This window comes from Juglans microcarpa x Juglans regia, chromosome 6S, assembly GCF_004785595.1.
Source record: "Juglans microcarpa x Juglans regia isolate MS1-56 chromosome 6S, Jm3101_v1.0, whole genome shotgun sequence".
NCBI lineage: Eukaryota > Viridiplantae > Streptophyta > Magnoliopsida > Fagales > Juglandaceae > Juglans > Juglans microcarpa x Juglans regia.
Window position 1 is genome coordinate 15988319 of NC_054605.1, and position 140552 is coordinate 16128870.

Sequence of the window (140552 nt, forward strand, 5' to 3'; positions counted from 1 at the left end):
TATCTAAAAAAGAGCTAAGAAATAAAAAGTAATTGAAAAATCAAACATATCAAATCACTCACGATTGATCCAATTTGACTGTTGCTCGATGGATTGAGATCTCCTGCTGGAATTCTCTGTCCAAATCCAACAGTCAACGGTCGATTAACAATCCTTATACAGTGGTTTGGGCCAAGTATTTGGACTGACCCGGAGGCAACTTAAATTACGACTTTTCTTCTTAGAGAAGGCCCGTTTCTTTTGTTTTGCATTTTTTCTATGAATGCTCGCTCCAAACTTATAAGCCCAAATCAATTTCAAACCCAATCAGAAGAAAATCACTTCCCCAATACAAAATAAAATTGAAATTTAGATTTGAACTTGAATTTTTAAATAAATAGATTTGAAATGCATTAGTGCAAATTCCCTTCTTTTTTAATTATTTGAAATCTAAGATTTTGAAAGATTATATATAATTTGGTTTGAATTTAGTACTATTCAAATATGATCAAAATATAAAGATTCAAATCCAACCATCTAAACACAACACAAATCTATTTCAAATTCAACTTGTAAAAAAAAAGACAACACGACAGATGATAAAAATAAAATAGATCAATCCTTCAAAAAAAAAAAAAAAATTAAACAAATAAAAAACTTGAAAATATAAGGATAAAAACGCCACACATTAGAAAAAGTTAGCTCCTCCCCGCCCAAAAACAGAAGGAAACAAATCATAGAGATAAGAGAAATTCCAACAAAAGTTGCCAATCCATTAAAAAACCCCAAAAAAGGGAATGCAAAAATAATATATTGTATTTCTCAAATGCCAAATTATACAATACAAAAAATTCTCACTGTACCAAACTGACAGCACTAGCACTAAGCACCACTTATATTGGAACCGAAGATATTTTCGAATTTCAGACCCAAGGTTTGGTTTTCCTAATCCAGCCAATAACTTGAGCAGTTCTATTGAGTTTGAGGTCCTATGTTGAACAATTTGATCATATAGAAACTAGCGCACGCATTCACAATACGCAAAACCTCAAGGCGGAAAAGGAGCGGTGAAGAACCACTTACAGAAAATTTTGAAGACTGTTACGACTGTTCTCCACATCATGTCGACACATTAAAGGGCAAAGTAGCAAACAAGTAATCATCAGGCATATAACAAATACCGATAACACTCGTAAACACCACAGCTTCAATGAGACTCAAAGGTCTTGCTCCTGCTTTGGAAATTTCAAGGCGCATGTGGATGGTTGCTGCAAACACAACAAAGGCACAAGGTGACTAATTTTCATTTACCCACAAATGACAAATGAAACCATGTGGTCAATAAAGAAGTGGTCTTTGGATAGCATTGATGCGGCAAAAGAACAACTAAGATCCTTTTCAATTGCTTGACCGAGTTAGATAGTCCAATACAGAGAGAGATAAGACACAATATTAAATATGCATGTGAGGTCTATGCTATACAGAAATTCTATATTAACAACAATAAATGTTGTTTAAGGCCCACACGATGTATCTCTATCTCTCTCCTAAATTGGACCATCCAATTCGGTTAAGCAATTGGAGAGGACCTGTATTAGCAAAAGAAAGCAAAGGAAATAAACCATTGTTAACAAAGGACCGTAATACAAGAAACAAAACTAGTGATCGAGATGCAACCTTTTATAAAATGGGTAATGGTACCCTTACACCTTATTTACTACTGTTTTACTATCCAGATTTTTTTTTTTTTCTTTTGCTATTTGAATCTGGATTAAAAATTTCAGAATGACACATTTACATAATCTAGAAAAAAATAAATTCAACTAACCAACGTAATCATGTAAATTAATTCAAAATAAATTCAATCTTATAAAAATTGACTCAGAGCAAAGGGTCAGGTTTTATAAAATTGAATTTATTTTTAATTAAATTTCATGATTACATTAGTTGATTAAATTTATTTTCTTCTAGATTATACAAGAAAATCATGTTCTGAAATTTTTAATCTAGATTCAAAGAGCAAAAGGAAAAAAAAAAAAAAAGGGTAATAAAACAATAAATAGTAAAGGAGGTGTAAAGATATCATTATTTTTATAAAATAATGATACTCTTTAAACTCTATTTTACAAAAATGTCCTCCATTTACAACAGAGTTGTAAAATAGTTGTAAAAATTGGTTGTATCTTTTATCATTTTCCCAAAAACAATAACTCCCTACCATCCTTATCATTTAGGGAAGAGATTGTTCAGCTTAACCTACACTGGGAAAATTGATCACATCTCCACCAAAATAGGTTTTATAAGAATTTTCCTCCAAGCTAATAATGATAAAGAATGTCTTCTAGAGCCACTGCATTACACTGGACCAACCAGCCTGGCTGAGAATCCAGATATCTCCTAGGCCAATCAACATCATCAGTTCGATTATTAATAGCCTGGCATGCAACTTGGGCATCACCTTCTAGAATAATCTCTTGTAGATTATGTTGTGCAGACTCATGGAGAGCAAATTGAGTACCACTGGCTTCCCCAATAGTTGAATTTATAGACTCCAATCTAGATAGATGTCCATAGCCTTTGTGATAATACCAGAAGAATTTTGGCAAAAAGGAGCCATCAAGATTTTTTTTTTTTTTTTTTTTTTTAAATCAACATTAATTTTCTACACAACCACCTAAGGAGGTTGTCATTTCTTTCTGGTACATATTTCTGTGTTCAAACTATAGGCGTTTTCCCTTCGCCACCATTGGTCCATAACAAGAACATCTGGCTTCCCCAATATGAACCACCTCATTTCTATCAAATTAAACAGTAACCATAATAATTACTGCACATAGCTGGAGGCCGTGCCCACTATCCTGGCCAAGATCAAACTTGTCCTGCGGATGTAACAAAATTTGGATCCATTCCCCCATTGTTATTCACGCAAATCAAGTGTCTAATGGCCAAGGTGACTCCTGTCACATAGCCCTCATGACATGACATGCCAGAAAATTGGGTTTCACTGTTTCTACCCCAGCTTCAAATAGAGGGCACAGCAGCAATTCATCATTTATAGAAGATAGGAATTGACCAACTTGACCTCTTACAGGTAAGGATTTCCACAAAAATAACCTCAGCCTGTCCTGCATTTTTATATTCCACAACTGCTTCGAATGATTGGAAAGTAAGGTTCCTTGTTGAGCAAAACTGCTCCTTCTGATCAATGGGATATGCAGACTGAAGAAAGTTTTCAATTCTTATATACCTCCTCTTCATTCTGTAGCAGATTATGTTTAGGATGGCATGTCTGGATTCCGCATCAAAAAAATTGAGATCAAATCAGCTTACCATGTTCTGGTATCCCCCTCTATTAAATCTTCCACCATATGAACATTATGAGGAACATCATTGCTGCAAGCATTCAGCAGTTGAACCAATTGTTTTACGCCCAAAATTATGTAACAGTACCAAATGTTTGTCTTCTTTCTTTCTTTTCCTCCCACACAAACCCTGGGTGGTGGGTGCAGGGGCTGATGATGAAAAACACAAAATAATGTCTAGCCAGAATCTTTTTTTCCTTTTAAAAACAAAAATGCTGAATTTAAAGCAAAAATAGTAATGAAAATTTCTCTTTTTTCTTTTTTTTTTTTTTTTGGGGGGGGGGGGGGGGGGGGGGGGGGGGGGGGGGGGGGGGGGGGGGGGGGAGGGGAACCCAAGAAGGAATTGCTGTCCAAATGCAAGTCCCCAAAAAAACCCCACCCTCTCACAGTCTCATTTCGATAGGATGAATAAAAACAATCCCATCATTTCAAAACAGCAAATGTGTCACTAAAGTCAATCACAACTTCCTTTTCAGTTTTTACTGGAAAATAAAAGGTGTAAGACAGGCTCTACAAGGGGCCTTGATCAAAATATATTGAGGAGAGCCAGGCTGTGCCACTTATGACTTAAGGTCAAAGACTTGATACAAAAGTAATTTGATGGAAGCGCATGACAGGTGACATCCAAGTGCTAAAGCATGAAACCGCATTATTGATTGACAAATCTGTTTGGAAACCAAGCACTTTTATCATGGTGTTCCCAAAAAATATAATGGAATAAGCTTTACTCAGATAAGACTTTTTTCCCAACAATTGTCACCTTTTACAAAAGCAATGATTTGTTCTTTTCAAAAATACTATTTAGAAAATCAATTGCATGTTTAAAGTAGGAGAAAAAGGACATGAACAGGTTGGTATTTAGTACACAAGAATCAAGATGATGACTATGTTCCCCCAAATGGCCAGCCATAAATAGGTGCCAAAACCCCCATGACATGTGCGTATATAGATATATCACAATTTATATACTCAAATATGTAGGAAATAAGCATACCTCTTAATACACTCCAATTCCTAATTTCAATTCTACATGGCACAACATAAAGAGTAATTTAAACCTAACAAGAGTATAGCCCATAACCACATGCAAATCCAGTAACTAATGTACATAATACCAGTATGTGTATGCACATGAATGTTTCTATTCAACTATGCAAGTATTCTATGTATGCCATAAATGACCTACAAATAGGAAAATCCATTTGAACCAAATCCCAGAGTTCCAGCTAGGTAGCTTTAATCAAGCAACAATGGCTTGTCCTGAATAAATCACAGTAGTTTGAACCATACCTTGCACTGAAGACCCATTAGGGTAGACCTCAATAGTGCATCCCCAACTACCAATCTCAACTGTTTGACAAAATCTTCGCGACTAATCTTCTTGCTCTAATGAAATACCCAACAAGGAATCCTCAAAAAATAATAATAATAATAACTTCCAAGGGAAAAAAAATAACAAAATAATCATTGCAAACCTTGAATTGGTCATAATGATCGTTCACCAACTTCATATCTTTAGGAGAAACATCTTTTGAGATAGCTTCAAACAACATGGCAAAAGGCATCCATGGTGATTTTGGAGTCTTTGAAGAGCTTGGGCAGAGGGCAACAGCTTTTTCCAGACATCTCTTGTCAAATTCAGGAGATTGCCAACAATTCTCCTACAGGAAAATGACTTTAAAAGGTCATATGTCAAGATTAAGGTTAACACAAGAATAAGAGAGAATTTATCCACCCTCTCAATATACACTGTTATACACTCAGAGAATCACAGTTGACTTCTATGCAATTATTACGACAACATTCCTACCATAATATCCTTTCAGTGACAGTATTATTACCTTAATACCTGTTTTTTTAATAAGAGAAAAATCATTAAAAGCGCAAAAGCCGCAATACAGGTATACGGGACGTATACAAATGATTATTACCTTGGTACTCTTCCTCAAGCTGGCATATAAATATTACATAACCCAGCTCCAACAGAAAAATCAATCGATAATACCCAAAGAACAAGTATATCTGTGAAGTTGGCCTTCAGATTGTAAAAATGGTGCAGATATATTTCCAGTAAGAATCTTATCTTGACAGTTAACTTCAATATGTTTGGTCCTCTTAAAAAAAACAAGATTGGAGGCGATGGGGCTTGATTATCACATTCCAACGGAATAGAAGTAGTACATAATGCTCCAAAGAAGGGCCATTTGGGCTACAGTCAAAAGTACAATTGGAATCCTTGATATACATTATAAAGAGCAAGAACTTTTCCTTTCCAAGCCATGTGAGATTCCATTCACCACCCATACTCACTCAATATGGGGGTAACACAGCTTGCCATCTTTTTTAGATTGGCATCGGGTGTTTGAAAACAACGTCCAACTAATCCCGGGAGTGCACAGGTCCTCGGTAATGAATTTTCCACAAGTGCACATCAGGTAATTCAAGGGAAAAATCCACCAGTCCGATGGCCCCTAGAGATTGTTTGCACCCAATGGGATTTGAACATTAGACCTGGGGGGAGCATAACCCCAAGCTCAAGGCCTTTACCACTTGAGCCAACCCCTAAGGGTCGTAGCTTGCCATCATTTTCATTTTCTTTTCACACTTAAATCCAAGCTTTGGGGCTTATAAAAAAATCCAAGCTATGTGAGAAAAAAAGGATTACAAAAAAGAACTACTACGTTGTGACCTCGAGACGATTGGGTGCATGGTTACCATGCATAGGTGATGCTCTTGTACATGTCCCATATGCTCTTTGATGCTCTTGTTTACCGATCAAAAACAAATAATAGGTCATAAACCCATCTGCCAGCTGGGCTTAAATGCTGAAATTACGGCTTGCGTCATCTTAGAATGGTGGGACAGGGTAAAACTATCTTTCTGTTCAAAATCCATATTTATATGCTCCTAGCATGTTTTGCCATTAATGCTACAACATCAACAAAAACCCACAATAAATGAAATTCTTAAAGAGCATGAGAAGGCTTACTGATCGAATTGGAGAGTGATACAACTGCCTCTGGACCTGAGGCCCTTCACTAGTAATACTTCCTGACACATCAATTCTACTTTCTTTAGCAATAAAAGCCCCTCCTGTAACATCAAAGAGATCTAGTGGTCCAGTACTCAAAGGAATTAGGAATAACAAAATATACTAAAGTAAAGATGAAAAGTTTAAGGTCTATTGACTCGGTACAAAAAATATGTATGTTTAACCATGTTGACCGTGTTCCATCAGAACTGTTTGAAAAATATTGTTGGGCTGCTACAATAATTTGTTTTTCAGTAAAAAGGAAGGAAAATGGAAGATACATACCACAATCAGCACTGGAAACCATCTTGAAACAGAAAACATATTCTGGAAAAATATGGGTATTCATATTCATATTCCAAACTATATAATGATGCGGATTTTGAAGGTCATCGACTCCACTATCGAAGTCTTCAGTACTGGGATGGCATTGTACAGATCCAGGACTGACAACCTCCACATTTCCCAATATGACACAACAGAACGCAACGTATCTCATCCCATTTTCGTCATCATCACAATAATTTGCACTGTAGAGAAAACAAAAGTTAAGTCTTTGCAAAAGGAAAAATAAGCCAAATTCAAAGAACTTCTTTTTTTGGCACTAGGTGTCCGAGAACAATGTCCCGACTAATCCCGGAGGTACATAGGCCCTCAACAATGAGTTTTCCCGGGTAATTCAACTGGAAATTTTCCCAGTCCGACGTCTCCTAGGGAATTGTTTGCACTCAAGAGGATTCGAACCTTAGACTTGGAGGGAGCACACCACCAAGACCAAGGCCTTTACCGCTTGAGCCAACCACGAGACTTTTTTTTTCTTTGAAAAGCCAAATTCAAGAAAATGCAATTGGCCAAGGGATTATTCAATGGATAATTAAATTGGGGGATCCTCTAATGAAAACTATAATTCCCCATGTGGTCCCTCATACAGTAGGCATAAGCCAGTCAACAAGAATCCCCAAAAACGAGACACATATAGGAAATGAAAAACTAAAAAAGAAATGCAAACCTTATATTGGCATAGTTTAATGGTGTAAGGTGAACTCCATTGCCATACGAGGACATAATTTTGGGTCCACCGTGCCCAAGCCCATATGTCATCATGCCCATTAGAGCATCTTTATTGACTGCTAGCCAACCATATTGTACATTTGGATCGCCACGACCCCTCTCAATTATTTCAATCTGCTTTTGAAATAGCTCCATTCGAGTTTGTGTCAAATAACTAGAGCAACACTTAACCTCTAGTACATTTGCACTTGTAGATGATCCCATGCTCTTCATAAACATGCTTTTCACTGTATCACACTCCAGAATTCCATGCACAATATGGGACTTGGATGTTGTATTTACAGCAATAGGTAGATTTTCCCCACTAGCCTCGTGCATTATAGCATCTGATGTTTGATTGTCATTGTCTTTGATATTGAGACCCACACAGTCACTAATAGATTTTAATTTAAGTTTAGTCCTCTTAGCACGAATATTTGACTCTTCTACACATTCTTCTGAATCACAGCTAGTCGATCCAGTTATTCCAATCTCAAGCTGCAATTTGACCTCACAAGTCCCATTGGTGTGTGGATCATCCGTGAACCTAGATTGGCAGCATTCATGCCTTTCACTAGTAGAAGAGAGAAGCTGTGGAAAGAAGCAGTGACCCGCTTCATCAATCCAAGCAAAGTGCTTCTGTAAACCTGTTTTCAACTCCCATTGAATCATATACAAAACATCTAGAAATAAATGGCAGCCATTGAACTCCACTTGCACAGCTACATTTTTCAACTGAAAATCTCTCCTAACCAAGTCCACAATTTGTTGAGGATGATCAATCCAATCCCCATTTTGATGATACATAAGTCGTTGAGGAAGCCCACTTCTACTGAAATTCCTATAGTTAATAAGAGTATATCTATTCAACCATGATTCATACTTGGTTCTACATGTATCAGATCTCTTACGCTTAACAATCTTGCTTAAAGATGAGTTTACGCTGGACTCTTGCAAGAACAGTGGTTGGCTAGCTCCAACTATATTTGATGCGCACCGAACTTTCCTTTTCCTTTTCAAACCAACAATAGTTTTCTTCCCATCATTCGGTACTCTAGCCCACTTTCCTTCCATTGTCTACAGAAACTATAGTATTGACAAAGTAGATTCTACAGACTAACTATGAGACTGATGTCCAAGTCTTCTCTTGAATACCCGGAAGGAGAACCCAATGCACTGAAAATAAATTTTGCAAAACCTGAAAAAAAAAAAAAATTGTTTTAACATTTCAAACATGTTAATATCTCTGTCATTAATTTCTTGCAAAAATTTACAAATTTATCACACAGTAATTGTATAAAAGAAAACAATTCAGATATGGCTTACAATCAAGAATTGATCAGCAAAAATCATATGTCATCCATTATAAAACCTCGAGTTCAATAATATAATATTAACAGTTACATGCTTACATTTTCAAAAAATTAATAAAAAAAAATGATGATAACCAACACAATTGGCCTCATCGTTTCATTATAAGCACACAAAAAGGGTAAAGCCAATACAGTTCCTCGCAACAAATCCGATGAAAAACCTAATAACTTGATAATTTATATTCAAAGGTAATCAAAGAGTTTATTAGGAAACTTATATTGACAAAATTGGGAAGTCTAAATCCTGTTATCCACAAAAATAAAATAAAAAAATGGGGAAGAGAAAAAGGCCCATAACTTGACCAATCATTGCAATAAAAACTCGAAGAGATGATTAAAGACTAATTCTAGCACACGAAATTGCAAGCATGAAACGTACCATATCCTGTGATTAATGGCCATTTTGTGCAAGCCCCTCTTCTCCCCAACATCATTGCAAGTCACTAACTAAAGAACAATTTTCTTCACTCTTAAAGCTCCCAATCAGCTGGGATACTAATACAATGCAAACAAACAAAATCAATAAATAAATCCTTATAAAGACCTCCTTGTACGTGAGACAGGCAACTGTGAGTTTTAATAAGGAGACAACCCCTTTAATAATGAAATGAAAATACCAAAAACCTTTTCAATCATAAAATATCCCCAGTTTCAAGATCTGAAAATACCAAAAACCTTTTCAATCATAAAATATCCCCAGTTTCAAGATCAATCTCAATTTTAAAAAATCAATAACACCCTCAGTTCAATCAACGACCTCTGCGCAGAGTATGAAGTGAACATGAGGGAAATGAAAAACCCTTATACTTTTGAATCTAAGAAATTTCGATTAGAGAATATTCTTGTTATTGCTGATGTCGTTGCTTTCGTTTTTTTTCTCTTAATCTAGAAAAAGAAAAATAAACGGTACTCGAGATGAAGTTTTCTTAAACTTTCTTTAGGTTTTATCAGCACTTTCTTTAAGTTTCTAAGCAACCATAGAGAAATAACCAACTAATTCCAGACGCACCGAAGATGCCATGGAAATTAGAAAGAATATCAATCAGGTTGAATTAAAAAATTATATATATTCGTGAAATTAATTACAAATAACTAAACCAAAAAGTAAATAAACGGGTCGGTCAGGAAAGTAGGCCACCAAATATGAAAATCCGCCATCGATGATCCAAGAGATTACCTCAAAACGCGTAAACGAGGATCTTGATAGTTGATGCCAGCCCGGACAATCGAAGTTGTTTTGACTCGATGAGACCTAGAAAGTAGAAAGGGGAGCGCAGGGAGATGTAGATAAATAATTGATGAGAAACGATACTCGTGGGTGGGGTCCACATTTATATTGCTTGGGCAGGAAGACAGAACGTGGCCGACCGGACCAGACCGGCCTTATCTTCTTGGAGGTTTGCGCGAAATTGAAAATCTAGTAGCTACCAAACTATTTATTTACGAAAATGATAGTTGTAGCGTGTAAATATTATGTAATTATTTAAAAATAAATAAATAAATATAAAATTTATATAAAAAATAAGTTTTTAAATATAAATCTATTTTTTTAAGTGATTATATAATATTTATATACTTTACAATTATATATAGTATTATTTTTATTTATTTTTTTAAGGTAATTTTTTTATGAAACATTTTCTTGCATTTCCGATTTATTAAAAAAAATATCAATATTTACTTAAATTATATTTTTAAATATATTTATTTTTTTAGTATTATTTTAAGAATAATTCTTATGTTAAAGTTAATTGAGGATGAGTTCCTTCAATTATAAGTTTTTTTTTCATTTTCACCTCATGTGATAGTCTCCAGTATTGTCCGTATAAAATTTAAATTTCTAATATAAAATCAGTGATGTTATCTAGAAAATATTATAATTATTTTCTATAAAAAAATACTCTTATATAAGAGTATTATTAATAAGAGTCTTATTAATGGAATTATTGGGAAAAATGTCGAATGGCGACAACAACCCACACACGTGAGGGAAAGTGACAAAGGAAAACCTCCGATCGAGGAGTTGGTCGCGAAGATGATGAGTACAGGAGATGTATTGGTCAGTATCCCATGGTCCTACTCTTTAAAACTTATCAAAGCTTCGTTTAATTATACAGATCATAAGATGAGATTAAATAAAATATTATTTTTATTTTACAATTTTAAAAAGTTAGATTATATATTATATTTTATGTTAAAGTTTAAAAAAATTATAATAATTAAATGATATGAGATGAAATAATTTATGTAACTAAATGAGTTTGTGAAAATATGAAAGAGTAACCAAGAAAGAATTGGAAGAGAGGAAAAAATAAGAGAGTAAACTATCTCGTCTCATCTCTTATAATCATTATAATTTTTTTAAACTTCTATACAAAATATAATAAATAATTTAATTTTTTCAAATTACAAAATAAAAATAATATTATAATAATATTTTATTCAACTTTTAATAAAACATCTCGTCTCATCTCATCTCATCTAAATTTGTAACAAACGAGGCACGTTAAAGGGTGTTGCCACTAATCTACTAGTGTGCCACCCAGCTTTGAACGTTGGGCATGCTCCTAGTACAAATTGCATATTTTATTTTATTTTTCATTTTGTGCATTTTTTAAATATTTTTTTTTAAAAAAAATATATATCAACATACTAAAAGTCATTTCGTTAACTATTAAGTAAAAATAAATAAATATATGAGCAGCTAAAATTAAGATACAAACTCATAAAGCATATTATCATTTTCCAATGGTTAAAATACCGACAGCAATAAACTCAATAAGTAAATGATTTTACTTGACACCATTTTATGGACAAATGTTACAATAAAACCTTACATCACAAATATTTACATAACTAATACGTGACTTATTATTTTTATTATTTTATTTAAATAAGCATATTTAAGCATTAATGAGTAATAAAAATTAAAAATTACATATTATTTAAGTAAAAATATATGGTATAAGACTTTTTAATATAATTTTTTATTTTATATCATATAATTTGATTTATAATATTTAAATTTAAATTTTTGTTATTTAAATTAAAGAGTAATGCTACATATAGTCGTGGAGTATGCAAGCGCCGTGCAATCGTTTTGAAAAAGAGTATGGTTCACTATTAAAAAATTAATTTCTTTTCATATAAATCTTTTATTTATTTATTTTTTTAAAATAATTATATAATATTTACGTATTCATAATTATAAATATCATTTTTCTAAATTAAAAATTGTCATATTGAATATTTGCAACATTAGAATGTAAAAGTGACCCAAAACCCATTCGTATATCAAAAGCCCAAAGTGTAAAGATAATAAAATAGACAAAAGAGAGCCGACCGAGAAGTCTTGATAAAAGTGACCGGATGCAGCTGGAAAGAAAAAGGTGGGATGGACTGTGGACATATAGGAAGAGTCGAGACCAAAGTTTTGAATGTGGTTTCGATTAAGGCACTAAAAGTAAATATTTTAGTATTACTATCATTCAGATATCGTTTTAAAATAGTCTATATATAAATTATATTTTAAAATAATATTAATATCAATTTTAAAAAGTTAAAACATGTATTTATAAAACTAAATAACATTTTTAAATTCTTAATCTAACTATTAAAAAAATAATTACTCATTTTCATCAAGAAAATGAGAGTAAAAATTTGATTTTCAATTCTCAAAAAATAGAAATTAAAAAAAGTTAATAAAAGAGTCTTCAGATGTAAGAATTTGAGTGAAAATTATAAAAAGACACTAAAAATATAAAATTACAAAATTTCGACTAGTACACTAAAAATCGGTTGGTATATCAAAAATCGACTAGTATTGACCGAAACGCATCAAAATGACCAGTATTTAATCTGATACTAACATATATATTTTCCATATCAATTACTAATCTAACACGATAAATATCGATCACACCAGTTGATACAGCATGACATTTAAAACTTTGGTCATGACACTTGGCTTAAGCAACGAAATAGAGAAAAAAAATGATGGATTTTCTTTACTCGTGGGAGATGGATCTCTTCATACTTAGTCACTAAGAGACCAACTCCTTTTCCATCTCCCATTCTCATCTATGTAAAAAGAGCAAAAGCGAAATCATTAAAATTTGTAAAAGAATAATGATAAGTACAAGTTTTAAATAGACAATTAAGTAAAGATTGATCAATTACTTAGTCTCTTGAATTGAAAATCAAACTTTTCGTTCATAAAATTGAGTGATAATTGGTAAATAAGAATTAAGCAAAGATTGAGAGAAGTAATTGAATCGCACGGATTAGGATCCCAAGTAATGCCTAAAACACTATGCAACAGAAGATAATTAGGAGAGTAATACTCCAAATATTTGACAGAATCTTATTAACCCAATTTTATTCATTGAGAATAAAAAAGACGAAAACAAACGAGGCATTGGCAGAAGCTTGCACAAATAATGGAATATTTAGTTTAATTCGATACATTAGGTAGAACCTCACCAACCGATCCAAACCATCGCAATTGAGTTAAAAGGAAATATATATATATATATATATATATTATGAATAAAACTAGTATACCTCTCCATTTTGACCGCTCCATTTGACCGTTTGTAAAATTTTTTATTTTTATTTTTACTTAATAATTGATTAAAGAAGTTATTTTAAATGTATTAGTATATTTTTTTATTTTTTAAAAATATTTAAATGTATTAAAAAATATAAAAAAAAAAACACTGCGCATGGACGCGGCTAGCCCCACTCATATATAATTCACCGTTCTAATTAAAAATAAAAATTGTATACGTACAACTTTTTACATAACCATATTTTAAAACGAGTTTGTTTTTATAAAATGATATTATTTTTATAAATTATTTTATCAAAATACTCCTTATTTAAAATATAATTATATAAAAAGTTGTAAAAAAGTAGCATGTCTATCATTTTCTTTAAAAAAAAAATTACTAAGAATCGGTTTGACAACATAACTGTTTGCAAATATTGCTATATATTCTCATATATTTTCTTTTCAAATAGAGAAACGCTTTAATAACAGCCTACCAATGGATTGGCTACATGTAAGATAAATGTTTTGTAACACAATAGTATGGAAAGTAACTAATTAATTCATCTAATAGTAGAATAAAATATTTTTAGAAAATTATTTTTTAATATTATTATTATTTTAAAATTTAAAATTGTTTATTATATTTTGTGTGAGAATGATGAGACGAGATAAGTTGAACTGAGTTTTGAATTCAAACCACTTTTAATCTTTTTTCATAAAATATCAAATTGCATTTTCTACATGTGCATGACATATTTAAAAATTAAAAATTTTAAATTTAAATTTTTAAAAAATGATTAATTGTTAGTTTTCACATACACATGATATGAGTAAAAGTTTAAATTTTAATTTTTTGAATTATTATCATCTCTCACATATGTTTTGTTTGAAAATTTTGAAAAGTAATTGATGCTATTTTTTACATATGCAAAAATTAGATGATTTTTTTGAAAATTTTGAAAAGTAAATATTGTTACTTTTGTCACATGCAAAAAGTAAAAGATTAGGTTTGAAAATTTTAAAAAACGAATGATAAAGTTTTGAAAATTTTAAAAGATTATCTTTGATAATTGCAAAAAAAGATAAAGTTTTATTTGAAAATTTTAAAAAATGAGTGGAGCTCATTTTTGATACATAAATCTTTTTAAATTTAAAAATAAAGTATGCAAAGCCTGATGCACGGATGCGGATGAATGAGGAGTTTGGATAAGGGATGAGATCTAGTGTAGGCAAGTTCATGGTTAGTCACATAATATACTAACGTGGCGGAATGCAATTGGAGAGCTGGTTATGGCCGAAGACCAAACCGTCTGGTCTCCAGGTTTTCTCTTTCAAATATTATTCAAACACAAAATATTTTAAATTTTAAATTTTAAATTTTTTTATTTAATCACGGCCTAATTATTATAATTTTTTTAAACTCTCAAGAAAAGCATAAAAAAATATTACTTTTTTAATTTTTAAAACAAAATTATATTCAAACACTTTGTTAATTTTATAATATTTTTATTTAATTTACTATCTCTTATTTTTTAAATTTCAATAAAAAATTTTAATTTTAATTATTTTATTATTATTTATAAATAGTCAGATATAATATCTAAACTAATTGCCCACACAGAGCTTGTGATAGTTATTATACTATTAATTATTACTGTTTAAGGGGTTTAAAATTTGAGCATTTCTCCCATACTTAACTTCCAATTATGACCCAACAACCCAGGCAACAACTTTTATAAATTAAAAAAATAAAAATACTTATTTAAAGGAAATATCATTCTAAAGCATATTCTTTGGTAAGCTTCACTGATTTTACAAATTCCAAAACATTTTATCTACCCAAAAATATTTCTTATGGGCCCATCTCTTTCATAAAAGACAAACAATCACATCAACTTTTTTTTTTCCCTCAATAATTTCATAAAATTTAAGAAAAATTTTAAATTACGATTAGATATTAAAGTTAAGAGTGATAAGATCATTTGAATTGATATATAAATAATAATATTTTATAAATTTTATTAAGATGTATTTAAATGTAAATAAATTGAGATATTATTTGAATATATGAAATATATTAGAGGAGGAGTTTAATTTTTTTTATAAAAAATTAAAAAAATAATTAATTTTATCAATTAATTAATTTAAGATAAAGCTCACTCTTAACAACCAAGCACGGCCTTAATTAAGGTTAAACGCTGCCTAGATCATTCAATGATTCCATTGACCCGTACTGGATTTATCGCTTTGGACCGAATATGATGTAGAGAGCCTGGGGGCCCAGTGCTCCTCTATCGCATTCTTGTAAGTTGTAATCAACATATGGGCCCACTTTCCTATAGCCTGAGTAACCTTTTTACTGAAAGATTTTGTAATAAATAATAATAGAGTTACTGTCTTATTATTATTTATTTATTATTTTTTTTTTATATTTGATATTTTTTAATTTTATTTAATGATTAAATAAATAATTATTAATAAAATTATATATTTTTTAAATTTTTTTTAATAATTAAAGATGTTAACAAAACCTTACAGACAATAGCAAAAGTAAAATTCAGCCAATTAAATTCTCATTATATTTTTATTTTATTTTAATAAAATAAAATTATTGATCAAATCTTAAATTATTTTTAAAAAAATATCTAAAATAATAAAAAATGTCACGTCGAGACGAGATTATAATATTCAGTACGACTCTTAAAAATATATATATAAAAACTCCACCAAATTATAAACTTACTTCTCAAGTCTCAACTTAAAACTTTAATGGCTACGAGAGAGAAATATTATTTGTCCTTTAAAAAGGTTCTGAAGGGAATTTGCACAAACCACGGGACTAAAATGCAATTTCGTGTTGTTTCTTTTGCTGGGCCTGGGCCCTGTTTCAGGGATGTAAGGGAAGAGGGGAAGGGTTTCGGCTGGAGAGAGAGCCCGCCTCTGCAAGTCACCCGGAGAAGAACGATTAACAAACATGGGGAAGGAAGGTGACTTGTGGGATGATTCCGCTCTCACGCGCGCCTTCGACGACGCCATATCCAAGTACAAGGTACTCTCTCTCTCTCTCTCTCTACACATGAGCGTGCACTCACACAAACAAATATATTTGCGTTGCTCAAGCATGGTACCTTTTTCATAATTCAGAGCTAAGTTCGTTGCTTTCGAAATATTTGATGTTCCTTGCAATCATAAGATATATATATATATATAACCCATACTTGGCTATGGGACTACTTGAATTGGCTATGCTCGTTTACTTCTCCAAAAGAAGAAAGGTATGAGGAATTTACAGGAAAATTGATACCTTGGTGACATGGAGAGGCTGGTCATGATGAAAAACTAACTTTTACAATTTTTTATTCTGGTGGCATGCATGGGTTTCGCTCGGAAGTTATAGGCGTTGAAACAACAACGCTGTTACATAAAATGTGCTGGTGAAATTTGGATGGAGCAGATTACTGTGGTTCTAATATGTAACACACAGAAGAACGAAAAAGTAGATACTGTGTGATGACTGACAAACATACCAAAGAAGTGTGGAAATTGATGTTTGCTTGGAGAACTTAACCATTTTTTTGGTTTTTATGTAAAATGTTAACTGATATTTGACCATACTTGTGTTTCAAAAACTCTCATTCTATTGAATTGCACCATAAATTTGATTGCAGTAATGTTATAATCTTTCCAAATACTTCCTTTTCCAGAAAATGCATAGCAAGAAAGGCCTTGATGCTTCAATTGAGAGAGAAATGGATGTTAGCAGCACCGGGGAAAATGCCTCTGCTAATGTCAATGAAAGTCTTGAGGCTGGAAGGTTAGTTTATAAATGTGGTAGACTCATCTATATATTCTCCCTGTTGTCTACAAAATCATTGGAAATGTTTATAAATATCGGCAGCATGATGCCACAACTCAAATTCACACGTCCTCTGCAGTACGCACTTAACGTGTACCACACTCAAAGACCCATCATATCCACACCCCAAAACAGATGGATACCCACTTCCCCTTTCCCAAAGGAAAATCTCCAAACTGCCACCCCATTTCCAGTTGAATCTATGGCTCAACCCTTATACAAGACTATAAGTCCTTGCTGCATGGACAAACCGCCCCCTGTTTGGGATCTCTTGTTCCTATTAATTCAACCAAATGGGACAAAGGGTTTGATCCTAAATGGCCAATTTCTTGTTCTTTAGGTCGGATTAAAAAATCTTGTTCATCGAAGATTTGGTGCCAAGGGTTTTTATTTTATTTATATAAAAAAAAGGATTTGGTGCCAAATGTCTGATCCATTGACGATTCTTACAAGGACACATGAGCGAGGGTATTGCTTCATCTACAGTTATGTCACTGATGACACCAACTGAGCGAGAGGGACTGAAGTCCATTTCAATGTTGGGTGGCTTATTGAGATGGCACTCGCCGATTTGAGCTTATCGTATAAGAATGCCTTGCAGCGGGTGCATGGATCATGCCAAGCCCTGGCTTGCCAACCAGGACCAACTCACGAGAATTTGTTATAGCCAATGTGGTACATGGTGCCATATGGATTTAGATTAGAAAATTTTTAGCAGTAGGAGGGATTGTACACAAAGCAAATAAAAGCAACACAAAAGGTTTAACATAGAGCTTAGCATCTTTTGAAAAAGGTGAATGTACACTACAGTTCTTTGTCTCTATGCTTTTGTATATATATCATGCATAACAACCCATTTTATTCTATTGTTTTATTTTCTTTGGTAAGTCCTTTTTTTTTATTCTATTCTAATGCAAGATGAAAAGTTAAGTTGCACTGCAAGGCCAAAACTAACCAACAATAGTTGGCATGCATTGCACACATAAGCCCAAAACCAGATCATTACTAAACAATCTATTGGTTTTGTCAATATCATTGTTCTTCTTCATTAACTTGTTGTATTTTTTTAAATGTTTTTTCATTACCATCTTGTTTATTAAAAATTAGGGATGCAGATGAGAACAACAATGCTTCATCAAATACTGCAACAGACTTGGGAGAGACTAATCTTTTACTAGTTAAAGAAAATCATTGTGTAGATTCTCATGCACCTGAGCCCTGTTTAGATTCATTGAATAGTCTACAAAAGCAAGATGTGGAAAGTGCTGGTAAAGGCTATTCATCTTTTCATAATGTGGAAGATTATAATGAGGTACTCAACCAATATTATGAGCTTGAGGAGAAGAGGCAAAACATTTTGGAGCAGCTTTATCAATTTGGTGGTTGGAATAACCAATATTCTGTAGAAGGTTCTGTTCCTGCTGTACAGTGGGGTAGTTCTTCTATGCATCAAGAATGTGCAGTTCCTGCAAGCCAAGTGTCTCATTCAAATGCATTTTGCTCATGCTGCCCATATGTTTCTCAATGTTGCAAAGTTCCATGTACTTCATGTCCTGGCTGTTCTTTGGGTGGGACTTATGTTGGCAAGATTTGTTCTGATAATTCTGTGGTGACGGTTGCTGGAAGTTCTGGCCTTCTCGAAGATGGTAACATTGTCAAAACAGCAATGGGAGCTGCAGAAAAGGCAATATCTTCCATGATGACAAAAGTTTCTGGTGATTCTAATATAAATGAAGGTAAGCATGGTTTTCTGAGAGGAAAATATTTGCATGAAAATCTTAATGATGTAATGGTTTATCAATGGTGCTACAATGAAAATAGCGGAAATGCAGGGTTAAAATGCTGCCATTTGAAATGTGACTGCTAATTTATTTTGCCCAGAAACTAAACCTGTTGAGATGGCTTCTGTTTATAATTATATGAATTTGGTCATCTTGTTACCGCATCTGAACACATTGGAACTCATTGGAAGTTATTGGGTTTTTAATTTCTCGTTGTTGTTTCTTCGGGGTAATGTTACTCATTTTTCTGTTTTTTCTGATTTGATTTGTATCAATTGTCGGAATTAAATCTACTTTACCTTGTTTCTTCAATTTGTTCATCTGTGTAATTGAAAGGGTTCTTGATGTTCATATTAGATAGTATTGCGTACTGCTGCTATCCTTTAAACAAATCAACAGGCTTTATCAGCATGGCATGCTTCACTCTTTGTGATATAAAGCATATGCTTCAAATGTTCCCAATATCTTAGTTCACTATTTCATGCTTCTCTCTTCCATTTGTGGGTCCATCATAAGAAGTGAATCCTGATTGCCACCCTTCCTTCCATATGTCATGCTTTGCTTGCTTGTACATTTTTTTTTTTTTATTATTGTTTGACTGCCAAATGCTTTCTGACTATACCCATTTGTGATATATTGTCTTATCTTATCGGTAACTCTCTCATGGAATGCAGAGCAAGAGAGAGCAAAAACTGAAGGGGAAACATCTCAAAGTCCCATCTCCAAAACAGATCTTACTGATGTTTTAAACGCGTGGTATTCTGCAGGCTTCTACACTGGCAAGTAAGTATCTAGTTAAGCTTTCCTTCTTTAGTTTGATGAAAACCAGGTTCAATTACAACTAATTTAAATACCTCAAACCGGCATTCTGATAGGTATCTTACTGAGCAGTCTATTGCAAAGAAACATGGCTAGCCATAGCCAGGCTTTCTCCAACAACGTCAAGCAGAGGCAAGCAGACCTCAGAGGCACTAAAATTTTGTCAATTGTATATCCAACGGATAGTATTTATGTTTATTCAAGGATCTGTTTGACTAAAAGCGCTATATCAAGCTTTTTCAGGGACTGAAATGCATCATCTGATCGCTTGAGCTTATGCAGCACGGTATCTTTGTGCAGACGTAGACCCCTTATTCTCTCACTTAAATACTTTTCAAGTTTCTAAAAAGACCAAGTTACACAGGAAGAAATTAAAAAAAAAAATGCTAAGAAAATGCTGTGTTTTACGGGATATGCCAACTGAGCTTTTAAAAAGAAGATCATCCTGTCAGACAACACAAGTTGTTTTCAATTTGATTTTTAAACCACTCTTGTACCCAGCAAAAGAAAAACACGAATGCTGGACATGTTCTGCACAGTGCGAAAAAGAGCAACAGTGAACATCATTTTTGTAAAGAGAAAAAGAGCAAGCAAGATTTAGATAATATTGAGATGAGATAATTTTAAATGAGTTGAATAAAATATTATTAAAGTATTATTTTTTAATATTATTATTATTATTTTAAGATTTGAAAAAGTTGAATTGTTTATTATATTTTGTATAAAAATTTAAAAAATTATAATGATAAAATGAGATAAAATCTGTATTCAAACGAGCACGTATGCTGTTCCAATTGCCTATATCTAAGTTGTAGAGAATTTTATTTAGATGATAATTAAAGATGCACTTCAACAGTTGAACAGAAAATAATATAATATATATATTATACACAATAAACTCTAAACAGCAGATTAGGTTGGATTAAGAGCCAAAATGGGTAAAAAATCATTGAAAATTCATCAAACTAGAATGGATCTTTGTTAAATCAGATCATCAAACTGGGTTGCCACAATCATAACCAAGCTCCACACAGAGCCCCAACACAAAGATCAACGCGGGGGGGGGGGGGGGGAATCAATAACGCTCCCAGACGAAGATTTGTGCTGAAAACAGAAAACGTTTGTGACACTATGCAAGTTACTAGACCTACAAGATCTAAAATGAGTTATCGATAAAACTAAAATATAAAGTCGTTGCCTCAAAAGACAGTTTGTATGTAAAATTTGCGAGACTTTACAATGTTTCGAGATATATTTCATCCCCATGCATGCAAAGGGGTAGGTAGCACCTTAGCAGAACCAGGTGCAATGTGAATATGCTATACACATTAACCTGCATGCTTTGTTAACTATATTTCATTCCATATGGAAAAGCTAAATCACACCCTCACTTTTTCTGCGGCTTCTTTGATTTGTTCGATTGTAAAAATGCCGAAGAAGTCGTCGTCTGAGATTGCATTGATGGCTGCAAGAGCAACATCATCAACACTAACAGGTGGAGCCAAGAGTAAATCAGATGCTGGAAGAGAACTCAGAGGTTTGGTGAAGTTTTCAGTAGCACGCAGAATTCTCTCCAGCGGTTCCCCTACCAAATCCAGAGGAATCTCGAAACCATCCACCCTCCTTTTCCCATAAATGAAGCCCGGTCTCAATACAACACCTGGAGTTAAAAATTCCACTATAAAATTAAAGAAGAAAACAGGTTTCTTAACGTATGAGAAGTTTTTTTTTTTTTTTTAATCTTGTTTAGAGTTTTTTTTTTTTTCAAAACAGCCCCGTGTAGCTCAATCAAGATTATGGCGAAAATTTTACGGACTATTTTCCATTAGTTGACTACTATCAAACTAGATAGATCAATAAGCAAGTCTGTTGATTAGCAACATCTACCGAACTCAACCTTCTCCCTGGACATGTTTATTTAATTAATTTGAGAGATGATCATCATCCTAATTGGATGGTTCAAAGATTATTGCATGCATCAATCGGTTGGAAATATTTTCCTTGCAAGTTTCTACTTTGGGACAGAGAGAAAGACATGTTATAAATTACCAGAGTTGGGGTATTTGGAAAGAACCTCTGACTCCGCTTTCCTCTTTCCCGTGAAGTATCCAGATGAAAGTAAAAATGATGGTAAATTGTAATCATGCACTGAGATCAATACAAACTTGGGAACCCCTGCCAGGGAAAGTGGAGAAAGCGTGAGTTGATATCCCTCCAAGCATGATACTATTAAATATCAAGTTGCCCTTCATACAACATTGAGAAATATCAGAAACATTAGAATGATAAAAGATTTTTTTTTTCCCCATTAAACAACAGCGGTATCATATTTCCACAACTTCTGTAATCTATTATGCTCCTGATTGCCTAGAAATCAAGATATCAGAAAATAAGTAAATGTTACATCATTATTCCAACTCCAACTTATAAATTGTTAGTGCGTTTGTCTTGTGATAATTCACGCAATGGACATTTTCTTACCATAATCCTTTGCAGCATTCACAGCCACAACATTAGCCTCTCCATTAATCCTTTTCATCTGTTCCTCACTACCAAAACCTCCTAGGGTTGAAATCACTGCAGTTGCCCCAACCAGCACTTCATCCCAATTCACATAGAAAACATCTCCTGCACAGCATGGATTTCATTTCAACAAACAAACAAAATCTGCAATCATGGAAAATTAAGCCTATAATTTCGAAGGAAAAGCTTGAGTAAAGCTAAGTGGGAGGAACACAAGTGATTGTAGTCCTGTAATGAGTTGCATTATGGACTACAAGGGTTGTGTTTCATTACACAGACATAAGGATTGCTGATTGAATTATCTTCTCTTATTTATTGAAAGAACAATTAAGTTACCAGTATGAGACAAATTCTGGAATTACATAATGGTACATTTTTTTTCTGAGGCAAACACTGGGTTTGTTCTCTTAAGCTCTGTATGAGACTGACATTATTTCATTCCGCTAGTTCTGAAACCCTTATGCAGGTATTGAACTAAATTCTTGTTTATAAGTAACATCACAAGGGGCACTACCGAAGTACACCAGGACTACACTTTTTTTTTTTTACCAGTAAACTTCAGTTACACCGGGACTACACATAGGCAAATGCCTAACTAAGTATTGAACTAACTATGAAACAAACACTTGAATGATGTCTCACAAATTGGATTAAGTTACATCATGAAAACCATTCTGGGGGTATAAAAATGTTCTGTACCTGCTACCCAATTTACCTGTTCAACCCAAGAACTTGGATAAGTAGGACGGCCTGACCTGTGAGATTGAAAAAATTTGCAAAAAACAAAAAGGGAAGTAAATAAAGTAAAGAGAAGATCGACCAATGCCAATAAATTTCTTTACCAAGAGTGGCTTACAATTCTGCGTGATGAGAACAAAAAATTGGATTAAAATGTGTTTCCCATTTACCTGCTTAGGCTTATGACCTCTATGCCCTTTGACACCGCAGCCTTGCATATAGCAGAACCGACAAAACCGTTTCCTCCTAAGACTACAATCTACTAAGGAAAGCATCTTGATGAGAAATCTCCTAATAAGTAGCTAAAACACACATTTTGCATGGAACAAGCTCAGCATACCCTTTCAGTCTTAACATCAGCTACAACGTCTATTGTAGAAGTTACTTCTGCGTAGCTGCATCTGACACCAAACCTAAGCAATATACCATTCAGCAGAGGAAAAATATTTAAAGATAGTTAATGACAACATCTTCAGCTTCAAATCACAATACAGACTACTTCTACATGAGAGGGACAAAAACATAAAACAAAAAAGGAACAATTCAAAGATGGTTTGGATATAATAAGCTGAACTTTAGGATTTATTGTACGGAAATTTCATTCATTCATGGAAATTAGGTCTCTAACCTGATGATTAGTAGTTCACCCAAGAAAACAAAAGAAAAACAACATTTTTCATCAATATCACAAGCTCAAAAGCAATTCCAAATTAGTAGAAAAAATTAACATGTCAACCACGAATTATAAGGTTTTGAAGTGCGTGTGTGTGCGTGTGTTTGCGTGTGTGTGTGAAAGAGAGAGAGAGAGAGCGAGAGAGAGAGAGAGCATGCCGGTTCTGAAAATGCGAGGAGGGGCGGGTACGGAAAGCAGCTGTGGTGCGAGAGGAAGGGAGGGAAGGAACGGCATTGAAGAAGAGAACAGATGCCATCTTGGAGACTAGAATCTGCGCAGTTATCCGTTGAGGTGCGTAGAGCTAGTGGTGTCCTATGATTGGATTCACAAACACTCTTCAGTCTTCACACAGAAATCTCTCTTTCGACTTTCGAGTACCTCCCGGCCCGAAATATGACCGAATTTCCTAAACATTTCTCTTTTTAAAACTAATTAGCAAAATATTTTAGGTGGTGCTAGAGCGATAGTCGGTGACGTATTCGGTACTTGTTTCTTTTTTCTTTTTCTTTTTCTTTTTTTATCTTATTTTTACAAAACATTTTTTATGTATTTAATTATAAATATTATAAAATTAAAATATATATATATATACATATATATAAACACAAATCTTAAAAAAATAAAAATAAAATCGGTAGTTTCGTATTAAAGACTCAACCATGAATCCAAAATCTCTAGAATTATCGGATACTAATTTGGTTAAGTTTTTAACCATTAAAATCATAACATCTTACAACGCTTGCGAAACCGACATTCACAACGGCCCACTCTATTGACATTAATCTAATGGTAGTCCTTTCTCTTTTGATGACTTCACTCTCTATCAATATTCAATGACTTAACACTATACATATACATAATACCAATATATTTTAATCCAATCTATAAGTCGCCCTCTCCGTGACTTTAATTTGTGACTTTGTTTCTATTATGATACAAATTGTTAACGACGTAATCATTGATCAAAAAATACTAAGACTATTAGATATTAATTTGATTAAATTTTTAATCGTCATAATCATAACATCTCGTAAAGATATTATTTCCCACGTATTTTTGGGTTATGAGAAGCCAGGAAAGGTAATTTATTTATTTTTTAGAAAACTATCTTTTTGTATTTGGATGGAAGTGATAAAAATAAATTAAAATTATTAAAAAATAAATTATATATATACATATTTTTGTGTTGGATTCCATTGCTATTTGTATTTACTGTTTTTAACAAACGAAAGGTGCAAAATTATCAAATGAATTGTAACTTATACCGCTAATATATATATATATATATATATATACACCTTATATTTTCTATTTTTTTTTCTTTTTTCTAGAGTATTAAAAATGTAAAGCCCCTTAAGAATGTTCACCACATACATTAATTTATTGAAGAAGATACAATTTAAGGGTGCTACCGGCGTGGTCAACCCCTTCCCATACCCCGTTCTTGCATGGGTGGGGGTGGTGTTTGCACCAATATTTTGAATTCTGTACCGGACGTCGTATCAGTCAAAGCACTAGAACGAAATATTTTGATACATGTATTGTTTCGGAATAGTCAATATATAAATAAATTATATATATATAAATATATAAAAATTATATTCCAAAATAATAGTCTATATATAAATAAATTATATATAAATACATATATATAAATTATAAATAGTCTAATCTAAATTAGGTATTAAAAAATAAGCTTGTAGTTTGAAAAAATGAACAAAAAAAACACAGGCCGAAATATAGGCTGGTACAGGCCAAAATTGAGACCGGTATGAAACAGGTATAGTACTTGTACCGGCTGGACGGCCTGTACGGTACGAAATCCAAAATACTAGTTTGCACTCTTGCAATCCGTCCGCGCATCTCAAGAGCAGACCCCTTATCCATCTGCCCCTCATCCACTACCATCCACGACTATCCCAGACTAAAAAACACAAACAAAAAATTCAAACATATGGTGAAAAATGAAAATCATCTCAACAATGAACAAAATTACAAAACCATCTCAAATCCACAACAATACACATTGAAAATCAAAACTAGCAATACATTTCCAGAGACTTAGATAAGAGGAAAGAAAAAGAAAAAAACCTAAACGTATTCGGATTCTCGCTGCGCTGCTAGAGAAAAAATAGAGGGGGGAGAGAAGATGCGGATGCGGGCTGCGACGATTACAAGAGGGAGAGAGGGTAGTTGTGCATGGTGCAGAGAGAGAGAGAGCTGACTACAGGGGAAGGGAATCCTCAACTTAAACTTTATCCAAAATGATGCTATTTTGATGTCCGTTTAATAAAAAATAGATTTTGTTACCAAAACAATGTTATTTAATGAAATTTCTTATATATATATATATATATATACACACACGTTTTGGGTTGGATTTAGGCCCAGCCAGGAGTAGGGCTGGGCCCATCTCGCCCTTGTTTCCTTTGCGGGCGGGGTTAAGGTTATGGACGGCGAAGTGGCAAGGGCTATGCCCCATTGCATAGCCCTAATACAATTGACACCTTAAAATATGTTTACCTTATAAGGAACTTAAATTATTAAAATTTAGACATTATACCATCAATCAATAAAACGTTTAACTTTTGTTAAAGATTGAGTCGTATAACCTATTTTTCATCATCTTAATAATTATAATTAGACATAACGCTAGTTGAGGGAAAAAAAGGATTGTTAGAGTGTGTAATGCCTCAACTTTACTATACTAGTTTCGAAGTGTAAAGTGCATCCTAGAGAGAGAGAGAGAGAGAGAGAGAGAGAGCAAATATGGCACAAAGGAAAATTTTAGGAGGGAGGTGATCTTCCATGCATCCACAAATCATCTGTGTAGTTTTTTTGGAGGGGTTTTTGTTTATAAATTTTTTAATTTTAATTTTATTCCTTTTTTGTTTTCTTAGAGAAACAAGTGACAATATATTATTAATGTGACTGCAAATTGAACGTATGGAAATTAAAATAAAAACTTAACACTAATTAGATAGTTTCGGAATATCAATATATTTTATATTTAATAACATAAGATGTCATGTAATTAAAATTGAAGACTTGTATAAATAATTTTCAACAATATATAGTTTATAATAAGATAAAAGTAATAATTTTAAACAATGAAAAATTATACTTAACATATCTTTCATATTTTTATTTATTTTTTCTCAATTAATATGTAGTGTAAAACTGCTAAGTAGAAAAAATCTTGAACAATATATCATTTAGACCAATTTCTTTGATTTAGTATAACTAAACCCAGCCAGTATGAATAGCACTTCTAGTGTAGGCCCATGGCGTTCCTTCCGGGCCGGGCCGGAAAGGCCCGTGAGGTCCGCCACGGAACATGATAAACTGGAGGGTTTTCCTTTCCACCTTGCTCTGAATCTTGTATTGGTAAGCAGTGAATCGAGGTGCAAGGTTTTTCTTGCGATGGCGAGATCGACGAGCAAGGACGCCCAAGCCCTTTTCCACTCTTTCCGTTCTGCTTATGCAGCTACCCCCACTAATCTCAAGGTCCCCCTCCCCCCTCTCTCTTTCTTTCTCAAATTCTCTTCATAGAGGCTGTAAAAGTTAAAGATTTTAATCCGAATCGTATTCTTCTGCAGATCATCGATCTCTATGTCGGTTTCGCTGTCTTCACTGCTCTCATCCAGGTACTCTACGGTTCAATGTATTCATATGTGTATGTTTTCATTGTGTTTGTATTTGTGCGTATGGAATTGTTTTATAGATCTCCCAGGCCAATGAATTAGTGGTTGTATGAGGGCTTTTGTTTTGCTAGCTCACGATTACCTTTCTATTGCTTGGATAATCCAACTTCCAAAGCCTTCTTTGATGCAAGGCTACAGATCGTTTTTAGGAAGGATCAGTATTCAATTGAATCAAATCTTAGTTCTCCAATTTTAGATGCACTGAGTTAAATTATTTTGAATTGCTAGATACACTAAGTCAAATTTCATATCTTTGTGGCTGATCATGCTCGTTTAGATTTCCTCGTTGCTCTATTATTGATCTGCAATCTCTTTGTTCATAACCTCTATATATTATGGCTGTGGTATATCATTTCTTGTTCCAGCCTTTTATTTTCATAGCCAAAGCCTATCAGAGATAAGATTTTAACTGCTTCTAGATTTTATGTGGACCGGTCCTGACATTTTTAAATCTAATGCTGATAACCAGATAGCTTACATCGCTATAGTTGGATCATTCCCATTCAACTCATTTCTTTCCGGCCTACTTTCTTGCATAGGGACGGCAGTCCTCGCTGGTAAGCTGAATATTTAGTTTACATTTTTCTTGTGAGGAGTGAACCATATAAAGAGAGGGAAGAAACTTATTTGCAATCCTGGTAGTTGGAACTTGCTACTGAACCACGACTTATATTCAGTTGGAACTGCCATGCCTCAAATAATATCTAGTAAGGCGAAGTAGTGTTGGTGACAGATTTCTGTTGTACATTTTTCTCACGCTTGCTTCACTTTTGTGCTCATATGTACTTCATGAAATCTAATCTGCATTGTGTGCTGATTAGATAGTTCCAGAACTAGTCTTATAATTCTGTCTTGAAAGTCCAGGCATGGAGTTCTCAATGAAATAGGTAATGCCAACCCTAATAACCTGCTTAAATATATTGTCTAGAGCCAAAAGAGAAGACATGGTGGAAACTAGTCCTGTAAGTTATAGGCTGTATAAAGGCACTGGACATTGGCATCCGTCAAAATGATCTTATTATTGGAAGGCTGGTGAGAAACTAATTTGATGCTTCCTTTAAGGCTTAGAAATCATATTTTTTATTGCTGGAAGGGCTGTAAGAAACTTGATACATACATGCATGCATGCATGCAGAATACATATATGCACACACACACACACACACACACACACACACACACACACACACACACACACACACACATATATATCTTAATTGCATTGAGGTTGTATTTAAGTAGGACAGTTTAGGGGTGGAAGGAGATGGTCGGAAAAGGCACCATAGAGATAACAAAGGCTGAAGTAATTACAAATGGAGTAATGCGGTCTAAAATAAATAGAGAGAACAGCTGTTTCAATTAAAAGGCAAAATAGTAGGTGTTAAGAAATTTGACTTTCGTGACCTTTGCATGGTTGTGAACACATGGAAGTTTTAAAAAAAGCCACTTCGCAGGGTGGCAGGAATTCCTGCTCTCTTTGCTGTGGGTTTTTTTAACCCCTTTGGTCCGAGGCTGATTGGTTTCATTTTCTGCAGTTTGCCTTCGCATCCAAGTGAACAGAGAAAACAAAGAATTCAAGGTAAATTTGTTTCATTCTTGAAATTGTTTCCTTTTGTGCTCTGATTGTTACTTAAGAAAGCAGAGTGAAGAAATTTGAATGCAACGTGTCGTAGGAATTTAAATTTAGTGTGGTTCGGTTATTGGTACAGTATTTTGGAATCCAACTGAATTCAAACTTGCAGTATTTCTCAAAAATATATAATTCCCATCCCTCTTTACCCTCCTCCCATCCTGCACCTTTCCGCTCTAGCAACCCCTGAGAGATGCAAAATTGGAGTAACTATGTAGATTTTAATGATCTTGATAACATTCATTCTTACTTGCTTATAAAAAAACACATTGATTCTTACTAGTTGTCATATTTTACACCAAATTGCAGGACTTACCGCCGGAGCGTGCTTTTGCAGATTTTGTTCTGTGCAATTTGGTGCTTCATTTGGTTATTATGAATTTCCTGGGATAAATTGCAGTCTTTGGGTGTTCTATAATCCTTTTATTGAACTTCTATAACTAGAGACGCCCATGAAGTAGGTTTTTTTTTTTTTTTTTTTTTTTTAATTTTTTCCCGTGATTCTGCAGCAATTTTTGTTAGTTTGTAACTTCTGGAGTATACTTATTTATGACTTATTTATGAAAAATGGATTTATATCAGAAACTTTGCGCATCCCCCTTTTTTTTTTTTTCTCAATACTCTTGATACTGAGCATCTTCGGTTTATTTTTGTCTTCCCCCCCCCCCCCCCCCCCCCCCCCCCCCCCCCCCCCCCTTCTCGGTTTGAGGGGCATAAATACCTAGCTTTTCTGTTTTGCTCTTGTCTCGTTTAGCTCATCTGCTATTTTTTCGTTTGGTTACTTTAACATAAAAAAAAAAAAAAAAAAAAAAAAAAAAAAAGGAAGAAAGAGAGGTTCTGAGAGCAGAATCAGATCGAGAGGGGGGTTTTAGGTTTGACTTAACTCTCAAAAGGGCGTCATTTCATCTTTTTTTTTAATAAATAAATTCATTACCAAATCGATGTCAGTTTAATAACGAATTATATATTTGAAAAATGTTAGTTTGTCCACTTCATTTGTCTCCTTATTTTGACATCTCATATATTTTATTTTTTTTAATTTTTTTTTACTTAAAGTGACTATTAGTATATTGATATATTTTTTTTAAAAATGTTTCAAAATGATAAAAAAATATGAATAAAAAAGAAAGAAAAATAAAAAATAAATTTTGAACTAACTGTAAAATGGAGCAGTACACTCTGAGCGGTAGAGTAGCACCGCTCTATATATTTTGTATCTTCTTTTGGGTTGAGCTTAAATAAAGAGCTTACTAATGCTCGTCAATCACGAGTTTACACTAAACCTTGGGAGATTGCAATCGTGATATTTATTTTACTCGTCATATATTTGTTTTATGTAGGTATTGTTTATAGATTTGGTTATTATTTGGAAATCCAAACTTAAATTAGAAGAGAGATATAATGTTTGTATCTTATAATATTTATTGTTTATTTAACATTTGTTCAAGAGAGGAGATGACGATTGGTGCCACTCCTCCTTTCTCCAATTGTCATGCCACTCCTCTGACCAGGTGCTTCTGCCACCCATTGTTTTATTGGGAAAAGAGGAGATGACGATTGGTGCTGAGGTTTTAATGCTGCACTGAAACGTTACAAGCTTGTGAAGAACCTAGCAACTTCACTTCCTACAAGTGTGAATCGAAGATAAAAGGGGTAGTACTTACCATGTACAAACACTTCCTCCTCAATTTTAGATAATACACTCTTTATACTGCTGATATGATAGAATTTAATTTATAACTTAGAAAAGTGTGTTTTTTCACATCAGTTTGTAAATAGAAATAACGAAGTAATCTCAAAATAAAAATGTCTCAATAATTTGTTTTTTATTGCTCGATGTTCCATCTCGCAAGCAATTTCAAATGAAACATTTTAAGTGTTTTCATGTTAATAAGGGATGAATCTTGAGCCCTACACTGGTGATAAAGTTATTTGGTAAATATCTCAATCAACCATCGAATCAAACGATTAACTCCCTATGCAAATTTGGGCAAACCGAACTCTATCAATTGATGAACTGTGAATTTGATCAGATGTTGAGTTAAAAAAGAGTGTAAAAAAATTTCGAAAGGTTTGAATAATGAGTTGAGTTGAGTTGAGTTTAGATAATATGAGATGAAAGTTGAATAAAATATTGTTAGAATATAATTTTATAATATTATATCTATTTTAAGATTTGAAAAAATTAAATTGTTTATTATATTTTATTTGAAAATTAGAAAAATTTATAATAATTAAACAAGATGAGATAAATTGAAATAATTTTTAAATCTAAACAAGACATTACTCTTCCACGACTATTTTGTTTTCTATATTTGTATGCTGAGGCTTACTAGGTATAAGCAGTTTGATGCGTCAAACCACTTACTAACAATTACATAACTTTTTTTTTATTAAAAAAAATAAAAGATTTTTCTTTTAAAAATAAGAAAGTTATCTATCTCACAAATTTCATTTTCGTTTTTAATTCATACCATTTAATATTAATGAGTGATTTGGTAAACGAAATCGTTTGTAAAAAAATTTTTCTTTTTATGCTGCACTTTATGCAATCGGTAGGTAGTTGTATCGTTGTATGTGCGTACGAAATTAACTCTTAGGTGACTAATAATTAAAGTATTTTTATTTAAAACTTTGATTTGGGACCAAGATATTAATCTAACATAAAAGAAAAGAAAAATGAAAAAAGAGAAATGCTTTGGGTCGGATCTAAAAAGTGTCTAGAATGATTTTATTTTTTTACTTAGTGTTTAAAAAAATATTTTTTAATGATATTATAAGTTTTTTTATTTTTTAAAAAATATTTATGATGATGAGAAAAATACATTAAAAAAAGAAGAAAAACGAAAAAATGTACTTTCCAAAACACACATTCGAGACATATTTTTGCTAAGTATAGTGCTGCTCATGAAAAAAAGGTGAAAACTAGGAGACAAAGCAACGTGGTTGAAGTCGAGATGAACTGATAAATGCATCTCGTACTGTCGCCGCCATTGTTAGCTTTCCTTTAACCTATGTTGTATACCACCATTGTTTTGCTCTACCTCAATACAAAGCCATCCGAGTGACCTTAGGTGCAAATTTAGAACATGCCAATTTTGGATTATTATTATTTATTTTTTAATTTGTACAAATCATTACTCAAACCATCGTCTTCAACTCCTCTACTTTTTTCATTTAAGTTTTGAAAAGTGCTAGATCTATAAAATAATCTTACAAAATTAATTTCATAAATTAATGTATTAATTATATATTAGTCATGTTAATTTATAAATTTATTTTTAAACGAAACCGTCTCTTTCTAACCATGAAATACACATGCACTCGCCAAACCAAGAACTCCCTCTCACCTCTAAGATTACTTAAGTTATTGACTAATATTTTAATTTTATGTGATGCTAATTATTATTTTAAAAATAAAACTAAGAGCGAGTTTAAAATAAATAATTAAGAGTAATATTAAGTACAAATCTATAATAGAAAAGTTTCGTGTAAATCTTTTATAAAAAGTGAATTTCATTGAAAAAGAATAATCTTTTTACGTTCTTTTAAGATGAAATTTATTTTTTTATAAATATTTGTGTATGACTTGTCTATTTAAGATTTGTATAAATTATTTTTCAATAATTAAATTCAGGTGATTAATAATAATTTTTTCAAATTATTTTTAGAGTGATGCTAGGCTGCCACCTAATAATGATCGTTAGGTAAAATTTATTTTTTTAATTTTTAATTTTCACATTTTTTAACATCTATAAATATTTTTAAAAAATATTAATATATTAATAATCAGTTTTTTAATCAGTAAGTATAAAAAATAATAAAAAAATCAATACATATACTATTAAAATGAGAGAGCAAAGAGAAGGCATACAAACATTATTGTAATTTAAATAATCCTAATTCATCTCTCTTCACAGTCGCTGGTGTAAAAGCTCTCAGCCCCACGCCGCCTTAGGACCGATAGCATGCGACACTCTCTCTGTCCGTCTTTCTGTTTGGCGTTTCCCATAGAAACAGGAAAAAAAATGAAAAATTCCCATAAATAAATAGTTTAAAATATGTTTATCCTCTCTGCTACTTCATCCTCCACATTCTTCGTCTCCACAGCAACCACACATAGGATTTCTTTATCCATTTCTTCATCTTCATTTTCTTTTTATGCTTATTCTCGGCTTTGTTCGGCCTCTGTGCGATTCGGTGCGCAGAGGTCGCTTTTTCCGTATCCTTCTCACTCTCCGAGTGTGACATTAATGGCGGAGATGGTTCGGGACAAGGAGTATGCTGACAAGAATGTGGCGTCTTATCACGGAGAGAGGACGAACGAGCCAAGCCTCTCGCGCACCTTTCTCGATGCCAGCTCTGAAGAAGGTTCGGTTTCGGACCGGTTTCTTTGTTGTTTGTTCTGACGTTTTGCGTCTTTCCCGTGGTTTCTGCGAGATTGTTGTCGGGGAAGGATAGAGAAAACCATGCTTTGCGTTTTGAATATGAAAAATTCTTATGAATAATTTTCTTTTAAATTTTTTTCTCTGGTACAAAAATGATGAGTAAAATATTTTAGAATGAACAATTTTACGCATTAGCGTATAGTTGCAGCATACCACACAAATTTATTTATTTATTTTTTATTTCTTTACCTTGTGCTGCAGCTATCGATTGATACGAATAATTTTCTTTTTAAGAGCATTTACATTAGAATCCTTATAAAATTCCTTATGATTTAGCTAAAAAGTATATTTTTTAAAATTTATTTTTAAATTTTACTCATCTTTCAAAAATTTTTTACATCTCATTCTCTATCCATTTCCTATTTTATTAAAATAATAATTTTTTATTATTTTTTTCTCTCACTTTCATTTACAAATATAGCTACTCAATATTTTTTTTTTATATATTTTGAATTATTACTCTAGTGAATATTTTAAATAAAAAATTTAAAATATTTTTAATAATTTTTTTTTTATATTTTCGTAATTATTTAAATTATTTTTAAAACTATTATTTAAAACTATAATAAATATGAGTATGAAAGAAAGTGTAGATGATTAGAAGAAGAATTAATTTAATTGAAATGAATAAAATATTGATAAAAATGATTTAGAGAATGAATAGTAATTTCCTAAATATGGGGAATCACTATTCATTCTCTAAACCTTTTCTCTAAAATAGGGATTCGGATAGAGGGAGGTTTTGAGAGTATTCCCTAAATTTTTTCTCAAATTATAGGAAAAAAATAATTTTAAGGAACTCAATAGGAATGCTCTAAGAGTAATAAAATAAAAAAAATTAAAAAAAAAAAAAATTATAGTGTGTGGTGTGGGCCAATGCTCTTGGAATATTCTGCTACATTCACTGTTTGCTGAGTTTACTTGCTGAAAATAATATGTGAAGGAGATAAAGTGGAAAACGAAGTTCTGAAAATTCGGCATTTTTGGGCGAAATAGCAGACGTTGTGCAATCCAGAATTTCAGATCTCTTTCTCCCCTCCATTTTAGTGCACATATTGGTATGATGGTATCCATGCTAAAGATGGCGAGCATATTAATTTTCTTCCGTGCTTCGCATTCAGGATTTTAATTCGCTGCCGAGTAAGAGTAGCAAAGAAGGGCAGGAGATTATATATCTGGACCCACATGAAGTTATTTATACTCTATCTGATCAATATATATTTTGAATCTTCTGCCAAGTCATACTTTCACTCTGTTTTATGTTTTTTTGGCCGATAAATTTCGAGGAAAGGGATAGAATGAATAGCAGGTTTGGGAGTGAGATGAGAATTTTGTGTTTTGTTTTTGTGTTTAAAATATTATGTTTTAGTATTATTATTGTGTTGGGATTTGAAAAAATTGAATTGTTTATTATATTTTGTATGAGGATTTGAAAAATGTGTAATGATGAGATGAGAATTTTGTGTCTCATCCCACACCCAAACAAAAATAGATTAAACTAATATAAATGCTAAAATAGATTAAACTAATATTGTCGTTTACATATGAAAAAAATAATAACTTAGGTCTTGTTTGGTTATATACTTCAGATGAGATGAGATGAGATGTTCTGTTGAAAGTTGAATAAAATATTGTTATAATATAATTTTTGTTTTGAAATTTGAAAAAGTTGAATTGTTTACTATATTTTGTGTGAGTTTAGAAAAATTGTAATGATTATATGAGATGAGATAATTTGATTTTATGTATCCAAATCAATCCTTAAATGCTAAGAGAGATTCACCTCCACAAGCCGGATTTTGTATTAGGCAAGAATTGATTCTTGTCTCTGCCGTTTGTAGCCATGTAGATTTGAGAATTGTAATTGAGTTATTTATTCTCTTTCTATTAGTCTTTTACTTGATGCCCAAATTGAGCCTCTGTGATTAAAATCCGGAATATGTTAGTCAATATGTACATATTTTGTATCAAAAGCTCCATGTTGTAGCTCCTCTGCTTATTGGTTTCTATGATATACTTCCAACATAATAGTCATGGTGCATTAAAACCCCAACCACCCCCCCCCCCCCCCCCCCCATAGAGAGAGAGAGAGAGAGGACAAAATGTGGGAAGGAACAGATTTGTGGAAGTTACCCTTTTTGTACTTTATATACACTATATCTATGCCCCCTTTGGTGCTTTCTAGAATTTATTTGTTTACTATAACTATAAACATGACTATGATTATGATAATCATCTATTCACTCAAACCAAGTTATTTCGTTTTCACTCCAATATCACTTAATCCTTTACTTCTCTACAGTGAGTTGTCTGGTAAGAAGGGACATTATTCGAGTATTAAATCTGTGATTTTAAAAGGATGGGATTTTTTGAGTCAATGGTTTTGACTTCCATATGGATTTTTACTTAGATATATAGGGAATGAGAGAGTTGTTAGTCTGTTGGTTGACTGAAGCTGTTAGGGTAAGGGGATGTGTTGTGAGCCATTGGTTTCTGGAATTCTGCTTGGATTTCACTTGTTGTGCATGCGTGTCGACTGAGAGAGAGTTTTGACATGAAATTTTGTAGGGATATTTTTTGTGAAGGTTCTGGGGTGGAATTCCACTTCTGTGAATATCCTGCTGGGTCTAAAAGGGGGAGAGGACTCTACACATGGTTCCAGTTGTTAGTCTGTTGGTTGACTGAAGCTGCCAGGGTAAGAGGGACATCTTGTGAATCATTAGTCTCTAGTATTCTGCTTGGATTTTACTTGTTGGGCATGCTTGTGAGAGAGTTTCAAAATGACCTTTTGATGGAGATAATCTTTCAAGGTTTTTGGGATGCAATTCCATTTGTGGGAATATTCTGCAGGGTCTAAGAGGGTGAGGAAATCTACACGTGGTTAGGGCCTTGTTTGTTTTCAGAAAACATCTCATCTCATCTCACCTCATCATTACATCTTTCCCAAATTTTCAAACAAAATAAAATAAATAATTCAACTTTTTCAAATCCCAAAACAAAAATAATATTAAAAAATATATTCTAACAATATTTTATTTAATTTTTTAACTTTAATCTCATCTCACCTCATCTCTGAAAACAAACGAGCCCTAGAGGGGATGGAATTGCCACATTTACCCCCCGTTTGCATTCAAAACTCACCTCAACTCATCTCATCTCATCATTACAACTTTTTCAAATTTTCACACAAAATATAATAAACAATTCAACTTTTTCAAATCCCAAAATAACTTTCTCAAATTTCCATACAAAATATAATAAATAATTCAACTTTTATTCTACTATTCACAAACCATCTCAACTCATCTTTGAAACCAAACCACTCCGAATCAAACACTTTGTCGTATTGCATATAATCGACTTTTCATCATGGATCATAAAAAAAACCTTGAAGATACTGTAATATAGTTGTACTTTGAAAATTTTGGACCTATTTCTGTAACTGTAGCACCTGGCAATAGGGCCTGGGAATAAACTGACAAGGTTGTTTTATTGAATCTTGACTTCTGCCAGAATGATCTGAGTTTTGTTGCTTATAAGCCAGTGTGTAAACACTACTTACTATAGGACCAATTACAATTATTAAAAAAGTGAAGAAACCAGTACTTTTTTATGCTACTCGTATTCAATGCATGTTCTTATTGACAATTTAGGTTATGGAGGGAAGAAGTTTTATTTGGTGACAATTTAGGGTTTGGGGGAAATAAGTTTACTTTAAGAAAGAGTTAAATAGTGGCGAGACTGCTGGTCTTTTGGTGAAGTATTATACTGTTCTTAAATGATAACAAAGACGATAATTAATTGGTTTGTACCCATAAGTGAATTAATTGGTCTTGCTTAAATATGATATTTCTTAATATTCTTATTGCAAAAAAAGAAACTTTACTGAATAAATGCACTGTCACTGTCATTGTACAAAGACAGCAATTATCTCTAATCATAAACTCTTTTGGATGGCGTGTTTATCTTTCAATTATTTGTTATCATATATGCTCAAATCCATACTGTCTATTGTTTCCTAGACGACTTCTCTTGATGGGATTAGTTGTTCATTATCCAGCTTAGCTGTAAATATCATGGGCTCCTAATGACACAACATACTTTCTAATAAACCAAACAATACGATAAAAAATCCAAAATTAGTATGCTCCGAAAATTGGAGAAACTAGAACCAAAAGTTTTTGTTTTCTTTCCAAGGTGAAAGTAAATTTAGTTGTATTAAATTGTTAGACTATATAAGTAGGCCTTTGTCATACAAGTGCATATATCATAGCATGCACTCGCAGAAGATGTACCTTGAATAAAGAAGTAAAGAACCAACCGCACATGTGATATGATGTAGTTTTTGATGGTTGCAGCATCCTTGACTACTTTTAAATGCAACTTTGTTGATGAAGATTTACTTAAAAAAATTGTGAATCAGTTAATCATTTATTGTTGCATTGCCGGACAATTGTTGCTATCTGGAAATTGCCATATTTTTTTAGATTTGCTACTGAACAAGGCAAATCATTGTTAGGGTTGCAGAGATTTGCCTTACTTACTTTTTGGGTTTGACAATGATTTCCTTCCTGGTTGGGATCGAGATTTGATTGAAGAGGTAATCAAGTAGCTTGGAAGGCAGCTCCTTTGTCCTTGGTTTAGTTGATTTGGGCAGGCAGGCCATAGTCAAATGCTTGATGGCAAGCAGCAAGGCTTGCTGAAGCTCAAAGGAACCTTTCCACAATCCTCTCATTAATAGATGATTGAAGTGGTTTCTAATATCTTGTTTTTTATTTCTAAATCTACTGGTCTCCTCATCTTTATTTGTTTAAGATTTTCGTAAGTAATTTACTGTTCTCCTCATCTTTATTTACATGACTGGTATCTTCTCTTTTATCCACAGAGCTGCTGGCAGGAATCAAGAAGGAAAGAGAAGCAGGAAGACTGCCTTCAAATGTTGCTTTGGGGATGGAAATATTGTATCACAATTATAAAAATACGGTAAACAAATATTCCTAAAATCATGTTTTACCGCATATAATCATATATGTTTGAGAGTCATTAGTCGTTTTAATTTTCTTCTTTTCCTTTACCTTTAAGTAAAATGCTTATGCATATATGTATACAATTTTTCAGTTGTGTAAAGAATCAGCCAGTGAGATATGGTGGTCTTGTGAAATCACATAAGCTATCAAATGGCCCTGGTGATTAATAATATAATTTATTTTATAAATTTAATTAGTCAGAAATTGCTTCTGGAATATATCTGTCTTCCATCATTGTAATTTGCATGTTGTACCAGTGAGGTCTATTCACTTTCTCCCTTTGTAAGCGCAAGTGTAAGGTGAAGTCATGAGCTCAAGACTCGCTGGATGTGTATCACTGTATTTATCAGATAAAATAATAATGATTATATATATAATAATTCACATGTTCTAATCTTTTAGGTTTTCCAAAGTGGAAATCCAAGGGCTGATGAGATAGTGTTGTCAAATATGACTGTTGTGCTAGATCGCATGTTTTTCGATGTTGAGGCAATATTTTACTATATTTATTCTATCATTATGTTTATATAGCTTCGAAAATTATTTGTATCTACCGTCTGCATATGGTAGATATGAATGAGCTTCATATAAAATATTACAGTAATTTTTCAGGAACCTTTTGACTTCTCACCATATCACAAAGCACTGCAAGAGCCTTTTGACTACTACTTATTTGGTCAAAACTATATTCGTCCTTTAGTTGATTTCAGGTATGCATCTATACATGCCCATCTTCATCTAGTTGAACTGACAGATCTTGTGCCTGAAACTTAACAACTTGACTTGTTTTATGTCTTCGACACACGTTCACATGTAAAGTCTGTCATTGCTATAGTTTGATGAATGCCTTCCATAATGAATATGCGTTTTTTGCAGTTTTAAGCGTAATAATCTAAGACTTGATATTAGTCATTTGAAGTTATTTTAAGTGTTGCAAAGATCTTAATTTGCACTTGTTACTTGGGTAATAGCACTGATGAGTTATTATTTTGTATGCTTAGGTTTTATATGGTCAAGTAATTAGTCATGCATTTGACAACCTCCTCTTTAGGTGCCGTTTGGATAGTGAGTTGAGATGAGATGAGTTGAGATGAAAGTTGAATAAAATATTGTTAGAATATTATTTTTTTAATATTATTATTGTTTTGGGATTTGAAAAGTTGAATTGTTTATTATATTTTGTGTGAGAATTTGGAAAAGTTGTAATGATGAGATGGATGAGATAAAACATTTTCACTATCCAAATGAGGCCATATCCTCTATGGGCCTATTTGATTTTATTTGTTTTTTTAATGTTTGTTATTTGTTTATCATTGTCATCGTTGCATCGATATGTGCTAGCTAACCAGATAGATTTAGGGTACAGAGGAATAAGGCTGCTCATCGTTTTCCTTTTTCATCCACCAAGCTGAAAATTTTACCAAACTTCAAATCACACTATCATTTCACTGAGCTTGTGTTCAATTTGTATGTATTTTTTTTTATCACCTGTCCCACCCCTTCCTCTATGATCTATCTCATCACTGGGACAGTGATTATGGATTTCAGAGTTTGTGGCAGTCATATGTGAACACATGTAACATTAGAGGATGGCTACTTGTTAGCTCTGCACTGGAGGAATAAGGCTGTACATCATTTTATGTCTTGCAATCTATACATATTGAAAGACATTCATTGGTTCACAATATGTAACTTCCCTCATATTTTAATTTATCACTGACCTTAGTCTTTGATGCAGAACTTCATATGTTGGCAACATTTCCCTCTTCTATGAGATGGAAGAGAAGCTTCAGCAGGTGCCTATGTTCAGCATTTGCTTCTTTTCGTTTATAGGTAGTTTTGTGATGCAATTAGCAGGTGCTGTATTTGCTTTAATTTATTTTTCAAAGGGCATACTGACTGATCAATGCCTATTCAAGTGATCAGTAAAGAAATAGGAGATGGTAAATAATTTGTTTGATGGCCTGTCTTATTTTCTTCTTATTGTTCTTTTTTTTTTTTTTTTTATAAGTAACTTCTTATTGTTCTAAGCACTGTTAGTCTGTTTATGCTTGCCAATTTATGATCTCAAATACTTCTTGGTCAAAGATAACCGTTTTGATCAATAAATATATCACATGATTGATTGTAGGGTCACAATATTGTCTTGATGTCAAACCACCAAACTGAAGCAGACCCAGCTATCATTGCATTGTTACTTGAAGCAACATACCCACATATTGCTGAGAGCATGGTGAAACTTTTACTTTTTATCCCTTTCAATTGCAGAGTCTATAATAAGAAAGATGCTATTTTTTGTGCATCTGGAAATGTTAGCATTACAAAATTATACTTGATGTGCTGCAGACCTATGTAGCAGGGGATAGAGTTCTGATAGATCCTCTTTGCAAGCCCTTCAGCATGGGAAGGTGATTCTGAAGTTTTTCGATATATCATATTGTGCTTAAGCTCCTATATGACCAGTCAAATTTCAATGACAAATGATGCCATCCTTTTTGCATTTTGCTAGGAATCTTCTTTGTGTGTACTCGAAAAAGCACATGTATGATGCTCCTGAGCTTGTTGAGATGAAAAGAAAAGCAAACAAGCGAAGTTTGAAGGAAATGGCTTTACCGTTAAGGTACATCTCTCTCTTTCTCTCTCTCTCTCTGCGTCTGTTAAAATCTTGGCTATATAATGTCCGGAAATAAAGAATAAAATACTATCGGTAGTCAGTTCTTCTTTCTTATCATCATGTTTACTTTTGCCTTTATCTTTTATATTCATTTGTTTGATTCTTAATAGGGTGGACCTTTTTATCTTATAACTTTTTTTTTGGTCTTTTTCTATTCAAGTTTTTGTTTTCTGCCTTTTCCTTGAACCTTAGGAAAGGAATTGTGTAACGTTTATTAGAGTGGTATTGATCGGATGATCTGCATAGAACTTGATCGGTGGAGTCCCTCTTTGGATGTCTGATGAAAGTCAAGGATGGCAAAATGTGTCAGTTTGTTTTGTTTGCCTTCCACCTATTCTGTTAGGAGTACCGATTTGTCCTTAGGCATGGCCATACATAACATAGACACATGGAAAGGGTGGACAATTAGCTAGAGCAGCAGGTACTGTAGTGAAATTGATGGCAAAAGATGGCAACTTGGCCTTCTACCACATGGATTTGTAGCAGCAGGGAATGTTTTAAGAATCAAGTTTGAAATACTCTTTGTGCTTTTGGGTGTTGCTCTTGTGCACTTCTTGTACAATAGGAGGGTGTTCCTTTTTGCATTTTTACTGCAATTCATTACTTGCAAAAAATTGTTTGAAAAGAACCGCTGTACTGTTTTTGTAGGAGCTCTCAACTTTCATTTCCATATTTTAGACCCAATTTCAACATAACACTCCGTACTTGGATCTTAGAGACCACAGTTCACTCTCTACGTTTCAAGTTTAAGATGCACATACTTTTGTGATTTAAAACATGCAAGTTGAAGTTGATGGGAGATGCTGGACTTCAAGGGCAGAGCTTGTGAAAGTCTAAGAAGGTTAGATGGTTTATTTCTAGGGAGTTTTGGCTTAAAATCCTCGAGTGGGGTTCCCTATTTAGTGATAGTCAAGTACATGCCAACGGGTTTGTGTTTGCATATGTGCAGGAATAAGCATATTTCTTGTATCTACTCAAAGTTTCAGGATTTTAGGTTCTATATTCTGTAGAAGACGAGGAAGTTATTACATTGGTCGAATGCCTGAGACGTTTAATGTATACCTGCTCTTTTGTATGGCTTTAAACAATCTCCATTCTTGTCTTTTTTCACTTAGCTCCTTTCTGATTCAGGGGTGGATCACAAATAATATGGATTGCACCAAGTGGTGGTAGGGATCGACCAGATCTTCACTCAAAAGAATGGTATCCGGTAAGTTTCTTCTTCTTCTCTCTTTCAATTTATATCTTTTTGTCGATTTGTTTCTCATGCCTTTATTATTTAAAAAATATTGAGAGTACCATGCTATTCAATCCTAGTTTCATTGTGATTTGTTTCTCTTGCCTTTATTATTTAAGAAATATTGAGATAAAAGTACTATGTAATTCAATGCTAGTTTCATTGTGGAAGCACTAGTAGCTCTTGATGTCGTTAAATTCTTTTGTACTGATATAAGGGGGTCAGGCACCCTTTGATGTTTCTTCAGTGGACAATATGAGAAGGCTTGCAGAACATTCTGGTACTCCTGGGCATATATACCCATTAGCATTATTGTGTCATGACATGATGCCGCCTCCACCCCGTGTGTCCTCATCTCTGACTGTGCATTCTCTCTTTTTCCTTATTTTCCTCTCTTGTGAACAATAAATTCTCCTCAGATAGAAAAAGAAATTGGAGAGGAAAGAGTGATCTCCTTTCATGGGGTTGGCTTATCAGTGGCACCAGGCATCAACTTCTCTGAAATTGCTGCTGTCTGTGAAAACCCTGAAGAGGTTTGTTCCACTTGGAATGGTGGTATTTCACATGCCTGATTACTAATATAATTTCTGAAATTTTCCTGTACTGTCCCTTTTGATGCTGAGTTTTGCTACAAATCAACAACTGTTCACATCACACACCCCACACCTATAGCTTTTCATAGGGTATGGGGGTGTTTTTCATAGGGTGTATGGGTGTTTTTCATAGGATGTGGGGTGTGGGATGATGAATAGTTGCTGATGAGAAAAAAATTTTCTTGTTCAGATCTGATCTGAACAGAGTATTCAGCTCGGAAAAGAATTACAATAAGCTCTAGAGAAGTTAATGTTCTGTTATTGCTATGTGTAGACAGTATCTTCACTTGTTAAGGTTCTTATTAGTTTCTAAAAAAATTTCTGCGCATTATATATATGATTCCTCGTGAGTGATTCTAAATGAGCTGGTTGTTCACTTTAGCAGGCTAAAGAGACATACACAAAAGTGCTATATAATTCTGTGACTGAGCAATACAATGTGCTCAAATCTGCTATACATGGCAAACAAGGACCTACCGGCATCCATTCCGAGTGTTTCTTTGTCACAACCGTGGTATAGCAAGGTGTGTCCTTTTTTTCTGAAGAGAAAAGTATCTTAGTGAACGTTAAGTGCAGTGCCCCAGTACACAGGTAGGATACGAGATATCTTTTTAAGGTTATCAATTGGATCCTGAGCATGAAGGTGGAATTATTTGATGAAAAATTGTATTCCGGTATTGTCAAGTATAAACCCACAAATTGATTGGAAGTGATACTAATCTATATTCATAAAGAAGTGAGTCATGTGCATCAGCAGTGTGGAAAATTAACGTCTGGATGACTTTGTTGTAGAAAACATGCATGACAAAAAAAATAGCTAGTGTCACAAAGTTTTACTTTGTTCTACCAATTGTTTGCATCCACAACAAATCCATCAGCGACAATATAGGTTAAAGACTTTCAAATTATAAAACTCAAAACCAAGACCCTAATACACCCTATGGTGTTCTAACTCTTGTTCACACACTAGCCAAAGCTTTGTTTTCCAAGTCTCACACGCAATAAAAGCCACACTACCACCCCCATAAAGTTGCACCTCCTTCCTATTTCACTTCTTAGCGATGTCGGTTTACCAATTATTACATCTTCCTACTATTATTCTTGGTGGGAATCTAAAACCGCCTCTATAGTAACCACCTGATAGGCGGATCCCAACAAATCCCCACCTCTACCCTATGAGGAGGTGTATCCATTTGGAGTCCTTTGGGTACCCATTTTTGGGCCTCTTTGCGGGAAGGGGTTGTTCCACCACGCTCTCAACAAGAGATGCAATCAATTAAGTCCAATTGAACTTCTTTGTCAAACTTGGCTTCGGTATCATATCGGTTACATTCTCTTCACTTCTCACTCTTTTTCCAAGACCTTTCTAAATACTCTTTATCATGTTGGCTCATAATTGTTTTTCTTTCTCTATTTCTAGTTCCCAGGACTTTCTTATTCTTTTGACCTTTCATGTTTAGGTGTATCTCTTGACTACTCGCTGTGTACTTGGATAACACCCTTTTGTTCTTAAATAAAAACTACCTTTATAAAAAGAAAAACGAAATCTCACTCTTGGGTAACACCTTTCATGTTCAACAATATGTTGTTGTACACTGTGTTATATTTCATTTACTTTGGTTTGGTGTATTGTAATCCAGTGGCTTTCTTCTTGGACATAATTTTGCAATTCAACCAAATGGCTGCTGGCCCTGCAAAACAAGTAGTATTCAGTGCAAGAGGAAGCCTATCTCTCCATATCCAATGACTTGATGGAAGTTCTATCATCTATCACCTTATCTTTTTTCCTGCATGTGTTCTGGTGCAACTGAATCCATCGATCAGAAACTGGAACTTTCAAAAGTTCAATTTTGCAGCATCAGGCACTGGAGGGAAGATCAGTTTCAGGCATTTTCTGTACAGATCTGTCTTAAATTGTTGTAAGAAGACTTCAGACAGCTGTTATAGGTAATGTATGTGTATATTCTGCTCATATTTTATGTGTACCATATTTCCCTAATCCCTCTTTGAAATAAGAGATCTGAAAACTTTTCAGCTTTCACAATGAAGCCATACACATCGAATGATGTGAAATTGTGTGCCTGAAAAGCTTAGTATCTACCTAGTGACCAAGCAAAAACTGTCTTTTTAAGTAGAGAGATGGGTAATTATCATTGTGGACGTGGGATGCAGGACCATTTTAAGAAATTTTACATTTAATTTGAAGTATCCTATACATCAACATAGTGAAGAATATTGTGGATGTGTAACAGTGTTACAAGTCTTTTCTTTGTTGGGTTATGTTGGCTTTACGAAATATGTTTCAGTTTAATGATAGCTATTTTTATACCCTAAGTAGGTAACACTACTACAATAGGAAGAACAATTGGCTTTAGGAAATACCTTTCCCGAAACTAATAAGTCAACAACACCCGACAATATTAAAATAATAGAAGTACTACAACTATAAAAAGATCCCATAAAAGTAAACTTACAAATTGACGTGCCTTTATATAATATAATAAAAGTAGTTTTACAATTTCACTTACAGTATCAAGTCATGTCAGTTTGTATATTGAAATTTTTTTTGTGTCTAAAGCCTTTCTCTTGAAATAAAGAGATCGTGTTGGTCTCTGCCAAGCAATACTTTCTTAGATGTTATTTTCATTGATTTCTCCCTGCCTTAATGGTTAGAGGGAACTGAACTGCACTAGTCTTTTAATTGTGTCTATTTCAAAATGGAGATGAGACAACACTGAACAGATTAGCAATTTGCTGCTAAAATATTGCTGTTTGCGCCTCACGTGTTTGAAGGTAAGACAAGAAAACGGTGAATCGGATCCAAGTCAAAAAAAAGGGGCAAGAATCTCCAGATGCTCATGTTCCTCCTACTTTGCCTCTTTGTCTCTTCTATTTGGTGTTTGTTTCTTATGTGAGGGGAAGATCACCTCCACTTTCTCCCACTAAAACCTTTCAGTTTCAGCCCCCCCTTTTTTTTTCCTTTAGAAAATAGTATTTTAAAAGAAAAGTAGAAAAAATACTTTAATATATAGACGTCTTGGCATTTGTTTTCTCATGGATTACAAGAACAGTAATCAAAGCAAGGGACAGCCTTTCCTATTAAATTATAAAACCAAAAAAAAAAAAAAAAAAAAAAAACATAAATACAACTCTTTCCCCCATGCAGGGCTGAAAGGTTCCTTGTGAAGGCATGCTTTTGTCTGTGTATTTAATGTTATTTGATTGGTACGTAAAATATTTTGTTAAGGTTGCATGAACGAGGCCATCTCACTTTCTCATGCAATTGATACACCATATCACAGCGAGGAATGTGCCGTATGCGTCTACCAATGTCTTATTTTCTGCCAATTTTGAAAAGCCGTATAGTTTTTTCTTGCTAGGTTTATCAATAAGTCGTTAAAGTCCTTTAGAACATATGGTATAAGGCTTAAAAGTGTTTTTGGTGCATAATTGCCGAATAATAAACATATTTTTGATAATAGAGTTTTACTAAAATCTCTATTCAAAAAAAAAAAGAGAGAGACCAGCATTAACTTGGAAACATGCATAAAGATGTATAATTCCCTTTGCCAGGAAACCTCGGACTTTAAAATTAAGGGGTAAGTATTTTTTGTATACCTTTTTTCATAGAAAATGAACGATGGATTTTTTGAACTTCAAAACATTGTAAAGCTATCATTTTGTAGATATAACTAAGAAAGAATAATTTTATACATTAGTCACTATTCATTTTCACGCTTTACATTTATAATTTTTTTTTTTGTAATGCTACATGTAGTCGTAGAGTGCGCAAGTATTGTATAATCATTTTGAAAAATAGTAGGGTGTACTATTAAAAAATTATTATTTTATTTTTTCACGTGAATTCCGTATTTATTCATTTTTTTCAAAGTCATTGCACAATCTTTGCACACTCACAACTGCAACTATCATTTTTTTTTTTTTTATAGGAGATGGGATATACGATAGTGAATAGTAACTGATCCATAGAATTTTTCAACTAAAAAAAATTATATAATCAACCCTAAACTTTCACAACATAATCTTAATATTTACATTGATTTCGAAATTACTCGAGTTATTTATTTCTAGGTTTCTGACATGTTTTTCCAAAGTTCAAATGGGGAGGGATTGGGCTGTGGACACGTGGCATCCATTGACAGGCAGACAAGTGGGGACCCCGGAGCCGTCAGATGTAAAAAATCTGATACAGCCAAGTTTGGTTAGGCATCAGCATCTGATGCATGATGGGGTCCCATCATAAAGATTTCACAAAGTCAAAACATAAATCATAAAACCCCATGAAACAACCACCATCCATCATCAGAACTCATAAGCTTACTTATCCCAGTGGCCCACAGTGGAGAGTAAGACTCACGCGCCACTATCCACGGCCCAATGAGGAGGAGACAAAACGACAACTAGGAGCATGGAGGTAGATCAATTGGGAAAAGAACTGGGCCCCACACTGTTTTGATTTTGAGCACTTGGAGGCACCCGATGAAGGAGTCCAGCGCGTGGGGCCTACCTCCCCAAAGTCTGACGAGATAAGGTTACACAGACGCTGATGAATGGGTCATGGTGGCGGGGTTGCGAAGAAGGAGCCCCTCCCCCCGTTGAAGAAATTATTTCTTTATTTCTTTATTTAATTTTAGATTTTAGAATGAACAATCAAATCAATGATTGGCATTTTGAAGAAAATAGTATCATCAATGCAATTTGGGCATTGCATGATTTGACTGATATTGGGCACTGATTAGACCCATCAGATTAATGCCCAAACTAGAGTATTTTGGGGGTTTTGTATTTTTGTTGTTTTTAGTATTTGGCAATAACAATAACATTGCTAGGAAAATATTCATATTATTTTGCTTGGTTTTTGTTATTTGATTAAGGTAAATTCAATACTGTATTTATTTTTTCTTTTCAAGTCGTAGTAAATATTTTTTGTGTTTGATAGTTGTTACGAGTAAAAATATAAGATGTATGATTTAGGTACAAAATTTTTTATAAAAGTAAACTCATAAACTGACATGATATGGTGTCGTGCGTTATTTTATAATATTATTTTTATTATAAAATAGATCTAACATATCATATAAAATCACATCACAGTATGTAAATTTATTTTTATAGAATCTCTGTGACTGTAGCACTTCTCAAAATATAATAGTTTACAATTGGATGATGGATAAAAGAAACGTCAAAGTTTATGAGAGCATTGGTATTAGTTTCATCAAAATTATATTTAAAATTTGATAAAAAGTATATAATTTCTATAAATGCAAAACCTCTCTAGCCATAACCTCACATTGAATTAGCTATTGAATTCATCAAAATAATAATATAATATTATTTTTATAATAAATATATATATATTTTCATATTTTACAATTACACTAATCATATGTTAATTAATAATTTAATTTGATTCTTACATTATTATTACAATACAGTTGAAGATTAAACGTGAATAAAAAATAATTTTAGAGATTAAAAGTGAATAAAAAATATATTTGATGAGTGAATAGTAACCATTCAAATTTGAAAAAATCATTCCATTTACTGTATCTCAAACCTTCACATTTATCTCTTTAACTAATTTACTACAGTTCTATTTTAATAAAATTTATTATATTTTACATTTGATTAGACTTTTGATAAAACCAATACCAATATTATCATAACTCATTGATCATGAAAAGGAAAGGTCCCTCCAATGCCCAAATCGACTGTTGAAGAGGGCAACGCGGTGGCATTGGGACCTCACCAGAAAGAGATGGCGACACAATGTGGGTGGCAACAAGTGGTTTATTTTGTTTGTGTTCTCCTGAGCTTATGATGTTTTGTCTTCATTGTTTGTCTCTGAATTTCTTCATCATCAAGGTGACACGTACGTTTCATAAAGTATTTTAGTTGCATGCGTCGTTGGACAAGTTTAGGAAAAGTTGTTAGGTATTTTTAGATTACACGTAACTTAATAATCCCATCCTTTCGCAACATGTCATATAATTATAATTATTTATATAATTATTAATTTTAATTAATATGACACTTGCGATAGAATGAAAATATCATAATTCGAAAATATTTAATAATTACTCAAATTTTAGAAGCATTATAAAGATACTTATAAAATTACAATGCTTATTTAGTTTTTATTTTTTTATTTAGAAGAATAAATTACTTTTTACTAAATTCTGAATAGTATATTGCAAATCTTATGAATAGAAACAGTACTTCTACGTATAAGTAAGTGTGATGAACATACTATTTATAACATATTAATGTTTAATTTATAAGATATTTAAATTATAAAAATTGTTATAAATCAAATTTTATCATATTAGCGACATGTAATGTTTGTTTTATACACTGATTTATAAATAAAACTTTCGAACAAAAAACATGTAGCAATCGAAGTCCTTAATAGCAACATATCATGATCTTTTTTTCTCGGCCGTTGGATTAAAGTAATAGAGAATAAGATAGGAGGTATGTGATTTGGCTAATGATACGTACCTATGGTCGTACTCCATGACGTCGGTGGCTCCTCACAGAGAACACACAACCTTTATAAGTTTGACTCCAGCTTACATTTTGCATTTTAAAGTGTGAGTGAATGTAAAGCAAACTTACACCATATTGCATGCCGTTTTAGATTTTTTTAGAGTTTTTGTTTGAAATATAAGACCTATAATAAAAAAATATGAGAACTACAATAGATATAAATAGATTATACAAAAATAAATCTATAAATTAATATGATTTTATAACATCCGTTAGATTTATTTTATAATAAAAGTAATTTTACAATCTGACGCATCATATCAAGTCACGTCAGTTTGTGAGTTTATTTTTATATAAGAGATTAGTAGTGAGCTCAACAAAACTAAAATTTAGCCAAGGTTTAGCTAAGGTGCACAATAACTCACTGTAATGGACTTAAAAAATGAACAGTAATTATAACTTAAGGTTATTTGGCTGGCCAGCTAAATATTATTCTTGTAATAAAATAATTCGATCTTACTGTTACTTTGGTCTCCCGCGCAAGAGAAAATGTGAAAAATGTGAAAAATATGAAGAAGATGTGCTGCTTTCCTCTCTTTGAAACTCCGGCACGCAGCAGCAATGCTTGTAAAAAAAGAAAAAGTTTGAAAAAAAATGAAATTGGGTTTAATATGTTAATGTAAATTGTGATTTGGAAAAATGTTTGAAAAATATATCAATTAAAAGAATATGGCTTTGTAAAAAAAAAAATCGTTAGAAAATTATATCCGTTAGGAATAATTTGTACATTAGAAAATTAATGTGTAATTCTTTAATAACGAATAAATATTTAAATTATAATTAGAATAAAAATAAATAAAAAGTTCAAAATCAATATTTTAATAGAATATTGATAGATTTGTTGAGTTTGTTATTTGATGTTGTTGAAAAATGATTAGCTAAATTTGTAAAAATGAATTTTCTAGTCAAATTTTGGTCAAAATTTGTTGAGTCCATTACTAATGCTTTAATACTTTTGTGGCTAAAATATTTCTCAAAAAAACTACAAGACAAAACATGAATTTCACGACATTTATTGCTATCTAATAAATATTGTAAACCTTAGGACTCGAGTAGGAATCTTAGATTACTCAAACAGATCTTAGACTACTGTTTATTGTTTTCCACCGTTATTGTCCTTGAGATTCTTTTCCATTCAAAAATACTTTATTATAGGTATTTGCATTATGACTAATATTAGATACATTTTGAATGCTTGCAAGTTTTACTCAATCTAAAAAAGTAAGATTTGCTATAATAAAAATTAATTTTTTTTATGTGAATCTCAGATTTTTTTTAAAATTTTTTTAAACAGTAATACGTGAGACTTGTAAATTTTAAGACTGAATAAATCATTTACCTTTGTTTATATTGATTTATAAATATATTATTTATTAGGAGATCTAGTAAAACTAAAACGAAATTCAAAATACATGATTATTAATAATGTATTTAATATATTTAATGCATCAATAAATGAATTGGTAGATAAATATTTTCCAAGGAAATTACTATCGAAGGTATTATTATGTTGGGAAGGGAAGTACCATATGGTAGGCTTGCGATCGTATTATTATTGTACCTAACAGAAATAATATTTGTAAATTTAAGATACTCTAAGTAGCGTTTATTAGATAAATTTAAAATTCGCATAAAAATTTATTTTTTTAATAATAAATTATACATTTAAAAAATGTGTGTGAAACTTACCTACTTTAAATCTACATCTAAAGTTATAAAGTATTCAAAGGGAGAATGAAATGACAATGAATAACAATTATATAAATTGCCCAAATGTGCCCTTTTATTATTTTCTAGAAAAATGATATTCATCATATCTACATTATACATCTTTTTTTATTTTATTTTTTATTTATCAGATGTGTGGAGTAAGAATGACAAGCATTATAAATCTTGTTTAGATGCAGAGATGAGAACACCTCATTTTATCTTATCTAATTTTAATTAATAATCTTATTATTATTTATAAATTATTTTGATTTATCTTATTATCTAAACGGTTCTATCCCTATTTCAAAAAACAAAAAAAAAAAAAAATGAAAAAAAAGAAAGGGAGTCGATCAGCCGTTCACTTGAGATGCCGATTTTGAACTTCTCTCTTCTTTTATACTGTAGATATTTGCATCTCTTTCTTCTTTTCTTCCTCTTTTTGATCAACAACAGTTCATAGCATCATTATGTCTAACCGACATCTTAATCAATCAAGCATGAAATTGATGACTTCTTAGAAACCAAGCCAGAAACCAATGACATTTATTTATTAAAAATAAAAAAAACAAACCATTAGGACGCTACTAATCATTCAGCTTGCAAGTTGTACCAAGTATAAACACTTCATTTATATATAGGATAACTCACCTGAACTTAGAGACTCAAATTCAGGATATCCGACTTGTATTCTATAACACTATACTATCATTTAAAAACTAATTTAATACAAGAAATATTACAAAGATAAAAAGATTATATAAAATTAAATTTATAAACTGACGTAAGTTTATATAATCCGTTAAAATAATTTTACAATAAAAATAATTTTATAATATGATGTATTAATCATTTAATTTTGTATTTCACGTTTAATTTATCAATCACGTGAAGAATGTATACTACTAGTCGGTTGTAAATAAGATATTTGAGTCAACATTTTGTGTATATATATATATATATTCTTCCTTTAGATCTGCATCTCTCCACATTCAAAACTATATTCCACTGTTCCAAGATTTCAAACCAAAAACTCTGAAAATTTAACAGGAGTTTAAAGAAGAAGAGGAAAACAGGTGTCGCCAAAGGGCAGCGAGGTTTGGCTTTTTTATAAACAGGAGAGTAGGCATAAAACTCAGAAACAGGCCAAAATAAAAATGTCTTGTAGGAGGAGGAGACGGGATATCAGATACAATATTGACCTGCTTGTCTGTACTACTGACAGACAATGAAGTCATGCACATAAATTTAACTCTTTTTTTCTTTTGAAACTGAGTTAAGGTTTTGTTCCAACTCTCTCTCTCTCTCTCTCTCTCTCCTGATAAAAGGCCATTTTTCTTGCCAGCCCTTACACTCTCCACTGTACTAAACCAGTAGCACCATCTAGCTGCACAATCTTCTTTTCCTTTCTCACCCTCTGGGCCTTTCTCTCTCATGCTCACAGGCACACACTCACACACAGCTGAAATCTGCAAGTGCAATGTCTTCAACCCATAAAAACTAACCTCATCTTTACACAAATCTGGCTTTACACAAACGCATCATACCAGTATTCTTTAGACTCTCTTCCCTCTTGCTTCTCTCCCTTTCCATCACAAACCCAAACAAGATCCACAAAAGCTAGTTCACTTCCCCGTTCCGCCACAAAGCTACAAGCCACTCAACCCCGGCCCTCACTTTTCAACCCACCCAACAAAACCCAGCTTGCTCCCCATTTCCTCACCCACTCATTCTCACTTCTATACCAAAACCCGGAACCCCCCCACTCCCTCTCTGTCTGTACACATGCACTCGAGACTGCTTCTCCTTCAATGAGTTTGGCTTCTTTTCCATCATCTCGGGGGGTGAATGGGTTGCATGGTCTCTCAACTGGCGGCCAAGTTTGCCTTTTTTCCGCCGTCTCCGCCCACGTACCAGATCAAGAAGCGCGACGATGGAAAGCTCACCGTGGTGTCGTCGTCTTCACCGTCGATTCCGATTCCTCACGCTGATGACAATTCCTTGGACGTCTTGCTGATTGACACTAAGCGTGGAAATAAGATTGTTGCTTTTTATCTGAGGAACCCATTGGCTCGCCTCACTCTGCTTTACTCTCATGGCAATGCTGCCGACCTTGGCCAGCTCTATGACCTCTTTGTGCAGCTTAAAGTCAATCTCAGAGTCAATCTCATAGGGTCAGTGTGGTTTTCCTTCTAATTTCTAATTATTTTTTTAATAAAATGGTTACTTCATTTATATGGTATATTTTTATAGTTGGTTCTCTCAACGTTGAATAGCTCTCTATCCTCAGAAAAAAAAAAAAAAAAAAAAAAGCTGTCTCTCTGATCTCATGGGTTTGCACTTCATAAATCTCATATTTTTTTTTCGCTCCCTGTTCTGAAAAGGTTAAATCTTTGTGTCAGGGCTTTGAAGCCTTTCTACCCTTCTATTGTTTGGTTATAAAATGTGATGGTTTATGTTTTGGTTTGTGTGATGGACATTGATTTTCATTCACTGTCTTTTCAAGAGATATATTTTGGAGCTGATTTTCTTGGGCTTATAGATCTGTTATTAGTAAAGATCGTAGCTTGTTCCGTGTTCTGAGTATATCTCTAATGACTTTCTTTTTCCCCTCAAGGTGTCAGTGGGTAATGTGTTTTTACAATGAAAAAGGTGAAAAGCAAAGAGGGTTAGCTTAATAGTTTCCGTGTTCTCTCTCCTAACCAGTCTTTTCCGCCTTCTTTTTGGCCCTTGTTTTCACTTTCCCCTCCAGCTTAAGGTAATGAATATGTATTGTTTTACACTGATGAAGACTTAGCATAGCCGTTACCTCTTTTTTTCGGGAGTTCGGTGATTTTGTGGCTCCGTGAGGTTTTGTGGGTAAATGGAGTCAATGGACACCTCGTATGCCGTAGAACTTTCTAGGATCTCCTCCTTTTTTTTTTTTTTTTTTTTTTTTTTTTTTTTTTTTTATTTTTTTTAATTTTTAATTTTTAATTTTTAATTTTTAAATTTTTATAATTAATTACTTAATTTTTTTTTTTACAGCGATGCACGTTTTTTTACTTTGATTAAGATCTTGGAAAATTCTTGCCATCTTATCTTTCTGCCCTTTCATTTGAAGCTATAACTGGGAATTTTATAAAGTTCTAAAATTTCTATCCATTTTTGTTTTATCAATCAATACTTTGATTCTGTTTCAATGGGCCTTAAAAAATTTTCTGATTTGTGATCTTGTTTTCGACGGATTTGCTTTCCGTGTGGCACTGATCTTCGGTACGATGTGATTCATGTATGCTTTAAGCATTTTGTAGTTCCTGATTCTCTTCTGCAAATTGGTTTTTTTTTTTTTTTTTAATTTCTTCCATCTGAATTTTATGTGGCAGATATGACTATTCTGGCTATGGAGCCTCTGCTGGTAAGGTAGGCTATAATGTGGTCTTGAGTTGTACTATACTATGCATTATCAATATTATGCTCCTTCATACTTGCTTTTGTGATGAGTACTCTTTCCTTTTGATGACCTGGTTGAACCAAATAGGTCACATATCATCTCAGATAATGAGACCCGATTTATACTATAGAAGCAATTTTAAGCCTTGGAAAAATTATTACAGTAACTAACAACTATGCGAGAAGCAGGCGGTAGGAATGGACAATAGATGGGATGTTGAGATTTTTCTTGAATGATTCACAAAGAAAAGAACACCCATGGTCGAAGGGAGGCATACATTCTGAATCAAGATATATGAAGCAAATTTTTGAAAAGTTTGGGTTTCAGTAGTCGATGATGTGGTACTTCAGAATACCGGGATTCAGTAATGAATAATGTGATTAAAGTTCTGATGCATCGAGAGTTGTTTTATGTTTATGCTTCAGAATACTACAACAGCAACGTGGCTAAGTTTAGGATGTTGTGATCTTTGTTTGGATGGCCAATACCCATATTATAGATGAAACACATCTGCTTACTGTTGGCGACAATGTTGAATCATCTGATAGGTTGGCATTGCAATCAATGTTAAGTTTTAGTTAGTATTTATGGACATTATGGATTATTTCTTCCTTCTATGTCATCACTCTAAACATTCTTACCAGTTTGCATAATTTTTTTCTTCTGGTTTCTCGTCAGATTTAATAGTTTAGAAATATGACAGCCTTGTGGATCAAGTGGTTGAAGTACTTAATCATGTTTTATCTCTATGATATGCAGCCTAGTGAATCCAATACATATGCTGATATAGAAGCAGTATATCAGTGTCTTGAAACTGAGTATGGAGTTAGCCAGGAAGACTTGATCTTGTATGGGCAGTCGGTGGGAAGTGGGCCAACGCTGCACTTGGCAGCTAAATTGCCGAGGCTCAGAGCCGTAGTTCTGCATAGTGCAATTCTTTCTGGTCTTCGTGTTCTCTGCCATGTCAAGTTCACATTTTGCTTCGACATTTATGAGGTAAAGAGTCCATCTTGTTTGTTATAACAGAGATGCTGAGTTAACTGATCATTAGAAAACATGCGAGCCTATAAGATGTCTACATAACAGTGTGCTTCCAGTCCATTCCATTGGCTCACTTAGAATGTTATTGGGCTTGTTGCTATTTCTGCTGCATTTCAAGCTAGTAACCATCCTATTTTATGCAGAACATCAACAAAATCAAGAAGGTTACGTGTCCTGTGCTGGTGATACATGTAAGTGTTCTGTGCCATGTTTAATAATTTCAAAGCTCTCGTTTCCCAGTAGTTTCTTCTTCCTTCTCATGCTTGTTTGTAATTGGTGACTCAAGAAGACAAACGTATCATGCCTTTAGTTTTAATGGAGAGATAATCTCCGGATGATTCTTGAAGGACTCAGGAAACACCTGCTTCAATCCCTCGATCTGATTGTATATCATTGCACTAAGTTTGTCGATGAATTCTCTGATGCATGAGAACTTTCTTTTCCACAAATGGGATAATCCTAATTGTCTGATCCACATTTTTTTGGTCTTTCTTCAATCTTATAGTGCATACCAGAATTCAATTACACATCCAAGCAAGTTGTTTAGGTAATCTGGCACAAGTCTTGCTCGGTATAATAGCATATTGGAAACAAGATTTGAAAAGAAAAATCTTAGGAGTGCCATGTATAGAAAGCTTTGGATGCAGACATTAGTGCAAGAGTATGACAGTGGCATAACAGAGGAAAAACCCCTGTTTTGCCGTAACATAGGTGGTTATATATATACATATGTAAAGATATACTTTTTGAGAAACACATGGGATGTTATCTGATAAGTACTAATCAGATGAAAGTTTTCTAGTTTGTCTTATCAATGCATGATGCGCCCTAAGACAGTAGGCAGCCTGAATCATATGGAGAAAAGTTACATGGGGTTGAGAATGTAGGTTGAATTTGAGAGGAACAGAAACTTATAATGGTACTTGAGATTGATTGGGCTTGGCACTGCGTGAGAGCATCTTGTGGGGAGAGGCGGAAAGGTTTTGCAGATGGTATGTTCCATAGTTCCTTATGTATCACAGGGTTGTAGAGAATGTCACAGTCCCCGCTTTTTTGTTGAATAGGAGCACCTTTTTGAATTACTTTCATCCTTGTTGGGCCACCACAACCTAGTCATTTCTTGAATCATGAAAATCTAATGATATTAGACTGATTATCAATATTTTAACCAAGCTTTCAAACGAAAGAGCACAATTCAATCTAATCACACGACAAGTTAGAGGGATCAATCATGCACAAGCACCAAGGGTAATGAGGAAATCCTCAAATGCAAAGGGGAAAACCACAAGACAAATCCCAACATACCCTTTACAATAAAATAGGTTTCAGTGTCATCTCAAGTTTATGCCCACAACTTGAGGTACACACCTTACGTGGGGAAACTAGGAACTATTTTTGTTGGTATTTTTACTAGGTGACTCATCTAGATTATGAACCAAGATATCCAAAAGTGCAATAGAAACTAAGAAGCCAAGGTGCACAAGTTCTTCATTATTAATGCACTAATAATTATTTCCAGAAAAAACACTGTAAACTGGCTATCCCCCCTTTCACTAAAACTTGGTTTCCCTTGTGGCTCAATCAAATGGACTCACCAACGATGGAAGAGGGAAGCTCTCACTTTGTAATATTAAAGATTCCTTGGAAGAACCTTCCTATAGTGCTTTGTGATACATATGCTAAGTCAACTAATAATTCTCCTCCAAGAAACCATCTTTGTCAAATTTCTCTGCACTACATATGTTGATACGGGGTTGGATAAATTTACAGGGGACAGAGGATGATGTTGTCAATGTGTTACATGGCAATGGGCTGTGGAAAATGGCAAGGGAACCATACGAGCCTCTGTGGATTAAAGGAGGTGGGCACTGCAACTTGGAGCTTTACCCTGATTACATCCGCCATCTTTGCAGATTTATCCAAGAGATGGAGAACATGACCACAGCAATCCGCCTCAAAAAGATTCGTCTACAAACAAGGTCCACAGTTTCTGTTAACTGGTGCTGTAAAATTAAAATCTGGAAACCGAAATGCCCCAATTGTTCAACATCCAGCTGCATAAAATGTTCATGGCGGCCCAAATGCTCAGAATGCTGGAGACCTAGCTGCCCAAGACCTAGCTGCCCAGAATGCTGGAGACCTAGCTGCCCAGAATGCTGGAGACCTAGCTGCCCAAGACCTAGCTGCCCAGAATGCTGGAGACCTAGTTGCCCAGAATGCTTGAGACCTAGCTGTCCAGAATGCTCGAGACCTAGCTGTCCGGAATGTTGGAGACCCAGATGCATAAAATGTTGCTGGCGACCCAAATGCCCAAAATGTTTGAGACCAAGTTGCTGCATGAAATGTTTTTGTTGGCGATGTTGCATGGGAGCACATGGTGGGCAAAATGCAAAGGAGGAGGATGGCTAATTGGTGATTAATTTATGTCCGTGTATAGATTGCAGAACTTGCTAACATCCCTCTAATCTTGTGCAGTAGCACACTAGCATACGAGGTGGAAGTAATCATTGGAAAAACGAAAAGAAATTTGATAATACTGGTTTATTCTTCTTAATCTTTTTACTTTAAGGGATTATATTATATATTTGTGTTGATAATCCGTTCTGAATTTTCTAGACAGTTTTCTGAAATTATTGCTAAGAACTTCACGTGATGGAATATCTGGCATTATGCTTTAGTGTGACTGATATTATTGTATGGAGTTTGAGCCATTAGTATTTTGCTTGTTAGTAATGCTACACACAGTCGTGAAGTGTGCAAGCGTCGTATAGTCGTTTTGAAAAAAATTAGAGTTTACTATTAAAAAATTATTATTATTTTTCATGTGTGTCACGTATTTATTCACATTTTTTAAAATGATTGTGCAGTGTTTACACACTTTTGCTGAACCATAATCGACTGAACATTAAATCTTGATTGAAGGAACCTCCTGCAGAAATGTTTTCTTCGTCGACTCTTCTACGTGAGAAACCCGGAAATCCAAATTAAAAGTGGAATTTTTCATATGAATTCTACATTTTTTTAAAAATAAATTTTAAAAAGACCCAAATTTTGTACAAATTATTATACATTTTGAACGGCTAAAGAATATTTATTTATTTTCTCCTCCATATGGATTCCATACTGTAGGTGACTGTCGTTTCGGCAAGCCAAAGACTGCAGAATTGCTTGCTTCAGGGTCTTGAATGTCAGCTAGCATGCAGCAGCTCAACTAATCTCATTTCCCCAGTTACCAAGGATGGAAGTAGCTGAGCCATCTGCTCTAATAATCACAGGTGCTGTGTCTGTAGAGAATCCCTGAAATAGTTCAGTGTCAGTTCACATGGGTTGTGTACAAGTTTGGTGCAGTACTTGCTGGTTTTGTCGTGTCAATGTGTCGTTGCTTTCTCTAATTTTTTCAACCATTATTGTTTCCATTCTTTCCTTTCTTCCTTGTTTGGTGTAATGAAATATTCAGTTCATCATCATCACTTAAAAAAAAAAGGGTTAAGCACCTGATGGGTAATATATTCAAGTGTCATGATCATGAAGAAACACCAAAACCTGTAATTTCCATGATAAACCTCTCGTAGAGGCGCATGCTTATATTTATTCATTTTTTTCAAATGCACGGCACCACACTCTATAATTGTATCTAGTATTTTTCATTTTCCACCAAAACCTTGCCCCTCTCTACTTGCAATGGTTGTCGTTGGCACAGTCCCAACTTTGTCTATATGCCACAGTACAGCACCCTTTGAATTATGCAGTTGAAACTTGTTTCAGGCAATACAGGGTTACAGAATTCAAAGCTATGCATAAGGTTTTACCCAGTCACTGCCAAGGCCCCTGTCATCATGAATCATGATTCCCCAGAGCTTTGGATGGCTAATGGATGCTCCATATTATTGATTACAGTAATTGTTTTCATGGTAATCTTTAAGTTCTTGGTCTTCTCTTACAAGGTGGTGGAGTAAATAATGAATCGCATCCTTCTCATGATTCCTCCGTTTGGATCAACATTTCTTACAATTTTCTGATTCAATTAGAGAGACCAAACGTGCAGATCTGATTGTATTTAATGTGTTTGGTTTAGAGCACTAGTATTGGTTTCTCTGTATGCATATACAAAATCACGTCTTTTTAAAATTAGTTTTGCATATTAAAAAAAACTCCCACATTGGATTATGCATCTTTGAGCCAAATAATAATAAAATATTATTATTTATTTTTTTCTTATTTTTTTATTTTACAATTAGCACCACTGCAAATTCTATCATTTAGCACCCACTAGAATATTTTTTTTAAAATTCTATCCATTAGTGGAGAGAGAGAAGGGGGGAGGATAGAGAGAAAAAAGTAAATTTTCAAATTTGTAGAAATACTGTTCATAACTATGCAAGTTTTTGGATATGCATAATCCAATGCATCTCAATTTAAGGTCATATTATACAAATATATAGATGTATATGCAGATGTATAATCCAATACCAGTGCTCGTCATGTTAAAATTTCATTCGACACTGTTTGAAAAGTGAATGGACAAAGATTGCTTTAAGTAAAAAAAAATTTTCCCATCAAGCTTCCAATCTTGTTCATTTAGTTTTTAAAGAGGACGTATCGGGCGAATCTTTAACATAATGTAAGCCAAATCCGTATTTAATATTAAAGTCTACATTGCCTATAAACAATATTTAATACAATGAAATCTTCATATTATATCTATCTTTTTGGTAAAAAAATATTTGGATTAAAAATTACAAGAAATCTCAATTCCTTGGACTTTGTCACATCATCAAATGTGACTTAAGATGATAATGGTTAAGATGAAGCGTGATATTTCTCAATTAATTTGAAGAATACCGAAAAAATAAAATTACATACATACATGATAATATAAGAAAAATTATACTCAGCAGTCTTACACTACACACATGTTAAAGAAAAAAAAATAAAAAAAAAAACATAAAAATATATATATAGTGTAAGACTGCTGAATAGAAGAACTCATAAAATTCGCGTTATCAGGACCAGGCTTGGCCAAGCTAATCCAGTTAAATCCAGCCATTTTTTCAGTTGGTTTCAGCCTATGGTTGCAACGTGTTCACCAATGGGCCGGGGATTAAGCAGCCTTGGGTCCGAGACAAACGAATAGGGTGAATTTCTTAGATTGGAAAATTCATATTAGTGATCAGAAATATAAAAAACAAAATTAATTTCCAATTTTGCTTATTAACAAAATTCAACTCTATATTTATGTGAAAGCGTATTATATCAATAAGAATAAAAATATTAATTTTTTTTTTAATTTTTTTTAATTCAATATTGTGTTTATGCACTAACTTGAAAATATATGAAACAATAATGATGGTAATAATACGCATTCGAACAAGATCGAGAAATTTTCTTCTTGTTACACACTTAAAATAAGTATAAATAGACAGTTCAACTACCCCTGCATCCTCATTATATATAATTTGCAAGTCCCACGTATTCTCTTTTAAAAAACGAAACTTATTATTAAAAAATAAATTTTTTTATATAGGTTTCAGATACGTTCACATTTTTTAAAGAGATAGCGCGAGACTTGTATAGTTCAGAACTGTATAAATCATTTTCTATCAAATTTTTAATAATTATGAGTCAATATATAAATACATAACTTAATGTAAGAGTACTCGTTACAATTGATAATATATAATTAATAACTTAATTGATCAAGAGAAAACCTCAAACTTATACGTCCTTTTCAAATTAATAAAAAAATGACTTGGTCTTGCTCCACTCCAAAAGATAAGCTCTCAAGATGTCTTCTGATTTGTTCTAAATTCATCAAGGCACAAGATGAGGTGTTCTTCCCTCCACCTCCTAATAATCACACTCAACTGCATTAATAATTAATGCTTAATAAAGCTTGACAATGACGTTATAACTCTATATAATTATTTAATTTTCAAATTCAATCCTAAGGATGTAACAATGATGACTGGATCCAAAATTGAAATATAATATTTTTGGTGCTGATAACATCCAAACTATCTTAACATCTTTGGTCGGCTCCACAAACACATCTAAATTTATTTTAGATGGGTTTCACAAAATTCATTTAACCATCTTAACTCACTACTATTCATAAAGAATTCAACTCAACTCAACATCCAAACACAGCATTAGTTGTGTGAATAGGATTTTGCCGGATAAAAGAGAAAAATATTTTCCTTATTAAATCAATAAAAGAACATCTCACTTCATAAGGATTTATATTTTGAAGATTTAATCTGCTTTATGGTAGGGAAAAAAAAGCATTATAAATTAAAACTCACAAACCAACATCCTAACAAACATTTTCAATTTACAGGTAATTAAATTACTTAGAGGGATATCACATATTAGAATCAAAGGCAGATAAAGTGGCTGAGATTCGGCTCCGCCGATGACGATGGCTCCCTCCAAACTTCAATCTTCCTGTATTCTTGAACCGTCGCCTCTCCGATGGAATAATGACACATTCAGGTGGTGGCAAAGGATACCGCAACGTATCATAACAATAGGAGTAATACATGAATCTTTGGCGGAACTTACGCATGGCAAGACGGCGCTCAAGTGTCACAACAGCATAATCTCGAGTGTCAAGGTAAGCATCCTTTTCGACACAAACACCAGCTCCGGCCGGAACTTGCTGAATAGGGTCAGTGGGGCAGCCCTCAAGGACAAGATCCTTAAATTCGGCTACAAAGGGTGCATACTTGTAGTTAACTTTGTATCTACCACCGGAAGTTGCCCAATTTGAAGCATCCCATATGGTGGCATACAATGACATTGGCTTTGATGGGTAGTCTCCACCCATTGCTTCATTTCTCACAACCTCTCTGATTGGAACCTCATCGATGTAGAATCTAATATTCATTCAAATAACATAAATATGATCTTCATGCTAATACTTCGGAGAGAATAATAATGTGTACAATATAATAAATGCATATATTTAGTAGAAAAAATTCATAAAAACGTACATAAATATGAATATAAACATGAGATGATAAGTTAGAAAAAAAATCCTATATATATATATTATATATTAATATTAATAAGAATAATACTACATATAATCGTGAAATGTACAAGCGTCGTGCAGTCGTTTTAAAAAAGAGTAGGTCCACTGTTAAAAAATTAATATTTTTCATATGAGTCACGTATTTTTTTACTTTTTTTTAAAGTGATTGAACGACGCTTGTACACTCACGATTGCAACTTTCATTTCTCTATTAATAATAATGATGAAGACACTATATATGTGACAGCTTGCAAAATTCAAATGTGGTCAAGCTTAATTGTTTTATGTATAGTTTCATTAGTTTGGAACGTATCACTAGGTTAGGTGGATTTTGCCAGCATATATATTTTGGCAACTGGTACATACAGGAATCTATGAAAAATAAGCTAAGTTTGGTAGCCTAATATACTTAATCAATTCACATGAATGCATGCTTATTATAACTTACTTAATAGCTAGCGAATATTAATGGTCTAAAGTTCCTAGCTAGCTAGACTCTTTTTTTTTTCCCTTCCCTTTTGTGTACACACTACCAAGTTTATATATATATATGGCAATTTCAGTATATATATAGTAAGATATATGCATATTAATATTACTATATGTATATATCTGATTAATTTGGCCTAGCTACGTACAAAAAGAGAGAGAAAATACCCTCTTAATTTGAAAAAAAAAATGTAACAAGAAATTAGAAAGAAAACTTCAAGATTTGAAATTATTATATATTGATCATGTAGATCACTTCAAATTAAGAATTAACTTGCACCATTTTTTTTTTTTTTTTTTTAGTTGGGAGAGGGGTTTTTCGAACTCCAGATCACCTTCATTTAAGAGGTAAGAATTATACCAATCAGGTCACGTGTCTTCGGCAACTTGCACGAAATTAAAGATATGCCAGAGTTGAAAGAAAAATAAATATGGTAATTCATAAGTGGAAATAATAATTATTAGGCGTCCCTAACATCATTATGGTCTTTTTCGAAGTTCAATAATGAAAGCACACGTACGCTAGCTTGTCCACAAGCTTAAGGAACGTCCCACGCGGCAATGCCGAACGCAGCATTCATTCCTGATATAATTCCCCACTCGTTTATGATCATGTCAAACGAGGCTAGCTATTAATATATATATTATATATAAAGGACAACGATCGATAAAAATCGAGTACTATGTTCCATATATAAATTCCGAAGGCAGAATTAATAAGAAAATTCAAAGTGGAAGCCAAATTTAGACAAAATATATATATATCGCGTACGTACATAATGTTTTTGGCCGTCCAGAGGATGCTGTAGCGATGGAATTGCTTGGTAGGATCGAACCAAAGGTGGTAGCGCTCCTCCCGGCCACGGCTTGTGCTGCCATTGCCGTACAAGTTGGTCTGGAACCTCCATGGTTTCCCTTCTGTGTTCCCTAAGAACTCGAAGTCTAGCTCATCATGGCTCTTCTCGAATACGTCACCGTTTGATGTCTGCATGGAGAGAGCTAGCATGATATGCATCAAGAAAAATCAACGACGATCATGGCTTGTAATCATTGAGGATGATTGTTTTGCAGGGCATGGGCAGGTTGGACTAAAGAAAAGCTAGAGCTAGTGTGATGGGAGGAAATTAAACCAAAAATATATTTTTAATTAAGCTTGAAAGATTGACGTATGTCCATGGAAAAATAGCTGAAAATTAAATGCTTTGGAATGTTAAGATTTAATATTGTCGTGTTTGAAAACATAGACTTTCTCGTTTAATTATATGCCACTTAAATTCAATAAATTTGGCTTGGTCGGTTATAAATCTCAACTTTTGAAATTAAGAAAAAACTTCATGGTCATGCGCATGCGCAATAGTCAACATTTGATCATTTTCTTTCTGTCTCCTGATTATTTTTCTTAGCAAATTAACAAAAAAGGGTAAGAAAACCATCTTCTTTTTCCTTAAAAAACAAAGAAAAGAAGCTAATTGACCAAAGGATGTTATATATCATGCACCTACATAGAAGGCAACGCAGATGCCGGCCGTGTAATCCGACGGCAACTTGATGTTGGCGCTGAAGAACCCATGTTGGTATAGATTGGAGGAGATGAAGCCCGAACCTATACATGATCGGAAAACAAATAACAAATACCAAAATTAGAAAAACATGAACCCTGAATTATAAGTTATTCAAAAACAACATGATCAAACATAAAATCTTGGTCTTCCTATTAACATACATACATACATACATCCATATAAATATACACACATATGTGCACACATATATACATGCATATGGGCGCATATGCATGAATGTTTTAGATACATATATATATATGAGAGATATATAGAATAATGTTACCTGTGAAGCGATCGAGGAGGAGGCGGACGCCTTTGCCGTCAGGGGAGCGGACGAGATTGCCGTCGCCGAAGAGAGGAAGGTAACCTTGGTTGAAGGGAATGGTGGTGAGGTTGAAATTAGCTGCGCTAGCAATGGAGAAAAATAGAGGGATAAGGAAAGCAGACAGCACAAACAACGTATTAGAGGGTCCAAAACAACGTAAGCGATCCATATGTTCTTTCTGTTTTCTCTCTCCTCCCCTTGATTTGCTTTTTCTGCATGCGATGTTTATTTATAGACACAGAACAACAAGAAGAACGGAAGGAATTCAATGCAAATTAAAGGGGAGAGAGAGAGAGAGAGAGAGAGAGAGAGGTCTTTGGCTGCTGAGGTTTCTTGCTGATCTTCTGTGCATGCACGAGAATGCCCTTGCTATGTTGTGATATTATGAGGTGGCCACTGTGGAGGATTATATAGCAGTACTGGTGGTTAGGAATTGGAGATTATTTTTAAATTAATTTGAGTTTTTTTAATTTAATTATTTATTGGAGTTTTAATGATTGAACCTAACATATCAAACAGGGATTGGATAATAATATTTATGAATGCAATTGCCAACAGTACTGGAGGTGGAGGAGGTCCACTGTTGGAGGATTATGGGGTAAATATAAATATATATAAGCATGGGTGGTTGGAAATTTGTGATTAACTTTTAGGTATTTTTGAGTTTTTTTTTTTTTTAATTATTGGTGGTTAAATTGGATAATAATATTTAGAAATTGTCATCTCATGGCAGCTGCATGCCAACAATGGAACAATATATCTTTAATGGAGTTCATGAAAGTAAGGGAAGGTGACAACTGAGATGATGACGTGGATTGTTCTTTGTATGATATGAGAGGTTTCCATGCACAAGTGTACATTGAATAATGAGCTATGTGGCAAAAACCAGCATTTGGTATTTTTTTATTGTTATTACCATGATCATCAGAGGCAGCATAGCTTTAAAACTTGAAAATGATAAAATTATATATATATATATATATAAATATATATTTCTTGAGAAATACTATTTATTATCTCCACACCACACATTAATATGTAGTTTATTATTTTTATCATTATATTTAAACATACATGTTTATACATCAATATGTGTATTTAAATAGAAGGGTAAAAATGACAAATCACATATTGATGCGTAGTATAGGAGATGATAAGTAGAATTTTTCCTATTTCTTGAAATTCTGGGTAACCTCTTTGTAAATGGTATGAAAACTAACATTCAAATCTGGCATTAAATATTATAATAAGAGATCACTTGCAAAATATTGAAGAGTCAGTTTTTCTCTTGGAGTTGCATGAAATCTGCCCTCTAATGGAAATTTGATCAATTCAATGGAAAATTAGATATGTCAAAAGGGAAGTAAATCATGTGGCACACCTTCTAGCAAAATCTGCAATCTTTCTATAGATTTTGATAGTGTTTATATGGAGGGTGCATGTTCCTGAATGTATTCAATCACTTGTAATTTCTTATGCAAATCAATGGATATCAGCCCTACTTTGTTAAAGAAAATGCATTCTTGTGCATATGGGTACACAAAATATGGCCACATTTTCTCACTCTAAAAATCGATTTTTGTTTTTTGTTTCACATGATGCATAAATCACATAGAAAAAATTTATTCATCATCTCAATTCTGATTATCTTCCCATCATCTCATGATGTGATATTAAATTATAAGTTTATAAGTGAAATGTAATAAATAATTTTCAATCACCTAATACCATTCAATCACCTAATACCATATCATAAGATGATAGAAGGATAATAAAAATTAAAATGATGAATAATATTATTCTTTTTCCTTAACAGATATATAGTGTAAGAATCATTAGTAAAATAACTCTATTTACATATATGTGTATTTGGTTACAATGGTCAATGAAAGCGACAATAACCTGTCCTATGACGTGGCATTTAAACAATTAGTAAAAATAAAAATAGGGTGGGGTTGGGTTGGGTTGGGCTTTTGGAATAAAACCAAGAGTTTGGTAAACAAGTGGCAGTAGGTGGGCATTATTGTCCATAGAAAAGAAAAGGTGAACAAACACCGGCGCGGGCGGGGGGGGGGGGGGGGGGGGGGGGGGGAGAGCCGGCTGGCGTGTAAGAGCAAGTCTCGTAATTATGTCGGGAGTTGAAGGGTAGTTTAGGAAATCCGTAGCCGTATTTGTGAGTGACGATCTTTAAAGAGTTAAAACCGTGTTCCGACACGAACGAAACGGCGACGTTAAATCAGGCCATGCTGTCTTTACTCTGGCCTTTGGTTTTCCCACTCTTTCTTCTTCTTATCCCTTGAAAATGGGTAGAAGAAAAGAAAAAATGAATACCCTGTCCTCCACCCTTTCCAATCTCCTGACCCCTTGCCATTCTCACGCGTTCCTACTTTATTAACGGGTTAATACTATTATTTATCTGTAAACAAGAACTTATCCGAGATAAGGATAGCATTTATTCTTATCCATTTCAAGGGAAATGGGGATGATCCTATTCTGATAGAATAATTACTACTCCCTAACAAATGGTTACCTTGTGGTTAAGTTTTCTAAAAGAAAAAAGTAGTTACATCCATAGCAGACCAAACTCAGTTTGAGATCCTTCAGAATTTATCTCAATTGGAATTGCACGAGTTAAGGTTCAATAGAGATAGACAATTTGACAACTCAGATAGAAAATTTCAAGAGACATTACCTATCCTAGAATTACTAAGATATTGTGCTTGTTTCTCTCAATGAAATGTCTATACTTGTGATATTCTATTTGATAAGTCACAAAAGTAGATAGTGTACGAGATCTATATTACTTGAGAAAAAAAAGTTCTTGTTTTTTATAACGTTCTAATGAGACTCCAACTATATCAACGACTAATCATTTTTTTATTTTTAGTATAGGTCATGTGGCTTGGATATTCTATTAAGGGGTTACAATACTACTATCTTTTTTCCCTATGCAATAGGCAGTGGAAGAGAAGGAGAAAAATTCCACACATCAGGGGGTCAGTTGCCAACATAATACCAACCCACATGATTAAATAGAAGAAAATTACACCCAATATCAGATACTATTATTGAAAGAAAAGCTAAGAATCACAGGGCCCAATATGAAAAAAATTATAAATATATATATATATATATATATTAATGAAAATAACTTGGCTTCCTATGAGAAAGAGGATAATGTCCAACTGGAGGGAGACAGAGAGGGGGAAACGAACCATTTTTTACATTTAATTCAAAAGACAGTCTCGCCTGTTTATAGGTATTACATGGAGGTAGAAAACTCTCCTTTGTATTTTTGCCTTCCCAGTTCATCCTGACTAATTCAAATAGTTTAGGCCAAGACTTTTGACTCGTTATGAGATTCTCTAAATTTTAATGTATTGGATGAACAAAGTATCTCTTGTAAATATTGGAAACCCATTAAATCATCCGCTATACATTACAAACTATACAGCCTCAGTGAGCATTAATAGATCTGAATGATACTGATACTGTTTCTAGCTTTTAAGAAAGTGGTACTTGGATTCGACATAGCTTTCTGCATCCCATAGGAATGATCCAAATGCAACTGCTTCCAAGACTAACATTGTCAATCCACTGAAAGTAATTCCAAGTACATCATCATTATATGTGTCGATTGAACCATCCTCAGCTATCCTGATGTCAGGCCTCCCAAACAGGGCTTGTGTCTGCTTTTCAATCAAAGAAATAGCTTCTTTCGATCTTATAGTAGCATATCTCTGAAGAGTCTCTGCGTCCAAGTACATAACATAGGATCTCAGTTGATACGATTTGCCCTCACCATCATCCATGAAACCTACCTTGTCACTCTCACCACCATCATTGGGTAAAACACGGATCAAGGAATCAGGATCCCAGAGCTGTTTTAATGGAGCAGGATCTTCGAAACTTACCCGGTCTTTACTAGAACCATCAGGAATGGTTTTCATCGTTCTTTCAAGCTGAAATCGCTCATCAACTCTTTTTAGAAAATACCCATACATTATTGAAGCAGCATACAGCTTTCCAAGTTTTATTTTGCTGATCTGAACAGTCGTATCAAGGGGGCCGACAACTCGTTCCCCAAGAACGAGAGATAAGTGGCTCTGTATCATCTCGTATGCTTCAGGAGAATGAACAGATTCTAGTTTCTGCTCTTGGTTTGGCCAAAAATCCACTCGGCCAGTAGGATCCAAAGTTTCTGATATCTTGGGGATCAGCAAAATGTCATTGTCCATAAATTTTTGTACAATTAAGCAGTATATTATCTCTTCTAGCGCCTTACGCCTTTCTTTCTCTCTCACTTCAGCAATTCTCCTAACATCCACAATTTTCGTTCAAATTAGTTACTTCATATTACCAGCAATTGAAGAATTAGTAGGAAGCCGTTGCAAATTATAAACAAAGGAAAAATACATACATGGATGCAAGCCAACAGATATGTAAAAGATGTGGATTGCTTTGATCTATTTTTATCAGCACTTTTTATGGTCAATGCATGCACCAAAATTCAGTATATTAAGCAAAAAGTGGTGCTGCTAGTGGAAGTGTCAATTATTTGGCAGTTCATGGGGAAGCCGTGAATAGTGTGGTTGTCTAATGCGAGTTATAAGGTGGTGGTGATGGGAACATAATTGCATTGATGATGGAGATACAGTAATGGTATTACTGTTAAGCAATTCATGGAGAGGCAAAAATGGGAATGATGCCCGTGTAGGTTGCAGTCTTAGCAAGGAATGCTGTCAATTTGAAGGGTAGCGATACAGTCGTTCAGAGACCGTAGGAATGGCATTTGTACTTATAATGGATAACACAGAGAACGTTTCTTCAATCTGGAGGTGCGGCAGTCAAGCAGCCATCACGTCAACTATCAGACTTGAATCTATACATACATTATGAGTGATGATTGAAAGCTGGGGAAGCGTGGTATTAATAATCCATATTGACGAAATCCCTCAAAAGAAGGGACACCATTAAATTCAACTACAACCATGACCCAAAGACAATACTGCATCTCAAACAACAATGACCTCAAGTTCTATTTATCCTCGGGATCATTTCATATATTAATTTATTGTTTTTCCTGTATTGATTATTTCTGGTCATCTCTTTGAGACTCCAGAAATTAGCATCACAATCAATATGTATGTATAGACACACTTATATTAGTTTGCTATACTTCCAGAAAGGAACCTGAAATCTATTAACCCTAATGCAATTCTACCGGTAACCTAAGAGAGCATTGGAATCTCCCGAAATATTAGCATATACCCATAAGAGTATACTTCATTCCCAAAATGACATCAGGTTCTTTCTAGTTGCCCGTAGATATTCAATCATATATGCTTTACTGTTTTTACCTGCATCTGTCACTTCCTAATGAAATTAAAACTAAGCATCTCAATAAATATGATATGCGTTTTTATACTGTTATAATCCAAAGTGTTCCCCAAGGCTTAAGTGCAAGCTTAAAAATTTGTGTAAGCTCTTGGACAACCTCCCATTGCAAGCAAGTTTTCAAGGATGAGTTCTACCTAAAGGTTTGTATCATTTGGTACCAGAGACAGCCACCACATCAAGTACGGGACCAAATGTAGCCCATTCAGTATGGAATTGATTCATTGAATGAGTTGCAAATTTGTGGTTGAGTCTCAGAGCATTGGCATTGGCTTTATCAAAATCATCTTCAAAATTTGATGAAAAGTACATGTTTTCCATAAATTCAAAACCTTCATATCCATAACTCTACATTGGATTAGCCATTGGATTCATCAAAATAATAATATAATATTATTTTGTTAATAATAATTTTTTTAATTTTTTTTTTCATATTTTGTAATTACACTAACCATATGTACATTAATAATTTAATTTGATACTTAAATTATTGTTTCCCAACTAATTTTTTACCTCAACCTAATTACCCAACAAACACATTTCACAAACTAATTTTCAATGGATTTTAGCAAAAACACCTCACAAAGCTGTCTGTAGCTTTTATTAGGAATAAAAAAAATGCTGGCAGTATCTGTAGCTTTTATCAGGAATAAAAAAAAATACCAAGGACGTCTTCCACACTTGCATGTGTATGTCTCCATAAGTATGAGCAAGAGGCTAAGTCACAATGCAGCTATTTGGGATTAAACTGGAATAAAAAATATATTTGGTTGATGAACAGTAACCCTTCAAATTTGAAGGAACCCATCCATTTACTGTAGCTCAAAACTTCTCACTCATCCTTTTAGCTAATCCAATGCAGCTATGTTTTGATGAAATTCATCATATTTTGCATTTGGCTAGGCTTTTGATGAAGCCAATGCTCTCAGAGGGGACATCCCAGAGACTAGATTAAAAATGTTTTGGTACCATGTATAAGTATAATGCTAACTCATTGAATGTTGATAAGTGAATGGAGCTGTCAAAAGAGAATGGGCTAGCATCAGGTGAGTATTGATAAAGTGAGTCTTTGTGGACGTTGGCTGTGGAGCAGATAGTATTGTTACGATCCAAGTGTCCCATGTGACTTAAATGCAAGCTTAACCATATGTATATAATAAGCTCCGGGGTACCTTCCCCTCGCAAGTCGGTTTTTAAGGGGAAGCTCTATCACATACCTCCATCAAGTACACTGCAACACATCATATTAATGCTAATGTTATTCTATCAATACCGGGCCCAATACTTTCGAATTTTAATTAGAGAAATGGAGGTCCTCAATAAAAATTGTGGAGAAGAGTAGAAGGGTTTGGATGTCTCTAGTTATGGGATGTAGCGGTATAAGGTGGCTGGTGGATACAGTGGAAGCCATGTTTCAAGAAAATCGGAATTCATCAAACACATGCGTGAAGGAAATAGAGCCTTCGTGGCTCAAAGATGCTCCAATGTACATGGCAGATTCTTATCTATAACTGAATATGGAGGAGGAGGTCAGCGGGGGGTTCTAGTCATTCAGGAAGGATATGAAGGTACAGGTTGGGAGAAATTTGTTGTCAAGTTGCGCAAATTCGCTGATCTTTTTCCTCGCAATCATGGAGATGGGGCATCAGGGAAAAGCCAACAGAATTTATCTGATCATGAGAACAACAATATGGGTTTGAAACAAAAAGACCCGAGCGCAACCATGGTGTTGAGGCGATCATATGAAGAAGCTCTAAATACGGGTCTTGCTTCGGTGAATCAATTTGCTAATAGGGGCAAGAAGGGAAGCAGTTAAAGGGGTTTGCAGCCTCTGCAGATTGTACATGGAAATATTCCAAGTCAGAAGGGGTTCGACTTGGATGGTTTGGGTCTTCCCAATGGCATGCACTGTATATTAAAAGAGATGCAAAACCAGCTTGCTGAGTTGAAGCCAGCAGTTGCTACGTTATCAGAAAAAATTGAAGGGCTAGGTGTGCTAAGAGGTGGTAATGGGTGCTGTAAGGCCCAATAAGGGCGAGCTTTGTGTGTTAAGTGATGGGCCGAATGCTAAAAAATAATAAATTAGATAAAGGAAAAAAGAAAGTTAGGTTTGGCCCGGTTTCAATATCTAGACCCAGGCGAGTGTGGAGGGCCAAAAGGAGAAGCGGGTCATCTATATTCGAAGTGGGTTCTACGTTAGGCATTGACGTGGAGACAACTGAAACGGACTGCCCCTCACCAAAGGTGACCCAAAAATTGCCGATGAGTTGCACAACCAATGCTCTTTTCGTTGAATCAACAGCACCCACGACAGAACCTGAGGTATTCCCAAGTTTTGGGGAGTTTCCACTAACCCCAAACTCCAAATGGCGACCAGGGTTCCACCACCCATGTCGGAGGGAACCAGTGTACCTATTCAAGCATCTTGCGGGTCAACACATAACTTTGGCCAAGGTGGTGACAACATCAATAGCGCTGTGGAGGAGACGCGAGTTTTAGGAACTGGTATGGAGGAAGGGACGGGGTTGTCATTGGTGCCTTGCAAGGTGGAATTTTTAGGGCCTAGTCCACAGTTCGGAGCGGAGTCTGCAGAAGATGTTTTCCCCTTGATATCTCTCCCACCAATTAGCAATATAGATAATTCATCATTGAATTGGGTTTTGGACAAGGTAAATGAGATACAACAGTGTGTGGGAATTACCTGTTGAGGACCAATTCATAGCACTACTCACTGCAATAGAGACGGGACATGTACTTGGCACAAAATCAAGATCTAAGAAGAGCAGAGAGCTAAAGCGTCTTACTTGGGCAATCGACTATGACAATAAGGGAGGTAGTTCAAGTCGAAGGAGGACCAGAGGGAAGACATAACCAATTGTATATTGTTAGTAGGACCAGTGTGTTGGGGAATTTACAGTGGCTTGGTATATGGGCAAAATATGGTTTGGTGGGGTAGGCATTGGTGCACTGGTGGTGGTTTGGGGTAGGTGCATTTTTTGGGCTTGGGCTAGGGCTTTGTTAGGTTCATTTTCCTAGATGGGTTTGTTGTTGGGCTAGGGCTTTGTAGGGTTTATTGTTCCTTGTATCTTTTTTGCACCCCAACTAGGTGTTTTATCTTGTATACGTTCAGCATACTTGGCTACACCTATTGGTATTAATAAATTTTTACTTATAAAAAAAATAATAATACCGGGCCCATTTCCTAGCACAGTTTTTGAAGTTTTTCATTGCATTGAAAATTTGAAATCCAAGCCCCAATTTAACATTAAAATATTAAGTGCTTCTTCTGAAGTCAAAAGGCTTATTTAAATTTATTTAAAGCCCAGACCTATAATGAAGACTTCTCATTAATTTGATCAGGTAACAATATAATATTAATTATTAGGGAGCAGAAACCACATAACTTACTTGTTGAGGAGATCTTCAGATGAAATTTCTTCTATCTGAGCATCTTTATGAGTTTGAAGGTTCTCAAGTTGCTGATCAATTGCTGCAGGCAGCAGATGAGGATGGGTTTGCAAAATTTGAACCAAAAGCTGGCCGACCGGGGATTCAAATTCAAGAGGAGCGACTGGCACTAACTCATCACTTGACTCCCCTAAGGCTTTCACGGCGAAGCCTCTTGCTCGAAATTTGTGCAGTCCAGTTCCAAGCTTGGGAATGCAAAATGAAGAACAGCTCTGGAAAAGAACGTATAATGCTTGAGACACAGAAAACAGGGTAGGAATGAAGAATGTCAAATACCCTGATACAACGCATGAATCTGCAAGCAGTATAGTAGGGAATTTTGCATGAAGGTTGCAACTCTCTCTAGAGTGGACCTTTGGATCGTGATTTATGATACCAATAAGAGTAAGAAATGGTCTAAAGTGTAAATATTTAACTCACAAATTCACTTGCTATTTTCTCTAACCCTCAAACTGGCAAGTGTTGAATCTAATGACTTTGCTTTGCTTTTGCCACTGTAGAACTACAATCTCATATAAATGAAGCACATAATATTTTTATCGTTAAACAATTAAGCCGCATCGTTTTATTAGGCCCAATTATATGAAAAACTTATGTTCTGAGGTCACTAAACCAAAAGTACATAAGAGATGAATTCCATCTCTTCATTTTCCTACCCAACATTTTATCAACAATAAAACAAGAAAATTTTGGTAGGGTGTTAGCATTCAACAAAATGCCTCATGTATTAGTTACGATACTCTTAACAGAATTTTATCATTCAATCAATATCTACATATTTTCCACTTCAAAATCACGATCAGTGTTTACATAGAATCCATATATAATAAGCAGTCAAACTTCCAGCAACCAGAGGCCAACTAGTGGATACATACGACAACATGTATAGGTAGAGGCAATTGATCTGGTCAATAGATATCACTTCTTGAAAACCTCTAGTCCAATTAAATTCATTGACAGATAGTCAACTTTTTATTTTTTATTATTTAGTTAAACGGGACTAGCCTAATCAGGAAAAGGAAAATCTTACTCGACACTATATTTATTTTGATGGTTACGTAAAACTTTTTATAAGTAAAATCAAAATGTATCAAGCACCAATAATTCACTACAGTGAAAAAAACTCTCTACCTTACTTTGATACATAAAAGGGTCATTACAAAATACTCAGGGTTTGCTTGGATGCTTTTCTCAAAAGAAAATAAGGGTTGCTTGGATACTGTCCTACCCTCAGCATTTTGTAGGAAGTAGCTCTCAAGATCGGACTCGCGCACTTGTGCTTGGCAACCAGATACTTTCCCATTGTACAGGACAACGGTGAAACGGAAACTCAAATAATAAATCAATTATACATTCAAAAATTAAGTATATGTAAAGGTAAAATGGTGTTAACAAAAAACAAATGAAAAACGTTCTTAAAGCGAGAGGGGCTAAAGATAAACCCAGATGGTAAATACTTTCCCTGCTAAAGAAAAAACTCGGTCGAAAAGCTTTCAAATCTTTCTTTCCTCTCGCTACCATTTCTCAGCAACCAAACAAACCATAGCCATCATTTCAATTTTCAGCAGTCCAACCGTAGACGTTTCCCCACTCCCAAAATAAAGAAATTAAACATCAAAGAAGAAATTACGTTGCTTTTCACTTTCCCAAGTTTTCTTACAAACCAAACGCAACGTAATGGATTCATAGTGTGCAGATTACCATGTATGAAAAACCGCAGGGAAAAACGATAGAGGAGCACATATACCTTGGGGAGTCCAGCAGAAAGGAAGTTCTTGGAATCGTAGAGCGTGTTCAAGTGCCTGAGTTCTGGAGACCTGAGACTAACCACCGATGGAAGTGCCACCAACACGTCGCTGATAGCTCCCGAAATCTGCATTCTTTAGGGTCCGAGGACTAGGGTTCTGAAACTCACCCACAGAGAGAGAGAGATTCAGATGGTCAGAGTTTTGGTGGTTAGAACAGTTGGTTTATTTCATCGCAAACTATCACGAATGCCATTTTCTGTTTTATTGTTCAATATTTTATTTTTTAGAAATAGTTTATTATTAAAATTCTACTATTTATGTTGTTTTTTAATAAATAAAAAAACCAAAACAGTGAAAACACCACATTAATTTAAAATAATATTTATAATTTTGGAACGTGCAGTTTCTACATACTTTTTAAAAAAAATAAATAAATAAATCTAATATTTATATAAAAAAATTAATTTTTTAATAATAACCTCACTCTTGTTTAGGAAAGTACACGAAAATTGTATACTCCAGTGTATATAACATTACCCTTTTTAGAAAAACAACGTTCATAATGGATATTAATGGGATAGATTAGGAGAATCACACGTCACTATTGGTCTTTAAAAGTTTCATAGTATTTGTCTAATTTGTTCTAATATGTCTTACTCTTTATTTATTAGAAAATTATTTATACAAAATAAAATAAAAATAATATTCTAAAGGTATGTTACCATTTAAAATATCTTAAATTACAATCATCCTCAGAACAATGGCTGTGATTTCTTTACATAAAACACATATCCATCTTAAAACATCGTTTTCAGAAAAATAAAGATTTTATTGAGGATATAAATAAGCATATCCCAAGTCCATGAAACATGTACAAGAACAACACGTAATTAGAATATAATAAAAATTCAACGTATAATCTGTATTTTATCCTATCCTATATTCCTATTCCTTCTAGAATTTGATAGGTTTTGGTGGTAAAAGTTAATTTTTCAATCTATAAATTATATAGGTTTGTTGGGTTGGTCGTGGCAAGATTTGTTGGGCTTGGACATTAATTTAAAAAAAAAAAAAAAAAAAAAAAAAAAAAAAAAAAAAAGAAGAAGAAGAAGAAGAAGAAGAAAGAAAGAAAGAAGCTTCTAGATGAATTTGAGATGGCAATTGATGTGTTGTCTCATTTAAGATGGTAATCTTATAGCCTTCATAACCGTAATCTTATAGCCTTCTAGGTTATGGAGTAGAGAGAAGAATAAAAATTAAAAAAAAAAAAAACCAACTCAAACATCACTTAGGCCTGATTTGGAGAGAGAAATGCTTCCACCTCATTTCATCTCATCTAAATATCCAAACACTTTTCAATTTTCAATTTTCAAACAATTCAAATACAGACACTTTTTAATTTCAAATTTTTAACTTTTTCATTTAATCATTACCTAATTATTACAACTTTTTAAAACTTTCAGAGAAAACATAAAAAAAAACAATTCAATTTTTTCAAATCTCAAAACAAAAATAATATTAAAAAATTATATTCTAACAATATTTTAACTTTATAATATTTTTATTCAATTTTTATCTCAATTTCCAACACCTCATCTCATATAATCTCAACTCAAATATCTCACTACTATTCACAAACTATTCACAACTCATCTCAACTCACTATCCAAACCAGGCCGTACTTTTTTTCCCTAATGCAAATAGTAATTTATGTTTTAGTGGACTAAGAAAGAATTTGATATTTCTTTTCAGATATAATCTGAGCACTAATGGGATGTATTCTTACTTCTTACCTCTCATGCAACTAAACCAACAATTAGGTCCACCATCGCCCTGCCATCAATCGCCATAAAGATGGTGAAACAAGAAGATTGCAAGACAACAAATAAAGGGAAGATTGGAAACTGCACAAGTGCATAAGTTGAACGTGAAAAAAATAAATAAGTAAAACCTAATTGAGTTCATTAATTCCATCCAAGTTACACTTTGATTAACCAATCTATTACAGGGTTAAGCGTGAATACCACCCTTTTAAAACAGTTACGGGTAGTGACACAAGTCTCACACTTTACACACCATCATGGGTCTTAAAATGTTAAAAGAGAAGCCAAATTATGAATGAGGAATGATATGAAATAAACAGATCCTAACACTATAAAAGGTCAACTATTATAGTTTAAACTACATTCTATTCCAAATAGGTTGCTAATTGGTTAGGTTATGCTCCTGGAAAGCAGCGTAAAGCGAGGTAGCTTCGTCCTAGTGACTACTCTGTTTGCCTAGTCTGTTGAGTGTCGCCACTCAAATGTTGGTCCTTCCTACCAGACCTTGGATCTTCATGCCCAGGAGCTTCCCCAAGTTTCTCCTGCAGAAACAAAATTTTAAAAACTGAGCGAGCAAGCAAATTTAAGCAAGCAGAAAGCTTATAGCTTTTAGAGGAAGAGAAGAAAGGGTAGGGACCGGGCGGGTGTGTCGATGTTAAAAGTAGTTAGACTCCATTGGCTTTTGTCAACTATGTTCTAAATGCTGCTCCTGCGATATATGGAATCCAAATGTCCATGTAGATATGAACTTCTACCATACTCCCGACGCTAATTCTTACAAACCAAACCAAGACTCAATTCTTACAACTAGGTGGATGTTGGTAAAGAGACCAAAGACACCCATTAAAACAAACCCAGACCCAACCATCACCTTGAGTGAGGCATTCTCTGCAAGAAGCTGGTCATACTCGCTCCTGATCCGGCTCACTTCTGATCTGAGACTGGCATTTTCTTCTTTCAAGGTTTCAGCACGCTGTGCAAGCTCATCACATTCCGCCTGACTCAAAAAACATGCACCCACAATCATTGAATTCATATATCAGTAAGTGATCCAAGGTAGCCAGAGAATAAACAATTAAAAGGGCACTTCCTTACCTGCTTGCGTAACCTGGATCGACGGGCTGATTCTCTATTTGATTGCTTCCTTCTCTGTCTCTTAAGCTCTCTTTCATCCTGAGTCCACATAAACAAGTCAAGTAAATATGCAGTATAACATACATATAATTGCTGAGGCTTTAGAAAAAGAGAATGTGTCGTGATGTGAACCAAAATTAGTCGCCATTCCATTTATGCCCAATTCATGACCAAGGATTTAATCAATAAATTGGGAAGAAATGAAGCGGGGAAGCTAAGCTGCACATTACATTTAACCAATCCTTAAATGTCAACCATTAAGCATTACATTTAACCAATCCTTAAATATCAACCATTAAGCATTACATTTAACCAACTTCAAAATCAAAGCTGTAACCTTATTTTAGAACTTCATTTCGAAGTAATGAACTAGTAACAAGACCAGGATAAATTTGCTGAAAAATTAACTTCCAATGAGCAAGTGAAAAACAAGAACAAGGACCAGAAAAAGGGATAGAGGTTGGTTTCCATAAGTTGGCAATCTCCTTCACTTAACACTAATTAAGATGATAAGGTATCATTTATATTTACTTCTCCAATATCTTCCTCCCATTGTTTACCTCTATAATATAAAAACAGGGGAAATATGACTTTTCAGGATGGTAAACAAGTGGGACTGACCAAAATTGGAGAGACGGCAACAGTACGACAAAGTAATTTGGTTTGTTTAGAAAATTCTACGAGCATAAGATGAAGCTGAATGAGTAAAGCAATGCAATATGCATGTCAGCTGCAGTTTAGCAGAGCATATCACCCTCAATGAGCAAATCACAAAGGATTTTATCGATGACTAAATGCTTTCTTCAGGCCTATTAGAGGTTGCTTAGTAAATGCAAATCACCAAAAACTAGTATATTAACAGGGTATTTAGAGAAAAAACAGTTGATTTGAGCAAGTCAGGTGAAGTGTAAATTAAACAATTCATCAACATCAGATTAGCGTTCACAGCCTATACAGGCTCATATTATTGATTGTGGATAGCCTGTAACACTCAATTAATGAGATCTTATTAGAGAACAGCCATGATTTAAGTAACTGAAGTGAAGTTGAATTCAGCAATTCATGAACTCAGATTAACCTGTATCCAAAGCTGTGACTGAACACTTTCCCGTGATCCAGTAACAACTCCTCCTGCAACAGGAGTAGGAGGAACCTTCCCACGCATTGCAGGTACGGCTGAGGAAGTTGGAGCACCCCAATAATCCATTCCAATATTTAGATTTGTGGTGGGACCAGCAACAGCTAAGGGAGGAGCAGCAGCACCTGACAACGGCACCATGGCCATTGCTTGATTCACAATTGTGTGAGGTGTATTTGGTCCTCCATTTTGAGGACCATGCACAGAATTGCCATTCTGAGATGCTTCAGCTGTAAAAGAACACAGGTTCTTCATCATCATATATTATTGAAGCTATAGAACAGCAGAACAAAAAAGGTAATAATAATTTGTGCTTCATTCTTTGATAATAGAAAATTATTGAACCTTCAAAAGAATCTTGCCCGCCCCCTGACTTCAGTTGTGAGTCCTATAAAACCAAATAAATTAAGATGCAAGACTTTTACTTTAACTGGAAAGGAAGAGAAGGGTACAAAAGGCAAAAAATAACTATTCAAGAGATTGCTCCAAGTGATGATGGCAGACATAAATATTAATCTGGACAAGTGACACGCCATCTTCAGTTAACCATTGGTAGAATGCATCTTTAGAAGCTCACTCTAGACTAACCATAAGGCAGGGAAGTCGAACAAAAACTTTAGATGATATTTTAACTCAGCATACACATAGAAAAAAATCAAAGGCTAGGTGTTTTCTTGTATACATCCAGTGTATTTGGTTACTCCTATTGATATATATATATATAATATCATTACTTATAAAAAAAAAAAAAAGAAAAAACTCAAGATTTTCAATAATATACTCAAAACTTTATTCTAGTCATTATCATTCTCGTTTATGCTTTCAGGTAAAAAGAGTGCTTAATTTGTGTTTGATTGTATATGCTTTGCCCCCTAATAACTAAGGAGACATTGTTATTGATTGGTGTTTATATGTGTAAGAAAAATGGGGATACCGTGGATGATTTACTTTTACATTGTGAGGTGGCCAAGATTTTGTGGGATGACATTTTTAACAGGATCGGAGTTGCATGGGAGCTGTCTAGAAGGGTGGTGGGTCATCTTGCATGCAGGAGAAGTCTTCTTGGCAAACCCCAAATTGCCTCTGTATGGAAAAATGATTCCCCTATGTCTCATGGGGTGTCTTTGGATGGGGAGAAATGAGCAGTTCTTTGAAGATCGGGAGCATTCTCTGGATGAGCTTAAAAGATTCTTCTAACACATTATTGTTTGAATTAATCTACTCAACCTCCGGTCTACTAAACACACACCACACACTGACATGACAGAACCCGGTTCGGCACCACATCACGGTTCTGCCCTTCTCCCTCACCCAGACAAAGTCCCTCCCCCCTTCTGCGAAGGGTCTTCTCCCTCACCCAGACAAAATTCCCCCACCCCCACTCGCCCTTCTCTGCGAAGGGTTTCTCCGTCACCCAGATGAAACCACGATTACCCCCCCCCCCCCCCACCACTTTCCCTTATCTGTGAAGGGTCACCTCTTGCAGGTTGCAAACTATTGCTGTGAGTGCACCCATTTGGCTTTGGCTGAGGAGATTGGAGCCAGACGAGTTAAGCAATGGAAAGATTGGGGAAAATCAGCAACTGCAGTTGGAGAAAACCTACGTTACGAGTTGTTTCCAAAAATTTGATGATGAAGTTGGAGGAAAAGTTGGTAGAGGCATTGATGAAAGCTCCGATGCTTTCTGACCCTGTTGCACCAGAAACTATTGGATCTACAGCTGTGGTTGCAGTAATCTGTTCATCCAATATCATAGTTGCTAACTGCGGTGATTCAAGAGTAGTCCTGTGTTGCTGGAAAGAACCCATGATTATGAACCAAAGTTCTCTTCCATGGAAACTAATCTTTTTTCATACTTTAATTTTATTTTTCCCAGCCAAACAGAGAAGATGAATATTCAAGGATTGAAGCAGTGGAACAACCATTGTGTCTTTGTGGTTCTTGCAATGTCAAGGTCCACCGATAGTCTACTTTACTTGGTTCATTAATCTGTATAAAGAAAATGTAAAATTTATTCTGAATTTTGATTTTTACAATTGGTTTAAAACGTGCGTTTCATTAAAATAAAAATTACAGCTCAGCTGGTGTGCGGAGGTTGAGCTACAGAGGGAGGTTGTGTAGAAGGATTCTTATTGTTTTGGGCTACTATTACTGACTTCAGTGGGATTAGTTTTCATGATTTTCTTGTATCCATTACTAGTTCCTAACTTGTAAATAGGTGTTCTCTTTGTATACTTTCTGTGTACTTGTGCTACACTTTTCTCTTCTATCAATAAAATTTTATTTTACCTATGAAAAAATAACAAGTCAAAGATGAAATATGAGTGGCAAAATGACTGAAAAATAAAAGTAAAATCGGTAGTCTGAAGGACTAGCAAAAATAAATACTACTGCAAAACTGCTCTCAATTATACACATGCTGCGACCACCAGGATGGGAAATCAGCAATCAATTCTAGCAAGGTTTTTGTGGTATAGATTAAAGGGGCATTAATGAGATAAGTGTTTGACCACGTGTCTGTCTTAGCAATAGTTAAAAAAAAATTTGACAAAATTTTTTTTTATAAGTATTAAAAAAAAATGATAAATAAAACAAGAAACGATGCCCAGCCACAAGGAATTTTTAACATTGTAATCGTTTGATGTTTTCTTGGTTCAAACCACTTGGGGGAATTTTCAACTCACTCGGCTGAAGCCTTACTATCAACTATTGGCGTTCAGCTCCATAGATCCATTTACACTGCTGAAGCCTCAACTTTACAAAGTTAAATGATAAGACCAAAGACCCACCTAGTGTCTTTGATTGATAATCAGCATACTAGTGTGTTTCAAAACGCCAGAATTTACCAACATGCACTCATGGCTACAACAAATGTGGCTCAAATAACATGTTGACAGCATACTGCGACAAAGTGAATGAAGTGAGTGACAAGGCACTTACACTCTGAGAATTTTCATCGCTTCCTTCACTTGTACCTTCACTACCACTCTCAGCACTGCAAGTCCCAAATTATTCCTCAACAGTTTAAGTACTTTGTAACAACATTAAATAATGATATTCAACATTGTTAATATACTCACAAAAATATGCAGCATCAGAACAAGATGATTTTTGTTAATAACGACAGTTCCATTAAGCATTATACTTAAAGAAACATGCATCATCACATCAACTGACGATTCTCAAGCCCAAAACCATCAATACTAAACTTTTTTTTTTTTTTTTATCAGTAAAAGATAGATATTATATATATGAAGGAAATAGGCATAGCCCCTGTACAAGGGAAGTATACATAGGAACTCCTAAATACATTCTAAAGATAAATTATCAATACTAAACTACTGAAAATATGAGAAGTATTAAATCAGTAATAATCATGAATTTTCGTGAAATGTATGGCAATCAAAATTTGAAAAGAAACAGTAGAGAGGTAAATTTGAAAAGGGGAGAGAGCTCCCCCACTCCCTTCATTTTCATCCAAAATCCCAAAAAGATTAAATGTAAAGCATTCACTAAATAATTGGCTTGGACCCTTAAACAGCAGTGAATAGTTAAAATCATCCAACTAACACTAGGCATAAAATGATCGTCAAAGATAATTCACAACCATTCAATCAATACACACCTTTTAGAATAAACTCCATTAGCAGATGCACCTGATGTTTTAGTGTGCTCATTATTCTTCCCCGTTATCATATTCAAACTGCCTAAACTTCCTTTTGATCTTTTGATGGGCAATTTTTCCTTCACCTCAGATGGTGGTCTAACATCTGCTTCCATGTTGCCAGGTGTATTTACCTAAGAGCAAATTCAAAAGTTACTCTTCATGTGCATAGACAGATGAAGGCATTTCCTTCTAGTATCAAGACATAAGACGCGATGGCATAGAAGACTTACAGAAGTCTCAGCCATGCCATTTGGAGAAGTCATAGCAAAAGGACTAAAAGGATAAGATCCCTGTTTGAGATTATTGAATACCAAACAGAGTTATTCACGTGCAGAACATGAGCATGTAGTGAGAATTTGAGACTGCAACTAAAGCACGATGCACGAGAAAATACCGGAGGCATAGATGGGTGAGCATATATGCCACCATGGGGATACATCGCCACGTATGGATGTGGAGGGGTGCCATAGGGAGGCATAATATGCTGCAAGCAAAACATTATATAACACTTGTTATTTCCAACCAGAACAAGCACGTGAAGAAACTTTCTGCAATGTTACCAAGATAGAGATGGAGGCTTCTATTTAAAGTAAAAGTAATTAAAATAAGTGTAAGGGGTGCCACTCGAGAACATAAGTCTACAAAATAGAGCACACAACAAAGATCAAAGATACTGGAAGAGCACAAAAATCTAGAAAATTATAAATATTGATGAGGGCATTAATAGGATAGCGAAAAAGTGACTTAAGAAAACAAAGCAGTACAGCCAAATGTCATCTCACAGTCCTTGAAACGTAAGGCCATCTGTTCTCTCCAAATGCACCACAATAAGCAAGAAGGGATCATGGCCTTGAGATAGAGGGATATATGCAAGCCATTAAAAGTGAACCAGGACCACAATGAAGCACATAAACTTTTCAAATGAGTTACATGTTTGCAATATTGACTTGTTCTAACACCAAAATGAAAACTGAACTAAAATAAGCTCAAAAGGGCAAGGGCAAATTAACATGCTCGGGCTCGCATACATGACCACACGAGTTCATCTCATCTAGAGCTTGAACCCGAGAACTTCCAAATCCCATAGTCAGCTCATAGCCTCATTCGCACCCCTAGATTAAAACATTGAAAAAGTGATGACTAATATAGGTTTTTTTTTATAAGTACTAATATAGGTTGCTAACATACTTTTATTTTTATACATGAGTATTTAAGTTGTTAACACGCAGCCACAACTTTCCATTCTTAGAAGTCTATAAACCAGTCTCAAAGGTCAATTATGCCACTCAAATTGTCCCATTCAATATTATGAGCAAAAGGTTCAATGATTGTAACCAAAATAAAAATTCTATAACGTCAATGCAGAAAAATCACACACAATCCATATACCTGAACCCCCCACATATATGGAGGAGCTTGGGGACTTGAAGCCAAGAACCCATGTGGAGGTATAGGAGAATATGCCTGTTAGGAAAAAAACACTACCATGTTAAAAAAATCCAAAACTGATATGAAACAAAGCTACCTTAATTAATTTTTTTCACTTAACCTGAAATCCTGACCAGTCAGGATTAACTGCACTAGTACCAGTATTCGACGAAGGCTCCTAAAAAAAATAAAAGATAAAAAGATAAAACCTTGACATTACATGAGAGTGAGACTGCCTCAAACTTAAAATGACAGGTTTAGAATTACTCAAGTAGACCTGCGTAGTAGTAGTAGTAGCAGCAGGAGGAGGCGTCTTCGGTTCCTTCTCTTTTGCCTGTTTATCAATCTCGCTGCTACCCATGTTACAGAATCACCACTTCACCAAAATTCCTCAAACCATGCTACAACATGAGAACCACCTATATCATTAGGAACTATCCTATATAATTAGGAACTATCTTCCTCTGGAACTTTCGTACCAAACAAACAAAACCACTCTAAATTAAATAATTCAAATAATGTGCTTCTGCGTCCGATAGTTCCCCGGGAAACCAGAGAAACATCAGTAACTATTCTCATTGATCACGATTGAATATCAAAACAGAGAAGAAAAAAGGAATCGCTCCCAGCAACCAAAACCCTAACATATTTTTCAAAATTTAAACGATTTCTATCTTTTCGCAAGTTTCCTCGGCAACCAAACAGATAATACGACAAGGGTTTGTCTACTACTACAAATCCCACTTTATTACAGATCAAAGCCCTACAATGAAACGAATGGAAAAAAAAAAAAAACGAATTTTTTACCTGCACGTAATTGCTATAGCTGAAATTAAACATGGAAAAACACAAAATTTAAATTACCGCTTTGAAACTCGGACCAGTTGCAACACTTTGCAGCTACAAGTGGTGAGGAAATCTGGAGATGAAGAACAGGGACACGGAGGCCAATTCGCGAAAAGGTCAGGTTATGATGGTAAGAACATGAGTATCCATTTTTTCCTTTTCAAAAAATAAAATAAAATCGTTCCTTTAGCTTGCCGGAACGAAGAATTAAGAGGAGAGATCAGAAATTAGGGTTTGTAGTTTTTGGGTCTGTGTCTGGGTCAGCGTTTGGTGTGTGTGGGGGAGGGAAGGGGGGGGGGCGCGAGGGTTCACGGCGTGGATTCTGTGGGTCGCCGTACGGTGTCGCTGTCCCGTGGAGATTTTTCCTTTTCTTTTTCTGTTCTTCTTCAGTAATGAAATCTCCATTTTACCCCTGTATGGTGGGTCCACCTCTAATGCAGAAAAATTACCCAGTGCTCTGAACTGTGACGTGTGTTATCAGCTTGCTAATTGATATTAAAATTTAATATTATGATTAAGATCAGGTTTGAATACAGAATTCATCACAATTAATTTTATTTAATTATTATAATTTTTTAAAAATTTTATATAAAATATAATAAATAATTTAATTATTTTAAATCTTAAAATAATAATAATAATAATAATAAATATTTAATTTAATTTTTAACTTTTATTTTATTCCAACTCATTCTCTAAACCTGTCATAATCCTTAAATATTATGAGATTTTATGATTTTGTAAGCAGCTAAATGTGAAAGTTTGTATATGGGTGAGATAGAGGATTAACGACTTTTTTTCGCCATTGGAGTTTGTAATCAGATAAATCTTATTTATTGTGGCTTTTATTATTATTCTCTTACTATTCTTTGACGTGATCCGTTAATAAATAAAATATAATAAATAATTTTTAATAATTTAAAAATAATATTAGATTATCCGGTGTACATTTTTATTTAAAAAAATTATACTCATCATTCTCTTATTATTTTTTGATATAATATTAGATAATAAGTTAACAAGTAAAACATAATAAGTAATTTTTAATTATTTAATATCGCATTATAAAATAATAAAAAAATAATAAATAACATTACCCTTTTATACTGGTGTGTATCATATACAAAAATGTCTATTCATGTAATGGCGTCGGGCACTGTAATAGTGCCAATAATTTAATAACACATAATGAAATAGTGAATAAATGTAAAAAGAAAGGTGGATTGCATTATTCTTTAATCCATCAGTGACTTTCACGTGAGGTGTATCTTTTTTAATATCGATCTAAATTTAAAAGAGCAATACTATTATGCCGCCCGAGCAGCACCATTCAGTGTTATGTTAGTTGTAAAATTAATTTTTTTTTTATTCACATTTTTTTAATATTTTTAAATATTTTTAAAAAATAAAAAAAAAAAAAGACATCAATATATTTTAAATCTCTTTCTTCATCATTCGGTAAAAAATCACCGCATGATTAAATCAAGCAATAAAATTTAAGCGGCATAGTAGACTTTTTCAATTTAAAAATCTTCAAGCTCGTAGAGAAGGTAAAGATTATCCTTGTGATAATTTAGATCATGAATTTACCATGTTACTGCATCCTTTGATCCGACAATAACAAATCATAAACTATGTTAGTTGTGAACCATTTTTTTTATTTTTTGCAAGTTCACCAATTTAAGGCAATATCTAAGTCGTAAATTAATATGTTAAATACAGTTTTAGAGTACGTAAATCTCAAATATTCAATTTGAAAAATATAGAAGATTCACTATTAAAAAATAATTTTTCATATTGATCTCAAATTTATTTAATTTTTTTATAAAATAAACAAATTTTACAAACTTTAAAATTGTAAATATCATATTTACCAATTAATATACCCACATTCAACAGAATCAACCTGCAATTCCTTTGTCTCAGCCCAGTTTGGTTACACAATATAGATCATCTCATTTATACTGCATAATAGTTTTCTCTATCCAAACACACTATATTTTATCTCTAAATTTTAAAAATATTCACTTAAATAAACAATAATAAACAGTAAATACCGACATTAAACAGTATATGAAAAGTGCAAAACTGACATAAACATTATGTGAACAGTGAGAACTGACAGTGACTTTTCGGCTTTCTAATCAATGGTGAGACTTACACATTTTTCAATTTCCAAAACTTAAAAACTATCTCATTTCATCTCGCTATCTAAATACATATTTTTTTTATAAATTATTTCATCTCATCTTAACTATAAAATTTCATTATTATTTAAAATATTTTATCTCATTTTAACTAAAATATTTAATCTCATCTCTTCTCTTATGAACTACGTAACCAAACGGCGTTCTCGGTCTCCTTTGGGCTTTCACACGATTGTCCTCTTGCATAAAGCATGTTTGGGCCAAAAAGCACGATATTCAAAAAATTAATAATAATAAAATCAAATCCATAAATAATTTGCATATCAATTTCTTATCCAATCATTATAATAATTATAACTTAATACCATATTTTCTTATACAATTATTATTTATCTCACAAAACGATAGTCTTATAAATTTAAAGAAATAATATTTATAATCATGGAGTATATAAACATCATATAATTCATTTATAAAAAATAAATATATATGATATCTATCTATATGACAAAAAAAATATTTTTTTTAATAGTAAATCTCACTATTTTTTAAAAAGATTATATGACGTTTGTACACTCTACAATTGTATCAAACATTACTAATAAACTTAATCAGCATTTAACATGTGTGAAATAAATAGACTAGTTTATTATTTAACCCTTCAACTTACATTGATTCTTTGAGAGTTATGTCTTAAATTTTTTTTTTATTTTTTGAAAAAATGTCTTAAATAAATATGACTTGGCAAGCTTTCGACATTAACGTGGCTCCTCCAGGGGATATATGCCGATGTTTTTATCATTCATGGTATGTGTATTTTCACGAGGCTTTAGTTTTTGGACTTTTGTAATTGTTAAAACCTTTTTATTACATATACGGTGTTACTCACTCAAAAATAATGGGTGATAAATAAAATTTGGAGATGCTGTCTCTTTTTATTTTCTTTTGTAATATTGACTACTCCATTTGGATTGAGAGACGGGATAAGATAAATTTAAATAATTTGTGAAAAGTAATGAAATTTGTGACTTAAAATTTGTAAATAGTAATGAGATTATCTCAACTCACCTCTCAATCTAAACTGGTTTCAAAAATTTTTAAACTATATTCCAATTTTACATAACAAATCTACAAGGCATCAAATAGATATATATATATATATATATATGATTTTGAAAAAAAAAGGAGATTCGCCATTTATCTATATTTTAAAAGTACTATTATTTTAAAACTTTTACACCACATACTGTTTATATGACATAGTTTGAAATTCAAATGATAATATTTGATTTGTAAAATTGAAATTTTAAAACTTTTATTTAAAATCAAATTATGACATAAATAGTGAGTGTTGTAGATGAATGAGAATATAATAATTCATCTTTTAAACATAAAATAATTAATATATGAAAATGTTATTCTAATCACTTGTTTGAATAACGGCCAATGGAAAGTTGCAAAATCAAAATATTAAGTTATAGTACTCTTGTGCATCCAAATAAAAATATATGTCAAAATAATTATTAGTACAACCATAACTTTGAAGTGTCGTTTAAATAGTGAATTGAGATGAAAGTTGAAAGTTAAATAAAATATTATTAAAATATTATTTTTAATATTATTATTATTTTGGAAATTGAAAATTAAAAATTATTTATTATATTTTGTATAGAAAATTGAAAAAATTATAATGATTAAATAAAATGAAACACTTACTATCCAAACGGGACCTACTAGTCTCGTACTTTTACAAAATTCTTGAGATATATACATTCCCTCTTTAAAAAAAAAAAAAAGAAAAAGAAAATTTCAAATCTCACTCAAACATATTTCCTCTTACCATTTTTCAAAGAGTTATGTTATTTATCATCCTAACATGCCATATACTACACTTATTTTTATTTATTTTTGAATAATTCTACTTATCATCCACACATATCACACACCACCCATATTTTATTTTTTATTTTTTATTTTTCCAATAACAAATATGCGGTGTATGAATGATAAGCATAATAACTTAATTAGTTTAACAAGAATAAGGGCTAGTTTGGATTTTAAATCTATCTCAACTCATCTTATCTAATAATTACAACTTTATTAAATTATAATACAAAATATAATAAACAATTCAACATTTTCAAATCTCATAATAATAATATTATTAAAAAATAATATTCTAACAATATTTTATTCAACTTTTAACTTTAATCTCAATTCAAATCAGTTCAACATCCAAATGCAACATAAAATAAAATAAAAAATATTAAAATATGTAAAATGTGGTGTGAGATGATGAGTATTATCCTTTTTTTCTTTTTTCTTTTTATTTTTCATAAACTAATTGGTTTTTTTCTATTCATCACTTATGTACCACACATTTGATAAGATAACAAAATTAAAAAATTATGTGTAATATGAGGATGATCAGTATAATTTTTCATTTTCAAATAGTAGTACTACTATAGCTCTCCCAAAAATTTAAAACACAAACTTATGGTTTCACCCCTATACATTTTATATTTTCAGACGCCATTATTTATATATATATATATATATATATATCTATTTAATAAGCCGCATGGCACCATCAATAGAACAAGGTGAGCGATATAACTGAAGTCTTGATAAGAAATTGGATTAATCATCATGGATTCTGGTTAGATTTTGATAGTGAGTTGATATATGATGAGTTGATATAAAAGTTGAAAGTTTAATAAAATATTGTTAAAATATTATTTTTTAATATTATTATTGTTTTGATATTTAAAAAAATTAAATTGTTTATTATATTTTGTGAGGAGATTTGAAAAAGTTGTAATGATTAGATGAGATGTGATTAGTTGAGATCTATTTTGAATCCAAACGGGGCCTTCCAATCACACATATTAATTGAGTAATTCTACGTATAACCGTGAAGTGCGTAAACGCCGTGTAATCGCTTTGAAAAAGAGTGAGGTCCACTATTGAAAAATTAATTTTTTTCATGTGGGTTTTATATTTTATTCACTTTGTTCAAAACGATTATGTGGTGGTTGCATAATTGATAGTTGTAAATATTTTCCCTCATATTAATATGAATTAATGATACACATACTATATTTTTATAATTATTTTCTACAATATTTGATGAAAGAAAAAATGTTACAGTCGTAAAAATATCTTATAAAAATAAATTCATAAATATATATGATTTCATATAATACGTTATATATAATTTATAATAAAAATAACTTTATAATCTAACGTATTATATAAATCTATGTGAATTTATAAATTTAATTTTGTGAGATCTTTTTAAGATTAAAATATTTCACTGTCACGTTAACATATTGTAAAATAATTGTATCTTATTATCCATTAGTATAAAACTTTTAAGTAGTTGAAAGTGATAAAATTCTCAAATATATTAACAAATAAATTTATAAATATAATTATTACCACGTCAAATGCGTTGCTGATGTGACAGCCTATCATATTACTTATTCACTAAACATAAAAATTATGGATATTTTAACCTATAAAAATTATAATTAGCAGTCTTATACTGTATATCTATTTTTATTTTTTATTATTATTTTATTTCAATAAGTGTATAATATAAAATTGTTGAGTAGAATAATTCTTTATCTTATTTTAATTACAAATTTAAAATAAAAAAATTGTACTCAACAATATGTGGTGTAGAGCCAAATAACTATAGAAAAATTATTTTCATCATATTATATATAATTTTTTAATTTTTTTCTTATCGAATATGTAGTATATAGATAATAAATAAAAAAACTTAATTAATCTAAGAAGAACAAAATTAATTTTTTTTAAAAATAAAATAAAAATAAATTCAGTGTATAAAGTGTTGGATTAGGAGTAGATAAATAATGAATAATACTACGTACAATCTTTAAATGATAATTACATTGTAAATTTAGTTAATTTTATCTTTAATTTTTTTCAAAATTATAATAATTTTCTTATTAAAATGATACTTTTCTATTTAATAAAAGACTTACACATGCCATCTCTATTTAAGTTGCTTTTAGATTTTGAATATTATTAAATTAAAATGATAAAATATTATTAGAATATTATTTTTTAATATTATTATTATTTTAAATTTTAAAAAATTGAATTGTTGATTAAAAAAGTTATAAAAATGCGTTGTGATGAGTTTATTATATTTATCATAAATAATAGTCTCGTACATTTCGCCAATCATACTCGAAATATGCTCTGTCAGCAGGGACCCACCCACACGTGTGCATAAAATCCCGAAGCCTGAACTGAACTTCACGGATCCTCACCGTAGGCGTAGACGCCGTAGAGGACTATTTTTCTCTTTTGATCTTTCCCTCCGTTTCCGAGCTCTAAAAACGAAGCCATCTCTCTATCAATCTTACACCGAACTTCTCTGTTTCAAATGCTCCTCTCGATTCCATGTGGGCACTGATGTTTTGAAGTATTTAATTCACTATCTTCATTGCAGATGGGTTATGAGGACGATCCGTATGTTCGTCGTTCTGTTTGTGAGCAATATATGGTTTCTGATGATTCTCTTCGTGAAATTTAGGGCGTAAATTTTTTTTTCCAGGTACTATGACGAGGATGGAGAGCCTTTGATAGACTACGACGATGTGCATTCGGGTCGAGAGCTGTCGCCGGAGCCTCAACGGGACGACGACGACGACGTTCAGGAAGACTGGCAGGGTAGCGGGGGGCGGCGAGAGCAGTCGAAGACGCCGGTTTAGGACGCGGACCCCTCGTCGTTGAAAGCGAAGCCCCGGAAGCGGCTGATCAGGAAGAGTGAGACCACCACGGCGGAGGATATCGTGGTTCCTAGCCTGGTAGATGAGGACGAAGATGAGGAGAGTTTTGAGAGGAATCGGAAGAAGAGGAAGGAGGGTGGCGGGACTAGTGGGAAAAAGGAAAAGAGGCATAAGTTGGAGAAGAGAGGATTTTCTTCGGGGAAGGGCGAGTCCGGTAAGTTCTCGAAGCGAGGGTTTTCTTCCGGGAATGATCGCGATGGTGAGGTCAAGGAGATGTGGGACACCTTTGCCGGCGCCGATTCCGAGGTGTAGTAAATGTTTCTATTCTCGTTTTCTCTGCTTGTGAAATAAGCTCCTAATTAGAGGTCAATGAATTCTTCATGGAATTAAGTTCTATATATTATAATAATAACGCTTCTGTTAACTTCTTAGACCTGTATTTATCTAAGCTTGTTGCACGTTTTATTTTAAATTAAACCCTAAACATTAATATGGTCTCTTTGCGATTGAGATGGTCCAATTTGAGAATACGAGTCCAGAGATCAATTGTGATATTTCCAGCATTTATATATTTATTTTTTGAGTAATACTATACACCACACCACCATCCTACTTTCGTCACACTATGTAAGATGTGTCATATTTTTCATCATTGGATGATAAAAGATCATCTAATAAATAATTATTCAATAGTGATAAATGTGCCACATCATGAATAGTGGGATGAAATTGGGATGATGGCGTAGTGTATAGAATTTTCTTATTTTTTAGGTCATCATTAATTTCTTCAATTACTATTTTGTTTATTTAGAAATATATTACTCTCTAGTATTCAAATGTAATTTGTGGTATGCATGGCTGTTTGTACGTGGTCTTCTTTCGCAAAAATAGATTATAGAAAGCCAAACATTTTCTTATGTTCTATGGTGAAACAACCTTACTACCTTACAACCTTAGAAGTTTCATAAATGTTGTTGCCCCGAAGTTTGGTTCAGTGGATCTAATCATCAATCAATCCATTATATATGATTATGCTTTTGATTCTATAGGTTGAAGTTTCTGATTGTTTCAGTCTCTGAATGGATTAGGATGATCAAGAGGGTTTGAGGACTGTGGATGATGATAGCTTCATAGATGACACCGGTGTAGATCCTGCTGATGGGTATGGAAGTGGCAATGAGCCCCGATCTCCTGGTGATGCTCCTCAGGTTGGTATTTTTTTTTTTTTTTGTATATCTGTTTCACATAAAGTAGTGATGGCATAATGCTGTGGCTCGCAACTCCTTTTTTCTGTTTATTTTATTTAGTTTTTAAAGAAGGTCTTGCTAGAATATTTTAAGACACAAAATGTTTGTTTTAATTAAAAAATTTGACGTTTGAACCTTTTTGTTGTTCTAGAGGCCTGTGTCTGATATCATTTTTTGCCATGTTGTTGATTGACTAAAATGCTCATTAACACATCTTTGTTGGTTCTGGATGTTTGCTGGGACCTTGATGAATTTATTGGTTTATCATTTGGATGTTTCTAGGCTGAGGAGGGTGAAGAAGATGAAGAAATTAATGATCTCTTCAAGATGGGTAAGAAAAGAAAGAAGAATGAGAGAAGTCCTGTGGACATAGCTATGCTGGTTGAGAATGTCATGGCTGAGCTCGAGGTCACAGCAGAAGAGGATGCAGACCTCAATAGACAGTGAATAAACTCAAAAAACTGCCTCTTCTGACCGAGGTCCTTTCAAAGTAAGCTTTTTGTAATTTGTTTATTTGGGTCTTCTTGCCTTCACATAGCATTTTTAATCCTTAAGAGTTAAGACCATTCTATTCTTTTTGTCAATTGCTGTTGGTGCTGGAAGCAGCTTCTACAAGAATTCTTAGATCATGGAGTGCTAAATCTATTAAAGAATTGGTTTGAGCCTCTTCCTGATGGAAGCTTACTAAACATTAACATCTGTGTGGCAATTTTGAATATTTTGACTGATGTATGGTCAGAGTTCTCTGCATTATGATTTGTAATTTTGTGGTAATGGTCGATGACGTAACATGTGTAGCCATCTGAAATGTTGCTTCTGTTATGCAGTTTCCCATCGATCTAGAGCAGTATGATAGAAGAGAGCAATTGAAAAAGAGTGGTATTGGAAAGGTTAGGAATCCATTTGTGAAAGCTACTTCAAAACTTTTGCAGCTTGGATGTAGAAGGAAAGCATTTTGACTGAAGTTCTCTCTTATTGGGCAGGTCATCATATTTTTATCAAAATCTGATGAGGAAACCACATCCAACAGAAAACTTGCAAAGGATTTGGTTGATAAATGGGTAATTTGAAATGTGTTTTGACTCTTCTAATGTGAAATTTATTCAGATGGGTATGACCACAGTAATGGGAAAGTCTTGGTACATGTATTGGGTCCATGATGAATTTTTTATTGATGCATGCTCATCCTGCCTTCATTTTGTTTCTATTTCGAAATTTATGGCACTTGTTTGGCAGAGAACAGTATTAGTGGCAAATGATGGTGGATATGTTTGACTCCGTTCTACCATCATCATACATTCCTGGTTCCCTTTAATTTTTTTTATAAGTAATAAAAGATTTTTTTGATGAGAATAACAGCCATAGGCATAGCCCATGAGAGACACCCAAGTATGATTAACAACCGATTCAAGAAAATAATGGAAACCGTCATGCATTCCCTTTAATGATGATAAAAATTTGACTTGAAATGTTCATACCTTTTATTTTTGGTTGTGCCACACTGATCTTTGGTCACACAATTGGTTGTTTACAAGGGTTGCTATTTCTGTCACAAATTCATGATTCCGTAAGTCTTGGGATGGGGATAGCAATTTGCGTGCACTTTATTTTATGTGCAGTCATTCTATTTTCTTCTTTAATAATCCTGGAAGATCATACATGAGTTTCCTGTTATAGTTAGCAGTATTGAAATCTTTTGTAATTGTGAACTTGTGTGCAAAGTTGACCGATATTAATAAGACTACAAGATTTGAGGAGATGAGAAACGTTGATGATGAGAGGGCTCCCTACCGAAGACCTCCTGTGAAGAAGTACTTCTTGTGAACTGTTCTGCTTATTATCCTACATGTTTCTTTCATAAGTATACATCAACCGTGTTGTTTGTGTAATTTTGTTCCCTAATTTTAGTAGGCAGGCAAATAAACCTGCTGGAATTGAATCTAGAGATGGCGATCTTGATTTGGATGAATTTTCACGGTAAGGCATCATGACAGGCATATTTTTGCTCCTGGGCTCCTTTATTTTCTGTGAACCATATTTCAAGCACCATCTCATATTAGATTTTTAATTATAAAAAAAAATAAATAAATAAATTTACTACAGTACAGGGAACACAAGTCAGGTCAATCTTCTTCCAGGCTGCATGCTACAAAACCAGGAGCAACACCCTTAGATTTTGTGGTGCGCCAACAATCAAAGATTGATCCTGATGAAATTAGAGCGTGTGCAAAACAAGTTGTACAAGATCAGTGTCATTTGAAGGTTGGTTTTCCTATGCTGAAACCTTAAATACAAGAATGAAGTGAAAATAAGTTTTGTTGGCATGTCTATAACTCTGTTTCAATGGAGTGATGAATATCTGTAACTTCTCATTGACGGTGGTCCACTCCAATTTGGACACAAATGAGTTGGTTTTCTTCATTTCACATCTGAAAGAAGCAATGTTTCAACATATGTGGGCTAATAATGTTTAGCGGTCTAGGTTAGATTGTTAACTTTGCTTTTCTTTCCTGAGCTGAACCTAACGTCAAACACAAGTTCCCTCTAAAGATATTTGTGTTGCTTAATTCCACTGAGGTTCATGAAGTGACTTTCATCTGTCACTAACAATCTTTACCCTGCATGATGAACAAGGAGTCACTTGCACAACTCTGTTAATCCCAAAATTAATAGGATTTACTGGAGATGTACACTCTTTTCTACTGTTTGAGCACTTTATTCGGAAAACCTTAATGTTTAGGTTTTTGCACCCATTAAAAATAAATAAAAAATAAAATTTATGTTTAGGTTTGAGTACTGCTTATCTGAGAATAATGCACATCAAGCATGTCATTTGAACTTACTTTTTGGTAATGGTTTGTTATTTGTGTCACTCGCAATATATGGTGCTTTGATTTTTACTTTCGTATACAATGTTGGGGTTGCTCTGTGGACCTTTATGAAGCTTGGACTTGGTTTAAGCTATCTATGTAATTTCTTTATATATGGTTTCCGATGATGAGCTGTTCTGGCAAGAAGCAAAGCAAAATGATGAGGTTCTAATATCTGAATATCAGGTACAATCCCATATCATATTGGTCTTCAAAGTTCTCTGATTGCTTTGCTAACCCTGCTCAAAGACCCTCACACCGTTCCTATAATATGGGGCCTGCTTTTTATTGAGGTTGTACAAGGTGGTCATTTTTTTGGTTCTCACTTAAGTTTATTGATTGCCATGTGGATCACACGTAGCTCCTGTTTTTCAGTTTTCATATTTAACTTCTTTTCTTGTTCTTTTAGTTGATATTTTTTATACCTTTTTCCTTCTAATTAGTTCCTTAATCAGTCTGCAGTATTTTTTTTTGCCGCTCTTTGAGAAGTGACATGGAACTAAAAAGGTCTAAATGCTGCCTTTTTAGTCGAAACTGAAAGTTCACCCTTCGTGAATTTGTTAGACCAGTTTATGGTGTATATCTGTAATTTGACTTTTTTGATAAAGTAAATGGTGTATATCTGTATTAAGACCATTAATGGACATCAGAAGTTACAGTATGTTCTTAAACATGGGAAGGGTTAAATTGCTAGAAAGGCTAAACCTCCCATGGTATGCATGTCTTAACCAGACGACAGTGTTCTTTATGTTTATGCAAGTCTTTTGTGTGAAATCTATGTTTTTACTGTTTTCCTAAAACCCAAATGAACATGTTAATGGCGGCAGATGAGTAAGAAGTTGCAGCAGTTGAAGGTACCAAAAAAGAAGCAACTTGAAGCCAATAAACTTAGCGTGGAGGGTCGTGGTATGCTCAAATATCTGTAAGGTTGCAACTCAATTGCTAGGGAAGAAGGGTGCAGGGAAGAAGGGTGCATTGGGAGGCCTAAATCATCACATAACACTAGCACAAGCGGCTAGAAGAAGCAAAAGATGACTGTGAAAGGGAAATTTAACTAGGCATGCAATAACTTCTTCAAATGCCCGAGGTCGCTCTGATTCTTCTTCTGTTCAAAGTCCAATGGGAATATTTGGCGTTCAAGTTCCCACCTTTCTGGTGGATTTTTTTTTTTTTTTTCTTGGGCACAAAAGTACAGACTACAGACAGCCATACTTACTGGTGGTCAGTGTGGGGATGCGGGGGCCATTCAAAGGGTTCTATTGCCCATACTATCATTATGGTTACATATGTCGTTGCAGCATCAAGATTAATTAATACGTATTTTAATGATGTGATTGGTTAAAATAATTATTTTATATTTATGTAAAAATGAGAGTTCTTATTTAAAATACTCAACTTTCAGTTCGACTTTTTTTTTTTGCCTTTTTAGAAAAAATTACAAAAATAATAAATTTATAACTATTTTACAATCAATCAAAATAAACTGTGCCATTTTATTAAAAAGGTTAGATTTTCTTGAATCTGCCGACAACCTGGAAAAGAATTGTTTTACCTTCTGGAACTTTAAAGGCGTCGTCAACCTGCGATTAGCACGCGGACGACGCCTTTAATGTTCGAGAATGTATGGGCTTGGGCTATTCACCTAAGAATCACCTCTAACTTCTAAGCCTCAACCCGCCCGAATCGCTGATTCGCCATACCCCCTTCTCTGTCTCTCTCCCCACATTCGACGAGGCGCACAATTCTAGAGAGGTTCCGTTAGAGCCGTACAGGTACGCTCCATTCCCATGATCCCATACCAGTATTTTATTCCCGAAACGAAAGAGGTTTAAGATTACCCATTAATTCTGTTCCATTTTATCTAAAATCTTGCAGTTTTGGGGGACTTCCCAAAATCTTGTGGGGTCAATCCAATTCAAGGTGTGTCTGATTTGCCTCCATATCGAGCTTATAAACTATAAGTTTTGGGTTATCAAACTGGTCAAAATTAATGGTGGTGCCTTCATTCATGTCGACCTCAAAAAACAGTCTCAGGCTTTTTATTAGGTCCGTTAAGAACACCCGGCAGTTGCAGAAATTTGATCAGAGGCGATGCTTTCGTAGCATTGCTGGTATCGAGACCCCTTCGGTCCGTCATTCTGCCGATGGTCTCCAAGTTTCCCTGCGGAGTTTGTTTAATAACAGTCACACAGCTCAAACGAGGCGGTTTCTTGGTTGTGGTGACGGTGATGAGGGCGGTGTCCTGTCGAAAGTTTACGAGGAGAGGATTGTCTTGGGGTAATTTTTGTCACAAACCTTTCTGTGGGAGTCATCCTTTCTCACGAGCACTCGTGTTTGTTTCTTTGGTACTGGTATAGTTGCCATTTGTAGTTTACTATTAATTGTTTCGAGCGATTTTGTTTTGATAGAATGCATTGTCACTCGTGACATATCAACTACAAATCTGAAGCTGCACACTAAAGTTATTTCTTGGAAATTACACGTTACCCTTTTCTGGTCCTGGCCGAGCTCGAGTTGTCAGCCTTTGGTTTAAAAATTTGTACTTTACCCACCTGAGGTCTAATTGTTATTTTTTAGTTCATTGGTTTAATATTTCACTTCATGACGAGGTTGCTATTGTGTTTCTTAGTTTTATTTGTGACGCTCGTGAATTATATATGTGATTTTTATTTGTGACGCTCGTGAAATATTAAATGAAACGATTTCAGTGTGGTTGAGTGCAGTTTTTTAGACCGTAGTTAACCTTGAACTCGAACCATTTATTTCTTTATAGTTCTGAATCTTCCTCTATAGTTGCAATCGGCAGTCAATTTAGGTGAGCCATTGGCGGGCTTGTGATTATGGTGTGTTGATGTGACTTGGTTACATTATGTTAGTATTGGGACCGTTTTGATTTCTAGTCACAGAGACTTGGGCTGACAGAATTGTTGTTCATTAGGTATTCTCCAGAGCAGTTGTTTGATGTAGTTGCAGCTGTTGACTTGTATAATGGTTTTGTCCCGTGGTGTCGGCGATCTGAGATACTTAAACAACACCCTGATGGGTCTTTTGATGCTGAGCTCGAGATTGGTTTCAAATTTCTTGTTGAAAGTTACATTTCGCATGTAGAGTTGAGCAAGCCGAAGTCCATAAAGGTGACCAGCTTTATTTAAAATTATTTGTCTATTATTTTATTTATTATTATATTTTCAATTTCTTTAAATGGAAGGTTAGTCGTTTGCTAGTAATTATTATAGCTTTTGTATGATCGGAAAGTTTGTTGAAAGAATTTTTTTTTTATATATAAGTAATAAGATATTTTATTTATCAAAAAGTAGGCATAGCCTAGGTACACAGGAAGTATACATGTGAATATACCTATTTAGGAACTAAAAACAGTTACAAGGAAGTCATGGAAGCTGAGACCATTCAAATCTAAAGCAATGGCCCACATAAATAAAGTTTTCCACAAAAAACTCCTAAACTCTTCTGAGCATTCATGATCCTCAAAATGTCTTATCATTTCTTTTACACCAAATGCACCAAAGAATACATAAAGGAGCCATCTGACATTCAAGTCAAGCCAAATCAAGTTAAGCAGCAATTTGACATTCAAATTTATGTATTTGAGCACCAGCCTCTTGTGCATCCTGTGCATGGGTTCATAATTTTTTCTGTTATAACATTTGTACCACTAGATCACGTTTTAGATCTCTTGTTTAGTCCTTGCATTAGTAATATGCATAGGTTGGCTCTCTATATTTGATTTTAACGAAGTAATTCTATGTTATGTGTTGTGTTCAGACAACTGCAAAGGATAGTGCGATTTTTGACCACTTGATAAACATATGGGAGTTCAATCCGGGACCAGTTCCAGGAACTTGTAACCTTCATTTTTTGGTGGATTTTAAGTTCCAGTCACCGCTTTACCGACAGGTGATTCTCCTCCATTCTTGAGTATTTTCAACTTTAATGTTATGTTTATTGAGAATTCAGGGAGTTGATTTCTTCAGGTAGAATAAAAATATTGAGACAGAATCTCCAGTTCCCTATGAGGAACATGTGTACCAATGTCAGTTGGCAATATGGTCTTGCTATGGACATCGTCAATACCTTAAGACTCCAAGAATACCTCCATCCCAATGATTGCTATCTTCATAGTGTCATTGTATCCATCTTCCCAGTTGTCATTGTTGTGACTGCCACTTTGTATCGTTACCCCCTCCACTACCTCCTTGAGACACCACGACTTGTGTGATCATCTTGGGGTGAATTCTGTGATTGCTATGATTTCCTTAAGGTGATCTCATTAATTTCTAATTTTTTCCCTCTTTTCTTAGTGATTTATCCCCTCCATCAGGTTGCTTATCCCAACTTGTTCCCTTTCTTAACTATGAGAGTTAAGGTGGCTACATCTCTCTCTTCCTATCTGTAGCGTAGATAAAATCTTTGTATGAACATGCCTTTTTAAGTTCCTTGAAACATGATGAGCATTGTAACCATCTCAAAGGCTTTCCCTTTTAGTTTGATAGGTGTGCACCAATTGCACAACGTTTTCAAATGCACTTCTCCACTTGTTCTTGACTAATATAATCAGTTTTTTTAATAGGTAACATAAATAATTTACCCAACAGCGATAGTCTTGTTGAGCTTTAATTTGATGTGTTCTGACACCTTACAGCAGTATAGAATTACAATATCATTTTTTTTATAATTAATAAGATAATTTTATTCCAAGTAAATAGGCATAGCCCAAGTACACAAGAAGTATACAAGAGAGTACACCTAAATACAAACTAGAGCAAGACACGACTAAAACCACACATGAAAATTATTTCCATTCCCTACAAGAGCCTTAGCCCAAAAACACAAAGTGCCAAAGAAAAACTCCCTAAGTTCTCCCATTGAACGTTCTCTATCTTCAAAGCACCTCCCATTCCTCTCCAACCATAAGCACCATATCAAGCACAAAGGGATCATCTTCCACACAGCTACACTACTTTGTCTCCCTGCGAAACCTTGCCAACATGTGAAAAGGTCCACAGAATTTTCACCTTGTCAATTCCTTATGCCTGAAATGGTCAATTCCTTATGACCATTCTGAACCCTAACTTTGCAACAACTTAAATAGGGTATTAATCCAGAATTGAAACAAACAGCAGGCATCTAGACGAGCCCTGGGATAGAATTATGATCACATCGTATTGTAATTATCAAATTCTATACATTTTTTATAGGTGTATAGAATCACGATTTTAATGTCGTTATGTCTTATAGATTTGGTCATAAGTCTATCCCAGGGCTCGTCTAAATGCCTGCTATTTCTTTCAATTCTTGATTAATACCCCATTTAAGTTGTTGCAAAGTTAGGGTTCAGAATGGTCATATGTACTAAATTCTGTGAACATTTCAGGCATAAGGAATTGACATTGAAGATTGGGCTTTTATATTATGATGTAGAGTGGCTAGAAACAATCTAATTGTGGCAATAACTTTCTGATTATCAGGTAGCATCCATGTTCTTCAAGGAGGTGATCTCTCAACTTGTACGTTCATTCAGCCAGCGCTGCAGTTTGGTGTATGGACCAGGGGTCCCAACCCTTGAAAATTCATATGGTCAAAGCTCATGAGAGATCATATTGCATTTAACCGGTTGTAGTGACAAATGAATTTCTAGAGCTAGCATATCACTTATCCAAAAATTTACTGTCACACCGGCCACTGGGTGGTTTTTTGTTTTGCTTGCTGTCTAGTTGGCCAATTGATCTTTTGATGAGGTAATTCAATTAAAGCCTTAAAGTCTCCAAGAAAATATTTTTGTTATCTCCAAGAAAATATCACTAATCAAAAAAGATATAAATGCTTTTTGTACTTGCATTTTGTCCTTACAATACATGCTCTTAGATGAAGGCTCAATATTGAAGGAGGTATCTCTTTAAGATTTGTCATCGCCTGAATGTGTCTGATAGAATATCAAGAGTCACGCCATATTACTTATAGATATTTGGTAGTTTGCGACCATTATCGTTATGTAGAAGTTGCCTGCTTGAGTCATGACTATATTTCTGTAATTATGGTGGTCTCAGTTTCCCTCCAATGACCATAAATTGAAACCATCAGGTTAGAATGTTATGTTTATTTCTGTGCCATTATAAATTTTTCATATTTTTGTTTCTATCACTACTACGGATTGACAGACCCTTTTGCTTCTAAGGGTTGGATGAACATATCATGTTTGCAAGGTTGTGGTCGCTTTTGGGTCTTAAGAAGTTGAGTTTTTATACTCGCAGGCCGGTGCGAAGAAGACATCTTCCACTTTACTCTCATGGCAAGATTTGATTTATAAGATTTAAAATTTTAAAATTCTATTGCAAATTGAATCTCGCCATGTACTTACGAATATAATTTTTCTTTCAAAAAAGTCTGGTGCAGCCTAAATTGATTGCTTCTTTGAGTCTGTTAGGAAGTTAGGATCGTTTTAAATGTGCCACTCTGCCAGATTTCTTTCTTCCCAGTTGTTGATGGTTTGATGTTTTCTTCCTATCATCTCATACAATTCCTAGAGAAGATGCCCTTTCTAGAAACAATAGTATATTTTTCAAGTCTTGGGAATGAAAAGCTTTGAGGAGCAAAATCACTACAGATGCCAGAACGTCCCACAAAGGTCGTGTAGAAACCGGGGAAGAAGCATTTGGCTCGCAGAATGATAATTCGGTTCCACAAGCCAGTTGTGGTTCTGTTCACCATTCTTTTGGGGAAGCAAATAGTAAATGTGACCGCAAAAATGAAAGAGCCACTTTAAAAAGCTTTCAAGCTCTTCCATTTTCGCAGCTCCCAAACAGTCTTTAAACGGATGCCCTGCTCAGTGCCTTGTAAAACGACCGATAACGGGAATGGAGTTTTACCCTCCTTTTTCCCTCCATATGACTGACTCATTGATCCATTTTGCGATTGCAAAGAAACATAACAAAAATGGTTTAGTCACAGCAAGGAACATAAACCACTTTTTAAATGCTCAAACAGTGAGTAATTACATAGGTCAGAGATCAATGAATAATTAATCGTGCTAGAATAATTATATTTGCAAGTTGATGAGGAGGACACATCCTCCATATCAGTATGATAGAACTTGCTTTCAAACTTTCTTGCAAATTATCCGTTTGGATTCAGAAAGTGTTTCATCTCATCTCATCTCATCATTACAATTTTTTCAAATTTTCATACAAAATATATTAAACAATTCAACTTTTTCAAATCCCAAAACAATAATAATAATAAAAAAAAATAATATTCTAACAATATTTTTTTCAACTTTATCTTTTATCTAAAACCATATCATCTCATATCTGAATTTAAACCGGCCAAATGCTGTCATGTCAGCGGTCCGGCATATGAGTAGACTCTAAAAACCACTAGAGACTAGATATTGCACTAGTATGCTACTAAACAAGCATAATGGAATGATTTCATTTTAATGGCAGTTCAAATATGCACTTATAAAGTGTACCAGACACCAATACGCAGCTCATTCCAAAAGAACCCCTGCCAAATCCGACATTATCAAAATAAAACAAAATAAGTAAAACCTACAAATCTTTGTCCTCAGGTTGATTTGTTTTGAAGAAAAACCTGTACTATTCATTGAGTAGATCTTGACCCGATTGTGATTCTACAAAGCATATTTGCAAAGAAGGAGAAGCCCACTTGACTCCTTGCAGAAATTGATCAGTTGCTGTTAACCAAAGATGAGTAACACGTGTGTGAATGGTTATCTTTTCCAATACTTTTCCCTGTCTTATTAAATGTAGCAGAAATGCTCTTTCATTCTTTCCTCCTCTAAGCTCCATCTCTACTGTCCTCAATTCTCGAAGATTGGTGAAGTGTTCATTTTCCCAAAATATCATACCAAATTTGCCCGCAGCCACATTTCCAGGCTGAAAAAAGTTAGAAAAATGTGAAAGAAGAGGCAAAAATCTACAGCTAGAACCTTTTTTTTTTTTTGGGGGAGAGGGGGGGGGGGGGGGGGTTTGAGAAAAACAGCCACAGAATGGTTGAGAACTTAATATGAGCTTTGAGAACAGTAGCCAGATCCTCTATCATATAACATTACAGAACATAAACAGATCGCTATATGCATAATGCTTCCATTTAGAGTGTTTTGGTGTTGGTGTGAGAGTCCATATACATGATTTTTGGAAATTGCAAACAGGAGCCTCCAATGAGGTAGAAAATATGTTTTGCATCCATCAATCACTCAGAACAATAATGAAACAACAAAACAACTCCCAAATGAAAAAAAAAAAAAAAAAAAAAAACGAAGGAAAAGAAAATCCAAGATTGGCAGGAAATAAATATTATCAAGTAATAAAACTGTGAAGTTCCTGTTCTTGAAAGAAAAAAGAAAAAAAAGAGGACCCAGCTGCTTTCATCCTCATCTTTCAACGCAGTCTTCTAAAAGCCTGAAAATTGTTTAATGTGCATAAATGACTCCAAAATGGTGTCTCAAAGTGCAAGTTATTATGAAGAGAGAGAGATAGAGAGTATAGCTGTAAGTGTTTTACTACTTACAATAACGAGTCCCAATCTGCCACAGCCTCTTATGGTCAAGTGCTTTATATGAGGAGACTTCTTCAGAATTGAAGCCAATGCTGGGATTATGGAGTCCTTCAAGCAGCTAATATCCATAACTAAGTCTTGCAAATCATATAATGAAGGTGGCAGGCAGTCTTGCCTTGATAGAGCCTGCAAAGTTCTTGTCACTAACTACATGATTGAATGACAGTGCCACATAATTTAACTGATCAAGTCATTTTATTTACAATAGCATTTAAAGTGAAAATTCTTTAATTTCACAAAAGCAGAAAATTTCTAGTAGAACTTCAGGAAACAGATGAAATTTATCGAGAGTTTTTCACAATTTTTAACATGGGCAGCCAAGTGGTCTAAGTTGAAAACACTATCCATGGCATGAGTTTCCTTTCAAATGGAATGGCATAAAAAATATTAAATAACTTCATTCCCATGGGATATACAACAGCACCCCAATTTATACAAAAACAATGCAAATCTCAGCAGTTTTGTAATGATTATGCAATGGTTTCTAATCATGGTAGAAAACTACTTGGTGAAAAAACTCATGTATACCTCAATCAACCAGCAATTCAGTTCTAAAACTCTGGCATGCTTGATAGTGTGGAGGAGGTCAACAACCTTGAAGCTCTCCATATCCATCACTCCAGGCTGAGGAGGGACAAGAAAGAGCATGGTATCTTGTAGACAAATAATGTTCTTAAGAGAATAATGGCTAACGATATTTCCCATCCATTTGAACTTTTGAAGATTGGGGGCTGAAATATTTAATGATCTGGTTTTATGGAGTTGAAAGAACCACTTGATAGATAATGTCTTAAGGCTCTCGCACGATACATCAATCCTGTTGAGCAAATTACCAGAGCGTTGAGAAATCAATAGATGTTCTAAAAATGAATGGGTAACGTGGAGCTTGACGATACCAGTAACATTTTCAAGATTTAAAGTTTCAAGCCGCTGACAGGAAGATGAAATCCAGTCTCCAAAAGAATCGTGGAAGATTCTAACAGATTTCATGGATAAAATCCGGAGTGAGAGAAATACAGAAGAGGGCAGAACAAGATGACCTCCATGCAAATTCAACTTAAGCACCTCCAGGTATCCACAACTGAAGCTGCTCATGGCTGGCAGTATAAAGGTTCCCTGTCTTCCTATGGAAATTTCGATATCAAGCTCCTGGACACCACAATGTAACACATTACACAGCCAAGCAACAATACGGTTTTCATCAGATTGGGGTTCAAAACATAACCATCGGAGGCGAAACCTCAGCATCCGATTCTCATTTCGTTGAGACATAAAATCATCAAGATATGTTCTCATACAATATTGGTCTCCAAGTTTGGCACTGAGTTCCTCCGAGTCAAAATCCAAGTATGGTACCGAAAGGTATAGATATCTAAATCTTCTTGATAATATGCTGGTTCGAATGATCTCTTCCATCTTAAGAAAAGAGAAGATGTGAACAACAAGAGAATCGGGCAGACTGCTGAACCAATCCACATTATCTTCTCTAAAGTGCTTAATCCTTCGAGTTCCATCGGAGAATAAGTTCAATGGTAGTTCCGTAGTATCCATTGTAGCACACTATCAAAATCCTGCTAGAAGGGGAAACAAAGACCTACAGCACAAGTGGTAACCTCTTTGAGATGAAACAAAAAGGTGAAGAAAGATCATATACAGAGAATGATGAAGGCACCCCAATTGGAAATGTTAACAAGATGAAAAAATAAAATGGTGACATAAAACAGAAAAAAAAAGTGCAGAAAATTTTGAAGTTTGATGAAACATAGTGGTCAATATTTTAATCTTCATGGGTATATTATTCCTTCCAGAAATTAAGCTCTAATTTAACAATTCAAAACATCTAACAAAGCTTTTACCTAATCAGAACAAGCAAAGAAAACTCAAAGTAGAAGATGAAAACGTGTATTATGAATTTATGATGTATCTCTTGTCAGTGGCTTTGGGATATTGTTATCATGAGACAAAAACAAAAATTCCCAACATCAAACTTGATCATATAGCATCAGAAAAATTTGCAGTTTGATGAAATACGTAGTCAATATTTTAATATTCATGGGCATATGATTCCTTCCCGAAACTAAGCTCTTATTTAACAATTCAAAATATCTAACAAAGCTTTTAAGCGAAGAAAACTCAATGCAAAAGATGAAAACATGTATGATGAAAAAATTTAGATCACATGAACTGCAAAACTGTAAGCTTGCTTACTCGTACGATTGAGAATGGAGAATAATTTGCAGCGTTAAATACGTACACAGTAAATCCTTGCTCCAGAAAGCTTGAAGACTTTCACTCTCGTCTCGGTCTTCTGTTTTCTATTAAACAAACTCTTGCTTTCTTTTCCCCCATAAAGCTTGAAGAGTCGAGACCTTCGCTTTTGCAGGAGATGTGGCCCACACGGGCTACCACTTGCGCGTGAACAGAAATTTATATAAAAAGCCAGAGCATCCAGTCTCATTACCTCGTATAAAATATAATAAATAATTTAATTTTTTAATAAAATATTTCATTTCATTTCATCTGAATTGTATAATTAAACAAAATTATTGATCATTCTTTCAACATCGTGATATCAAATGATCGTTAACCACTAAAATATAATAGTTTTCCAGCCATATAAAACAGTACTAGATCGTGAACTAATGAGATAATAATAAATAAATACATAAATAAATGGCGAATAGCGTTACTCTTTGAAAAAAAAAAAAAAAAGTCGAACACAAGAACACATGAACACTTGGAGAAGGAATTCTTAGAGAAGGAATTTATCTGCAAAATATTATACTTTGTATGGAAGAAGACGAATAATAGGCTGTAAAGACATAGATATCTCTGTCAACTAAGGAATTAGATACTTTTATAAAAAATTCCATAAAACAAAAACGCATGAATGATATGACGATACTCTCGTCATGTCATCAATTAATTTCTTTGCCAAAACACGTAAGAGTAATACTACTCTCACCCTCCATTCTACCGCTCGATTCTACTACTGTGATTTTTTATTTTATTTTTATAAATATTTTTTATTTAGTAATTAAAAAATATTTTTTAATAATATTGTATTTATATATATTTTTTTAAATATTTAAAAGTGTTAAAAAATATATGTATGAAAAAAAAATCCTATAACTAAAGGTAACTCCTAGTAGGAGTTGGGAGAAGTGACCGTAGCATGATCCAAACACGTAAACAATAATTGAACCGTTGTCATCTGTTGAATGGTCATACTCGATATATGTATTGAGAAAATATATTTGTAATCGTGAATTGTGTAACTGTCGCGTAATTGTTTTGAAAAAAATAAATAAAACATGAGACTCACATTAAAAAATTTATTTTTTTAATAGTAACTCTACTATTTTTCAAAGCGAATACACGAAGTTTACACATTTCACAATTATATATAGAATTACTCATATGTATTTGCCTTTTGTAGTTGTTGGATAATATATCGATAGAATTAGCTTCCCGTGTCAAAACTAGACGTTGAAATTTCATATAACATATTTTTTGTTGCGAAGTACACACTTTCTATTCTAAACAACATTTTCAGCCCTAGATCATAATATATATGAATAATTTTTTTATCAATTACTATTTATTATCTTATATTTTATGAAAAAAGAAAACCGTTATGTGTAAAGTGTGAAAGTAAATAGTAACTGATGTATAACAAAATCTTATATGTGTGTGTTCTAATTCGTATATGGAATTTTGAAATAGGGTGCCGTTTTGGAAAGTCTTTCTCTCATGCAAAACACTTTTGCAACACTGATTTTTTTTTTTTTAAATGGAAAAGGGAATAAGAGAATCAGCAACATCTAAGTGGGTCAAAGTGTCGGGGTGTGGTGTAGATATGCTGGGAAGAGAAATGCTAACAGTACATAATGAATCGCGTACGTAAAATTTTAAGTACGTGTAGTACTACTCATTATTCAATACTCAAAATGAGAATGCTTCTTGTCATATTTGGAAAGCATACTGGCGAGATTGTGTGCAACAAAATTGGCATTTATGTTAACCTTTTGGACTAAGCACATACAAGTACAACAATCAGTACTTTTAAATTTTGTACTGTACCAGTCGGTACGGCCGATATACCATACTAGGATAGTGATTGGTACAAAAAATATATGTGTTTCATACTAGGTCAAATAACGGTCGTACTGGTACATTTTGATCAATATTGGCTGATTTTCTATGCATCGATCGAAATTATTTTTCTTTGTAATTAATGTAAAAAATCTGATTTTTTTTATAATTTTCACTCAAATTCTCACATCTAAGACTATTTTCTTAACTTTTTTTAATCTCATTTTCTTGAGGACTGAAAATCAAATTCGTACTCCCCTTTTCATAACTAAGATGAGTAATTATTTTTTAAAATAATTGGATTGAGAATTTAGAAGTATTATTGAATTTTATAAATATGTGTTTTAACATTTTAAGACTTGCATTGATATTATTTTAAAATATAATTTATACATATATAATTAATTTATTATATATATATTATCTTGAAGCGATACTGGTATCGAAATATTTCGTTCTAATATTTTAACTAAAACGACCATCAAAACGGTATTCAAAACTTTGCGTACAACACATATTACTTGTATTTAGAACAAGACTGGAAGGTCTTTTTAGCCTGGTTTTGCACAAACTGATTAAACCATTTAGGGTTATAGATCACTTGTTAATTATTTTTAACATTTGATACTGTGAAACATCAGTTCTTCTAGATACAAGCAATCTTGTGTATCAATTGCACACCGATTGATAACATGGTTTTTCATATTTTTTTATTTAAAAAAAAAGAATGGAAAGAAGAGACGAGTATGCATTATATATGTACATTGAGATACGGGGATGTTACACTTTACGACCACCACCGCCCTCGCAGAAACCGTAAGCTAACCACCGCAAACCACCTCCCACGGCCCACGAGAAACAACAACCCCAGTTAAATCACCACCGTTGAACAACTGCACCTCCCCACGGTCCCATGTCGCCCTCTCCCTCTCCCTCTAGTCCCACGCATCAGATCCTCTTTGTCACCCAACGCAAATGTCTCTATTTTTTGTGAGTCACTGAGTTTCGCCACCTCCAACACCTCCTTGCACAACCACATATGGATGCTTTACGGAGACATCTTTACACCTACAACCATAGTATCGGTTTTGCCCTCATAGCACTCTCTCATAACAAACAACGTCTCTCACCCACACCGAAGGTTCATGGTCGAACCCACAACTCACGCCGCATGCATACTCTGCTCATAATTATCTGTAATTACCAGAAATTAAAACCATGACTTGTACAAACAGAACTAGAAGAAAAGGACCAAAACACCAAGGATTCGCGGCCACTGAGATTGGAAAACTCGACACATTTAGAAGATATAGAGATGAGTGGCAGTGAAAAGCTAACCTTGTTAAGCTCCGAACTGGACTTGGATCGACCCAATGTTGAGGACTACCACCCTTTCGAATCCTCCATCCAAGAGCCTCACGACAAGCTCTGCATGTAGATAAAAACTAAGAGAGGAGACCACAAGTATCGACGGGAGAGGAGAAGAAATTGCAGAAAATGGAGAGGGAGAAGGAACGAAGGGAGGGGAGAAGAAAATGGAATGGAGAGAGAGGAAACGACGGAAGTGCCCCTATTTAAAAATGGGCGTTTCAACTTCTCCCATCCGTCTAAAATTTGTTCCTGCCCAAATTAAAACGCACCGTTTAAATAAACGGTACACGTAGATAGATTGGTGCGTATTGGTGCACTAATTCGCCTGAAGATAGAGTTTTCCTTTTTGTAGTCGTTGACACTAGCATTCTACTAAAACAACAATGTCCAACCATTCATATATAAAACTTACAACCACCTTCAATTAACATAGATAGACCAAGGAATATAGAAATACATCAAATTAAATATATACACGTGCACGCGCGCGCACACATATTTATAGGCAGAGGAAGAAGAAAATAATAGTTTATGTCCACACATGCCCACGGTTCACACAGATCCCCCCCACATGCATCTCAAATGAATCTCCATCCCTTGCATCTCAAATTGTTGTCTACAACCCAAAGCCTAATGACAAAACATCCCAACTAGAGGTAGGAAGAACATACAAAAATAAATTCCCCTAATTCCCACTTCTTAATTTCCAGACAAAAAAAATAAAAATAAAAAAAACTTTCAACATTCAGAACAAATTCAGTAGCAGGCCATTGACACTTGGAACAAATTCAGCTCCATGGCTCACCTAGAAACCCATCACTCTTACTTCAAAAACCGGTAGACCAGTCTGAAAATTCAACAATGTCATATATACTACATATACAACTACACATAACATTAATTTTAAACGCTAGTCTAATTTCATCAAACAAAAGTATTGTATGCACAAAAAAAATTATGACAAACAAAATTTATCACACACGAATATTAACATGCACATCTTGATTTGTAGTGGACATTCCACCATCCTGATCCATAACATCCGATGTATGATATGGTGCCTAGAAAAAAAAAAAAAACCGGAAAACACATGTTAAGACCCCGCATTTACATAAGGCCATTCATTATTAGTTTATAAACTATTCACAAAAGAATACCTGCTTTGAAATCCCGAGGGAAGCACCTGGGAGGTGATGGGAGGGTGTATTGCTATCACAACTTGACCCATGATGAAACAATTCCCCCTTCAATCTACTTACATGACTAATCGACTTCATGCAAGCTTCCTCGCTTTTTGATGCAATCAATGCTACTTCAAAAAATGACTTAGTCAGCTTATCATATCTTTGTGCTTCTAGATTCCCACTTAAATCATCATAACTGCTCTTAACAAAATTATATTTTCGTTTCAAATCCTTCCTCCACCGATCCAAAATGTATTTTGATGACAAGTCTTTATCTAACATGGTCAACACACGAAGAGCATGTCTACATAGGATTCCTTTGAACTCAAACAAGTTACAAGTGCATTTCACTTCAGAATTATCTTCATTGAAGGCAACACAAAATTTTGCACGTTTTATGAATCCATCAACTTTTATCTCATCAGTCACTTGATACAAATGAATTGAACCTTCACATGTTGGCAAAGATGCAACACAATATAAAAATCCCCTAAACTCATCTTGAACTTCTTTGAACTTTGTGATGGTATAAACTTCTTGCAATTGCTTCTCAATAGAATAATGGGTTATACAAGGAATTTGTGTACTAAAAGAATTGAAATCAGCTGTAATCTCATTCTCAACCTTTCTCCTCAAGACATTATCATACTGCTCAAAAAATTGTTTCAACGTGGTCTTTGAGTTCATATAATCATCAAAGAAAGAATTCATACCTTCACCCCGTTGTATTGTACACATCCCGGCCAAAAATGTATTTTTCAAGTATGATGGTATCCAAAGATGTCGGTCACCATATAGCAAATTCAACCAAGCATTATCATGAAGATTATACCTCTCAAGTAATTTTTGCCAACTTTCTTCGAATTCATCAGGACTTAAAGAGTCATATACACAGCTTTGTAGACTGCTCTTAATGGCTTCGTATTGGGAGTGTGCTCCAAAATTTTCTGTAAGTCTTTTTATGATTTGCCACAAACAAAATCTATGTTGAGCTCTTGGGAAAACCCTTGCTATTGCATTTTGCAGTGCTTTATCTTGATCTGTAATTATTGCATTGGGAGCTCGACAATTCATAAATCTCAACCATGATTCAAACAACGATACAAAACTATTTGTATCCTCACTTAATATTAATCCACACCCAAAAAGAATCAACTGGCCATGATGATTCACTCCCATGAAAGATACAAGTGGAATTTTATATGCCTTGGTCAAGTATGTTGTGTCAAATGTTATTACATCTCCAAAAGATTCATATGCAGCTTTACATCGTGCATCTGCCCAAAACACATTTCTCACTTGGCATTCATCATCCACGTCCATCACGTAGAAAAAATGGTCATTTTTTTGTTGCATTCTAATGAAGAAGTTACGAAGAGCTTCGCTACCTCCCACTCCTAGCTGATGCTGCCTTGTTTTGTCAATCTGGTAATCTTTCTCTTCAAGAGGAAGATTCTCAGAACTCTTCGTTTCAACAAGTGATTTAAAGTTCTTACTTGTATGTACTCCAGATATTTCATTGGGTTCAAGCTTTCTCTTTGCTTTAGAACCTAACCTCTTATGACATCTAAAAAATATTGCTTTTCCTGGACTCAAAGCATGCGTGTGTTCAAGCACAACGGTAGACAAAGTAAACCTTCCATCAAGAGTTAAAGCCGCATTGATCTTGGCCTTGCACCCCATTTTTTCTACTGCTCTTGGTTTAAGAATATTGGATGCGTTGCTCTTTGGCGTGCCTTGTTGAACACATGCAAGGGTAAAATATCTCAACTTCCCATTATCTCCAGGTTTAGAACTTCTTTTTGATACACCGAACCCTACTTGCTTAGCATACTTCATATAATATAACCTGACTTCTTCTTCAGATGAAAAACTCATTCCAACCTTCGGTTCTTCGGCACTTTCACTACCATCTTTCCCATATAGAATTTCCATAACATTTTCCCTTTTATCCAGGAGGGAAACATTCAAGTTCCTCACGCGGTCAACATTGGTGATTTCTACAAGACACAAATATTAAAATAATCAGACAATTCGGCTCTTCATAAATTCCAGGCAACTACACAAGAATGCAGCCCTCTTTGTTGTATCCAAAACAGCAAAATTTGACAATAAGGTTTTAGAGCAGATTCTTTACACCATGATCTACCGAGCCTTTCCAAGCAATATAAAAAGAGACATCCTTTATGGCTTATTTTTTTATCGTCATATAGATACATATATGTTTTTTAAGTGAAAAAGGGCAAGAAAATACACAAATGTAACTTTTTTGCCTGTATTTGGAATACTTCAAGTAGTTATAACTTATTTTAGTTTTTATTTTCTCAAAATAATACTTGTAGATATGCGAGAGATCATTGACTTTTTCGACAGGGGGCCCAGCAGGGGCCTCCTACTCCTTGCTTTGTAAGAGCTGAAATGCATCCTGGTGGCTATCTAATTTGACCTTATGAGGGTGGTGGCTCCAGTATTAATTTTTTTTTTTTATTTTTTTATTTTTATATATATATACGTGACTTTCTTTCACTTGCTTATTTTAATTCCCAGGTTGTTCTAGGCTTGAGGTGTTCCATAAATTTTCAGGCCACTTTATGAACCATTAAAGATTCTAGCTCAAAAAATGACTTCCTGTAAGAAACCATGATATATGAGGCCATTTTTCATTTACAATCACATGAAGACTTCCAATTAGAAGGATAATATATATATATATATATATATATATATATAAGGATAATGGTAGGTGATGTATGGGATCCCACATTGCTTAGGAATAAGAATTTCTTGCTCTCTATAAATAGCCAATGGGGCTCCAATTGTATTATTGACTAGTCCTTTTGGAGTATAGGCCATGTGGTTTAGGCCTTCCATTGGAGCGTTATAAATGGTATCAGAGCCTATCCCAACCAGAAATGTAGGACTTGAGCTATGCCACTTACAACGGACAAGCCCGATGAGGACGTAGGGAATTTAAGGAGGGTAGATTGCGATACCCTATATAATAAGGATAAAGGTAGGTGGCATATGAGATTCCACATTGTTGGGAAATGAGAAGTCCTTGCTCTTTATAATGGTCTAATAAAACTCCAATTGTATCATTCACTAGTCATTTTAAAGTATAAGCCATATGGCTTGGGCCTTCCATTGAGCCATTACAAAATCATATATATATATATATATGTTTATATAATGCATATAGTACATCATATGTATTATATATACACGATGCGCGCAAGCGCGCACACACTAGAAAATTAACATCTTACTTTGTCCTCAAAATAATCGTAGTAAATTTTTATCATGGTGGAAACCAAATGGCGCAGAAAATTGAAGGAAAAAAAGAAAAGAAATAGAAACCAAAGAAGAAATGACGATGAACTCACTTAAGAAGAAACTGCATTGGTCTCACAGGCAACCAAACAAACAGCTGGAGCACAAAACAACTCATATCATAAAACACAAACGGATCACCAAAACCACTAAGCAAGATATTCATGTAAGAAAAAATACCTGAATTCGATGACTTGCTGGACTCCGCCATACCCGGAGAGCAGTGCAGCGAGTTTTCGTTGTTTTTGTTTTCTGGGATTCCAATTCTTAACCAGTAAATCGAGGACTTAGGGCAGAGAGGGGGATGGAGTGGGTTTCCACGAAAAGAAAATGCTGGGAGGGAGCGAGCATGGGGAGTGCTGGAAATGCGAGACAGTTTGGAAATCGATTCAGAGATTCACTGATTTAGGGCAGAACTGGCGGGGGCTCTCGAAAAGACACAAAAAAAGACCAAAAAAACCAAAAAGACCAAATGCGAGACCTTCTCCACGCTGGCAGGAAAGGAAATGATCAAAAAGACCAAAACTCGAAACGAGAGGATCTTGCCTTCCCGTGACCTAGACTTCCTCAACCCCAGTTTTCCTCAAGCGTGGCCGCCTCTACTCTGCTGCTGTTCTCGATGGAGACGGGAAAGGATCTGGTTTTTGTTCCGAGTTCTGGTCTTCCTCAAGCCGTGGCCACTGCTCTGCTGATTTCTTCGAACATTTGGTCTTCCGATTCGAATATCCTCAAGCGTGGCCAAGCCAAAATCGCTTTTGTAAGGTTTATTAGGGAGCAGCCTTCCTTCCAGGTTCAAGAAAAGAATTTCCGTTCCAGGTTTATTTCCAGTGTGTTAAATTTTTCGATTCTCTGTTCTTTGAACTTTGAAGCCCCGACTTTGGCCATTTTGAATAGCACTTGTAAAATTCCGAAAGGGCTACACCCAGTTACCAAATTCGCTTTTTGACTCATAGACTCATCACAAGTTATTTTCCCATTCGCTTTAGTAATTCTCTATGAGACAAGAAGAGCAGAGAAAAATTCGTTATCTTGTGTACTTACCTGTATGCTTCCATGTCTGTAAGCTTTTGTTATTTTCCCATTCCTTTTCCACTTGGCAACCGGAGATGCTACGGCTTCGGAAGATGAATCACAGTAATGGGTTCTGCTAGGGATTTCAGAAGAGCTGTTGATGACTTTTGTTCTTTGTCGAGATGCACAGCGTAATAAACGTTTTTTTTTTTTTTTTTCCTAACATTTAGAAAAACAAAATATAAAAATAAGGAGTAATCGTCGAATAATTTATGAATTATTTAAATACTGGACTTTAATTTAAAAAAAGCTTGATATATTGTTGAAAAATTAAGTTTTTTATATAAATTTTATATATATTTAATTTTTTTAAAAAAGAAATGTACCATCTTAAACATTCTATACTAACAAGAAAAACAAAAATACTAACGATAAAACTTAGAAGCAAATTCAGAGTATAAATTAACATTTTTATTAAGAAAAAATCTACTCATTATATATTTTTTTATTATTTTCTCGTTATATTATTTTATAATATAATATTAAATAATAAATTTATAAATATAATATAATAAATAATTTCTATTCATTTAATATTTCATTATGAAACGATGATTTTACATCCTGAAATGATTATTACTCTTTACTTAAATATTGGCTGCTCCCAGAATTTGGTTTATTCACGCATATCTCTTATGTATTTGCGGTTTGCCGACGTCCCACCATTTAAAAAATATATATTGCTGACGTGGCTGTTGCGACGTGTGCCCAACGAAACCCACAAAAAAGATCGAATTAAGAGACACGTCGAGACAGAGAGACAGGGTAACAAGGCAACTCGATACGAGGAGAAGAAACAAGAAAAGGAAGAACGATCGAGGAGTTAAAGGTTTCTTTCCCCTCCCAATTTTTTGTCTTATTTTCTTTGTTTTTATTTTTAAATTTTGGTCCCCCTTTTCATTGTAAGAAGCCCCAAAATTTAAATGGGCATGCCGTAAAAAGGTGAGTAGTTTTTTTCCATGCTATTTTTGGTATTCTATGTTTTTTGATGCTGTTTGAATGAGAAGCAAGTTGGCTAAAGTAATTTTTTTTTTCAATTTTTAGTAGGGAAAAATGGTTTTCGAATTAATAAACGCGAACCCCGTCGTGTACGAGAAGAAAGAGCGTCGAGCTCGAAGCGCGCCGAGTGATTATTCAGATGAATACGCCGCGGAACCCATCGATCAACAAGAAGTTTTCGATATCCTTTTCTTTAATATTTATTCCTGTTTTCCCATTTTTTTGGTTGGTTGGGGGATTTTATTTAGGTATTCTGCTATTTTGTATTGGTTTAGATACTTTTTATACCTAATTGAGGGAACTTGCACATATTAAGCTTGTGTTTTTTGTTAGCATGGAACTGGGCTTTGGGCATTGGATTTGGCTCCAGACATTGATTTTTTGTTGCGTTCATGTTGCTTTTGAGCTCGTGTTTGATTTTAGTTCCTGTGCGAGATACCATGAAATGGACAATGGTATGGCCGTGGGGTGCATTTACAGAACTTCGAATCATCAATGAATCAATGAAACAGTTTTTTTTTTTTTTTCAAGGACATTCATGTGCGTTGATACTTAATGGATAGATGCAAATGCAATAGTGCTTCATCATCACCTATATAATTCCTGGTCTGATTTTGGAAAGAACTTCATTCCGTACCTAATTTAGGGCAGTTCTTTCTGAAAATTTTATTTGTTGTTTTTTCTTAACATTCTTAAATCATGTAAGAGATATAAAGGACCCAGAGCACCCATACTCGTTGGAGGAGCTCAAAGTAATAACAGAAGATGCAATCGAAGTAGATGACATGCAAAGTTATGTTAGGTAGACACTATTCTTCTGTCCTATTTTTATTCATGCAATGCGTTTTCCTTTTATTGTATTCTGTTCTCCTTATTTAACAAATGACGATGCTTTGTTTCAGAGTCACATTTACTCCCACAGTTGAACACTGCAGCATGGCGACAATTATTGGACTTTGCTTGCGAGTAAAACTTTTGAGGAGCTTGCCTTCTCGTTACAAGGTATCAACCCTATTTCCTTATATGTTAATTTTATTGCTGATGACATATTATGGAATATCAGAACTTCATACCTATGTTTCTATTTTAATTTCAGAATTCAGCATGTTATTACTTGTCGACATGCACAGTTGAACAAGAGCTTTTAGTTTAACAAATGATAGAGCAGTAACAGAGAACCACTACATTGAATAATTTAAGAGGTTTTGTATAGGAGTCTGTTTGATAACACATCAACTCTTCCGCTCACTTGTGGAATTATTATTTTCGGAATTGGCTTCCCATATTTTCTTTTGTTATTGTCTTTGGGTGGTGTGGGGGCTGTTGGGTTTAAGGAGCTGACAGGTTCGTGCATTGCTCTAGGCTCATATATAGGAGTCTGTTTGATAACACATAAACTCTTCCGCTCACTTGTGGAATTATTATTTTCGGAATTGGCTTCCCATATTTTCTTTTGTTATTTTCTTTGGTGCGTGGAGTGGGGTGTTGGGTTTAAGGAGCTGACAGGTTCGTGCATTGCTCTAAGGCTCATGTATAGAGTGTTGCAATCACCTCAAGAGTTAGTGTTGGTCAAAGCAATGTGTAGAACAATAGATATAATTCTGAAAGATTGCTTAGGAATGCCTGAGATGTTATCGTGCTACTTTACTCAACTGTTAGAAGTTATAGTCTTTAAATGCTACTTGGAGTAATGGCGGAATTTATACATGGAGTGCATAAGTTGAAGGACCATGTTATGTATCATGGACACTAGTGCATTCTGACGAGGAATGTGATGGTGAATAATATTAAAGATATGTTGTTTAGTTTTGTGTTTGTATAGAAGCTATTTTATTTACCACTCTGTTTGGTGAGCTAAAAGAAAGTTATTTTTCATTGTCCGGCTAAGAACAGCAAACATAGAATGAACGACACAGTGGTTTTTCTCCATAGGGAAAAAGTTAAAAGCAAAGCAACATAATATACATCCTTATGCATTTTTATCCCCCCATATCTATCGGATGGACTGAACAGTTGCCCCTGCATACCAAACGGAACAGGCTTGACTCTGCATTTTTCAGTGAAAGGGGGTGAGTTTTAGCTCTAAAAGGCAATTTTTTGTAAGTTGTATATCCTGCCTAACCCATCTAGGACGAATATACTTTTACCACAACCAAAGTCTAAAACTAGATCATGAAACAAAAAGGACTGCTAGCTGCTTAAACGGGTCCGAATATAGAATTGCAAACTACACAGATTCTGCATGGTTGAACTTGAATTGCAATGAATTGCATACAAACAAGTTGGTGATGGTGGGAAGGTTCATACTTCTTTTAGGCTGTAAGATGTGTATACTGTACAGACTATCTAGTAATACATAAATTTTCATATTTTGGTTGCATATTGGACGTTATATATGTAAAGTGGACATCTCTTATTTTTATTTTGTGTTCATAAAAAATAAACAAAAAAATTGAACTGGCTTGGGATCTCATATACTTTGTGAGAGTATTGTAAATTTTGTTGAGATAAAAGATGGTGTAAACGGGTTATGGAAGTTTACAAGAGGTCCATCTATTTAGCACCTCATATGCTACCCACAAGAAACACATCCTCCTTTCTTATAACTTTATCTTAATTTTGGTTAGGTTGATATAACGGTAGTTTGTGCCCCTTTCTTACAACTTGTTCTTAATTTTGGATAGGTTGATATAAGGGTAGCCCCTGGGTCTCATGCATCTGAAGCATCAGGTTCTCTCTCTCTCTCTCTCTCCCTGCACGTGCCTAGCATATGGATGCTCATGGACATGTGGTACTTTGAGTATGGGTCTAGATATTTTGCACTGCTTATGGCATGTCTTGCCATGCTAACCAAAGTAATGCATAGTATGTAGAGTCACTTTTGCCAAGCTAACATGCCACTAAGCTTACCTTGACCCCACTCCATCTACTGACATGAAGAGCTTTTCGAATATTACCTCTTGAGAGATATATGAACCATATTTGTCTTCAAATTCTGTTTGTGCTTCAAAGATTAAAAAAAAGAAGGTGGTGGAAGTGTGTACATTAACGGTGATGTAGAAATGATGTATTTTTGGCATGTTGTTGCTAAGACATGTAAACACCATCTAGTATGCTTAATCCATGAAAAAGATCTTATATAAATTATGGCTCGACTTTCATGCCCTTTTTCAATTTTCTGTTGTATATGCAGTTAACAAACAACTGAATGACAAAGAACGGGTGGCAGCAGCACTGGAGAACCCAAATCTCGTGGATATGGTCGATGAATGCCTGGCTCCATCTTATGGTTGAACATGCTGTACATCCATACAATGTAGTTGGATTAATAGTTTCTCCGAGCCTTTTGAAGAATTAGCTCTGATCCAATACTAGCATTCGATTTCTTTCCTTTCTCAGCATATTTGGCCATTCCTGTTGTGTAATCTGAGTTAGATATAATTTGAATGCCCCCTGGTTTATTTCCAAGTCTTGTATTGTAGGTAACTACAATAATGCCTTGTGTTCTGGTATCTTAGATATAAAAAAGTAGAAACATTGTAAATTTTTAGTATCTATTGCTAGGCAACATCATGGGTATATTTTATCGATTCAAACTGCCTCTTTGTTGGGAAATGCTGGTATTATTTGCAGTTATCTGGTAGGCAGGTTGTAGGGCAGGGCTGCCTATGGTAGATCAAGACATTGCTGATTCGATTTATCAACGAGCAGATTTGTAAGGGTGTGGAAGAATATAAAAAGGGAGTAGGGGCAAGAATTATGTAGAATATAAAAATAGATATGAATGATGAGACTAAATGCATAAAGATTGATTGTCACTTCAAAGAAATATTTCAGTCCTTTATTCTTTTCAAGCTTGAATTCAATACAACAAACGTGTCATGAGCTACCGCTTAAAAAAGACCCAAAACATGAACTAAAAAACTCAACTGGCCAACAGTCGGTCACATTCCTAAACTCTACCAGACCAGCAGTAACAGGCAGCATTGCCTCCATGGCATATGATCCTGTTGAAAGGAACCGAGTAAAAGGTTTACAAGGAGAATTTCACGCCTTCATCGTCAGTTGAAGTTCCCTTGAATATAGCAAGCTTCCCCTTTTGCTCTAGTAGTCTCAGAGCTCGCATTAGTATTGTACGGTCAATCCCATGAAGCTCTGAAGTATTAACAGACAAGGTGTATAATTTTTATACAAAACCACGAGGCAAAACAGTAAAGGTACCCAACAGAGGGAAGAAAACGAGAAGAGATAAAGAGTGAGTGAGGACAAAAGAGGTAATTAGATGAGCAGAGATGCTTTGCATTTTGCTTCTGGGACAATCCAAGTAAAAACTCAACTCCACACCCCCGCGGCCGCCTTCTGCCTCTCCTATTTTTTCTTAATATAAACTAATTCAATTAGGGACACTTTATACAATGAGGAAAGATAAGATATATTCATAGTAAATTGGGTGGACCTTGCCTGGGGAACAACTCAAAAACAATCTTTTTTTTTATTGGCCAAATATATCAGTGGAACAAGCATATCGGATAGAATGGATGAAAGTACAGACAATAAACAAGTCAGTACCATACATCTATCATTAGCCAGTTCCAATCTAAAAAACTTAATATAAAAAAATGACAGTAATGGATTTTTAGAAGAATTTCAGTGATCCCAGGAAACATTAGATTACTGCTGAGAGTTAAAATGTCAGCACAGTTCGGTAACGGAGCTCTAGTTCTAGTATCACATCCAGAATTTTCCGACTACCATTGTGGTTGAAAGGGACAATTCAAATTTAAATAGTCCAAAATGCAGGAAAATATCTTGTTTATCACTTTTAATTTTCTTCATCGTGGCAAAATCTCTGTTAGAAAAGTGGAGCAACGGGATTTTCTTCCTCATCTTCCCAAAGCATTCTCCTAATTTTATGCAACACTTGGTAGCAAAAGCAATATAATCCAGAAAAAGCTGAGTTTATGGTATCATCTCCAAAATTACTTCTTTTTTACGCTATATACAGTCAAAGTTTACCTGTTCCTCGAGACTCAGTCCCTGAACGTATTTCCTCGACTGTCATAACACTGTCCTCTAGCCCATTATCTTTTACCTAGTAAAAAATAATAGAAAACTAAATCGAAAGAACTGATAATTGAAAGAATTTAGAAGTAATTACTAGCGACTTCTTTGAATTTTTTTTTTATAAGTTTCTTGGAAATTTTATTATCAGAATCAAAATTCTTAACTTACAAAGGATAAAATAATGTCAGCCCACTCTTGAATGCGGTGCCAGAGAATTAGACATTTCCTATGTCCTTTATCCAACCATTCTGCTCGTCCTGTTACATAAGAATGCAATTAACAAACCTCCTACACAAAATTATAAATGTTATAATAGTCTTGTAGCACTACTTATCAAAAAAAAAAAAGTCTTGTAGCACAGGATCTTTTAACTGAGCACCAGGGGAAAAAAGCCATTGAGACCGAATCAAACCTTCTGATACTAATGCTGAGAGAAATGCTTCCCTGGCTTCATGACTAAGAGATCCTGCAGAGAAGTATGGATACACAAAGCTCTATAGCATTCTCAGCCCTTCATATCCAAATAGGATATATGAAAACTAACACGAACAAGGAACTTACTTTCAACCACAGGATTTGAAAATAGCGGAAAATCTTCTTCCAGTCTAACCACAAATATCTTTTGTGTTCTACAGTAATCGAGGATGAGTTCCTTCCAAAGTTGTACCTGCTTATCACGGGTGTCCCTTACTGGCTGCAAACTGAAACATACACCAAAAGTCATGTAATAAAATGAATCACACTTTCCAAATGAAAAAAAAAAAGAATCAGTAATGCAATGTTGAATAGATATGTTAGGATCAAAATGTAAACAAGAAAAAAGAAAAAGACATTTACAATGAAAGAGTAATATCCAGACATCATAATCTATGTACCTTTTTCCATGAAACACTATCTGTTAGAAGATTTATATTTCTTTTTCCTTTTTTTCATGTATAACAGCAAATGGGAAAACATATCCTTAGCTTACCACCCCACCCCTTAAACACCTAAACAAACGCTTACAGCTTTATATCTGGATCGTTTCTACCACACATCAACTGTACAGCCGTTTCCTAAAATTGCTGGGGTCCAGTTTTTTGCCAATACATTTTTTTTTAGAGGGGGGGGGGGGGGGGGGTGTTCAGAGATGCTTTGGCACGAGAACCACTTTGTGAGGAGTTGACTGATTTACTTTGCATGTTTGGAAAGAGATAAGATGTCAGCACCTCCTTATGTCCACATATACTTCGTATGAATAGTTAAAAGACTCAAAGGCCCATACAAGCTCATCATTGTCTGCTTCAAAAAGATTCCTATGATATTAGGTACCGGGTGAGGGCTAGGACCCAACTCCCCCTGATATTCAAAAGCAGAAAAGAAAAAGTGCTTCCTGTGTAGCCATAACTTAAAACCTCCAGAGCTGGACTAGAGCAGACATTTGAGGCTGATCCTGCAACGAGTTTTCCTGTATGGTCTCCAACTCCAATTTCTCTAACTCTCAGTCCAAAAAGCAAGAAATCACCATTCGTTAACTTTTACCCCTTCCCTAGGAGAGAAGCAAAATTGAAGCTCGCGTTCAGTTTCTTTAAATTATGATTTGGGGACCCATCTTCTTCTATCCATTGGTAATCTATGAACACCACAAACAGGTTTGAGGCAGTCTCCCATATCCAATTTAAAACTGGTGCTGATTTAAAAGGGCGGTAACCCTAATTGGTGCAACCTTATTAAGTTTTAGACATTGTCAATGTGAATTAGGCTACAAACTAAGATGGGATCATGGATGCCCCCAAAACTACAATGTACTGATGGGGAAAAAAAGTCAAACACCTCCATAACACAATGTATTTTCTGTTAAAGAAAGTGTACATACCGATAAGAAAAGATTAAAAGGAGAATGAGATATAATAAGACACTGGGTAACAAAAAGAGACTAGCAATTTTATTAAAGGAAAAATAACAATATAAGTTGCAAAGAAAGTGAAGATTACGTGAAATATGGTGGATAATTGAAGAAGTGAGGAAGCTTGAAATCACCCAATTTCTGCATCTCTATTGCTTCCTCTACAAGAAGAGACCTGTAATAGCAAATTGGTTATTGAAGACAATAAAAGAGGACCAAACTTTTAGGATGGAAGATAAACAGCCCATCTGAAAACGTAAGATTAGTAATAAGATTTAGTTTCTAAACACCGATTCCTTGTTTTTATTTTCAGATGCATAGCTGCATTAGTCGAGGGGCACTCCAATTTAAAAAGTAAAAGCAACGTGCAACCTTTCTGGGATGGAGATGTAACCTTAACAGGAAAATTCAAATGATGAATCTAATACAGCTTAGCAATTAAAGCATTTAATTATAAATGATAGAATTAGACTTGAAAGAATGTTTCTTTTTTCTTATCTTATAAGTTAAAATGTTTCCTAGCCGATTTTCAAATTAAAAAAGAAAAAAAATGCACAGAAAGTATTAAAAAAGAAATCCTTGTAAGTTAATTTTTCTTTATTGTTTTTTGGCTTCACTCGACCAACTCAACTCCCATTTCCACAATCAATAGTTCCATTCCTATGCTTCTTCTTTTTTTTTTCTTTTCTTGTTTATTTCTATTTCTATTATCAGACTTGACTTGACCCATCTCTTATGGATATTCCTTAATTAATAAAGATTTATTTACCTATAAAAATAAAGTAAAAATTTACTTCCCAAAAAGCCAACTACTAACCACTCATCATGAACAAAAAGCTTCGTTTGTTTTTACAACACTTCTCAATTCATCTCATCTCATCTTATCTAATCATTACAACTTTTCCAAATTCTCACACCAAATAAAATAAACAAATCAACTTTTTCAAATCCCAAAACAAAAAAAATATTAAAAATATATATTCTAACAATATTTTATTCAATTTTCAACTTTAATCAATTTTCAACTTTAATCTTAACTCATCTCATCTGGGAAAACAAATCAGGCCTGACATCAGTTTCCAATGTAGTTAATAACTAAAGTAAAGACAAGCAGAGCTATATTAAAACCAATAAGCTCTAGCTTAAACAGCACCTCCTAGGGCGAAGTTAAGAGGTGCTGTTGTGGCTTCAACTCCACAGGTGAGTGTACTCCACCATCCAAAAACACTGGCACATAAACTAGGAAAAAAGGTGGATATTTCCCTTTATGTAGTGCTAATACAGCATGGATGTACCAAATCATAATTCAGATTCAGACTTTTTTACGGAAATAATTATAGCTCGCCTGAGACTCCCTCAATATCCACTAATTTGAATTGTATTTAGTGACAAGAGAAAACATTGAAAATATCAATCTTCAATCATTCTGTCTCAATTTCCTTAGCTTTTATGGGATTTTATTTTCTCTTTATTATAGCTTCTTACTGGTAGATGTATAGGTAGTCTGTGAAGTCAATTAAGTCATGCAGAGAATGCAAAAAAAAAAAAAAAAAAGAAGAAGAAGAAGAAAGAAGAAGAAGAAGAAGAGACAAAACTTAAGAGAAAAAGAGCGAAGGGTCAGTGAGCTTTGAAGGTGAATTAGTACCTTAGAGTTCAACAACACGATTCTTGAGATTTATTGAGTCTCCTGAGCTTCTAAGCAATGGCGTTGGAGGATTGGTTTCCTAGAACGTGCGGTCGATCAAACTTGGAAGGACGCATCCGTTTGTTTGGGTGTTGGGAAACCAAATGAATGAGAATGGAAAACACAAGAAAAATTACGGAGATAATGGGCCCAATTAAAGCCCACAACAGAAACTGGCTGGCCTAGATCGGTCTGCTATCCAAAGCAAATGCGGGTTTAGTTATAATTGTGAAAAAAATATTATTTTTATTTCAAGCAATAGAGTATCAATATTAGGAGGCACGTGCCCAGATCCTCCTATAAAGATTATTTGAATTTTGCAGAAAAATAAAACAAGAAGTGATGTTTTCAAAACACCACGAAAGGCAAGTGCTTGGACCCAGGGCGAGCAAAACTGCTCGAACCTAGGGGTGAGCAAAGAATGCTCACAACCCGGGGCGAGCAAAAATCCTTGAACCTAGGAGCGAGCAAAACTAATGAGTGCTTGTACGGGTGTGTCCGCGCTGCAGGAAAGGAAAGCGTGCTCAGACCCAGGGGCGACCAAGGAGTGCTCAAACCCCGTGAAAGCAAGGAGAACCCATACCCCACGCAAGCAAAGAGTGTCTGCACCCCATGCAAGCAACGAGTGCTCGAGCCCCAGGGCAAGCAAAGAGAACCTAAACACTAGGGAGAGCAACATTAGCTCCCACAAGGCAAGCGAAAGTTTTTGCGCTCGAGGGGAGCACCATGGGGAGCAAAAAAACTCGCCCCCTCGGCGAGCACCGTGAAAGAGCATGAATGGTTCGGTCAAGGGCTAAGAGTGCTCGCCTGATGGGGTGGCGAGAAAAAATGTTCGTCCTAGGGGCCACTAAAAGTGATTGCTCTAGGCGAGAACAATGTTGATCAGAAGTGCCCATCGTCCTCTTGGGCAAGCACTATGTTGATCACAAGCACCCGCCCCCAAGAGGGTGAGCAATGATCTCATCCAACGAGAGACCTAAGAGTGCTCGCACCCTGGGGTGTAGAAACAGAAGGTGACGACAAACCTACATTACTAGTGTTTCCAGGATGCAACTAGGCTTGAGCTTGTAACTAAGCTTGGAATTGGACATGGGCAGCCTGACATGTGCCTAAGCCTTGCACTAGCGCAAGCGCCTGAGGTTGAGGCTCAGACAGCTGGAAGTGGCCTGGGAAGTGAGACCCATTTTGTGTTTGAGGTTGTGACTGAGATAGAAGATGGGTTTGGTGGTTCTGGTTCATGTGCATAGACTGTGAAACCGTCCCAGAATTACCAAAAAGGATTGGTGCCCCAACATTCTTCTTGGTGTTATTATGAATAATTGAAAACGTTGTATGACACCACAACCCAACACCTTGGGGTGAAAATTTTTCGGTCCGGATCGGAAAAACCAACCAGACCGAACCAAATTCACCCATACCCGATCTCGGTCCATGGGGTCTCCAAAATTCGATTTTTAGTCTGGTCCTGGGGTGTGGGTTTTTTTGGACCAGACCAAACCGAAACTGCCCAAATCACTTACATATAAATTTTTTTTAAATATTTTTTATATATACAATATATTATTTTATATAGTATTTGTATAATTTAATTATGTAATTTTCTCTAATCTATCACCGTTGACTATATAAAATGTAAAGTAATATATGTTATCGATTAACTAATATATCATACAATAAATCATATGATAATATATGTTATTATATGTAGATACATACTCTACTAAAGTAATAAGCTAGTAATTATTGACATCATAAATATAATTATAATTAATTATTTTTTTAATGAGTTAGTTACATAATTCACGTTAAAGAACTCACTTAATTTTTATTTTACTAATTTAATTAATTTTTTGTATTAATTTATCTATAAAGAGATAGAGAGAGAGTTTAAAAAAATGTTCCTGCTTCCTACCTCATATGGACCAAATCGGACTGAATCAGATTGATTGGACAGACTAAACCGATAGCTAATGGTCCGGTCCTTAGGGATAATCAGTTTGGTCTAGTCCGGAAAAACAGTGGACTGAAATTTTAGGTCTGTGACCCTCCAAACCGGACCGATTACACCCCTGGCGACACCACAAATACTTCAGAAACCAAACTACACCATCAAAATCCACAAAACTTCCCTTGCGTAAGCATACGAAAAGCGAAGATTCAGCTTTCTTTTGCCCCATTAAAATTTCTTCGATATTTTCAGCACTTGGGTATTTAATCGAGTATGAATCGTGAAATTTCCTAAATTCCAACTCAGAATTCCCACACAGAATCGATTTTGGTATAAACCGTTTATTTTTCCCAGGAATCCTAGTTTCACAAGCAAATCCCAATCCAAAACCAAACAAATTGACCCCAAAAAGGCATTTCCTTTGGAACTCCAAATATAAAATAAAGCCAGCCTTCAATTCAAACTACTGCTTCGATACAAAGACGAAGAAAATTACGAAGGAGAATACGAACGATAGGTATGCAAATGCGTACAGAATTGGAAACACATGTCAAGAGTAAGCAAGAAGAAGAAAACGAACCGTATGTAAAACTCGGTACAAGTCCTTCCTTTGCTTTGAGACCGCCAATGAAGCCGGAACTGTTTCTTCTCCCTCAGCTGCCCCTCGCTTTCGCGCACTGGTATTTCTTCAATCGTCGAAGTTACAGAAGTACCCTCCTTTAGATCAGACTTCCAAGACCCGATCACATTTATTTTTATTCTTTTAATTTATTTTTTTAATTATTTCTAAATTAATTAAGTTATTATATTCATCATCTATATATTACATATTTAATAAAAAAATAAAAATAATATATAATATATAATACGAGAATGATAAGTATAATTTCAAAAACTTTGCAACGACACTTACATATCTATAAATATGACCTTGTTGGGCAAATTGCAACCTTTACTTCTAAAAAAATATTGAAAAAAAAAATAAGGAAATTTTGAACTAGTGAGCGGCAAAGTAATACCGCTTAAAAGAAAAAGAAAAATTCTATTCATAATCTCATATATCATATACTATCTTTTTGGTAATTTATTTAATTTTTTTCTCTTATTAAATGTGTAGTATATAAATGATAAATAGAATAATTTAATTGTTTTAAGAATAATAAAATAAAATAAAAATTTAAAAAAATAAAAAAATTATGATGTGCAATATGTGGAGATTATGAATAGCAAATGTTCAAGCAAAAATCTATTTGCATGCGAGAATGGAGAAGGCCCAGTGCACACCAGCCACGGTGGTAAAAGACGACGACGTTGTTTTGTGGAGGGAGAGTTTGTGGAAAGCCAACCCCAATGTTACCGTGAGTTCCTCTTTGATTTGTTTGGTAGGACGTTAGTCCTCCTCCTCCTTCGATTTGTTTGATGGATTCTGTAATGCACCCAATTAATTTGGGCCCATGCGATGGGCCTCACAACCTTGGGCATTAGCTATTCGGCCTAGTTTTTTACAATATGACTTATGAGTGAGATGATGATGAATATATTTGTTATTTATTTAATTAGACTGTTGCTAATTACTTAGGAGAGATTTGGATTTACAGAAAAAATGAGATGAATTAAAATTAAAATAAAAAAGTTGAATAAAATATTATTATAATATATTTTTTTAATATTATTTTTATTTTGAGATTTAAAAAAATTAAATTATTTATTTTATTTTGTATAGAAATTTGAAAAAATTGTAATTATTAGATGAGATGAGTTATGAAAATAAACGAGGCGTGCGTGATCTAACCCATGGCCTTCATAGCTCCCTTAATAGTTGTCTGACATAATATATACTAGGGGCGATTGTCGTCAGGTATTCTAAAAATTTGTTGAAACTTGTAATACAGTTTTTCATTTGGAGGAATTGAGAGCCTCAAACATCCCAAGCCGTGATTATCCATCTCCTACAATTTATGTTTTGCTGAATCTTTCTATTGTTCCTGATTCTCAATTCTAGTCTCGGTTTTTATTGTTCTTCAAGAGGGAACCATAACAGATTCGATCTTTTTGCCATTCATAAAGAAAGTATGTTTTGCAGTAATATCCCTAACACATTTCCATTTTTAAGCTTCTATACATTCAGACACGTTAGGGATATTACGCGTAAAAATGTACAATGCTTAAAATGTATAATGGATAGATCACACCTAAACTCCTCGACACTAATGAATTCAAAATCTGGAAAGAGAGCGTAGAATGTAGTGGAAAGATAAAACAATAGCATTAGACTCACCATATATTGCAGGAGGAAGAGTTTTAAGAAGATTATTAGTTGCGTTTGTATGTTGAACTGAATTGAATTGAGTTGAATTCAGATGATAAAATATTATTAGAATATTATTTTTTAATATTATTATTATTTTGAGATTTGAAAAAGTTGAATTGTTTATTATATTTTGTATTGAAATTTGAAAATTTTGTAATGATGAGTTGAGATGGGTTTGAAATCCATACGCACCCTAAACTCTATTGCTTTAGAGAAATTCTATTTGCAATCCTCACTTGGGGATTGTATGTACAGACCGTTTATTAAATGAGAAAAAATATCATTTTAATAGGGATATTTTTATAATTTTAAAATATTTTAAAGATAAAATTGCCTAATTTTGCATTGCAATCTCTAAATGAAGACTGTATATAATATTGCTCATTGCTTTAATATGATAGTTTCCGATGTACTCTGCAAACATAGGTTGTCTTGTTGTTCTAATCTTGCTGCAAATTGCCTAGACATCGAAAATCACTCAAGCCTTATTTGTTTTTGTGATGAGATGAGATTAAATGAAAATTGAATAAAATATTGTTAGAATATTTTTTTAATCTTATTTTTATTTTGAAATTTAAAAAAATTAAATTTTTTAATTTATTTTATGTAAAAATTTAAAAAAATTATAATAATTATATGAGACAATATGATTTGAGAATGACCATGAAAACACACAAGACCTGTCATAGACTCTAACAAGAAGCCAGAAAGGTTATGAGATAGGATATTACCTTATCAAGCTGCTTCAGCGACATACGTTATTGCTGAGATTCATCTATGACTCATGTAGAGGAAGAAGCATAAAAAACTCCACTCCTCATTAAAATCATAGGATAAGGCATCAAGATAAATCCATGATTCCCCTTTCAATTATGTAAATACATCATACATGGATATGAGTTTTCAATTATGTAAATACATCTTAAATCCAAACCTCTCTTAGTCTGCATCTTCTCGGATTCTTTATCGAAAAAATTTGAATATTATAGTTTCCGTAATAGAATGTTCAAATTATATAATTTATATTTTAAAATGACTAATTAATTATACAATTAAAATTCTATTAAAATCATTATAAAGAATAATAATTTTTTATTTTCAAATAATATAAGATTTTATACATCACCTATCCTTATCACTCAGTAGAAAGAATATTACGACAGAACTCGAGAATGTTGAAGGACTTTTTTGGGATCTAATATTTCATGTTATTCTAGCAAGGATTTCGTCTATCAAAACTCCCTCACCCTTTTTTGACCCAAACATTTTATTACTTTCTTGAATATGTCAATCAGCAAGAAATCTTAGAAATAACGAGTCACCAACCACTCTTCAACGAATGGAGGTCAGATAGATAGTGTAGAAGGAATATACATAAATACAAGAAAGTGCAAACAAAGACTGTCTTTGTTATGACCGGAAGCAATAAAACCGTACTATTATTATTATTATTATTATTTTTTAAAGAAATGATAGAGCCACCTAATTTTTGGTACACCTATTTTGTACTGAATTTTTTTATAATTAATGATTAAAAAAATATTTTTTAATAAATTTGTAAATTTTATCTTATTTTTAAAAATATTTAAAGTGATTTAAAAAATATTTAAAGAAAAAAAAATTACACTTTTCGATACCCACAGCTCTTTTTTTTTTTCCCCCTTGAAATTGATACAAAAAAAAAAAAAAAAGTCTCTAGTACCTCTTATAATTATTTAAAAGTCCTTCATTTAAATCATAAATAGTAATATGCAATTTAAAATATGAACATTAAGAAGAAGAAAATTACGCAATTTCAATGATCGAATACTCGTAGATGGACCACTAATTACACAACGAGAAATATTTAATATAATTTATGATATAATACTAATCATAAAAACATTTCAATTTATTATGTATATTATAATTTTATATAGTTCTAAAATTTAATATCTAATCTTAAGCTATTAAATTACATTTTTCATTTTTCTTTTTTCCTTCAAAAATTAAAAAGAAAAAACTGGATTCCTAATAAGCCAAGACATGGCTGAGAGAGCAACAAAAAAGGAATTGGTGCTCCATGTCTGTCACATCTTGATGCATTTTTTTTAATATTACTTTAATATATTTAAATACTTTTAAAAAATAAAAAATATATCAATATATTTAAAATTACTTACTTAATTATTAAATAAAAAAAAATATGAAATTTTGACCAACGGTCAATGTCAAACTTAATGGCCAAAGAAGCTTTCCCTTAATTCTATCATCTGAATTTACATTCAAATTGTCAACCATTCAAAAGTTTTAAAGATCTTCTCCCTTATGATTAATCAAGCATTTTATGACAGCCATATCTACTCCCACTATCCTTCTATTCTATATTCAAAGCGCGTGGCCTAAACCCACAACTTATTATTATTATTATTATTATTATTATTATTTACTCTAATTTGATTTTCTTTTAGATAAGATTTATTATCTTTTTACCACTTTTTATTATTTTATAGCGTATTTAAACTTTTTTTTATTATTTTTTAAGTATTTTTTTAACATCCTTAATCATTAAAAAAAATTAAAAAATATATAATTTCTCTAATAATCACTTTCTTGATTATTAAGTAATAAAATTAAAAAAATTAAAAAGAGTACTAATTGAGTGATAGAAAATAATAAGTTTATCATTATTCTTTCATTTCTCCAATTATTAGTCTCATTAATTGCCAAGAAAAACAGTGAATTAGAAGCCAGAAAACAATCGTAAACTCTCTTGCTTCACATTCTAAACTACAAACAACAGAACGTGCCATAGGTACACAAAAATTCATCATTTCATTATGGAAAGGTTTCAAATTTCGAAATAGATTATTTTTAAGCTAGAAAAATACTTGGCCTATGAATAAATGTTACAAAATTAAATATATAAATTGATATAGATAGATATAATATGTCAGATTATAAAATCTATATTATCGTAAAGTAGATCTAATGTCTTACATTGAGATCTTTTTATAGATATGGCACTTTTCTTTAAACCATCTTTAATGATTTTTACAATATATATTATTGCCCACATAAATCTTCCGATCAGCATTAAATGCTCAATAAGTTTTATAGGATATAGTTTTTTATGTTTATATGTTCATAATTCAAAGCTTTCAAATTAGTGCAAGAAAAAAAAACTTTAGTATTCGATAATTAGACTTTGAATTGTGTTAGTGGATAGAAATGGTCAAAATTTAATTAATTGGACATGTTCAATTCCATATTTTATTTGACTCTTATTTGGGTTAGTAGTTAAGTTGGATTAGTGGAGTTGTTGGTCCATGCTTCAACATGAATCACTTGTAGGCTTTGTTTGGATTTTGAACTACTCTCAATTCATCTCAACTCATTATTACAACTTGTTCAAATTTCAACACAAAATATAATAAATAATTCAACTTTTTCAAATTCTAAAATAATAATAATATTAAAAAATAATATTTTAACAATATTTTATCATCTCAACTCAACTTACTTTAACATCTAAACACACTGGTAGTAAATGTTTTATTTTCTCATCAAATAAAATAAATAATAATAATAATAATGGCTTTTACAACATTTCTGTTTGATGTGCACTCTAAAAACTGTAATTATATTATGATAAGGATAGTGCTAGGGGACTGCCCAATCTGTATTGCTGGGTGTGCCCTATAGTGTATTTGGAACTTTTTTTTATTTTTTTTAAATATTTTTTTACATCCTTAACTAGTAAGAAAAAAATATACAACTTTACTAATAGTCACTTTCTTAATTATTAAGTAAAAAATAAAAAACCGAGCAATCAAATCCAGCGACACAAGTTGCTGGGCGAGTGACTGTCATTTTCCTTATGATAATTTCTAACTCAAGTCCTCCAAGGATATGCTTTGTTCCCACTCTACATTGATAATCATTAAATTATGAATATCATATTAACGTGTCATATGGCATCTTAAAATCATAGTAAAAGATGAAGGCCAGTTGGGGAGACATTATTTTATTAGAACTTGGCTTGCAAAGCAACACACCACACTTAGTAATAATCAATCCCATTTGACCCATGCTTTAGGCCACAACATCATCAAACTAACCAACCTTGGTCGTCCGTTGTGTTGTCTAAAGTTCCTTGCACTTAAACTTCATCTTTGAATCTAGTGGTCATTTTCTGGGTGGAAGACGGAGCTCCGACTTCTTTCTACTCCTCCGGTCGAATCGTTCGAGTACTTACATGCTCTCCTATTCTCTTTAATTTTATTTGAAAATGCAAAAGATATGAGACAAGAAATTATTCAGATAAATGTTTTAATGGTTTCAAATTTATTAAGATTATAATATAAAAAATTAAATTTATTTATTTTCATCAATTTAAACTTTTGATATAAGCGATGATTTAACAGAATTAGGGTAACAAACCATCTGTCTAGTTTTATTCTTCACTTTTAAGTTTTATTTTCTAAACTTTATTTATTGTTTTAGATATTTTTGGGATGTCCACAGATTTCCGTGTATTTTTATTTTCTAAAGTCCTAGAATTATTTTAATTAAAAAAATTGGTCGAGCGCATCATTTACAGACACGCGCCAAGTCGACGCGTGGACACAGCTCACCTGTCCTCATCCATACACGAAAGTCAGACAAACTGGGAAGGAGCTATCCGGACGACTAGTGGGAAGTGGGGGGTCCATTATTTCAATCTCGCTCTCTCTCTCTCTTCAAACAGGGGAATTCTTTGATATCGATGAATGGGTTGGGCAAACGTGGGCTTTTGCGGAGCTTTTGACCTTTTTGGTTCTCCAGAGCCATCAAAACTGAAACAGTAGAAGAAGAAGAAGAAAAAAGAAGAGAAGCTAATATAAGTGCTGCTTGGATTTTATCTGGCTTTTTTGCTTTCATTTTGTCTTTTTATCCCCCCCCCCCCACCTCGTCCCTCAGGTACGTACTTGCTTTGCATCGAATATTTTTCCTTCTTAAAAGTTCAGTTATCACTTCCTTTTCATTGATCTTTCTTTTGGGTGATTGATCTTCCTTTGAATTTAGAATCGTTCTTTGTTCTAGTTTATTGGATTTTGCCTCTTCTTCCTTCTTTTTTTTTTTTTTTTTTTCGTGTTTTGTTTTGTTTTTGTTTACGAGTTGTTTGACTATGGTTTCTTCAAAACTTGGGCTAGGAATAAGTTTCAACCTTTTATTGAATTGTGCTACATCAACTTGGGTTCCCTTTTCTGACTACAAATAAATTCAAATCCTGTTGTGGGATTTGTTTGAAAGTCGTGCTTCGACTCAAAAAAGTTCGCAAATTCGTTTTCGTTCCTTTTTAATTTGGCTGAAATTTCTTATTAGTTTGTTATTTATCTTTCTACTTTGGAGGTTTTAAGGATGACCAGGCGGTTGCGGCTGCTCGATGGCTGTTACCCGTTCTAAGTCGTAATTCACCTTTGTTTACCTGGTTTTTCTCTGTGCTTCTCTTATATTTGGCGCTGAATGTTACATTAAGTTTGCTTGGACTTTTAATTCAGATTATATAGGACATAGTTGCATGCTATTGGTGATATTAAATTAAGTTATAGGTTGAGGCCCTTCTTGAAGATCTGTTAATTTGGTAGTTTTATGGCCAAAATGGAGCAAAGAGGGGGAGAGAGCTGGAGAAAACTGGTGACAAAGATGCTCCCACCAGGAGCTTCTCTCCCTGAAGATGATAGTGATCTTGATTACTCTATTGCCATGGAGTACGAGGGCCCACCGGTTTCTTATGAAGTCCCTAGAGTGGAACCCCTGAATGCAAACTTACATGCGATCCCAACTGCAGATCCCCTATCTGAATCGCAAAGATCCGCTGCCAATGCGGGTCCTCCAGTCGTTGAACCTATACCTTTGCCAGTGTCTTGTATTGCTGGTGTTACGGCTTTGCCTACTCACAGCCCAGGGGTCTCGGGCAGTTCAGAGTCCGTAGCATCTGTCTTGCAAAACCCTGATTCTTCTTCTGCTTCTCCATCAGTTTCTCCAAATTCAGTCCATAATCCTCCTAAAAGGGTTACTAATGAAGTAAGGAGAGCGCCAGTAGTCACTTTTAACACTGTTAATAGATCTGACAGTAAAGAGATTGAGGTTGAGAAGCCAGATTTTATAAATTATGTTGGCGTGTCAAAAGAAAAGAAGAAGAAGAAGAGTAGAGTGTGTTATCGGTGTGGAAAAGGGAAGTGGGAGACAAAGGAGTCATGCCTAGTGTGTGATGCTAAGTATTGCAGCAATTGTGTTCTTAGGGCAATGGGATCAATGCCCGAAGGGCGCAAGTGTGTAACTTGCATTGGTCAGCCAATTGATGAATCGAAGCGGCTGAAATTGGGTAGACATTCAAGGTTATTATCCCAATTACTCAGCCCTTTGGAAGTCAAGCAGATTATGAAAGCAGAGAAAGAATGTTCTGCTAATCAGCTTCGGCCGGAACAGCTAATTGTCAATGGATTCCCTCTTAAGTCAGAAGAGATGGCAGAACTACTTGGATGTCCTTTGCCTCCTCGAAAGTTGAAGCCTGGTCGATATTGGTATGACAAGGAATCTGGTATGTGGGGAAAGGTGAGGCATGTTCAACACTATTGATTCACTTTCTTTTTAGTTTGGCATTCTGCAATTGCATGGGTCAGAAATCTTATTTTTCCCAAATGGGTTTGAGTTCTTTTAGCATCTATCGTTTTTTATTTGACAGGAGGGGGAAAAACCTGATATAATCATAAGTTCAAACTTAAACTTCACTGGGAAACTTTGCCCTGATGCGAGCAATGGGAATACTGAAGTCTACATCAATGGCCGAGAAATTACAAAGCTCGAATTGAGGGTGCTACGGGTAAGTTCTTCGTCCTTATAAAAGGACATGTATCTTTTTCCTTTTGTCATAAGCTGTAACTTGTTGCATTTACGTATAATGGATAATATTCACTCAATCTGAATATTGGATACATGTTATTTGTGTATGCACTTGTGATATTCCTTGTTGGTTCCCTGTCTTATAATTGCTTTGATGACGTATTTTTTATTTTTATTTGTGTATGCACTTGTGATATTCCTTGTTGGTTCCCTGTCTTATAATTGCCTTGATGATGTATATTTTTTGGGACATCACTTATCAACCTTCTCGGATGTCAGTTTTGAAATTTCTTAAAAAATCTAGTAACTGAAAATGACGGGAGATGACAATTTTGTTCCAACTTCACTTTCTTTAACAAGAATGGGATTGCATAATGATGATGAGTCCTTCCAGCTTTGATTCTAATACTCTACATCTCATTTACTTGATTTTATTTGGTCTCCTTAAATGCTTTGATATGGTAGCTTAAACTCCTTAGTTTGTAGTTATATTTACTTACCAAAAAGAGAAGGGTTTAAAGTCGATCTAATATCCTTACTAGTCTAGTTTTTAATACTTTCAGCTGGCAAAGGTGCAGTGTCCACGTGACACTCATTTTTGGGTCTATGATGATGGTCGTTATGAAGAGGAAGGTCAGAACAATATTAGGGGAAACATTTGGGAGAAGGTACGTTCTGAAAAAGTTTGTTTTGAACTTCTCCGTATGGGATTATGGGAACCTTATATGTAACAGTTTGGATTTGCTTTTTGCTAGACAGGCATCAATACGGTTTATCTGTACCCTTTTTTCTTTGCCTGTGCCCCATGGTCAACCTCATGGACCAAGAGATGAGGCTAGCAATTATACAACAGTTCCAAATTATCTGGAACAGAAAAAAACTCAGAAGCTTCTTCTTCTTGGACTTCAAGGCTCTGGAACCAGCACTATCTTTAAGCAGGTACTGCATCCATACCCATCACAACTAATAATGATATCTGCATCTGCAAACTCATTTCCATATTGTATGACCTTTCCTACTGCTGGGTTCACGCTTAATCTACATTTCATAATCATTTTATTTCAATCATCACAGAAGTTGTAAAATCTGGTGATGATTATAACAAAATGAATTTTATATCTAGAAGCCTAATTGCTGAGGAAATTCTCCTGAACATTTAAAGCTAAGAACCGTACATTAATGGATATTTTACTGCATGTCCAGAAATCAATTACAAAGTTTCATAAAGATTGGGCAGGCTTGAGAATTCTCTAAGTGGGGCCTCTCATTTTAGCACCTCTCCTGTAAAATAGGCTGTAAAAACACAATGGACTGAATATTGTCTGTTTATTTTATTACAGTGTATGGCCAGGGATGTTTACTTTTAAAATGAATGAACTTTTAAGTTTGAAGGATTTTATTCTTTGGGGTTTGACACGTGTGCACACATTCATTCACGTTAGGCTCCCCTGGTTCATTCTGTGGTTCCAACTTATTCTCATTCAATCACAAGCATATTTACTTGACATGTTTCTTTTATCAAATGTCATGTCCACTGGGTTCCCACAAAGGCCTTTCATCGATACATCTCTTTTGCATTGATGTGCATCTTTTTCCCCTGCATAATTTGTTGCTATTGATGCTCACTTCCCTTGGTACTTTATCAATGACTGAGCAGGCCAAATTTTTGTATGGGAACAATTTTGCCTTAGAAGAATTGCAGGATATTAAGCTGATGATCCAGAGTAACATGTATAGATATGTTAGCATTTTGCTTGATGGGCGGGAGCGCTTTGAGGAGGAGGCTGTGTACAGGATGAGAGCACTAGGATCCCATGATCAGAATAATGATACAGGTAATATCTGCAAATATAATGTTTAATTAGGTTAAGTAGTATAAAAAAAAAATTAGGTAAAGTAGCATATGCAGATCAAGATCCTCTAGATTCCTTTTGGTAACTCCCATCTTACATATTATTTTTAATTAAAAGGTTTCTTCATATATTTTCTCACCATTTACCAGCTCAAGAGAATTTTCAAAATTTCCCCTGATTCATTGTTTCTTGCTAAGCTAGATGTTCAGATGACAACATTTCAACAACTGGGGAATCACGTATAACTTGATTCAGTGGGTTCATCATGAATTAGGTTTGGGTGGCTGGTGATTTTCGGATCTTGTAGAAAATGCCATGACAACTGCCCCCACATGAAAGCCCCATCTGCCAATTGTTTTTATTTTTTATATTATTAAATTGGCTGTCTCTGAAAACTTTGAGAAAGAGCCGATGGATCCTAATAACTGTTATGATTATAAGAACTCCACCTTGGAGTTAGCCTAAAGACTAGAAGATTTTATCCTAGTTGATACTTCAGTTGTATGAGTAGAATTTGACATTGCCAGGAGATATACTTTTATAGAAATTTTTGTTTACATCTCTCACTACCATTCTTTACGAAAGTATTTGGGTGAAGTCCAGAAACTTCAAATCTTTGATGTAAGTAGAGGGTGCTGATTTTTCTTGGTTCCAAGAAATGTTATTGCCAACTAGCAACTTTTATGCAGACTGCCCTATGAGTTATTAGCCCTTTCGGCTGCCTATGCATCAAGACTTGTTGGCGATGTATTGCATGTCTATAAGGTTTAAATTCATTGCAATAGTGAATTGTTCCTGTACTTATGTGTGAAATCTTTGTAGCTTTAAGAAACTCCCATCTTTACTTATCAAAAAGATCTTCCCATTCTCTTCTACTTAAGAAAACTTGAGTGTATATTTGAATAAAATGTTGTCAGTGGGATGGTTTCCGGGATGGGAATCTTATTGATCACGTTATTTTTGCTTAAGCTTGGACATAATAGCAGAGTTGACAGAAAGAACTTTTCTTAGACTAAATTCAGTTGAAGGAAATGGTTGAATTTTCCAGCAATGTGAAAGGAATAGCCTTGAATCTTGATTTCAACTTTTACCAATAGTTTTAAGCCTAAAAGCAAGGAAAGTATTCTATGAGAAGTTTCTATTATGTATTATCGTCAACAAGTCACTTTAAATAGAATAGGTGTGTTGAGGTGGTATGGAGTCCAAGGCTTCTCAAATTAAAGCCTTAAACTTTGTTAAGGTCAAGTAATTCTTTCTTAATGTTGATGTCACGATTATGTTGATCAGGCCATATGCAAAGTGAAAGAAGGCGTTACTTAACTGCATTACAGTGCTTCGAATGTGTAACATCTGATCTCTATCTTGTTTCAGATGGAGAAGTTGATCCTAATGGAACGAGTCAA

At 34.0% G+C, this 140552-nt stretch overlaps 15 protein-coding genes, 1 non-coding gene and 1 pseudogene across 30 annotated transcripts in view; 9 read left to right on the top strand and 8 right to left on the bottom strand.

Moving 5' to 3' along the window:
* Positions 1-777: 777 nt before the first annotated feature.
* Positions 778-10119, bottom strand: LOC121237133 (inactive poly [ADP-ribose] polymerase RCD1-like). 7 transcript variants are annotated; one of them, XM_041133728.1, is made up of 8 exons: positions 9973-10119; positions 9175-9290; positions 7382-8620; positions 6658-6902; positions 6331-6434; positions 4817-5002; positions 4632-4727; positions 778-1247 (listed from the first exon to the last, which is right to left on the bottom strand). In XM_041133728.1, the coding sequence occupies exons 3-8, from the start codon at positions 8494-8496 to the stop codon at positions 1197-1199; spliced, it is 1797 nt and encodes a 598-aa protein (XP_040989662.1). In that variant the 5' UTR covers positions 8497-8620; positions 9175-9290; positions 9973-10119; the 3' UTR covers positions 778-1196. The 7 variants fall into 7 exon arrangements, with proteins under 7 accessions (XP_040989662.1, XP_040989663.1, XP_040989661.1 ...); XM_041133727.1 differs by lacking the exon at positions 778-1247 and adding an exon at positions 2490-3268; XM_041133730.1 differs by lacking the exon at positions 778-1247 and adding an exon at positions 2490-3372.
* Positions 10120-16236: 6117 nt separating this feature from the next.
* On the top strand, positions 16237-20080 carry LOC121237134. Its single transcript, XM_041133732.1, has 5 exons — positions 16237-16396; positions 17052-17161; positions 18311-18939; positions 19659-19767; positions 19860-20080. Exons 1-5 carry the CDS (start codon positions 16322-16324, stop codon positions 19897-19899), a joined length of 963 nt encoding a protein of 320 aa, XP_040989666.1. The 5' UTR covers positions 16237-16321; the 3' UTR covers positions 19900-20080.
* An 877-nt stretch (positions 20081-20957) lies between these two features.
* Positions 20958-24146, bottom strand: LOC121237135 (uncharacterized protein At1g32220, chloroplastic). Its single transcript, XM_041133733.1, has 7 exons — positions 23896-24146; positions 23405-23477; positions 23235-23323; positions 23026-23081; positions 22285-22431; positions 21853-21978; positions 20958-21463 (listed from the first exon to the last, which is right to left on the bottom strand). Exons 1-7 carry the CDS (start codon positions 23991-23993, stop codon positions 21183-21185), a joined length of 870 nt encoding a protein of 289 aa, XP_040989667.1. The 5' UTR covers positions 23994-24146; the 3' UTR covers positions 20958-21182.
* Positions 24147-27085: 2939 nt separating this feature from the next.
* On the top strand, positions 27086-29652 carry LOC121237137 (dolichyl-diphosphooligosaccharide--protein glycosyltransferase subunit DAD1). The gene is made up of 5 exons (XM_041133734.1): positions 27086-27244; positions 27337-27384; positions 27911-27998; positions 28977-29020; positions 29381-29652. Exons 1-5 carry the CDS (start codon positions 27161-27163, stop codon positions 29462-29464), a joined length of 348 nt encoding a protein of 115 aa, XP_040989668.1. The 5' UTR covers positions 27086-27160; the 3' UTR covers positions 29465-29652.
* Positions 29653-33132: 3480 nt separating this feature from the next.
* Positions 33133-43753, top strand: LOC121236657 (glycerol-3-phosphate acyltransferase ATS12, chloroplastic). Its single transcript, XM_041133092.1, is given in 14 exon segments — positions 33133-33442; positions 38405-38502; positions 38949-39035; positions 39159-39256; positions 40285-40342; positions 40678-40779; positions 40893-40954; positions 41056-41166; positions 42352-42430; positions 42683-42802; positions 42877-42990; positions 43436-43522; positions 43524-43574; positions 43694-43753. Coding segments are annotated over 14 exon segments (1437 nt in total).
* Positions 43754-52615: 8862 nt separating this feature from the next.
* Positions 52616-58398, top strand: LOC121237138 (alpha/beta hydrolase domain-containing protein 17B). Of its 2 annotated transcripts, XM_041133736.1 has the most exons (6): positions 52616-53501; positions 54693-54729; positions 55520-55756; positions 55945-55992; positions 57572-57883; positions 57923-58398. In XM_041133736.1, exons 1-6 carry the CDS (start codon positions 53176-53178, stop codon positions 58208-58210), a joined length of 1248 nt encoding a protein of 415 aa, XP_040989670.1. In that variant the 5' UTR covers positions 52616-53175; the 3' UTR covers positions 58211-58398. The 2 variants fall into 2 exon arrangements, with proteins under 2 accessions (XP_040989670.1, XP_040989669.1); XM_041133735.1 differs by having other exon boundaries at positions 57572-58398.
* Positions 58399-61993: 3595 nt separating this feature from the next.
* LOC121237139 (probable xyloglucan endotransglucosylase/hydrolase protein 30) lies at positions 61994-65594 on the bottom strand. Its single transcript, XM_041133737.1, has 4 exons — positions 65172-65594; positions 64826-64926; positions 64100-64308; positions 61994-62676 (listed from the first exon to the last, which is right to left on the bottom strand). Exons 1-4 carry the CDS (start codon positions 65380-65382, stop codon positions 62163-62165), a joined length of 1035 nt encoding a protein of 344 aa, XP_040989671.1. The 5' UTR covers positions 65383-65594; the 3' UTR covers positions 61994-62162.
* Positions 65595-68505: 2911 nt separating this feature from the next.
* LOC121237140 (UV-B-induced protein At3g17800, chloroplastic) lies at positions 68506-76064 on the bottom strand. The gene is made up of 3 exons (XM_041133739.1): positions 75826-76064; positions 74019-74290; positions 68506-69530 (listed from the first exon to the last, which is right to left on the bottom strand). Exons 1-3 carry the CDS (start codon positions 75955-75957, stop codon positions 68711-68713), a joined length of 1224 nt encoding a protein of 407 aa, XP_040989673.1. The 5' UTR covers positions 75958-76064; the 3' UTR covers positions 68506-68710.
* A 1703-nt stretch (positions 76065-77767) lies between these two features.
* On the bottom strand, positions 77768-86208 carry LOC121237141 (bZIP transcription factor 16). The gene is made up of 13 exons (XM_041133740.1): positions 85881-86208; positions 85294-85417; positions 85138-85194; positions 84978-85052; positions 83983-84072; positions 83819-83878; positions 83547-83719; positions 82862-82916; positions 80267-80309; positions 79862-80151; positions 78745-78822; positions 78521-78646; positions 77768-78191 (listed from the first exon to the last, which is right to left on the bottom strand). Exons 2-13 carry the CDS (start codon positions 85375-85377, stop codon positions 78093-78095), a joined length of 1230 nt encoding a protein of 409 aa, XP_040989674.1. The 5' UTR covers positions 85378-85417; positions 85881-86208; the 3' UTR covers positions 77768-78092.
* A 6110-nt stretch (positions 86209-92318) lies between these two features.
* On the top strand, positions 92319-97974 carry LOC121237144 (annotated as a pseudogene).
* Positions 97044-97122, top strand: LOC121238015. The gene has a single exon (XR_005935060.1). It is a non-coding gene; the product is annotated as a small nucleolar RNA R160 (small nucleolar RNA).
* Positions 97971-102742, top strand: LOC121236658 (coenzyme Q-binding protein COQ10 homolog B, mitochondrial-like). Its single transcript, XM_041133094.1, has 7 exons — positions 97971-98047; positions 98560-98664; positions 98768-98812; positions 98921-99169; positions 99831-100026; positions 100676-100807; positions 102379-102742. The coding sequence occupies exons 1-7, from the start codon at positions 97971-97973 to the stop codon at positions 102499-102501; spliced, it is 927 nt and encodes a 308-aa protein (XP_040989028.1). The 3' UTR covers positions 102502-102742.
* A 1573-nt stretch (positions 102743-104315) lies between these two features.
* Positions 104316-107737, bottom strand: LOC121237143 (putative F-box/LRR-repeat protein At3g58880). Its single transcript, XM_041133744.1, has 4 exons — positions 107696-107737; positions 106016-107058; positions 105440-105613; positions 104316-104805 (listed from the first exon to the last, which is right to left on the bottom strand). Exons 2-4 carry the CDS (start codon positions 107036-107038, stop codon positions 104506-104508), a joined length of 1497 nt encoding a protein of 498 aa, XP_040989678.1. The 5' UTR covers positions 107039-107058; positions 107696-107737; the 3' UTR covers positions 104316-104505.
* Positions 107738-110983: 3246 nt separating this feature from the next.
* On the bottom strand, positions 110984-116689 carry LOC121237142 (protein FAR-RED IMPAIRED RESPONSE 1-like). Of its 3 annotated transcripts, none has more exons than XM_041133742.1 (4): positions 115648-115914; positions 112111-114137; positions 111936-112014; positions 110984-111027 (listed from the first exon to the last, which is right to left on the bottom strand). In XM_041133742.1, exons 1-4 carry the CDS (start codon positions 115676-115678, stop codon positions 110999-111001), a joined length of 2166 nt encoding a protein of 721 aa, XP_040989676.1. In that variant the 5' UTR covers positions 115679-115914; the 3' UTR covers positions 110984-110998. The 3 variants fall into 3 exon arrangements, with proteins under 3 accessions (XP_040989676.1, XP_040989677.1, XP_040989675.1); XM_041133743.1 differs by lacking the exons at positions 110984-111027; positions 115648-115914 and adding exons at positions 111034-111202; positions 116509-116689; XM_041133741.1 differs by lacking the exon at positions 110984-111027 and adding an exon at positions 111034-111202.
* A 524-nt stretch (positions 116690-117213) lies between these two features.
* Positions 117214-121133, top strand: LOC121237148 (protein AE7). Of its 4 annotated transcripts, none has more exons than XM_041133752.1 (6): positions 117214-117367; positions 117583-117718; positions 118234-118339; positions 118440-118539; positions 120222-120318; positions 120379-120711. In XM_041133752.1, exons 2-6 carry the CDS (start codon positions 117592-117594, stop codon positions 120408-120410), a joined length of 462 nt encoding a protein of 153 aa, XP_040989686.1. In that variant the 5' UTR covers positions 117214-117367; positions 117583-117591; the 3' UTR covers positions 120411-120711. The 4 variants fall into 4 exon arrangements, with proteins under 4 accessions (XP_040989686.1, XP_040989682.1, XP_040989685.1 ...); XM_041133748.1 differs by lacking the exon at positions 120379-120711 and adding an exon at positions 120731-121133 and having other exon boundaries at positions 117215-117367; positions 120222-120267; XM_041133751.1 differs by lacking the exon at positions 120379-120711 and adding an exon at positions 120731-121133 and having other exon boundaries at positions 117230-117367; positions 117586-117718; positions 120222-120267.
* Positions 121134-121359: 226 nt separating this feature from the next.
* Positions 121360-128862, bottom strand: LOC121237147 (vacuolar protein sorting-associated protein 25). Of its 2 annotated transcripts, XM_041133747.1 has the most exons (8): positions 128699-128862; positions 126132-126210; positions 124575-124661; positions 123163-123302; positions 123014-123067; positions 122770-122858; positions 122554-122629; positions 121360-121692 (listed from the first exon to the last, which is right to left on the bottom strand). In XM_041133747.1, the coding sequence occupies exons 3-8, from the start codon at positions 124631-124633 to the stop codon at positions 121571-121573; spliced, it is 540 nt and encodes a 179-aa protein (XP_040989681.1). In that variant the 5' UTR covers positions 124634-124661; positions 126132-126210; positions 128699-128862; the 3' UTR covers positions 121360-121570. The 2 variants fall into 2 exon arrangements, with proteins under 2 accessions (XP_040989681.1, XP_040989680.1); XM_041133746.1 differs by lacking the exon at positions 126132-126210 and having other exon boundaries at positions 124575-124647; positions 128695-128849.
* Positions 128863-135137: 6275 nt separating this feature from the next.
* The window catches only part of LOC121237149 (extra-large guanine nucleotide-binding protein 3-like), a 7263-nt gene continuing 1848 nt past the window's right edge, over positions 135138-140552 (top strand). Inside the window, exons 1-7 of one of the 2 annotated variants that reach the window (XM_041133753.1) lie at positions 135138-135370; positions 136039-137008; positions 137139-137276; positions 137860-137964; positions 138056-138235; positions 138954-139131; positions 140521-140552. The exon at positions 140521-140552 is cut by the window's right edge and continues 216 nt beyond it. In XM_041133753.1, the coding sequence (XP_040989687.1) occupies positions 136043-137008; positions 137139-137276; positions 137860-137964; positions 138056-138235; positions 138954-139131; positions 140521-140552 (1599 nt within the window). In that variant the 5' untranslated portion in view covers positions 135138-135370; positions 136039-136042. Of the gene's footprint in view, positions 135371-135795; positions 135882-136038; positions 137009-137138; positions 137277-137859; positions 137965-138055; positions 138236-138953; positions 139132-140520 lie in introns of those variants that run through there. The other variant, XM_041133754.1, reaches the window with a different exon arrangement.

What these genes read in the sequence shown, in the direction of transcription:
- LOC121237143 (XM_041133744.1), bottom strand. Translation starts at nt 107,038, where the DNA reads ATGGATACTACGGAACTACCATTGAACTTATTCTCCGATGGAACTCGA. An exon ending in TGAATTGCTGGTTGATTGAG is followed by an intron (nt 105,614 to 106,015) that starts GTATACATGAGT and finishes AGAACTTTGCAG; the next exon opens with GCTCTATCAAGGCAAGACTG. An exon ending in GCAGATTGGGACTCGTTATT is followed by an intron (nt 104,806 to 105,439) that starts GTAAGTAGTAAA and finishes AACTTTTTTCAG; the next exon opens with CCTGGAAATGTGGCTGCGGG.
- LOC121237138 (XM_041133735.1), top strand. Translation starts at nt 53,176, where the DNA reads ATGGGTTGCATGGTCTCTCAACTGGCGGCCAAGTTTGCCTTTTTTCCG. An exon ending in TTTGCTTCGACATTTATGAG is followed by an intron (nt 55,757 to 55,944) that starts GTAAAGAGTCCA and finishes TATTTTATGCAG; the next exon opens with AACATCAACAAAATCAAGAA. An exon ending in GTCCTGTGCTGGTGATACAT is followed by an intron (nt 55,993 to 57,571) that starts GTAAGTGTTCTG and finishes ATAAATTTACAG; the next exon opens with GGGACAGAGGATGATGTTGT.
- LOC121237140 (XM_041133739.1), bottom strand. Translation starts at nt 75,957, where the DNA reads ATGCAGATTTCGGGAGCTATCAGCGACGTGTTGGTGGCACTTCCATCG. An exon ending in TTTCTGCTGGACTCCCCAAG is followed by an intron (nt 74,291 to 75,825) that starts GTATATGTGCTC and finishes GTTCTTTTCCAG; the next exon opens with AGCTGTTCTTCATTTTGCAT. An exon ending in TCTGAAGATCTCCTCAACAA is followed by an intron (nt 69,531 to 74,018) that starts GTAAGTTATGTG and finishes TGTGGATGTTAG; the next exon opens with GAGAATTGCTGAAGTGAGAG.
- LOC121237147 (XM_041133747.1), bottom strand. Translation starts at nt 124,633, where the DNA reads ATGCAGAAATTGGGTGATTTCAAGCTTCCTCACTTCTTCAATTATCCA. An exon ending in CTCAGCATTAGTATCAGAAG is followed by an intron (nt 122,859 to 123,013) that starts GTTTGATTCGGT and finishes CTTATGTAACAG; the next exon opens with GACGAGCAGAATGGTTGGAT. An exon ending in CTGACATTATTTTATCCTTT is followed by an intron (nt 122,630 to 122,769) that starts GTAAGTTAAGAA and finishes ATTTTTTACTAG; the next exon opens with GTAAAAGATAATGGGCTAGA.
- LOC121237134 (XM_041133732.1), top strand. Translation starts at nt 16,322, where the DNA reads ATGGGGAAGGAAGGTGACTTGTGGGATGATTCCGCTCTCACGCGCGCC. An exon ending in GAAAGTCTTGAGGCTGGAAG is followed by an intron (nt 17,162 to 18,310) that starts GTTAGTTTATAA and finishes ATTAAAAATTAG; the next exon opens with GGATGCAGATGAGAACAACA. An exon ending in TGATTCTAATATAAATGAAG is followed by an intron (nt 18,940 to 19,658) that starts GTAAGCATGGTT and finishes CATGGAATGCAG; the next exon opens with AGCAAGAGAGAGCAAAAACT.
- LOC121237135 (XM_041133733.1), bottom strand. Translation starts at nt 23,993, where the DNA reads ATGGCATCTGTTCTCTTCTTCAATGCCGTTCCTTCCCTCCCTTCCTCT. An exon ending in ACAGGTAAATTGGGTAGCAG is followed by an intron (nt 22,432 to 23,025) that starts GTACAGAACATT and finishes CATGCTGTGCAG; the next exon opens with GAGATGTTTTCTATGTGAAT. An exon ending in GAATGCTGCAAAGGATTATG is followed by an intron (nt 21,979 to 22,284) that starts GTAAGAAAATGT and finishes TTTCCCTGGCAG; the next exon opens with GGGTTCCCAAGTTTGTATTG.
- LOC121237139 (XM_041133737.1), bottom strand. Translation starts at nt 65,382, where the DNA reads ATGGATCGCTTACGTTGTTTTGGACCCTCTAATACGTTGTTTGTGCTG. An exon ending in CCTCCTCGATCGCTTCACAG is followed by an intron (nt 64,927 to 65,171) that starts GTAACATTATTC and finishes GATCATGTATAG; the next exon opens with GTTCGGGCTTCATCTCCTCC. An exon ending in GCATCTGCGTTGCCTTCTAT is followed by an intron (nt 64,309 to 64,825) that starts GTAGGTGCATGA and finishes CTCTCCATGCAG; the next exon opens with ACATCAAACGGTGACGTATT.
- LOC121236658 (XM_041133094.1), top strand. Translation starts at nt 97,971, where the DNA reads ATGCCCGAGGTCGCTCTGATTCTTCTTCTGTTCAAAGTCCAATGGGAA. An exon ending in GAGGAGAGGATTGTCTTGGG is followed by an intron (nt 99,170 to 99,830) that starts GTAATTTTTGTC and finishes GTTGTTCATTAG; the next exon opens with GTATTCTCCAGAGCAGTTGT. An exon ending in GCAAGCCGAAGTCCATAAAG is followed by an intron (nt 100,027 to 100,675) that starts GTGACCAGCTTT and finishes TGTTGTGTTCAG; the next exon opens with ACAACTGCAAAGGATAGTGC.
- LOC121237142 (XM_041133741.1), bottom strand. Translation starts at nt 115,678, where the DNA reads ATGGCGGAGTCCAGCAAGTCATCGAATTCAG. An exon ending in CCCTCGGGATTTCAAAGCAG is followed by an intron (nt 112,015 to 112,110) that starts GTATTCTTTTGT and finishes TTTTTTTTCTAG; the next exon opens with GCACCATATCATACATCGGA. An exon ending in AGATGTGCATGTTAATATTC is followed by an intron (nt 111,203 to 111,935) that starts GTGTGTGATAAA and finishes TAATTTGGGCAG; the next exon opens with GAACAAATTTTAGACGGATG.
- LOC121237133 (XM_041133725.1), bottom strand. Translation starts at nt 8,496, where the DNA reads ATGGAAGGAAAGTGGGCTAGAGTACCGAATGATGGGAAGAAAACTATT. An exon ending in TTAAACTATGCCAATATAAG is followed by an intron (nt 6,903 to 7,381) that starts GTTTGCATTTCT and finishes TTTTCTCTACAG; the next exon opens with TGCAAATTATTGTGATGATG. An exon ending in ATCATTATGACCAATTCAAG is followed by an intron (nt 4,728 to 4,816) that starts GTTTGCAATGAT and finishes GTATTTCATTAG; the next exon opens with AGCAAGAAGATTAGTCGCGA.
- LOC121237141 (XM_041133740.1), bottom strand. Translation starts at nt 85,377, where the DNA reads ATGGGTAGCAGCGAGATTGATAAACAGGCAAAAGAGAAGGAACCGAAG. An exon ending in CTACTACTACTACTACGCAG is followed by an intron (nt 85,195 to 85,293) that starts GTCTACTTGAGT and finishes TATTTTTTTTAG; the next exon opens with GAGCCTTCGTCGAATACTGG. An exon ending in CAGAGAATGCCTCACTCAAG is followed by an intron (nt 78,192 to 78,520) that starts GTGATGGTTGGG and finishes TTGTTTCTGCAG; the next exon opens with GAGAAACTTGGGGAAGCTCC.
- LOC121237137 (XM_041133734.1), top strand. Translation starts at nt 27,161, where the DNA reads ATGGCGAGATCGACGAGCAAGGACGCCCAAGCCCTTTTCCACTCTTTC. An exon ending in CTACCCCCACTAATCTCAAG is followed by an intron (nt 27,245 to 27,336) that starts GTCCCCCTCCCC and finishes ATTCTTCTGCAG; the next exon opens with ATCATCGATCTCTATGTCGG. An exon ending in TCTTCACTGCTCTCATCCAG is followed by an intron (nt 27,385 to 27,910) that starts GTACTCTACGGT and finishes GCTGATAACCAG; the next exon opens with ATAGCTTACATCGCTATAGT.
- LOC121237148 (XM_041133748.1), top strand. Translation starts at nt 117,592, where the DNA reads ATGGTTTTCGAATTAATAAACGCGAACCCCGTCGTGTACGAGAAGAAA. An exon ending in GACATGCAAAGTTATGTTAG is followed by an intron (nt 118,340 to 118,439) that starts GTAGACACTATT and finishes GCTTTGTTTCAG; the next exon opens with AGTCACATTTACTCCCACAG. An exon ending in GCTTGCCTTCTCGTTACAAG is followed by an intron (nt 118,540 to 120,221) that starts GTATCAACCCTA and finishes AATTTTGGATAG; the next exon opens with GTTGATATAAGGGTAGCCCC.